Below are 121,193 nucleotides of genomic sequence, written 5' to 3'. Positions count from 1 at the left end.
TTTATTTGGTACATAGTTAAGCGGTTTTTTATTGCATGCACACTAATTGCATGGACTGCATAAAATTAAGAACACAATTTTGCTTTCAGCAGTTTGCATTTATGATGATGGTGTTTAATGATAATACCCCCTCGATCTCAGCCATAATAGACTAAGCAGCCCAACTCATGTAAGATCATTTCAGTTAGGCATTGGCAGTTTTAAAATGATATTTTATATATTTCTTGTATAAGATCTGACTGAAGAACATTTTGTGGGTCTATGTAAATTTGATATGTCGTTAGTTGGAAGCAAATTTAATACATGATTAAAATAAAGCTAAAATTGCTAAATGAATTCCAAACATCATGCAACATTATTGGAAATGTTCCACCATTAAGGCATGAACTCTGTTTCCCCCCCTTTCATTGACCAAGATGGCGGCGCGTGAACAACGCGAGGCTCAGCGTCTCTCCAGAATCTGCTCTTTAGTGGTTTTTTATCTATTCATGACTGGACTTTTTTTCCGAATTGCACAGCGTTGCTGCGCTACAGCAGACACGAACTTCTGGACCTTTGGAGCTACAATTCTGACTCTATGATCGCCGATCTCCGACTCATCCCAGAGATCTCCAGAACACCGGAGGCTGCTCACTTCTCCCGGCCGGGTGGAAGGGTACGCAGGCCGCGACGAGAACGTAAACAAAGGCGGGGTAAGCGTGGAGGGGTGCGAGCTAGGCTAAAGCTAACACCACACCGGCTCCCTTTACCCAGCATTTTCCTCGCCAATGTCCGTTCTCTGGCTAATAAAATGGATGAGTTACGACTATCCATCACGAGTGACAGACGGATTATGGACTCAAATGTCATGTTTTTCACCGAAACATGGCTAAACAACAGCTGCCCGGACAATGCTATCCAGCTAAGTGGACGCCACACACACCGAGCCGACAGGACAGCAGATGACTCCGGCAAGACCAGAGGCGGAGGTTTGTGCATTTATATTAACAAAGCTTGGTGCACAGACTCTGCTACTACCGAGAGTCACTCCTCACAGAATGTGGAGTTTTTAATGGTCAAATGCAGACCTTACTACCTCCCAAGGGAATTCACCTCGATCATCCTCACTGCCCCCCCCCATGCTAATGCCAAGCTAGCCATGAAAGAACTCTATGCGGCTATTAGCAAACACCAAACTAAATACCCCGAGGCTGCTTTTATTGTTGCAGGTGATTTCAATCACTCCAACTTGAAGACAGTTCTTCCCAGATTCCACCAACATGTCTCCTGCCACACCAGAGGAGACAAGACCCTGGACCATGTCAACTCCAATCTGGCTGGAGCCTACAATGTGACACCCCTCCCCAACATCGGACAATCAGACCATCTCTCCCTGTTCCTCACACCTCGGTACTTGCCACTCATCCAACGGTACTTACCACTCATCCAACGTGTGAAACCTACCGTGAGGACAGTAAAGGTGTGGCCAGAGGGCTCAGACGCTGTGCTCCAGGACCGGTTTAGGAATACAGTTTGGACTATTTTCCACCATACAGACTTGGATCAGTACGCCTCATCTGTACTGAACCATATTTCCACCACCTTAGAACGTGTCACTGCCTGCAAACGCATTACCATGTACCCCAACCAGAAACCCTGGATGAACTGAGACGTTCGTGTCCTGCTGAAGGCCCGCAACATCGCCTTCAGGTCAGGGGATTCACAGACTTACAGTGCAGCCAGGGCTGAGCTGAAGAAGGGAATCAAGAAGGCCAAACACCACTACAAAAGGAAGGTGGAGGATCATTTTTCCAACTTCAACCCCCGACGTATGTGGCAAGGCCTTCAGATTCTCACAGACTACAAGAACCCCAATACCACCCCCGCTTCTACTGATGTCTCCTTCCTCAACGAACTTAACAACTTCTATGCTCGTTTTGAGAGAGGGAATACCACAACTGCAACTAACCAAAGCAGCTACCACCCCAGGCCAACAGCCACTGACTTTCCTCCCCACTGACGTAGGAGCGGCTCTGAGCAGGATTAAATCCCACAAGGCTACGCGTCCTGACTGCATACCTGGACGTGTCCTCAGAACGCGCCCTGGGGAGCTGGCAGGAGTGCTGACGGACATCTTCAACCTGTCCCTGACCCGCGCTGTGGTACCGACCTGCTTCAAGTCTACCTCCATCGTCCCAGTCCCAACCCAACCAGACTCAATGACTACCGCCCGGTAGCCCTTACCCCCATCATTACCAAGTGCTTGGAGCGGCTGGTCCAAGCACACCTCAGATCCTGTCTCCCCCCCCACACTAGACCCCCACCAATTTGCATACAGGCAGAACAGGAGCACAGAGGATGCAGTCTCTATAGTGCTGCACTCTGTCCTTTCTCACCTGGACAGTAAGAACACTTACGCCAGACTGCTGTTCTTAGATTTTAGTTCAGCATTCAACACTGTCATCCCATCACAACTCATTACCAAACTCACAGACCTCGGCATCAGTCCACTCATGTGTAACTGGTTGCTCGACTTCCTGACCAGTCGACCTTAACATGTCCGGCTGGACAACCACTTCTCATCCACCATCATCATAAACACCGGAGTGCCACAAGGCTGTGTGATGAGTCCCTTCCTCTACTCCCTCTTCACCTACGACTGCAGACCTGTCCATGGCTCTAACGCCATCATCAAGTTCGCAGACGACACCACGGTGATCGGCCTCATCAGAGATAATGACGAGGCCGCTTACAGGGAGGAGGTAGACCATCTGGCTGAGTGGTGCAACAAAAACAACCTGCAGCTGAACACCGAGAAGACCAAGGAGCTTATCGTGGACTTCAGGAGGAACGCTGACCCACATCCACCCATCCACATTAAGGGGACAGTGGTGGAGCGTGTGGACACCTTTAAGTTCCTGGGAGTCCACATCTCCGAGGACCTGACTTGGACGACCAGCTGCTCCAAACTCATTAAGAAGGCGCATCAGCGCCTCTTCTTCATGAGGACCCTGAGGAAGAACCACCTGTCCTCAGAGATCCTCACGAACTTCTACCGCTGCACCATTGAGAGGATCCTCACCAACTGTATTACAGCTTGGTACAGGAACTGCTCTGTCTCCGACCGGCAGGCGCTGCAGAGGGTGGTGAAAACTGCCCAGTATATCGCTGGGGCACCGCTCCCTGCCATCAAGGACATCTACAGGAAGCGGTGTTTGAAAAGGGCCGGGAAAATCACAAAGGACTCCACTCACCCAGCACACACACTCTTTTCCCTCCTGCCCTCTGGGAGGCGTTACAGAAGCCTACGGACCAGAACCACCAGGCACCGGAACAGCTTCTTTCCCACAGCTGTTGTGCTTTTGAACGCCTCCTGACGTCCTTACATAAACTGTAAGGACTGTACTCCCCTATCCTCTCATACAACAATAACACATGGACTATCCTCACACACACACACATCACGGACTGTTTTCTTCACACACACATACAACCTGTAAATTTTATCTGCCATTATTTATCTATAATCCATTCCCTAATATTATTGTATATTCTGTATAATCTGTATAATCTGTGCATATAGCTCCCATATTTATATTTATACACAATATCTACAGTATATCTCTTGCTATAACCCCTTATAGTCCATACATACATAGTCTTGTACATCTGTGAATAAATATTTATATCTCGTAGAGCACTTCTGGATAGATGCAAACTACATCTCGTTGCTTGTACTTGTGACAGTGCAATGACAATAAAGTTGAATTCTATTCTATTCTATTTCTTTCCTTCCAAAGGAAAAGGAATCAAAAGTACCTGAAGCATAATATGTGAAACTTCAACTCTACTTTGACTAGTTTGCAACAATCAATAGTATAAGAGATCTCATAGCACTTTAAAAGACAAGTCCATCTCAGTTCAAATGCATATGAAATGCATAAACAAATTTATATAAGTAGAACCTCGTCTATCCAGAGATTGTTACTAAAATGCTGACTTTGCTGCACCTAAAAATCAGCTTTTAAGTGGCTAAATATAGGAAACGTTTTCAAAGAAATTGACCCAAATCCGGTTTGTGTGACTGAGAAAGAAATTTGTCAAAATCGAGCCAAAAAAGTATTTGAAAATTAGATGCAATTCTGTTAATACAACAAACTTTTTATAAAACAAAATAAACAAAAAAACCCTCTAGCTTTATTTTCTTGATTTTAGTCTTTTTTTCCCCTTTACCTGTAAATTGACTCAACGATTTTGTCCCACCTGACAAAACGGTGGGACACCCCTATCTTAGGCCTTCATAAAACAGCTTTATGCCTAGATTAAAACACACAGGTGGAATTTATTAACTAACTAGAGTAAAGGATGGTGAGTTGAAAAACAGAACTGTAATCGAAAATGCAAAAGGAAAAAATATCAGCAACAACTTGTGTTCTTGTTATATTTATTTGCTTGTTAAGCAGAGATAAATCAACAGTTGCCACTGAGGATCTCTGGGAGTTTCATCTCTCATCTCTCAATCTCCCGGAGAAACAAGCAACTCTCGCTCCGCCTTTAAATCCACTAACTCCAGGATCCGCGCGCATCACGAAGAGGGAGACGGACAGAGAGACCTTGAGAGACTGCGCCTCTGAGCGCAGGAGAGAGAGGGACAGAATTAACCGCTGCCAAAGCGGATTACAGCGCGTCGCCTCTGTGATTCTTTCTCTTCGTCTCCCGCTTGAGCGTTTTCCCCTCCTGCTCTCACAATCGTTTCTTCTTAGAGGAGAGAACCATGGCTTCATTATTAAGTGCGTGTTGGATCGGCGCATCTTCACAATGAGCTCCTCCGCTGCTGCGCTTCCGTCACCCCGGCAACTTTTCCGTGCGCCACGGCGCCACTGAGGCGCTTCTCGGTGGGAAAGTTTTACATGAGGCCCGCAGGGACCATGGGCTCTCGGTGAAAGCTCCCACTTTCTTCCCTCTGCCTTTCAAGCTGCGCGGCAAAAATGCAGAAGAGCGTCCGCTACAACGAAGGGCACGCACTGTTCCTGTCGGTGGTGGCGCGTAAAGAGGGCACCAAGCGCGGCTACCTGAGCAAGAAGACGGCGGAGAACAGCCGGTGGTCGGAGAAGTTCTTCGCCCTCTACCAGAATGTACTGTTCTACTTCGAGAACGAGCAGAGCGCGCGACCAGCTGGGATTTACCTGTTGGAAGGATGCACCTGCGAGCGCACGCCTGCGCCAAAAATATCCACGACCGGGAAGGAAGCGCTGGAGAAACAGGTGAGGTATTTTTTTTATTTCGTCTCATTTATTAATTTATTAAGGTCAAATCCCAAACATTCAGTCACTCAGATTGAGTGTTCCTAAATCAAATTAAAAGTGTGACACAGAGAAAGGTTACACAGCTACATCTGAATAATTAGGAACAGCATCCATATTTATGTTTGTAGGAGACAGAGAGACACAGTTTTTAATTCCACCCAACTTCCCAGTGCTTAAGTAACACACAGCTGATGGTGCAAGTTATCACTGTTGTAGCTTGTGCGCCGTTTTTCTGCCACTCTCTGTTGTTTAGAATATTACAGTTGAGTGGAAGGAAAAAGTGTGGCACAAAAAGGTACACAAGCAACACAGATACAAGCAGCCTTGAGAGGACTGAGAAGGAAATCCATTCACAAATTTTATAGATTCACAAAGCACAAACTGCATCTGGAGAAAGAGCCTCACAATTCAAGAGCCACCTTTCATATCCAAGTCATGAGCTACAACAGATATTCCTAAATTAGAGATAACATCAGAATGATAAGGAGAAAGTGAACTGGCTGCTGCTCAGGTGTCCAAAGTCTTGTTTTGAGTTAAAAGTAAAATTAGAAGTTTATTAGAAGTTTTAGTGTAGTGAGTTTTCCACAGTCAGTGGGGAGTCATGTCATCTGCTGGTGTTTGTCCAATGTGTATCATCAGGTCTAAGCTTAGCACAAACATCTACCAGGAAATGTTAGAGCTCTTTGAACGTCCCTCAGCTGATGAGTTCGATAGAGATGCTGATTTTATTTTCTCACACAGGTGAGCAGGTGTCCAATCAACTCAACCACAGTCAAGAACCACTGTTTCAATGACCGTGGTTCTTGATTGGCCAGCAAAGTGGCCTAACCTGAACGCCTTAAAGAATCTATGAAGTATCATCATGACGAAGATAAGATTAATCAGAGCTAATAACTTAGATAATCTGATGGTCATCACAATCTGGGGTTCCTTAGCACCTCGCAGACCTTTCGCTTTTTAAGTTAAATTACTAAAACAGATTCACTCACAGATTTTACTTGAGAGACACATGTACGTGAGAATGGAAGATGTATTGGTGGGAAAGGAAAAGTGTCTCATTCCACAGACTGGGTGGATGAACGTTGGGAGGGGAATTTCCTCCCTCTTTTACCTTATTTAGAAAATGCTATTTCTCTGCTTTGTCATCAAGTTTATTGTTGTTTATCAGAGCTCAAGTACTACTTTGACTGTGACAGTTTCCCTGTTTAAATTCTGAATATATTATATATTTTTTGGTTATTTTTCATCTTTTATTATATTTAAAGTGTTTTAAAATATAAATATGTTGTTTTATGTTAAGTATTGCCACATAATAAATACTAATAGGACACTGTTGATTTTATTAAGTCACAGGCAAAGGCCTTGAAGTTTGGTTCGATAGTTTTGGTTCTGCTTTGTCATACTTGACTTATACAGTATAATCAAGTGACTAGCAGGACTGTAAAGAACTAGAGTGGATGCTCAAGTGTGTTGAACCAGAGACATGTCTACATGTTGCAGGACACAGGCCCCGTGGTGGTCAGCAATGAAAATGTTGTGAATTAAACTCAACCTGTTTTCAGTGTTGTAACTTAGACTACCTTCATATTATGTTACATTTAAAGTATGACTGCATTGAATTCAGTTTATAGAAACATTTCTGCAGACTATGCAGGCATATTTCTTTATCTTCAGTTTCTATTGTTCTATTAAATCTCTATTTAAAGAACTCACTCAGATCAAAGATCTCCTGGTCAAGACAGACAGTTCGAGGTAAAGACTCAGAAATATTGTGAAGAGGTAGGCACGAATAACAAATGATGTTCAAATGATGAGAGCTTATATAACATGTTTTCTATCATCCATCCTTATAGTAGAAATCATTTAAAACTCTAATCATGCTGGCAAATAAAAAAACATCTTGGTGTTTCATGGTGAGACATCAAAAATTTACTCCTGTACTCATTTCCATCTGATTAAAATACTTTCACAATAAGTGTCACATTTGTAGTGCAGTTTGCAGATGGAGAATATTTAAAAATAATCTTTAAAACATTAAATAGGAACAACATGTGTTTTTGTAAAACAAACCAAAAAACCCAACTCTGATGATTTACTGAACTTTAGTTTTTATTAAGAAGTTAAAATATTTGCAGACTTTGAACTTAAACTTCCAAGTGTCAAAATGGGATTTTTTCCTGAGACCAACATGAAGCAAATAAAAATCGGTAAGGTGTGGAATGCATTTGTAAACACCTGCTTTTGACTCTGATACCCCTAAATAAAACCCAGTGGAAACAATTGTTCTCAGAAATCACCTAATTAGTAATTTGAGTTTTCCTCAATGCATTTATATCTCAGTATATATACAGCAGGCATGAAGAAGTTCAAGACAGCGTTGGGTTATAGAACAATATACTAAGCTTCAAAATCTCAACAGAGAAATGTTAAGTTCAGTATCTGAAATCTACAATCCTGTTTCCCTTATTTAGTAGACTGGACATGGAGAGCATTAATGAGAAGCAGCCACCATGCCGGTGGTAACTCTGGAGGAGTTGCAGAGAAGCATAACACAAGTGGGAGAACCTGGTGACAAGGCGATTTATAGAGATGGATCCCACAATCTGAGCTTTATGGAAGAGTGGCAGGAAGAAAACACTTTTATACTTATTTTCCATTTGCCACATGCCATATAGAGGACTTAGCACCAAACATGGAAGATTAGATCATAACTGAACTTTTTGACAGACATGCAAGTTTCTATAATTCTATGTATGTACACAGAGCATTCCAGAAAGAAAACCTGTTAGATGTTGCAAAACACCTGAGCCTGGGGCAGATACTTATCAACCAGGTCAACCATCTCATATTTACAGCTAAAGCTACTGGAATGTTTTAGGCCAAAGAGTAGAGATGTTTAATTAAGGCTAATTAAGGTCAAGATCTAAATTCAATTCTGCAAAACCTGAGAAAAAAATTATGTTCACAGGTCCTACTCATCTAATCTGTATGAGATTGAGCTATTTAACAAAAAAATACCAGTCAACTCTGAGGTGTGAGATACAAATACACACAACCGTTTCTAGATTTTATTTTATTTTTTTGCAAGAGATCTAAATATTATGTATCATTTCCCTTCCCATCATATCTATCCCATTAAAATACACGATGTAAAAAAGTGAATGAATACTTTTTGTAAGAAACTGTAATTCAAGACTCCTAGTGTGCAATCCAAAGACTTGGAAAAATGAGATTAGGCATTTAAACATTTTGAGTAACTGTGTTTTTCTTATGTAATAAGAAAAAGAGAAAGTTGTTAAGATCACTAGAACATTTTCCACACAATAGGAAGCCATATAGAGATTTTATTAGAACAACATTGCTTTTCTTTTTCTTTTTTTTTAAAGTGAAACCTCCAGCTGTGTGCAAAACCAGTGATGTAATCTCAGAGTTGTATAATTGGTATATGGAAATGTGCAGCAAGCCTTGCATAGGACAATGCAAATCACAATAAAACAACGACCAGTGAAGCAACATAAAAATATTCTATTTTATCAGCCTAAGCAGGAAAATCAAACAACTTCAAGGCCTCCATTAAGTTCCCATTTTGCTAGACAACGTTCAGGTTTTCTGAAACTCTTGCTTGTGCTGCAGTTTCTGGTTTAACTGAACTCTTCCTAATCTCCAGCTCTGTAAAAAACAGAATTACAAACAAGTCTGTAATTCAAGACAAACAATGACAAACAAAACAATGTTGTTCAATGTTTCAATGTTTGTTAGAACAAGCAATGTTGTTCTAAATTACAAAGTTGAAATAATGCTCTGCGGATTTAAATAATTTATGCTTGTGCAACCTGGATTTGTACTAACAAGCCAGCAGCTGAATGTTTCTGGGTCAGTTCTTTATGCATTAAATTAGTGATATGCAGTGGGATAGTTTGAACTGGAAATTTTGTGGACTGGAAGTTCTTCACATCACTGTTACTCCAGCAGCATTGGCTCATGGGGAATTACAATTCGCAAATGTTTTTACTGAGAATGAAGCTACTGAAAAAGTGAATAAAAAGGCAGGTTTATGACCATTTCACATTCAGAAAAATGCAAAGAAAAGTATAATTTTTCATCCATATGTACCGTTAAAATTTAGCCTAAACAAAAGCATTGGAACTAAGATTTGGATTGCCTATTTGATGTAGAAAAGTTTGTTTTTGTTATCTGTCTTTTCAACAAAACTTTCCGTTACAGGATTTTTTTTACTCCAATGTAACTATAATAAAACAAAAACATCGTTTTTTGGCATAGCCTACACAGCTGTATTGGTGAATGCTGTGTGCATGAGGAATGTGATATTTATTTATTTATGGATAACTTAACTATGTTTGAAAATGTACATTTTGTAATTAATCGACTGTTTGATACTGTTTGATTTTAAAATCACCTGTAGTTAAATAATCATTTAAAATGCAAGATGAGGTCAGACAACCTCAAAGTTAGACTTTGTTGGCAATGGGCTCTTTGCACATACGGTGCTGACGTCACATCTGCATGAGCGAAATGCGGCTTTCTTGTTTCTGCTTTGAGTTACCATGACAGCTAGAAAAGATAAAGTCGTATTTCAGACGGAAATAAAGCAATACTATGAACATTGTTGTCTTCCAAACATAATGGGCTTTTCGTGGATTGCTGAATTAATCGCTTAGCGATCCTTAATTCCCGGACATGTGGTTTGTAAATATTTGTCGCTACCAGTTAAAGCTAAAGCCGCACAGCAAAGTTTGCAGCCTTCACTTCACTCCGGATCAGCTTCTTCAGCCTAAAACTACCTGGGGAGACGGATGGTAAATAAAGGAGCCGACTTGTGTTATTTCCATGGAATCACTTCTGTATTCAGCCTGAAAAAGTGAGTGTATGGGAACGAGAGAGCAGACCAGAGCCAGACAGCCGAGCAACTGATCCGTCTGTACACACAGTAAACACAATCCTATTTAAGCTCTTCACAAGAAGCATGCAAAAGTAATAAAACGAAATAACACGGAGGCCTCAAGGAGCACGGCCATATTTTTCTAAAAGCAACAACTTTGAACCTGAATAGTCAGCTGAACTCTAACCGTTAGAATGGATTAAAATGTTTAGAAACTTAAATAGCTCATTTTTATAAGAAACATGTCTGGGAATTTTACCTACTAGCATACGCTAAAGTTAATGTTAGCCACAAAGTTTAAAGAAAGTTAAACATACCTTCATATCTGTGAACGTATAATGAGGCATACATATTAAAACCTTTCTCCAGCTTACTTGTTGGGGCTTCTGATCGATGTACATCATTAATTGTTACCTTGGCCAAGCCCTACAAGCACCGAGTGTAAAATGCCATTTTCAATAGACCGGAAACGACCGAGCAGCTTTTCCCCGAACACGGAAGCTGATGTGCAAAGAGCCCATACACAGCCAGCTAAGAATGGAAAACTGAGACTTCAGCTCTACTGAAATCAGACAACAGGCCAGAAACTGTTACCTGATCTCATGAGTCCTGATTTTAGTTGCAATGTTCAGATGGTGACATCAGAATTGTGTAAACATAAAACCCTGTATCCATTCTGCTTTGAATTAATGATTGAAGTTGGTAGTAGTGATGTAAAGGTGTGAGACATATTGTCTAGGCCCAGTTTGGGCGTCTTTACACCAGCTGAGCACCGTTTAAACGTCACAGCTTACCTGAATGTTTCTGCTTTCGATGTCCTTTGAAAGCACTGTCCGTGTGCGTACCCTCAGTTACAAGAATAGCAACTATTCTTGCTATTCAGGAATAGTTTTTTAAGTCTCAAGAGACTTGAGTAGTTTCTTGAGGATCCTGTGCTAATGGCGGAGGAACAACTGGCCATTACAGAACTGTTTATCCATCCTCACTGATGGCCATGCTAAGTAGCCTGAGCTTTCATCAACATTTCCCAGCAGATCAAGATGTTTTTGCTCTATTAGCACATTTAGTAGCAAGTGCAGGAAGTTGATTGACAGCTCTAAGACACTCCTCCTGGTTCTGATTGGTTGTTTTAGACTGGGAGCGGTGTGTTTCCTCAGATCATAACAGTAGCTCAGGGAGGAAGTGGAGGAGCTCTTGACAATTTTAATGTCAAGAACATATTTTTAAAAGTTACATACTGCAGCTTTAATGGATTACGTTATCTTCAAAATGCAGCTATGTTATTTAAACAAAGCATTACAAGTCAGTTATTTTGTCCTCTTTCATTATATTCACTTTTCTTTAAACTTTTTGTTTATCTGGAAACAGTTCAGTTGAGTTGTATGCATACCGGCTGTGGGGTAGTGTCATTACACAAGAACACAGCTTTGTAACGGAGTTACTACTGAACAGAGCAAATTGCCATGCAGTTGTTCTGTTGCCGGCACAGATGTCAGCATAAAATCCGTTTTGTCTGATGTTCCAGAGCTTGGCAGTGATGTCTTATTTTGTCGCCTTTTATTCTTTCACTCTCTCTCCCACTCTTTTCTCGCCCTGACACTGCAGCTGTGGCGTTTAATTGGGGTTATTTTCAATCTGTTCTCAGGTAAAAATCTTTGGCTCTGATGTGTAAGTGTTTGTCCACAAACAGACTCACAGAAAATAAGAAAATCAAGTAACGATAGCGTGTTTTCCCTGATATCAGCTGATGTTTTAATCAAGTAGCATTTCAAAACTTGGCCATCTTTCTTTGCGTATGTGCAAACAAAACAAAGTAAGGCCTTTCCTGGTTCTGTCAGTTGCTCTTTCTCTTCACTGTTTGTCTGTGCGGCAGAGTCAGTCTGGCAGCAACCTGCAGCATCACACCCCCACAGTAAGCCACACAAATGACACACAGCTCCAGCCTCCCTTCCTTTCTCTCTGTTTTGCTCTGAGAGAGACGCAGACCCTTCAGATAATTTGGCGAGCGTTTGCAGCAGTCTGAATGGTTTCCACAGCGACTGTGGGAATGCGTTGCTGATGTGAACAAGCATGTAAAGGGGCCAATAGATCTGACACAGCTCAGGGAGTCCATAAAGCAGGAACAGATGACAGTCATGAAAGTGATTTTTTTCCTGATAGCTGCTCATACATCAAACTTTGCTGACAGTTGACATTAATGTTAAATTAATGGGGTGGCAATAAAACAACTGTTCAGTTTGAGGACAGAATGAATTTATATTTTATTTGTCACTCACCAAGGAGACTTGCGTGGTTGCAGCAGCAGAGGACAAGACTGGATGCAGAAAGAAATAGTTTAAAGCAAGTCTGAATAAAGAATATAATTTCAAGGATTTAGTGACAGGTTAAACAGTATATTATACATAAATCTTTGTGATATTGTACTCAATGGAAATTAGAATTGTTGGAAAACTTATCTAGTTTTTGCTTAATATGATGAAAATTGTACAATTGGGAGAATTTATTTTTGCTGGTGAAGATTTTTCATGTTCTTACATGAAAAATCTTGTAAGAAATCTTGAAAGTGAAAAAACAAACAAATTTGACTTCTTATTTAAATCTGGTAAATTTGAGATTTTTTCTAACACAGCAAACAGGTCGGCGATGAAGATGCAGAGAAGTTAAAAGAGATTTAGGTCATAAAACAATATGCCAAGCTTTGAACAACAAACATAGCTCTTTTTCAGACACCATCTGAAAATGAAAAGAGTACGACACAGCTGTGTCCACATGTTTTAATCTCAAAATAAATTGAGCTGTTCTCAGAGGTTGGTTAGAATAGCCTAGTGAAGACATAAAGACAGTTACAAAGTCGGCCTTCTATCACCTGAAGAACATTTCCAGGATTAAAGGACTAATGTCTCAGCAAGATATAGAGAAACTCATCCATGCGTTCATCTTCAGTCGTATTGATTATTGCAACAGCGTCTTCACAGGTCTGTCCAACAAATCAATCAAACAGCTGCAGCTGATCCAGAATGCTGCTGCTCGCGTTCTCACTAAAACCAGGAAGATAGAGCACATAACACCAGTTTTAAAGTCCCTCCACTGGCTCCCTGTAGCTCAAAGAATAGACTTTAAAATACTGTTGTTAGTTTAGAAATCACTGAACGGCTTAGCACCACAATACATTAAAGATCTGCTTTTATTGTATCAACCTTCCAGACCTCTCAGGTCTTCCGGTTCTGGTCTGCTCTGCATCCCCAGAACCAGAACCAAACGAGGAGAAGCAGCTTTCAGCATCTATGCACCACAAATTTGGAACAAACTTCCAGAAAACTGTAAAACAGCTGAAACACTGACTTCTTTTAAATCTCAACTGAAAATCCACCTGTTTTGAATTGTATTTGAAACATAATCAATTACAAATTTATGGATGGAACTTGACTTAATGATTGATTCTATGTTGCATTGTGATTCTGTGTTTGTAATGATGTAAAGCACTTTGAAATGCCTTGCTGCTGAAATGTGCTATACAAATTAAATTTGATTGATTGATTGATTGATAGTGAGAAAATAGCATCAAGAAGGCCAAGGGAGGCAGAGTTATTAGTAAACAATATCTGAAGCTTTGGACTTCACATCATTCTAAAATGTAGTGTGGCAAAATAGAAAACTTACATGTAGGGAACACAGAAAACATGAAAGAAGTAGTTCTGGTCTACGTCTACGATTTAATCCATTCAAAGACTTTTTGGCTTAATTTAACATGTTATATAGTGGAAAACGCAGCCTGGCCAACAACGTGAATACCAGAGGTGGGATGCAGTGAAGCACAATTAGCTGGTTTAGTTTACTTAAGTACATTTTTCGTGCATCTGTACTTTACTTAAATAGATTAAATCATAGATACTTTTGACTTTTACTCCAATACTTTTTACATTAAGTATCTGTACTTTCTACACTGCTACATTTCTTTGTGTTGCGTTACATTCACGTCACATTGCATTTTTTTTGTTTTATTAGTTTCAAAGTAATCAGTGACTTAAGCAACTTATTCAAAAGATGGCTCCATGCAGCCTGATATCTGGTTCCAAGTTCTGGAAATGTTTTCAGGAAATTAAAATTGATTGAAGATGGATGAGACTAAATATGGGGTAGAAAACCTGCCTCAAAAGAGTTAAGACTAGGTTACCCCCCTTCAGCAAGAAAACAACCTCATACAGCCAAACCAACAGTGGACAAAGAATATTGATGTTCTAAAATGGTCCAGTCAAAGTCCAGACCTAAATCCAAGTGCTAGTAGTGATAAGCCATGCTACAAAAGACATGCAGCTGTTTCTACAACAGAGCTGAACACAAGTACAGGCCACTCCTTTCATACTTTTAATTGTAGAAGATTTTTGAAAATAACCATTTTCAAGGCACCACCCTGTTTTGCTTCATCACAGAAAATAGATTTTCTGTAATGTAGCATATATACGTTAAGATGTAGTATATCTTAAAGTTTGTGGTTGTAAGTTGTAACATAATTAATGTGAAAAAGTTTATGCTGGACGCTGCATCAAGGATGAAAAGGTGGGATCACACTTAAGAGGGGTCATAACTATTGCTGATGTATTTGAGTGGGCTGTGTTTGTGTGCATGTGCTTGTGATTAGTTCCAGTCACAAAGCGCTGCTAGCCTCTCACAGCTTAGTGTTTTCTCTGATGTGCACTAATTGGAGCTGATTCTTCATTTATTCTGATCCGCTTTCCTCTTCAGGGCTGTTTGTAATTTCCTCTCGTTTTTTTCTCAAGTGCTAAAGCCGTGATGGGTTCCTCAGCGTTAGAATTTCAAACTGTCCTCTTCAATTTGAAATACTGTGAAAATTAAAGTGCAGATTGCACTGAGGGACGTTTCTACTATCCAGGAAACGCTTCTGGTTCAAAAAAGGCTCATTAACATATTCTCCCTCCATTTAAAAATAAAAAAACTGTAACAGGATTACGATGAGCTTCTTTTAAAGAAACTAAGCAGGATTTCACAAAATATTCTCATGTATATTCTCTTCGGTCTTTGAAACATAGAGCTACAGTAAAATCTAAAGATAATAACCTTATAATTCTATAGAGACAGAAAACAGAGGGAAATACCCTGCAAAATTGATTGAACTGCCGTTTACTGATTTACTGACCACTGAGCATTGAAGCTAATCCCACTGAAAACACTTTAAACTTCTACTAGAATCATTCAAAATGCTCCTGTTTTCTGTGCTAGTTTTCTGAGATCATTAGCTTGACTTTTAAACTCAATGAACTCAATGAATATTGTTTTTTTTTATCTATAATTCACTGACAGAAAAAACGTATAAAGTAATGACTTTTCAGCTCTGGAGTTTTGCATACCAGGACATAATTGGAATGATCTGATCTTCAACAGATGTGTAAGGTATTTAACATCTGTGGAAAAACTAAGTACACCACTTTATTCAGGAACTTTCTGAACCACAGTTGTCAGCAGGTAATCTGAATAGTTTCTGCCTGATTCTAGTAATATATTACACTGTTATGGGGGAATTTTAGACCATTAAAGTTTGTGGGTTTATGCTTTTGCATAAACCCACAATGCACCATTAACTTTGGTGAAAATTAGTTTAAATTGTTTGTCTGAGTCCAACCTGGAAAAAACTAAAATAAATGATCAGTTCAACCCCCAAAATCTGCGTGGAACCATAGAATAGAAGAAAATTGTTTACTTTCTTTTTTCCATGATTTTAAATGTGTTCTTCTCAGTAATCATTTATTGCAGGGGTTAACAACTCCAGGCCTCGAAAACTTCCATTCTGCAACTTTTAGATGCATCCCTGCTCCAACACACATGGATCAAAAGGCTGAATTACCTCTTGGGCTGTCAGCTTGCAAAGACCTGGTCATTAACCATTCATTTGATTCAGGTGTGCTGAAGTTGGGACGTTTCAGTTGACAAGCTGTCGCAGATTAGACAGTTGAGAGAAATAATGCTTTCTCTTCTCCTAAGTTGCAGCTTACTGGTTTGTGTTGGTAACCTGATAATTTATTTAAGATTATTATGTGTAAACCATATTCACCTTATTGTTGCTGATATTAATAAGGTGGTGTTGGGAAGAAAAAGATGTACACATTTTATGATGTAAGGAAGGTTTTATTGTTTGTGTTTCTGAGGACTGCTTTTATTTGATCTGGTTAGTAACAATTCTCAAGAACATCATGAAACAGATTTATGTTGTTCGGATATGTCCTCTCGCACCGTGGGACTCAAGGAGATCCTCTTTATATTCCATATCTTCGGCATCAAAACAGCAGGATGTTATGCTCCAACTGCTCCTAGCAATATTGAGAAAGTAGAACTATAAAACAAAAAAGCAGAAAATGGGACTATGGGTCTGCAGATATATCTTATTGTCCATGGGTGCATGCAAGGCAGAAAACTGCAAAACAAAAGTGTTTTGTGCTATAATATCAAAGTTGTGACTCATCTGTACTGTACATCTAGATTGCTTCCTAACCTGTAGTTAGGAATTAATTTTGGAAATCATTTTGGAAATCAGAGCTGCACAGAGAACAATAAAACCAGCAGGACATGAGTTGTTAATTCAGTGATTGTCATGTTAACTGTGACATCATGAGGTGGATTCAGTGATTCCAAATATCACTTTATCAGATTTAGATAAAAACAAAATGATTTTTGTGCTGTGGTGTAGAACTTTATGTAAATGTTTGTGCTGGTTCCTTGTTTGTGGAGAATACTCCACCGGTCACAGAAACCATCCTGTTTCACTTTGGGGGCATGTTATACACACCTACTGAAATCACAACTAAAGCTTCCTCTTAAAGGCACAAATAACACAACAATTAGACATGAGCTTGAGCTAGGAAATGATCATCAAAGCAGACAAATTTGGCTAAATAGAAAACCTTTTTTAAGAAAACATAAGTCACATCAAACCATTAGCAATCAAAATAAATAGTCCAATAACAACAGGAAACAGGTGGATAACCATGAAACACACAATAACCAAATTTCAGCTGTGAAAATGCAAAGTCACATATTTACGATATGTGTGAGAATATTTCTGGACTCATCACCATATGGTTGCATGGCAACTGGAGGAGGCTCTTGGAGGATTTCCTAAAATAAAAAAAGAGGTTGTTGTATTTTACAATTAGAAATAGTAACTGAGAAGTAGCAAATATTTTCCATTGAATTTTCTGAACTTGAATTTTAAGCATCACGGCATACTCAGTGGTTCAGGGGAGAGCCGTGAGACCAGACGTTGCATCGGGCGGACCGGACTTTAGATTGTTTGCAAGTTACTCAGAGGATGCTCGCACACGGCAAATTAAATGTCAGAATTTAACCAAACATGGATGTCTCTGCACTATTGAAGAACATCTGCTAAACAAATAAACAGGCAGACAAAGAACACACAAACTGCACAGTTAAAGGCTAAAGGACTTACTACTGTGATGTTTATAGCTGTGAGGTGAAAGTGCTGCTTGTACCTTTGTGCTGCTCGGTCAGTAAACAAACTCGATTTAATGTTCCAATTCCTCTAGGGCATTTAGGATCTGGTGAAATCCATCTGTTGTAGCAGTATTTATGCTGAGCTACAACTGCCAAAGCCTGATTCTTGGCACACATGTCTCAATCTAATCCAGCCAAGGATCAAATAAGGAGATTTTAATCTGACAAAATGTACCTGTAGGGTACAAAGTGCTTCAGAGCTTTCTACAGTATTATTCCTAATGGCAAGTATGATGGACGACACCGCAGTAAATAAGTTTAAATGTGTATTTCTGAGTCTGCAAGATTTTCAGTATGTTAGTGGTTTGGTTTGCTCTTGTCCTTGGAGCATTTCATAAGGCTTCATTCAGCATATTATTGCCCCTGTGGGAGCAACAGGAGCTGAGAAATCAAATGGATATGCAGACGGGAGAGGCTGTTTTTATTTCTTCCCAATAACTTAATATATGGAACAGTAATACATTTAGTGGTAATTTTAAGTTATTTTGTAACTTTAAACTGCTGCAGGTTTTGTTTATATTAACAAAACCTCTGAGCACTGCCACTGACAAGCTTTCATCTAACCACATAACCTCCTTTGGGTTATGTGGCAATTATTTTCACTCCTGATGTTCACATCAAACCTGAAATATTCATATTTATCTTTAATATGGAGCCATTGTGACCTGACATAATGTGCTAGACGGGCATTTTTACATCACCATTAGTTCAGCTCAATCTGCATTTTAAATTGGACTTAGAAATAAAGTCCAATTTAAAATGCATGATTACAAAATGCATCACTCATTTTGTAATCATGATAATATAGTTGTTGTTGCTGGTTTAAGGAAAATTCCCTCCTGCAGCTCATTGGCAAGCTAACCTATGACACGGCTCTGGACTGTCTGGATACACCGGTTGTCTGCCACAACATTTACTTGAACTTTAACTGTTTGTACATTAACCCTCGATTACCTGCTACTAAATCTGACAAAATGGTAAGTTAAACTGAGAAACTTCACAACTCTGAAGACTTTATACATCCCGCTGAAGTTCAATAAACTTAGTATTAGCTGCAGGCTAATGCATTGGAGACAACAGGAATAGGTTGAAGTTGTAACTTACCTGGTCTTCTTTCTTTCTGTTTGTTGTTCTGAGATCTATTTCTCCATCTTGTTTTCTCAGCCCCTCCTCTTCACTGAAGCACAAACAGCCACAGAAATTTTCAAACTTCATTTGGTTGCATTTGAATGCAGCCAGGAGTTTCACATGCATGGAGCCTTATCCACACTAAGGAGCCTTGAACCTGTGCATCTCTTTATGTTTAATTTCACAAGCTAAATCTCTCCTGTGGCACAGGAGAATGTAAGATTTAGCTGGTAGGAGATAATTCATTTTTTGTAGCCAACGGCATTTTTAAATGTACCCAGCGCTACAACAGTTTTGGGGAAAATATTGTACTTCTCTATTTATTTTATCATATTCCTGCAATAATCTACAGAAAGTTCTTAAACTAAAAACAGTCACATCCTCTAATGTTTAAGTTTTTGATAAAGTTATGAAGAGTAGATATGCCATTTTTTTTCTTGAGAGGCCAATAACTCCCATCCTCTTTTATTTCTTCTTGTGTCCATATTTTAATAGTTTTCATTTGCATGGTTGTTACTTTGGCCATGTAAAAGAAATTTCTGATTTTAGTGGGACTTTGTGGTTAAAAAAAGGTAAAGTATAAATAAATAAATAAATAAAGGTTGTTAGGGAAATTGGAGGAGCTAAATGCTGCATGATAATCCTGGAAGAAAACCTTTTAGTGGCTGCAGAAATCTTGAGATTGAGATGGAGATTCAGAATGTGAGCAAATGATTGGAGCACTTTTCAGATTCTTGTCAGAAGTATTGAAACACAGAATCAATGTCCAGCCACTTTACTGTTATACACTGTCTAGCATTGATCTGTTATGTGCAAGCTCTTTAAACATACATTTAAAGAGTATTGAATGTTTGAAGTTTGCAAATAACAAAATGAGTAAAAATCCAAGGGATACAAATACCTTAAGGCAGTGGTCCCCAACCACCGGGCCGCGGACCGGTACCGGTCCGTGGACCAATTGGTACCGGGCCGCTCAACAAATAATAAAATATTTCCATGTTATGTATTGAGTCTGGCGGATCTTTTATTTTGAAAATCCTTTAACCGGATTCTGTAGGTTACGTCTTGCGCGGCAACATTGAGCCCACAAACAGCATCGGTTTCGGTCTCCTTCCTACGCGCTCGCACCACCCCCTGGTCCTCCCGGTGCGCGCACCCCTTCTCGCCCCGGTCCTCAGCAAATTTGCGAAGTCTCAACCGGTCCGCGGTACTAAAATGGTTGGGGACCACTGCCTTAAGGCACTGATTATTATGGTCTCCAACTCATTGTAAAGCTGTATTAGAGAGGCTCAAAACTATGGCACAGAAGGTTCGGGGTTTGAATCTGGGCCTTGGGTCTTTCTGCATGGAGTTTGCATGTTCTCCTTGTGCATGAGTGGATTCTCTCCAGGTACTCTGGCTTCTTCACACAGTTCAAAACATAACTGTTAGGTTAACTGGTCTCTCTGACTTGATTGTATGTGTGTATAGTTGCTTGTGTTTTTTCTTTGCATTGACCTGTGACTGACTTTGACCTGTTCAGAGTGTACACCGCCTCTTTCTAAATGTCAGCCGAAGATAGCCCCTGCACAAAAAAGGCGGGTATAGACAATGGGTGGATGGGTTCAAAAATGTGCAAATTTACACATACATTTTATAAACTAAGAATCCAAATAACGCTGTAAACGCTCTGTGGCAGTTTATCTATTGTTGTCTGAATGTATCTGAATACACACTAGCGTCTAATCACACCTTTAACACTCAGTATTCAGATTTCTCTCTAATAAGCTGAACACAATCAAAGCAGCAAAATGCTTCCTGGTTTTAGAGTCTGATTGAGAGACGGGGGGAACAAGGCCAATCTGTGGTACGGTGGTACCAGACGGCGCAGTGGCATCATTGGTGCTTATTTTGGTCTCTAGTCATTTGTGGATCCCAACACTGATTCACTTCTTCCTGTTACACCATGATGTCTCTGCATCCCTGAAGCCATGTTGTGCAAAATAAAAAAATTCTACCAAGTCCAAAGTAACATTTAAGTCTATATTTGGCAATAAAGAGAAAAGCATTCGAGCCCTGTCGAACAAAGAATACTTTTTTGTCACAGTCGTTTTTCTCTCCTCTCTCTTCAAGCAAATCAGAATTACTAATAGAACACTGCCTGTGAATAATAAGAAATTCTGCCATTCATTGTGCTTGTTCCTCTCTTTGGCACAACACACTCCTTTATGTCATTCTGTCACAGTCTTGTTGTTATATGACAGCTTCGAAGATTGGAGGGAAAAAGGTAGTTTCATGTGGGTGTTAAATTGATTGTTTGTAACATGAAAAAAAAAGGAGCAGGAAAGGGTCTCAAGCTATTTTTTTAGCCTTTCCCTTTTCTCTCATTCTTTATTAGTCTCAGTGAAATTTCCTACAGTGCATCGAAGCCTGGAGGGATGGAAGATATGTTTGAGCTGATGTGAACGGAAAAGAGCTGGTAGACCTGTAAGCAGCGACAGAGTTGGGAAGCAAAGCAAAAGGGTCCGATTAGGGTTCAGACCTCTCATTATATTTATGACATCCACAGGAACAACCCAGCCCCTGCAGTTTTACCCGTTGTCTAATGAGGACATAGTACAGTATGGCTGTATTCAGTACTGTAAAGCTTCGATGCTCCAGTCTGATCCAGATGCAGCAACATTAATCTTTAATGATCGCCCTGAGACTGCCATCAACTCTTCTGCAAGAGTTGATGGCATATAAGCTTAGGAATTGGATGCTCAAATTGATATAAAAAAATTATCGGCAATAATATTGAAACAATATTGGTATTATTGTAGATAAAATAACTTTAACTGAATTTAGGCCACAAAATGTAACTGAGGTGAACTATTTTTTAAGGGGATCTTCAGTGAAGAGAAATATTCATGGTGCAGAAAGTTTTCTGTTTCTTCAGTACAAAGGTTGTACTTTGCTGTAATAATCTACTTTGCTAGTAGATATACAGTGGACCTCTGGTATTTTCAGGGGTTAGGGATCACAAACACTTACACAAAAAAAGCTCATGACTACCTATTTTAATAGTTCAAAGACCAAATATACGTTAACATGCATTCATGCTGCATCTGATCTCACAGAGGACTTTGTTGTACTCAGACAACATTCAAGCAAAGGTCGGAGACACTGAGTCTAGACAAACAAGGGATGTATGGATTTAAGCACATGATGTGGAAAGTAAGCATGTGATAATTTTGTAAGATGTACACAGTGGAGAATGCCTGATGTTTGGTGTTCAGAGCCCTTTAAAAGGGAGGGAGTGCAGAGATGAAAGGAGGAGGACTTTTATTGGTTTATTCCCTCTGACCAGTTTCTAAATATTGGGCTTGCTGAGTCTGTAAATTTGGATTGCTCAATAAAGATGTTTACTTTTTAAGTCTGTCTTACAGAGTCTTTACTAATACATCTCAGAGAGTCATATTATAGTCAACTCCCAAATATACTTCAATACATAAGGTTCATGAAAGAAATTTTAATTTCAAAGTAAATTGAAAATTTTGTAAAATACAAAAAGCAGTGTCAAATGATGATTTATTTTGTTAAGTTAAAAAAATATCCAGAACAACCTTGAAGGGTTGTAAGTGTTCAAATAGTGATTCACAAAATCACTATTTTGTGAATCTTAAGTGTGAATCACTTAAGATTCACTAAGTGTGAATCACTTACAACCTTGAAGGGTTGTAAGTGTTCAAATAGTGATTCACAAAATACCATCACATCTACCTGCATTAGTTCATCTTGATGACGTCAAGGCAGACGGTTCCTGCATGAAAATTCTCAAAAGAATGCGACCAAATGCGTCCACAGTGATGTAAAAGACTCATTGCCAGTTATCACAAAGGTTTGATGCTGCTAATGTTTGCTGAGCCAGTTATAAGGATCAGAGGGTCATTACCTTTTTACAGTTCCAGGCTGTTTTAAACAGTTTCATTACCATAATAAACCAAGCCATCATGTGTATTTACTCTAGCTCTAATGTTCTGATAGTAAAATCTGCTTGATGGCCTAAAACAATTAGGTGTGACAAAAAAAATCAAACACTGAGGAAAACTGTAAGGCAGAAAACTGTTTTTTTTGTGGTACTATACTTGTAGGCTGGATAGTGAGTAGAGAAAAAAAGACAATTTCACAAGCAATCTGTTGCACATTTTCAAATGTCAGTGTGTTGGTGAAACAACCCATCAGCTGCCTAATGAGTCACCATAGGGCCTTTTGCAAGATGGACAAAGTAAGCCCTGCCTATCGGCATGCATCTTATTAACAAGAGTGTTAATTGGTTGGAAGCTTGAACATTTCTTTTTACTCTTGTCTCAGCAGCTGTAGGGAGTTTTCACACCTGGAAGAAAGTGGATTAATACTTGGCACAGAAGTGCAAAAACATAAAAACTGCATAAAAATCTATAAGGATGCAACTTAAAAACAACAACCAGGACCTAAAATTGAAAAATAATAATAATAATGCTACCGTATTCAAGGATTTCTAACATTTTGTCACCTTACAACTGCAGACTTAAAAAACAAACAAACAAACAAATATTCATCATCATGCTAAATAAAATCCACTCCACATTCTATGGTTTAAGAGTTTGTCTGCTGTGGACAAAAAGTATTTGAGGCCCTGACTTTTATATGTTTTACCAAATACCAGGAAGGAGAGCATATTACATGAGAAGGTACAATACTATATTTTATGCTTCATTGTCAGCACAAGTCTGAAATGTGCTGTGCATCACAGCGCTATTGTATGCAGACATACAGACAGAATGAAAAGTAATCAAATTACAAAAGAAGACATTCTTCACTTGCTCTGAAGGACCTCACGTGTCAAATGAAATATGTTTTGTCTTTTTACAGAACGGTTCAATGTGGATTTTCATAGACAACACATAGTCAATCATAACTCCTAAGTTTTTATAGAATAGCACCTGATTGAACATCATATGAAAATGATGTATGGTGTCCTTTAAAATGCCATCTACTCTGCACACACTGGGCTTTGCTTAGATGACCTGCAGATGCGTCAGCGAGACACCAGGGATCTTTTCAGCAACTCTCACTTTCCTGTTGTGATTGTGCCTCACTATGGCTGTGCTGCTGCCACGCCAGGATGTGATACAACATGTGAGAATGCATTAGTGTATTGATGTCTTAGTAGAATGCTGTTATGGCTGGGAAGAAAATGCTTACATTTTTAAGTCTGTGAAGGAAGTGCAAACGTTGCAGTGGTTATTTCTTTACAGTCATGGTGTTTTTCTCATCAGTCCGGTGGATCCCCAAAAGCCTGGATTAATCGTGTTGAAATAACAAACTAATTTAGTTATCAATTAGTTGTTAACTGGAATATACAGACTCAAAAATAGGCTGTACAGCTGAAAGAAAAACATACAAGGCAGTAATTAACAGTTTTAGGCAAAAAAAAAAATAAATTCTTTTTTAAAAATGATTTTAATGTATATCTCATATTGTATGAAAAAAGATGTTCCATTTTTTGTCAACTTAAGCAATGAATCAGAACAATTGGTAGATTTATTGATTACTAAAATAACCATTTGTTGCAGCTCTATTTAGAAGTAACTCTTCCTTTTTTAATTTTTTGCTCTCTTTGTACAATTGGCAGTAAAACATTCTCACAGACAAGGCCTCTGTCACGATGCTTTTTAGTATATTCTCTGTTCTTAATTTTAAGAGTCTCTGAACTTTCCACAATTACACAGTTATTTGTAATTGTGGCCAAAAAAACTTGATCTTTGTTTTGCCTGTGAAACTCTGTTTTTTTTTCCAGAAGGCATTTGGCTTGTCCATGTGGAAATCTGCAAGTTTCACTCCTGTTTGATTGCATTGATTTTGGAGAAGTAAATAAGTTTCTTGTTGGCAACCTTTTGGCCAATTTATGTAAATCTCTCTTCACTGTTGACAGTGACACTGGTCTTCCAGGATGTTCAGATGTTTGAAACCTGGACGCAGTTGGATAAATGATCTCAAACATACAGTAATTAGTTTTGGAATAAATAAAGCAGAATATTCTACATTTTCTGGAATGAGCCTCCTAAAGCACCAACACCAAAATCTACAAAAAAATAGTGAACTGCTCTTCTGTCAGACTGTCCCAGAACAGCTGTGGCTACATCAGGGGGTGAATGTGTGATCCTCTGGACTAGATAAAGCGCTATACAAGTATAGGCCATTTAATAATAAGAAGCTCCTCAAAGCTCCTCTGATAAATGTATGTAAAACACCTGACCAGAACTACAGTATATTATCAAAGCAGCAAGGCGATTAATTATCAAATACACCTGTAAGTCACTGTATGTAATCACAATTGTTTTTCATTTTTATGTACATGATGTAAAGCTAAGCATCTCTGACTGAGAATACGTATCCATCTGTAAAATCTGCACTTGCAAAAATCTTTTATTTTGTACTTTAAGATATTTTTGCTAATGTCTAAAATTACAGGATGGATCATTGAAAGCCCTCATGAATGGGGCTTCAATGCACCAAATAGTAGAAAATGGAAGTGTAAAACAGCCAACCCGTCGAACGTTGCGTTGCCATGGAAATGTTTTCTTGTTAGGTGGTGACACAGTTTAGGAATATGTACTTGGTTAAGATTTATTACGTAACTGTGGCCCTCTTCTCTTTCTGTGTCTCTCCCCATCGGAGCTTAGATTATTGTTGATGTAGTGACGCAGCCGGGTGGCGAATTGAAATGACAGGTACATAATAAGCATGATGAGGATGATGGAGGTGCAGATAAAGATGGAGGAAGATCTCTAAATGTTCACGTTTCAATAAACTCTCCTCAGTTCCTGGCCCTTCCCCACTGCAGGGGTTGAAGCCCGTCTATAAACCTACAGGGCAACCGTCTCCTCTCTCAACTCTTTTTGGTTCACTGAGTCCTCCCTCTGAGAAAGAAACATAAAGAGATGAAAGGATGAAGGGAGATGGAGTAGGAGGAAGAGGAGGAGTGGGTTTCGACAACAAGAGGAGCGAGGATGCTGGCTGAGCGGGGCAGAGGAGGTGGAGTGGGAAGATAGGTGAACTGCATCAGGAGAGGGAGGAGGAAATAGATGGATGGATGAAGTGAGCAGGAGAGGAGGACAGAAAGTCCATGCAGAGTTCAGTCTTCTCTGAGTTCAGTTTTCCTTGACTAAAAATAGCAACTCTTCTGGTAACCCACTGCCCCAGGACACGACCATTTGAATAAAAACCTCTATCACTTCACACAGCCCTTATGTACGTGTGTTTGTTCTACTGTAGTTGTGTGTCTCTGTACTTGCTTGTGATGGCATGTGCCCGTGTGTGGGAGGTTTTTTTTAAGAGAAATTCCCACAGATATTCGTATTGATAAAAACAGACAGGGAGGGAAGAGACCAGCAGAGAACGGGCTAATTGATGGTGATGATAATAGGCTGGTGAAGAGGGGAAGCGCAGGGGACATTCGATGTTTTATTTCAGTGAGCAAATGGCTGTGTTGAGCCACCAATACTACCTCATCGTGTCTTTCTGTCTGTCTTTTAGGGCTGCATATGGGAATTGTTGTCGGGTAAATTAAAGAAGCATTTCAAATGACTCAGAATGGTATCCGGGAACAGAAGTCTAAATCTAGAAATCCATATCTTTAACTTCCTCTGTTTTTGATTTGTTTCTTTGACAAGATTAGTTCTTTCAAGGTGATGAAGTAAGGCTTCATGCAACAGGAGAACTATATCACTGGCATGCAAAGTCCAAACTTCTGACACTTTTACATTTCCACCAGTCAAATATTTATGTTTATGAACTGGAACAACACATTCTTATTTGTTGGAGCATCACATTTCTGATCAAGTCTCCTTTCTTTTTCCTCTTAGCACTACTTCCTGATTGTGTTTGGCCACGATGGACAGAAACCTCTGGAGCTGCGGACGGATGAGGAGTGCGAGTGTGATGAGTGGGTGGAGGCCATCCAGCAGGCGAGGTACATTTAGTGATAACAAATACTTTTGTTGTAAATAGGCGTTAAAATTAAAGTTGTATTCTCTGACCATGTTCCTGGAAAGAGAATATGTTTTCACATATTATGTTTTCACATAAATCATATTTAATTTACCCAAAGCTGGTTTAAAGAAGAGAGATTTAACATATTCTTGGGACTAAACTTATTTTAGAAGAGTGAGAATCCTCTTATCTGATAATATAGATACTAATAATCAATCTTGTCTTAGACGTTTTCTGTACTGAAACTGGTTTTGATTAAACCAACCAGGTATAAAAAAGTACGTTTATTACAGCTGCGGTTACCCGTTGGTTCATTCAGGTTAAGTTTGAGGGAGGAATCTGACTTTCTGAGTTCAGACACTTTTACCTCATATTTACTATTTCCTTAATCAAAGGTTGAACGTTAAGATGCATTTCATTTTGTTTCACAAATGTTTGTTTACGATTACTCTTGAACTCTTAAACATCAGGATCTGGCCAGAGCAAATCCTAGAAATGATTTTATTGGATGAATAATCAATCAGAGCATTTTTCCTTTTCCTTTGATGCCCTGTAAAACAGTTTGGATTGCCTTGTCTATGAATGCTCGATGAATGGATGTACCTTGCCTTTTTTGAAACAATTTACTTCATATGGTTTCTATTAATTATGTGTACGGGTAAGCAAAAGGTAAAAATAAAGTTTTATGTAATTTGTGCAACTCTAACATTTTGTGTAGCTAATTATAAAATAAGCCAACACAGGCAAGTCAATGTTTATTGACATTTTTCTGAACAGTTTTCTGTTGCAATCTAAAGAATTGCATGGCTTTTTTGCCCCATCAAAGGTTATAGGAAATTTTGTGTATTTATGTTGTCATGTCATAGATTTGCAAGGTTTTGGAAACATTCCTCATCCTTCATTACATATTAACATTATGGCATCACGTGGTTTGTCAAAATTCCGTATTTTTATTCTGAAAGCATGGACATAGTTCAATTTGGGACACAGTTTCAGAAGACAAAGCAGCTAATCAAAATGATGAAAATTTATGTTTTTAGGTAGCTAGGCGTGGTGAAGTTCAAACAGTATCAGAATATGAGAGAGGAGTTTAAAGTGACTTATGATATAGTTATTGATGCTAGATATAGGCTGGTCTGAGTATTTAAGAAACTGCTGATGTACTAAATGGATTTATTACACACAAGAATGTTTAACAAAAGAGAAAATCTCGGAAGAGTTGCCAGGAATACATTGTTGGTTGCAGTATGGTTCAAGATGTTAGAAACAATCAAATAAAAACAGCTGTTCTGACAAAAGAATGTGGAAAACCATCTTTGAACTGAAAATAATGGGAATCTTGAAGTGGATGGGCTACGGCAGCAGGAACCACACTGAGTGCTGCACTAAGTCTCACCAGATCCTCTGGATTAAAAACATCTCTCCACATATGCAAGTCACCAGCGTCATGGACTTTTAAAACACTAAAATATCCTCAGAGATGCTGACTTTTTTAACTTACAAAAGCCAAGATAGTTTTCTTATCTGTGCCTTGTTGAACCCAGTATCTGCTGTGGTTTTTAGAAGTAGGTAGATTGTTCCAACCACAGAGCATCTCCACTGATCCCATGTCCAGCTGAGTTGGGATTTTTCCCAGAGAAGATACTTAATAAATATTGCCACATAGTTTAGAAGTGGTTTTTAATTCTTTCCATATCCTTCGGCAACAGCAACTACCCTACAGTTATTACTGTTGTTTGTCCTCCTTGGTATGAGCAACAAAGAGTCATAAACCAGTGATAATGTGCTGTGACTACTGCTAGTAGCAGCTGGTTGCTAATTTCCTCTTCAACATTACAGAATGTTTTTAATTTTTCATGCAGCTTCGTCAATTACATTTTGCTTTTACTGCATCGATACCGCAGTTCTCACACACCATTTACACAAATATAAACTACTGCTTCAGAATCATTTCAAATGTAACTGAAATTTCTCAGAAAAAAAATATTTCACTCATTTGACACTGAACTTGGACTTGGTGCAGGGAGGAGGAGATGTGTGTTTGCTTTTTACTCTAAAGGTTGCAATAATTCTGGAACTTGATGAAGCTGAGATAATTTTTTTACTCTGCCAGTTTTAAAGAGTTTTCATTCCCTATTTGATCATTCCACATTAGAAAAAACTTACTTAGATAACTAAAAGTTCAAAGTGACTGAGACATTCGTTCTTATGAATATGTAAGCTGCTTTTTATAATATAAAATGTTCTTTTTTCACAGCTATTCTGACATAATTATTGAACGAGAAGTGCTGATGCAGAAGTACATCCACCTTGTACAAATTGTGGAGACTGAGAAGGTGGCTGCCAATCAGCTCCGCACTCAGCTGGAGGACCAGGACACAGAAATTGAAAGACTTAAATCCGAGGTAGATAATATGCATTTCTGACTGTAGATGCACATGGCTTTATTCAAAATAATTTAGTTTATGTTTTTTTACCTTTGCACCCTCAGTTTTAAACATGTGTCCTTTGAAAAGTCCTTTGTGGATATTTTAAAATTGCAACATTTAAATAAAGAGAATTAAAGCATTTTACAAATGGACTTGGACAGCTGATTTAGTGCTTTCCATTAAAACAACTCCTTCAGTCGTTTATTGGATGGTCTTATGTCTCTGCTCTTATTGCACTTCTGACCCTCAAGGCACGTTTCTGCTACAGGAGAGCGATACAAATCATTTTCAATGGAAATCCGGGACCGATAATATTAAAAGGAACACCAAGTACTTTACAGCACTGCAACATTACGAAGCCGTGCATGATCACAGATAAAATCATAGGATAAAAACCTTACAAGGGCATTTCAACAGGACTCTTGCATAAACATTTTTCCTCTATTTCCCAGTTATATTCTATATTCTGTTACTCACCATCCTGCCCACACAGCATTGTGTTCTCATTTGAACAAATCACAAAGGGTGAAAGCAAAAAGAAAGCATTTGAATAAACCTATATAGTTTACATGTCAGTGTCGGTGTGCTTGCTGTGGGTCGTTTTCTATGTTTGTATTCTTGGCAATAAGGGAGTGGGTGCACTCAGTCACTTCTGGGTGTAGTAGGCCCTCCATAAAGATACTTGATTGGCGTCCTCACAGACAGCCAACCTCATCGAATGTGTCCTGTTTCTGTGCAGCCGTCGCTGCCTGATAAATCACACGTTTGTGTGAACACATAAAACCCAACAGACCCTCACAACATTGTTAATCAACATTATTCCCCTTCCTTCTTTCCCCCCACACAGATTAACAGGATCCAGTTAGCTGTGCGCATTACTTAGATTTATAACATCATTTTGCTTAGTAAACATAAGTGCTCCCACAATGCTTTAAAATATGCAGTGGAAACCGTCCTTGTGATGCAAATGGCTGGTCAGAAGCTGTAAAGATATTGCTTTTGCCAATTTTAAATAGCTAAGACATTACAAACAGTTGGCAGACAACAAATGAATGAAATGTGTTTAGAACATTGTAATGTTATTGTAATGATTAGGAAAGTCAAACAGAGGCAGACGCAGCCTCATTGTGAGCGATCATTGCAAAGACTACGTTTACTCCATTGTTGGTTGTCTTTGGGGTTCTACCAAAAGGTCAGCAAACCTTACAGGACATGTTGCTGTAAATTAGGCTTAGAAATTCTGGCTGAAACCCAACAGTCATGCTTTATCTGTGTACAAAAAGCAAAACTAACTATTTGAAAATAGATGAATTGTGGTAACACTCCTGGCTAATGCCATGCACCAATCAGTCATAACTTTATAACCTCCTTTTTAATAGCTTGGTCTCCATTTAAGACGTTTAAAAAGAAAAATGCATTACTAATGTTTTGCCTCGTCAGTGAGAAGTGCATTAAATCAACAAGCATAGGATAAACATACACAGCATTTTTAGATAACTAAACATCATTTATGGAGTTGTTTTACAACATCATATCACTTTTATGACTCATGGGGATAAACATATTGTGCAGATTGTCTAAACATTATTTAAATTACAGCAGATTTGATCAGATTTAATTCCTCTGCAGTTAATCAGCCAAATTGAACTTTTTTTTTTTGCAAAACAAAAAGGAAAATTTTAAATTAGTTTCCTTACTTTTAATGATGCAAATGCACATCTGCCCCAGACATAACCAGAAAGAACTCCAAAGTTGTTCCTAATGTTACAGGGATTCGTTTGAAATTGCATTCTGCTGCGAATAACGATTGTTCAAAGGGGGCGCTGTTTGTTCAATGGCCCAGCTGGTAAACTCTCAATAAGTCAAAGCTCTGCTGTCGTTTCCAATTTGGTCTCTGCTCATTTGTGTCAGTAATCTCTACTCTAAACACCGAGGCTCGCGTGTGCAATCTTGTCTTTGAGAAGAAACGACGCACTCACTGTATTAAATTTCTCTTTGAGCAACAAGTGTGCCACTGTCTCTGTCTAATGTGTGTTGTTTTGGCGAATCTTATTGACAGAATTCAGGGATGCTGGATGGTAATAAAACAATACTAATGAAAGTTGTTTTGCAATAGAAAACATCTGCATGTTTAATGAAGCTGCTCATGAAAAAAGGATTAGAACTTAAGAGCCAAGGTGCAGCTGGTTATTCAACTCATTAAAACATAGTGGTGCATGTCTGTTTGTTTGTTTTCTTCTGTGTGTGTATGCTTTGCATTTATGAATATTTAAACAAACTAGCCAGTGTTACACTCAGGACTTGGCAGACTGGCTCTTCTTTGCTATAATTTGCATGATAACTGGCAAATGGGAAAATAAAGATGAAGTGTAGCTGAAAATGTGTTTGGTTTTATCACTTGAGCTCGACCACATATGTCAGAAGCACATACTGGTAATTGGGTTGAAAGTAGAAACAAACAGGTTAAATAATGTCACACTGGAGTATATAAATCTGTGAAGAGTTTTTTTTTAAGTATTGCTGAAAAGTTTGCTCTTCTTGTCCAAATGTTAGCCAGAACGTGTTTACTTTTAGCCAGAACGAGCTGTCCTCCAGGTTTTTCCCCTGCTCTCTGTTCTGAATGAAGGCTTTCAGTGATGAGGAAGTCTGATTGGTATCTGCTATAAACGCACCAACGATTCTTTGAGCACACTCTGAACTAAAAATATTCAGGGAATCAGCTGGAAGCAAAAGTGGGGCATCCTAATTTTGTTAATTACATAATACTCTGAAATCCTATTTTAATAAATATCCGTGTTAATAAATAATGAAAGGGATTTGTTATGCATCTGCTGTTTTACGTGACAATAATTTCTGAATCTGAACTGAAATCTCTTTTCTTAAAAGATTGTAGCTTTGAACAAAACTAAGGAGCGGATGCGGCCTTATCACGTCTACCATGAGAACGAAGACCCAGATATCAAAAAGATCAAAAAGGTAAACATTATTACAATCACCTTTATTTCTTATTTCTCATATGTGCATTTACCTTTAAGCTTTTCCTTCCATAGGTTCAGAGTTTCATGCGGGGCTGGCTGTGTCGCAGGAAGTGGAAAATTATTGTCCAGGACTACATTTGCTCTCCGCATGCTGAGAGCATGAGGAAGAGGAACCAGATTGTCTTCAATATGGTGGAGGCAGAGACAGAGTATGTAAATACATCATGCCTCGAGCAACATCACAATCTGCATCTAAATGGTCATGGTTAACTTCCTATGGAAATAGCCTGATAACAGTTTGGTGGCTCTGTAAATGTAATTTTACTTTAGATTTAATTTTACACATTTGAATTAGTCAAATTAGCAGAAGGAGTGCTACATAGAGATCACAGAGTTCTCAAGGTGGTTATTATACGAACTAATTTTGGTTAATATTATAAAACAATATCTGGTGCCAGATAAAAGTTGAAATTAAGACGTTCTACTTGGAGTGCTCTTTATTAAAGAAAGAAAAGCGAAAGAAGAAAAAAACATGTTTTAATTTTAATAATATTGAAAACGCAATTAAAGATTAACAAAAAAAAACCTTTTGGTTGGTCATGCAACATTTTGCATGAGAAACTTTAGCGTCACGTATCATTTACATATTTTACGGCTTCATTGTTTAAAATTGTTCAGTGATATATTATTCATTTTTATTCGTGGTTGAACATATATTTTGCACTAAGATAGTGGCTGATCTGGTGACTGTTTTGCAGATGAAGCTCTATGAATGATTTCTCATGATATCTAGGATGACAATTGACTGGATTTTTATGGGCAATACTAAAACTAGACCTGACAAAATGCATCGGCTTCAGATTGTCAGATTGACCAGAAGGCATCCGTTCTCCATCTGTTCCTGTCCTTTTCTGACTCTCCCTTCACTTTGAAACTAGTTAACTCTGAACTAATCACAACTTTAAAAATATGTCAAAATTATTTTCCAATCTTTATGCTCCAAAGTGAACATTCTTCAAAAAATAACAAAAAAACAAAAACAACTTAACTTTTGTCCTGTTTCAAACTTTTTAAAATTCCACTAAGCCATTAAAATGACGGCCATACGTTTTAAATCCTTCCTGATCCAACTCTGACCTAAATGTGTCAATAGTTTCTGAACACCTCAGGCTCTCAGGAACCTGTTTTGATAACACAAAAACTAGATGCTGCTTTTCCTTGTTTAGTTCAGGTCATGAAAATGAAAAATCTTGAAGTCTCTGATGACCTGAGAAACACAGATTGTCCTTTCCAGATCAACAGCTTGGAAATGTTGTAGGTACTGTAGGGTCAAGACCATTCAGTGCCTTATAAATCCAGCTACAAGACTTTAAAATGTATTGTTTTGCAAACTGGGAGCCAATGATTTAAGCTCTATTATATAATTCATTTTTCCAGCGTTGGTAAAGATTGTGGCAGCATCATTTTAAATAAACTGCAGTTAATGTGAAGTTAATATGAGCTGGCGCTTTTTTAAATTGTTGCTTACATCTGATACCAAACATTTTAACTGATGTAATACTTTATAATTATTGGTGCTCTTGGTAAAGATGTGTAGCAAGCTTTCCGATTCATTATTTTGTTATAGAGACTTGTTGACCTCAAGATCAAAAATCAAATCAAAATTAAAGTTTATTTGTAGCACCTTTGTTTTGGAAAAATAAACCGTGGGTCCCTGTTAGAGCCGGATGTCTTGAAGAATCAAGTTATAGCAATATTATTGTAGAATATTGTGATCGCAATACTAGTTACAATAAATAATTTCTTGTTTTAAATTTTTTTTTCTATCCTAGCAGAGCTTATTCAGTTGAGCATCTTCAGTCTAAAAATATCAAATGTAATTTTAAAAGTAAGAATCAAACCTTTACAACACATCTGAGAGCTCTTGTTGGAGCTGGTCAAGTTCATTTTAAATGATAAGTTTATGTTTCTCTTCTGCCATATTTAAAAGCTAAGTTGATTAAAGTTACATTTATGCAAACTTGTGTAAATGATGACTTCCAATTGTTATAAAAGCCTTTGTACTTGTTTTTTGTTTCAGACTGTGTAGTGCACAGTTTTACATTGTGCACTACAGTACAATCCTGTTAAAATCTTACAGCAAACTGCTACCTGTCACAATACCACACATGGGTGTTACATTTGCGCTATGATTTTTATTGACAATCTGCAAAGGTTCTTTGGAAACATGTGTGGTTTCTGTGCGTTCACCATCTGTTTTAGGCTCACTTTGAAGGAAGGCACCATTAAAATTAATCAAATTATCAACAGGATGAAATGATCCAGATGACAGGAGTTGCCTGAACATATAGCACAGGGTGCATATCTTAGCATTTGCAGTAAGAAGGACACAAAAGCAAAAATCAGTTATTCACTGATTACAGCAAGACTCTGAACCCTGAATCGGTTTGCACTGCACAATTGTAAAATCAGATCTTAAACCACATAACCCTTTCTTCTCCTTAACTGTGATGCATTAAGCAATTCATCACATGATAAATTTAAACGAGCTTCGTAATTTTCATTCTGATATATTTTTGAAGGGTTATTTTGTTTACATATACATCATAATCCATTTTATTTATGATTTCTGTTGTCTATGGTGTTTATTTCCATTTTAATTATTCTTTTTATTGTATTTTATTTTGGATATTTAAAATGTTTTCCAGCTCCATTGTGGACAGTTCATTTCAGCAGAGAATGCAAAATGTAATAGCAAAATTTGTTATGGCAGGCTATGGTGGCTAATGTCAAACTGGGACCTACTTCAGTCCCAGTCTGTTTGCACAATTTGGAAGTGTGTGCGCATTAACACATCTGAAAGCCCTTTCCCACAGGATGCACATTGCATGCCACTCTTTATTTGCAGTATGGCTACCCCTATATTAGGATATCTTGTAGAACAACCAACCTTTCATAATTTTTTTACCTATGTGTGTGTGTGTATGCGTGTGTGTATGACAGGTATGTCCACCAGCTCTACATCCTGGTCAACTGTTTCCTCAGACCTCTGAGAATGGCCGCCAGTTCAAAGAAACCTCCCATCAGCCATGATGATGTGAGCAGCATCTTCCTCAACAGGTGTGTTGCTGTATGTTTGAATGTGTCTTTTTATTACTTTTAAAAAAATAAAACCAAAAACTCTTCTCTGCTTTTGCATAAATCTCCCTAAAGTCGACACTATTAATGTGTTTTCAATATGCTCCCAGTGAGACCATTATGTTCCTCCATGAGATTTTCCATCAAGGCTTGAAAGCGAGGATCGCCAACTGGCCAACTCTGGTGCTGGGTGAGCTGTCACTCGCCTTCACACACAGAGCAGAGCACACAAACACAATCCATAACCACGCTCGCTGAAGGCATGAAGGTCGGCTTTTTAGCGATTCTCCGCTTCAATATTTCCTATTCACACCAGACGTCACTGTTAATGTCACTTAGTCCTATTCACAAAAACCCCGGCGTTCCTATCTCAGTCTGCACTGAGCAGACTCATTGTCTTCACAGACAATAACTATCCAGACCAGAAGCTTCTCACCCCCTAAACCCCCCCCCTGAGCAGATAAGCATCACCCTGGAGACAGGCGGCTGACAGATGTGGCAGCAAATTACTGGTGACAAATTATAACATAGAGGAAAGCGCTGATTAAACTTGCCGACCTGATGTGACTCTTCTTTTCAAGCAGAATCTAGATGCAGACATTTTATCACCGACATCTTTCATATCAATTACTGCTGTAGAAAACATGTTTGAGATCCCCTCATTATGCAGCCAGTACTTTTATCACCAAAAAGAACTGTGCAGTTTTTATTTTTCATCTATTTCTTTTTTTTCTTCTCAGGTCATGAATACATTTTAAGAAGGGAAAACATGTTGCAGACTGTGGTTACTATATTTATTAAATAGACTTTATTAAGAATTGGTGGGGCTGAATGTCTGATCTCTTTTGAACAGCTTTGATCTGCTTTGATTTTAGCCCATTTTTGTTTCAATTTAGCAAAAAGCTCATTTTTGTGAGCAAGTGTTATTTATTTATTTCAGGAAAAATTTGATGTCACACCCTATGCTTGAGAGAGGTTTCACAGTTATTTTAAAACAAAAAGAAAATGGTAAGAGATTTTAATCATAAACAATCTTTAGCAAACTATAAAAGCAATTACCATCTTGTGTGGCTAGCATTACTAAAGCAGTCTCTATATTCTAGAAAATGCATATGTGTACCATAACCTTTAGATTTGCAAAAGGTTAGTAACATAACAAAATGTAATATTTTCCATGGTAGACATTGATTGAAAGCTCAAAGTATAGAAAAAAGCAACTTTGCTTTAATACATTTAGTCTTCCTGTTATCTGCTGAAAGTGTTGCTCTTTCTCACTATCATGCAGCCTAAATGAAACCCTTAGAAAATTAAATGGTTTGTGAAACTGTCCAACTTTGTTAGCTTGACCAGGGAGTGCTCAGTCCAGCATGCTCACCATTCAGGAGAAAAATATTATATTTGGAGTTTTCAACTCTCCAGTCATTGGTTTGGGCTGATTAAGGTGAAAAGTATGAATTTCTAATCACCAGACAATTTCTCAGTGCATCGTTAAGCTTCATAAATGATGTACTGCATGTACTCTAGTAAGCAAATTAAAATGTCAGTGTATCTAATAAAACATTTGGACTCTGCTGCTCCTACTGAAAAAATACCCAGGGGACATTTTCTTCTACTCATAGTCTAATTTATCTATTTATAGCTGAATTAAATAAAAAATAATGCCTGGAAATCTTTTGCTTTTATGATTATATTTTTATATTTTATCGGACTGAGCACACAAACTTTAAACACTGAAAAAAATTAACAGTAATTAAACTAAATATGTGAAACATGAATCCTTGCAACTTGTGGAGGAGCTGCCTAGTTCAACAGCCATTGGACAGAAAAAGTGCAACTGAATAAATATTTATAAATATATGAATTGTTGCTATTATTACCAATAAAACTGTGGAAAACATCCTACTGACAGTGAGACAGATATTGTCCTAAAAACAATGGAGGGAAAATATATATATATATTTTTTTGTCACAATTTGGAGGTACTGACTGCATGTGCATTTACACTGTATGTTTTTACCTCCAGCTGACCTGTTTGACATCCTGCTGCCCATGCTAAACATCTACCAGGAGTTTGTGCGTAACCATCAGTACAGCCTTCAAGTTTTAGCCAACTGTAAGCAGAACAGAGACTTCGACAAACTGCTGAAACAGTACGAGTCCAACGCTGCCTGTGAAGGAAGGATGCTTGAGACTTTTCTCACATACCCAATGTTCCAGGTAGATCATAAACTCTGCCACACTCTGATGCTTGGAAACAAACTTTTGCACGACTGAATTATATGTATATATCCACTCAACTTTACTTTTCCATAATGCTCTTTACTCCATAAAGATCCCTCGTTACATCATAACACTACACGAACTCCTGGCCCACACACCTCATGAGCATGTGGAGCGCAAGAGTCTTGAGTTTGCCAAGTCCAAATTAGAGGAATTATCTAGGTAGGTGTTGAAATACTCGACATTTTTCTATTCACTCTGATTATAAAAACTGAAATAACTTCCTTATTGTGTGTCCAGAGTGATGCACGATGAGGTTAGCGACACAGAAAACATCCGGAAGAATCTGGCCATTGAGAGAATGATTGTTGAAGGCTGCGACATCCTGCTGGACACCAGCCAGACCTTCGTCAGGCAGGGTGAGTCTTCATCAGTTCGCAGTAATACTCTTTAGCAGTTTGTGTCTTACATGCTACAGAAAATGCCTTGTTTACTGTGATTTATGCTGTTTCATTCAAATTGCTTGTTAACAGCTGTTTGTATTGGGCTCTTGTCCCAGTAGTTTAACGTCTGTATGCTTCACATGCTGAACAGCTGTCAGCTGCAGCTAGAGAATCTCCTACAGACACCAAAAGTGATTTTTTAAAACCTAATCAAGACATTGGGATGATGTCTCGTGCATATAACTGACCATTCACTATTTTGACTGGCAGATGCTTCAGTAACTGACTGGTATTGCTAATTGCCCCACTATTGCTAGTGTCATTATATACTTTAGGAGCCTCAGGTTCTCATCTTTCCATTTGCAGATGATGCGATTCTGTCGAAATCTGGATTTTGATGTTCGGTTTTCCCTCCTGGGTCTGTTGCCCCACATCTGTATGCAGCTAAACACATGCATGATTTCACCATAGGCTCTGCCTGGTTTAACAAAGTAAAACCACTCAATTACCTTTATTACTCCACATACCTTACATGGCACTGCACACCTTAAGCAACAAGTAGTTATAAAAACACAATCTTTCAAAACTGAATATGTTGAGGAGTTATTGAGTTACATTAATTTAGTATGGACTCTGGTGTTCATCCTGGATGCTCTAATTCAAAGTGTATAAACCTAATAACAGCTTCCTACTGTTTCATAACAACATAACTTATCAAATTTAATCAAATTGGTAAAATTAGATAAGATTTTCTCATTTAGCAGCGGTAATGAAACTCCTTGTCTGATGTTGTGCTGTGAAAAACAGCTGCAGCCCTTTGTGGCATTTATAGAGAACCTTTGTGGGCATCCTGTGGTGTTTGGCTCTTGGAAAATAGCAGCAGGTGACTGTGGGTTGCAGGATTTTCCTTTTGATGATTAGGTTTTCCAGTTGATCCTACAGATTAGGATCTTATGCTTGTTGAGCTGTCTCTACCGTGTGGTGAAACACACAGTCTTGTTAAGAGGGGCGATGTCATCTGGGAGTGGTGCTGCCTTGAAATTGGTGATTGATGCCAGGAACCAAGATTTCCCAGCAGAACAACGTGTTGTAACCAAATAGTCAATGTAATTTACCTGTCAGTGGTTTTATTGTCAAGTCTGTTGGCTGGGAGAGATCGACAAGTCTTTAAAGACATGCTAAACTGTCCTAGGAAATCAGGTTGAGTTTTTCCCTCTGTAGCTGACTCATCAGAAGTGGCTTGTTTTTTCTAATTTGGATCGTGTTTTTAATCCGTCAAAACAATTCTCTAAACACTCAAAGGCATTTAGTAAAGATGGTTTCTACTCAATCTAGAAAAGTGTGGAATTTGGTTTTTGGCTTTAGTATGTAAAGAAATATATCATCCGTCCGTCCATGTCTCTCCATTTGTTCAGCAATGCATCTGCTCATCCATTTATCTATTTGTCCATTTTTACTCACTATAATAAAAGCATGCCCCCCCAAAATTAAGTTTAGTCCAGTTAACTTTTATCTTACTGTTTTTCTCTCACTTTGTGCATGTCTTACATCTCTGTTGACATTTGCACAACATCTTGTACATTTTTCAAAACAATTAGAACAAACTACCAAACCTAAAATGGATAGTTCATTCATCAAAAGCAAGTATTCATGTCAATGAAAGTCAAACTATAAAGACAGCACTTTATAGTTTTTGCACAGCTATTTGAAATCTACATTTAGAAGTTACAAGTTAATGTATTTAGTGAAGTAAATAAGTACACGACACTAAACACATATGATTCACAGTTCTCATTTGTTCACAGCTTTGTGCAAAAGAAAAGCATAAACTTATTTACAACAAACACAAGAAACAACCATTGGACTAAACTGTGCACAACTGTAAACAATATTATTAGTGAAAACTGAGTTTCTCCTGAGAGAAATTGTTCAGTTTTCAGAAGGAAGGAATGATAAAGAAAAAGTTGGCAGATTCTGACAACTGTTTAAATAAAATTTATGTGTAATGACATATGTATGCGATGAGTTTTATAGGGAATGACTAATTAGCATTCATTCATAGCTATTGTTCATTTTGACTGACACGACATAAGTACATAACACTGTCATAAAGCAGCAGAGAATTGTGTGGAAGCAATTGGTGCATGTCTAAAAGCATTTGCAAGTTTGTTGGAAGAATGAGAAGCTGCTACTTCACTAGTTCTTTAAAGGCAAATGTTGTGGAGGCTCAACTAACAATCGCAGGAATTTTAATTCTAATCACATAAATAGATCAAATCAGTTGAGAAAAACCCAACATGAATAATATGTAGGAAACCTGGGTAAACAAGTTCAATGTGTGTTTCTTCTCTTCAGTCAGTTTAATGATGAGTAATGTAACCCTATGCCGCTCCTGCTCCACAGGCTCTCTGATCCAGCTGCCGTCCGTGGAGCGAGGGAAACTCAGCAAGGTCCGACTCGGCTCCCTCTCCCTGAAGAAAGAGGGAGAACGGCAGTGTTTTCTCTTCACAAAACACTTTCTAGTCTGCACTCGCAGCTCTGGTGGAAAACTGCACCTCCTGAAGGTGACATCACTGTTACACTGTGTTCTGCAACAATACACGAGTAGGAAAAAAGAATCTAGAATGTTTTTTTCTTCCTCTAACAGCAAGGTGGAGTTTTGTCCCTTATTGACTGCACACTCATAGAGGAACCAGATGCTACTGATGACGAATGTAAGAACAGTGTTTCCTTTTCTTTGCTTGAATACCTCCTACGTATCGGGTTGTTCAGACTTCATCTCTTCTGAAGGTTAATTAGATGTCAAACAATAATTAATTTCCTTTAAATATCAGACGTTCACCCTTTAAATACCATGGTTTGATCTTTTGACATTATAGAACTGTAACTCCTTTATGTGAAAATTAATTTTGCATCTAGGATTGGTACACATAAATACAAAGAATGAGTCATACATGTGGATACTCATGCTCCATTTTACCGTTAATCCTCAGCAATGCACAGAAGAAGGTTTGCCTAATTAACCTTCAGTGCTGTTTTCCTTATAAATATTTAGGAATATATGCATCTAGGTGTGTGTTGTAGTTTAAAACACTGATTGTTTTCCTCTGCGATGCAGCTAAAACGGCTGGTCAGGTGTTTGGTCAGCTGGACTTTAAGTTGGTGGTCGAGCCATCAGACTCACCTTCCTTTACTGTGGTGCTGCTGGCACCGTCGCGGCAGGAGAAGGCTGCATGGACCAGTGATATTAGCCAGGTAATACACCAACACAGATCCATACAAACACATAATAACAAGAACACCTCCAAACAGCAAGAGCATGTCTCCGCTGGGCGTTGAGGGGGCTTAGTGATGAGTAAACAGAGTGCAGTGCCGTTCCCCTGGGCTCGCTGCCTCTGTGTTTCACAAACAAGATAACAGCATACAAGCATGTCATACTAGAGTAATTCTTGTCACATAGAATACAATGATGGGTCTATAAATTGCATTCTTGTCTTGAAATATTCTTATTAATCCTACCTTTGTAATAATTTAAAGCAGGAAGCATGAGAAAACAATAAAACCCGGTCGAACTACATTGGGATGTTTTCTATTGCTCTCTCCACCAGTTGTCTGTATAATCTTTAGAAAATATTTTGTCTTTGGTTAATTGTTGTACTCTGTATATTTACAGTGCATCGATAATATCCGCTGTAATGGCTTGATGACTAGTGTGTTTGAGGAAAACTCTAAAGTCACTGTGCCTCATATGATCAAGTAAGTATGTTTGTGTGAAGAAAAGCACACATATCTTCATGCTGTGCACCTAGAGCAAGCTGCATGTCCAAAGTGAAGTGCTATGGAGAGAAATTAGTTTCAAAATTGACACAAGTTTGGATTTTAAATAGGCATGGGCCAGTTTGCGATATCTGCAACTCCAGCTCTTGAGCGCCAATCAGCGCCTGCAACTTTTGCATTCATTCTTGTTGAAAATCACCTGGATCAAAAGGCTCATTGACCTCTGCTTTTTTGCAAAAGCCTGATCATTAACAATTTATTTGATTCAAGTGTGTTAGAGCACAGGTGCCTCCAAAGGTTGAGGGTATTTGAACTCAAGGACTGAAATTGATGACCTCTGAGCTAGACCTATGTATTAAAAAGTAAAATGTCAGGCTGCTTCAGAATCTCCATTGGGCTATACCTTTAGTAAAGCTTGGATATTTTAATGAGAAGTGCAAGACTATCTAAGAGTTTTATCTTAGATTTTACTTTCTGATGCATACTCTGATCCTCACTCTGCCACCCGTTGCTTAGCACAGCTTTTTTTTCCATTACACTTTTTTCTCACGGGTCAATTAGTAGGAATGTAAAATGAGTCTAAATGAGTCCATTATTAAGTTAATGCTATTTTGAAAGTTGTGAGCATCCGTGTCTGTTTAACAGCTGCCGAAACCCATGCTGTCAGCCTGACTGATTTAACATTCAGCCTTCATGCATAATTTTCATAAACAAACGCTAAACTCTTCAAGAAAATAAAAGAAAGAAAATAAGGAAGAAAGAGTTACTTCTTCAAGAGCAATAAAGGAGGCATTTTGTGCAATAAACCTGCTTTGTGGTTTTAAATTTGACCTCCTGCTGGTTGAAACCATTTATTGCAGCCCTGTATCCAAATGTAGCTAAAGTGCACTGAGGACAAATTATAACAAAATTACTTCAAATCAAAGCGAGTACAAAATATCACTTTGCAGAAGACTCTCTTTTCTTCTCCCCTCAAAAAATTTATAACAAAAGCACCAAACCTTAGAGAAGGGACTCAAACAAAAACAGCTGCATCATCTTAAATTTTCTTCTTTTAAATGTTTATGATAATATGTCAAATTTGTGCAACCACTGTCATTTTATTCAGGGATATAATGACATGAGAATCTCACAGCAGCCCATGCATAGTTATGGAAATGAAAACCTCAGTAAGATAAGACAAATGTGTCGTCTTCACTGATTTGTATGAAAATATGGACACTTAAAAGAGCATGTAACAATCATATTCACAATTATTAAGATGCTTTTACATCTAAAGCTTTTGTGACCATTTTGATACTAGATCCATGTTCCTGTGAAAAAGTAATTGTTTTAAGTCAAAGTTTTATGTATTATGTTTGTTTCTTTTAATTTATAGTTTTCATTTTTATTTCTCTCTTTATTGGCTTAACCTTATTTTTGCTCAGTGGCATTTAATAAATTTTTCTTGCTGAGCTGCCCTGCAGTCACCCACATGCTGTTTTGTGTTTGTGTCGGCGTGTGCGCGTGTGTGTGTGTGTATCCATCAGATCCGATGTGCGCCTCCATAAAGATGATATTGACATTTGCTTCAGCAAGACGCTCAACTCCTGCAAGGTCCCCCAGATCCGTTACGCGAGTGTGGAGCGGCTGCTGGAGCGGCTGACCGACCTGCGCTTCCTCTCTATAGACTTCCTGAACACCTTCCTGCACACGTACAGGATCTTCACCACGGGAACCGTGGTCATGGACAAACTGGCTGACATCTACAAGAAGCCCTTTTCCTCCATACCCATCAGGTCTTACAATTTACACATACAAATTATGCAGTCATGCCTTTGGTCATACAACACACATTTGCTGCAGGGATTGCATTATTTTTCTTTAAAATGTAAGAATCAGGTTTTGACTTTACACATGACAAGATTAAGCCAACCAGCTTGAACAAGCAATGTTTGTATCTGAAGGGCCAGCAGGACAGATGCCTCAACAAATTTTGTTTGGCATCAACATAAAAATCACGTGTCACATGATGTTCAATCTAAATCTCATTATATCTCTGGCTGCATCAGAGCAGGGTGTTTATGCTCCATCCACATTTCTGCTCAGCTCTGGGTTTTGACTGGAAAAGTTTGTGTTTTTTTATGCGAAAGGACATAGTTACTTAACTCACCATGACTTGTGGCTGCCTTCACTGGATGAGAACAAGAAGGAAGCACTTGAGCATTAGAGGCAGACAGGAAAGATAGTTGCATGTTGGTAGTTTTTCTAGATTTTAAGATTTAATACATGCTTTTCCAAAGAGATTAAATTAAAGCTGTACAGAAAGCATGTTTTGCCTAAACTGTATCTTTATTATTTTAACAATTTTCTGGTAAGCTAGTCACATGGAGGTAGGGATGGTTATTGTAGGATTTGCTTTAAGCAGATAAGTAGTAGAGATGCACCATTCAATGTGTTGTGTTTTATAAAGGTGAAGCGATCAAATCGAGCTTAGTCAAATCTGACTTACCCGTAAGAACAATTAAATAAAGCTACTAATTTATATTTTAAGTTAATCACTTACACTAGAAGTAAAGTCAATGTTGCATTGTGTGAAATGCAATGCATGTGAATGTAAAACAGGGCAATTTTAAAAGATGGAGGGGTGGGTACTGTGCAAAATCGACTTTACTGAGCTTTTTATCTTGCTATCATGTTATTCCCTCGTGGCAGGTGTTAGCAAACACCTGATGGAGCTGCAAGTCTGCTGAGTTCATCATACAGACTACTTCTCAGTCCAATACTAATAAGAACTGATTTAAACAGCATCATGAAGAAGCATTACTGTGATGATGTTGGAAAGGTTAGGAGCTTCTTAAAGAGACAGAGGCCAATTTCAGGCATCAGATATGGCTAAGATGCACAGTCAAACCTCTTTTCAATTGTTAGAACTGACGGTAAAGTTACTATGTTACAACTGAAGGTAACATAGTAACTTTATTGTGGTATAAAACTTTGACTATGTTCCAGGAAAATACATAATTCTCCCTTTTGAAACAAACATAAGATGACAGCGAAGTTCCCGTTTTGAGCTTTTTTAACTTTATGATTTAGCTGTCAAGTATTTTAAATAATCAAGTACTCAAATCAAATTAAAATCAAATTATCGCTCCATTTTTGGGGTAATTTGATTTACTGCGGTAGGTGAACCTTGCACCCAGCCCACTAGCAGCATTTAATTAAGTTAAACATTATTTAAATTAGAAAGTCCTTCCAAGACATTTTCTTTCCATGAAAATCTAAATAATCTCTTTGGTTCATTAGTTTTGTCTTCTTTTGTTTTTGGAGTCTCCAATTTTTGAATACAGAGAAGATAAACAGTATTGTTGGTGTCTGTGTGTAACGCTATATTTGTAGGGAACTCAGAGTAATTTTGTTTTTAGATGATTTTTCCTTTTGCGTCAGATTGATTGAAAGCCAAGGCAGTTCCTCAAATATCTTCTATGCTGGGAGTGTCATAGTCTGCCAACTTGTGAGTCCAGTTGTCACCTACTGGAGCTGATGAAGCCACAGCATCATCAGCTTGACCTTCACTAGTTCTTTAAAGGCATAATAATTCTAGTAGATTTAGGAAAAGAAATGCAAGAAGGTTAAAAGAGTCTCTCTAAATCCTAACTGACCATGACCAAAAAATGTTTATTTGATGTCAGAAAGTAAGAAACGTTTCACTTTGAAGAATGTAGTATCTGGTTTTAACTGAAACAGATTCTCCAGAAAATAAATTGGGGCGTCTTTGCCCAGTACAGTTAAACTGCTTTCATGGGTTGAAATCGGAAACTGCTTCCAGCTCTTTCTTACAAGGGGAGAGATTTCTTTCTCACATCTCATTCCTACAGGGACTGAGATGAAATATCTCCACACATAAATATGTATAGAATATGCACATACTGTATATAAATATTTACAAATTAAAATGATGTGCCTTTTTGAGGTTGGGTTTCCTCCCATGTGGCCACAGATCATCTTAGGAGTCTGAATATTTCCTGTGCCCTGCTGTTCTCTGACTCACAGTGTCTGCTCCTTCCTCAGGCACAACTTTTCTCCAAGAGAGAATCATTCATCACTCTTCCAACATCATCCCTCTGACCATCTTCCATCGCTTGGATTTCTGTCTCAATTCAACCATTCCAACCTGACATTAAATCATTTTTTGTTATCCATCTCTTTTGTCCCCACATATCCCAGGGTGCAGAGCCACTCATTTGACCGTCTGTCCATCTCATCCATCTGTCCTGACTACAGTCTGAAGATCAAGAAGATAGCCATGGATCAGTCCAAGTAACTTGGTCTTTTCTCTGTTGACTCCGCTGCACTTTCTCCTGTCTGCCTCTTCTCTCTTCTGGTCATGGTCTGATACTGAACTAATGCATGGCTCTAGCTTTTGCTAATCCTGACTGAGAATTTATCCAAATGATTTACTGGGATTGTAACTCTCCATCTGCCTCTGACATTATAATGAATCATCAATAAAGAAATGAAGGGAAATCAGAATATATTTTAATGTGTAAAGGCTGCATTAATCCAAAAGCATCTTTTCTCAGTGGAATATTGCTTTCTTTAGATGTTTTCTTTCCTACAAATTTTTATACCCATAAAGAAAATTAGTAAGATATTAATCACCTTAAGTTTGCATTCTCTTAATCTGCTTGTTGTTCTTCAGCTTATCATTACTTCTTCATGTTCTTCATGCATCTTTTCATTTCCAGCTTTTCATTTCCTTTTAAGATGCATCTTGTTCTCTGTTTTGAATCGGTAAGAGAGACCCATACAAACAGAAGATGCCTGTGTTTGCCTTTGCATGATAACTCTACCCATAAACCAATTTTGACTCGACTCCCTGAACTGCAATAATCAAATGTTTTATTTTCCGTTTGACAACAGCTTTCATGACACAGAATCAAACACCAAACCTGTGGTGGCTCTCAGACTTAAGGAAGATTTTTACTTCTATCTGTAGAAAACACAGGTCATGGATTGACTGTAATTTTATTCTTACCTTAAATATTAGAAGATATCCATATTTTCTGATCTAGAATAGTTTTACATAAACATTTAGTATTGTTTTCATTGTGTTGGTAAGTAAACATAAACTACAGTTACTCTCTGCTATTATTCCTCACAGTTGCATTTACATTTACATAATATATGTAATTTCTAATTAGTACTTAACTAGAAATTACATACTAAGCACCAGAATGATAATTCTTAGACTTTTCACATTATTGTCATCCAACATCCATCAACAAATTACTTGATAATACAGTAGTAGAAAAATTAAATGTTCATAAGGTGACAATATAGCTGGTTAATATTTGATGAAATTAATATTAAACAGTTTCATAAAGCAAAAGTTAATTTTTTTATTAAAAAAAAAGTCAAGAAGACTATTACATTACTGTTCACTGACAGCAGACAGTGGAGAATGTTTAAGCAGAAGGGGCCTGTTTAAAGTCACAATATAGCATCTGAGTTGGATAATAAGTCCAGATTTTGACTAGGCCACTCCAGGTCTCTATCTCTTCCAATTCACTTCCATACCAACTTAGAAATATGGCTAAATCAACACAGAAATGGTTAATCAAACACAAAATCAATGCCTTCTGGGGCCAGCTTAGTCCCCATACATAAATCCTCTAAAACATAAGTGGCAAGCCTGAGAGAAAACTACATGAGAGAAAACTCTAGTCTATAGGATCTGGAGAGATGTTGCAAAGCACAATGTCCAAACTCATTCTCTTTCTGCTCCAATTTCATAAAATGTTATAGAGGTAGAGTAAGTCATGTCCTTTTGCTAAATGTTTCCCCACTGTGGGACAATGAAGGATATTTCAGTTCTATTCTAATCTAATTTAATCGAACAGACTTAGTTTAAGTGTTCCTTAGGTGAGTCTGATAACTATTACTTCCTAACATTGTAATAATTCCCCAATAAATTAAAAACGCTGGGTCTTTCTCCAGTTTACAGTTTGAGATTAAGTTTGTATAAGTATATGTGGATATTTACATATGTGGATATTTACACATGTAAATGGTTTATAACATGCTGACTATTTTAAAGAAACATTATAATGTTTGTGTTCTTACGAGTGTAAATGTGAACCAGTCTGCACTCTTTCAAACCTATTACGTCTTTGTGAAAATAAACTGCACAACACAAACTCTAACGAGAGTGAAAATTGATCGTGAAGAGTGTCAGACCGTAAAAACCAAACCATCTTGACAGCTGCTATAAAACCTCTCAGGGATAAACTGCATAAACTGATGATAACTGTCTGTGGGCTCGACATTAATAGGACAGTATTAAGTTCATCTTCACTTGTCTACCTTTTACCGCATTTATTGAAGCTGAGTAATCTCCCTGGCTATACAAAGCGATAATATTTCTGATGTTTTAAAAAGGTGTGAATTTAAACATTGGGGGAATTAAAGCTGGCAGTCACCAGGGTAACCTGGAAAAGGTTTTTATTTTTTCAGTTCAGTGTGCTGGGATACAGAGGTACAACAATAAAGAATCTGTCACTGCTCTAACATCCTTTATCCGCTCTCTCAATACAAATCACTCTGAAGAAATCTAATAACAGGAAACCTCATGCCCTCCCAGTTATCTGTAAAATCTTCCCTTTAAGGAAATATGCCAAATACAAGTTTCCTTGTTTGTTATAAAAAATGTTCTAAAAGAAAAAAGTTTTATAATGAGAGAACAATCTTCCACACTGCTGCAATTATGTCTGTTTTCTCTTTTTCCCCCTGAACTCTTTCTTTATTGCTTTTTTAATATCTTATTATTTTGCTAACATATTGTTTTTCTCCTCTCTCCAGGTCCTTGGAGTTGTTTTTTGCCACAAACCAAAACAACAGAGGCACTGACAACACGAACGATAGATCTCCTCGTCTCTGCCGCAAGTTCTCGTCTCCTCCTCCGTTATCCATCCAGTCCCGCACCTCTTCCCCTGTCCGGATCCGAAAACTTTCTCTTCACTCCCCCATCACTGCCAGGGTGGGAGGCCTCGACCTGACGTCTCCTCTGTCCAACTCAAACTTCAACCACAGCAGCTCCCAGTCGGCTGCCAGTAGCCCCACTTCTGCCCAGACCCCTCAAACTCCGACGCCTCAAACCCCAACCCCGACTGCTACCTCTCCACCTTCCTCTTCCACCTCGCCTCCTCCAAACAACTGCAAGCCGTCACAGGATCCTCTGACTCCCTCCTCGCCTGACCAGAGTCCCATCCCAGCAGCCGATGGGGAGGAGGCTCCGCGGATCGATCCTTTCTGTGGAAAACTGAGGCGCAGCATTCGGAGAAGTATGTTGAAGTTTCCCTCAACACAAACTTACCACAACCTCCAAGTGTCCAAAGGGGAAATAGCCGCGTAGCCGCACTCACAAATGGGCACATTTGAGCACGTCAGCATGTGGCAGGAGAAAAATCTGCAATCAAACCCTCAAGTTCCCACTGCAAAAGTATAAACAGACAGTTTTTTAAGTCTGTAGCAGGAACTTTCTTCTGTAACACCTCTAAAATAAGAAAGACCAGAGAACATGCCAAACACGCCATTCAAGTAAGGCAGATGTTCTTTACAAGCAGGGGAATTTCTACAAATAAAGATTTCTGAGAAATAGCTTCCAGTAAATTCAGAAATGTATAACTGTTCCTGTTCTGGTCGGTGTCTTTTTTTGAACATGTCATCCATCTCTCTTAAAAGCATGTTTTCTTTCAAATTAATCCAATATATTTGGAACAGATATGGACGAAGTCGGTAAAATCCCAAACCAATGTTTGCAAATAATAAATATATAGTGTGTCAATAGAAAGATGTCATCATTATTACATAAAAAAAGTTTTCTTGTCCTGTATAACTGCAGCATTAATGTTCATCATTATAAGCAGTGCTGCCATTTATTGTGCCTTTTCTCCTGATCTGAACTTGCTGTCTAGCTGTGTTGGAATCTGTGTCGCTGGAGAAAATCATCCCAGAGTCTCCGCAGAACAGCGAGGCGGGAGACATGTCTCCGTGTCGCTCTCCGTCCACACCACGCCACCTCCGCTACAGACAGCCTGGAGGTAAATCCGTGGGTGTGTTTGTGGGCCTTATTGCACACGGTTACCCCGCAGTGCCAGGTTGGCAGCGCTGTGCCACCGCCCGGTTAGTGAGCCGATCAAAATTTCTGCTGCAACAGCCTGACACAAAACTCAAATTTAAAAAGTGGCAAGAACTGATCAACTAAAAATGCTTAAAATTGTTGTTTTATATGCAACTTGAACTTTTTAGAGTGCATGATAATCTGTAAATTGAATTGCTGCAGACTTAGTCACTGTTTTTAGACTGATTGTGATTTTTGTTTTCAATCATAAGATTTAATTTGGAAGTAATTTTAATGCTGTATTCATCTTTTTATCTAGAGACAAAATTACTGCTTTGTCTGTGTTTTTCTTCTTTGTCTATGAATACATTCCATGAAACTTGATATTCAACATACGTTTGCAGTCCACAAGCATTCATGAAATGGATTATTTTTACATTTTCAGATAAAATTTAATTCAGCAGGACTAATCTGTCACACAATGTTCCTTGTGAAACCGTTTTTAAAAATGCAAATGGATACTATTTAACTAAGCTGAATAAAATTTGTTGAAACTTTGACCTTTCCAAATAAAAAAGTTCTACAGTCTTTTGTTGCTTCTCAGTTTTAAGTTCAAATCTTTTAATTCTACATAAATAAAACTTTTTTTTTTTCTTTGCGTGGTGCAATTATTAAACACATTACTCATCATCAGGCTGTAATTAAGGTTGACATAAAAATGACAAATAATGTTCACTACAACAGAAGAATGATCTCAGCGGACAACCTTTTAATCCTTAAGTAAAGTTATGACTCATAACGTCGAGTGATTTATTTGGAGCCACTGTAATCCTGATGGGCTGTCAGAAGAGGTCATTTAATGCACTCCTTTCTCTTGAACTGCAACAGCAGAAAAAACCAACTGTGTTGCTGCTGCTGATGATAATTATGTGTCTTTGTGTCTGTAGTTCAGTCTGGGGAGAATTCACGCTGCTCCGTCTCTCCTGCCTCAGCCTTTGCAATTGCAACTGCAGCAGCAGGACATGGTACCCCACCAGGTAAACACACAAAAGGCACACAGAGTACAGAAACCTACTGCTGAGCTTTGAACTGAATGGTTCATTGCATAACTTTTAATAAAATTAGAAAACTAAACTATAGAATTCTTTGTCCATGCAGGTTTTTATTTGTCACTCGTGTGAGGATGAAAACAAGGAGCTCTTGTGTTTTAATCAAACATTAGTTTGTTTAGCATTAATATTTATTCAAAACAAAACACTAGAGACACTTTATTTTACCCTGTACTAGTACTAGTTTTCTGGTTCCAAGTATATTATAAAAAAATATGAGAAAGTCCTGAAATGTGATGCATAAAAAATGCTGTGCTGAAATGCCACCAGACGTTCACGTAAAATTAGAAAATATTTAAAGTTATGATAAATGCTTGAAGATTTTTTTTATAGCCATACCAAACCGTAAGCCATTAAAGAAGCGTTTGAAGGAATTATGTGTTCTGTATTAAATATGAAAGTTGTTCTAAAAACATATAGTGCAGTTCACATTTATTGTCATACCTGGCAAATGTTTGAAAAAAGCTGGAATATAAATACATTTTCAGTGCATTAGCATTAATCTCTAGCTCAAACATACTGAACAGTTCAAACTTTATTGAAGAGGTAGGATTTTGAGTTAGCGAAACAATGATTTACAAATCATTATACTACTGAAAAACCTTCCAATTTTATAGAATTGACATCTTCTTGTGTTTCAAGGAGTCCATAAATCGATGCTCTATAAAAGATCTTTGAGGTACTTGAGAAGAAAAACTTGCCAACAGCATCAGAAGAACCCAGAAGTGAGCATGAAGGACATTTCCACATGTTCATCTCTTGTTTTATGCCAAATCCAGTTTAACTGACTTCGGTCGATTTATTTTAATTTCTCATTTTCACTTTAAGTTTTTGCTCTGACTGAAGATAAGGGCAAGTTAACGTGAAGTAGATCATTTCTTTTAGAACATTTCCTGAACTCTGAAAATGGACACACATTTGCCTTTCTTGGGCAGTAGGTTCTCTTCTCTTTCCCATTTTGAAGAGTGGCTAAGAAATATAAAAATAATTATTCAGTTTTTTTTTGTTGTTGTTGTTTTTCTGACCACAGAGCAGCTTTTCATTTAACTTAGCTTACTTTTATGCTAAGTGAGTCGTAACATTGAGACCTGTAGATGTGCCTCAGGTAAACAACTAATCTGTTACAAAACTGCTGATATGAAACACTTACGCATGAGGAATTTTGTTGCCTGTGTTCATTCTCCCTCACAGTGTTTACTAACTCTGAGAGGACCTGTGATAAAGAGTTCATCATCCGCAGAGCTGCAACCAACAGAGTCCTCAATGTGCTGCGTCACTGGGTCTCCAAACACTCACAGGTTTGTTACACCCACTGCTGTGTGCAGGTCTGACTGTTCCTGCTTGTGTTCATGCATCTGTGTGGTCTAATTAAAGCAGGTGACTGATGGGTTCTCTTGCTGCTCCGCTGCTCTCTACTGAAAAATATAAACGGCTCACAAGCACACCCTGACACACGCCCACACACCCAAACACACAGCATATTGTTGCTGTTTCAGCTGGACAGCCGGCTCGACTGACCAACCCCTCTGCTAAACAGCCATTGTTTAATGAATTGAACATCAAGGTAATTGCCTGACTCTGCGCAGAGGTCCTTCTAGGCTAACTGCATTGACCTGTTTTCTGTACATTTCTTCAATAATACAAAATTCTGCGATGACTTGCCAGCTTTAGTAGGCTTGTTAACACGCAGCAGAGCTCCAACACACTATGCTCCTTTTGCTTAGTGCTTCTAGTGACTAAAGAGCAAAAAGAGATTGAATGCTGACATTTGAACTAGAGTTGAGGTGGGTGTTAAATGGGAATTTACAGAATGAAAAGGTGTAAAGACTTTAAGGACTGAGGGGAATCTGGATGGTTGGAAAAATGCTCAAGCATCTGGAAATATTTGAGACACAGCTAGTTCCAGATGCTTGACCAGCTGGAGCTGGACAGAGTGGAAAAGCTACAGTAGTTTTAGTTTGGTGTCTTCAGTACAAGCATGCTCAGTCTCTGTGTTTTTATTTGTCTTTGTGATTAGGACTTTGAGATGAATGGGGAGCTGAAGATGTCGGTGATTTATCTCCTGGAGGAAGTGCTGCGAGATCCAGACCTCCTGCCCCAGGAGAGAAAAGCTACTGCCAACATATTAAAGTGCGACACCAGCACACAGCAGCAGTAACTGAATTAAAGGAAACAATACGTCTCTTTCATGAGATGTTGCTTATTCTATAAATAAATTTTGATAAACATCCTTTCTTGTCCTTTTCAATTTTTTTGTCTCCCAGTGCCCTTTCTCAAGATGAGCAGGAGGATGCCCAGTTGAGGATAGAGGATATTTTACAGATGGTAAGATACCGAGAGCATTTAATGACAGATTTTATGAGAAAATTATTTTTTTTTACAATTTTTATCCTGCAATAATTCCCTGCATAAAGATAAATTATCAACCCTCGTTGCCAAATATAGCCCTCATCAACTACAGCCTAAGTTAATAACACACCATTTAATTTTGATTAATGGCTTTATGGCACCCTGCTGGTGCCTTTATATATTATTAATAATGTTGCAAAAAATAATGTATCCTCTAAATCGAAAACACTGAAAAAACGTTTATACCTTGATACCCCAATGTTTTTACATTTTGTCACAGAACAAGACCAAGCTTCAATATAATAAATTAGCATTTGATATGATAGAGCAAGACAAAAATAATTTACACATTTTTTACCTGATGTGAACATGGATGTTTTCCGGAACTTTTTACAAATAACATTTTTGTTTGTCATAAATCTTTACTCAGTCCCCTCTCTCGTCAATACACCAAAACAAAATTTGCTGCAACCTCTTTCTTTCTTAAGCCAATAAACAGAGCCCACCTGTGTAATTTAATCTTAGTATGAATACAGCTATTCTGTGAAGGCCTCCGAGGTTTTTTGGAGAACATTAGTAAACAAACAGCTGCGTGAAGATCATGAAACAGACACAGCATACATACATTTCTGGAGACATTTAAGCAGAGTTATGTTATAAAAAAAAATCACAAGCTTTGAATATACTAGATCCACAGTTCAGATGGTCAAATCTATTGACATGACAGCTATTTGTTGTACACTTAATAAATCTGACCCCTGTGGAAAAGTGGCAAGAAAAAAAGCCTTTATTAAAAAAAGCCATAAGAAATCCAATTCAAAATGTCCCATATGCCCTGAACACACCTTCCGAAACAGTAAGACATGGTGGTGGCAGCATCATGCTGTGGGGATTATTTTGTTTAGCAGAGACAGAGAAGTGGGTCAGAGTTGATAGGAAGGTGGATGGAGCTAAATAGGGAAATCCTTAAAACAAGAAAACTGTTAAAGTTGCAGCTTAATCAAAGTCAAGATTAAAATCAAGTTGATAAATGTTGTCAAAATGTAAAAATTGATGTTCACAATTGTTTTCCACAAAATCAAACTGAGCTTGAGCTGATTTAGAAAGCAGCACATGCAGGAGATTTAGTCTTTTGATGTGACTGGTAGAAACATAGGCCACTGATTTTCAGCTGCAATTGCAGTGAAAATAAATCACTAGAGTTTAAACTCAGGATTGAGACATATTCACTCCAAACTTATTAGATTCACATAAAATTACACAAAGGTTTATGTGACATGCAACATTTTGTAGAAAAGTTTAGGTGGCATTAGTACTTTCACCAAGGGATCACATGCAACCATAAAAATACCTAAGCTTCACAGTATGTTGCTTGTGTAAGATGTGAAAAGGCTTGGTCAGTCCTCACTGTCCTGTCCTGCAGGCAGAAGGGGTCAGAACTCCCTCTTCCTGACTGTCAGTCAACAGGGGAAGGTTGGCTGTCACCTCGCATATCCATCACAGTTGCTCCCTGTATTAGACATCTATATTAGTTATGCTTGTTTATGAGTTTGTTCTCTGTGTGTGTGTGTGTGTGTGTGTGTGTTAAGGCGGACTGTCCAAAGGCTGAGTATTTTGAGTCTCTCTCGGCGATGGAGCTGGCTGAGCAGATCACTCTGCTGGATCACATCGTCTTCAGGAGCATTCCCTACGAGTCAGTCCTTTCATAGCACTCTATTTTAGATGAATTGTGAGAAAACATTAACATTCTATAGTCCATAAATTACAGAGTTCAGAGAGCTGTCTATTAATAAATTAGTTTGTCAGAGTTAAGTGGTTTAACATTCCTCTGTAAATTATGACAGAGCAGTCAGACCCCAGAGGAAAACATCTGTAAGACTTCCAGAACAGGCTGGATTAACAAGTTGATCTGAGCTCAGCAGTTTGTCTTTGTTTCCTCTCTGCCAGAGAGTTCCTGGGCCAGGGCTGGATGAAGGTCGATAAGACTGAAAGGACTCCCTACATCATGAAAACCAGTCAACATTTCAATGATGTAACTTGTGCCTCTGTGAAAAATGTGTCTTATTTATCGTTAGGGCCCATTAGGTGCTTTAAAACCTTTCCATTTCCTTTGCAGATGAGTAACCTTGTGGCATCCCAGATTATGAGCCACACTGATGTTGGCTCGAGAGCGAGCTCCATCGAGAAGTGGGTCGCCGTGGCGGACATCTGTCGCTGTCTGAACAACTACAACGGAGTGCTGGAGATCACGTCTGCGCTCAATCGCAGCGCCATCTACCGTCTGAAGAAGACATGGGCTAAAGTCAGCAAACAGGTACAAACAACATGGAATAAACATTTTAAACTAACCACATTGTACAACATGTCCTAAAGCTATTACTTCTAATGTGTGCCTAAATGTGAAACCTAAAAATTAATAACATTATGACAATTACAAAAATACAAAACAGAGTACATTTATATTGTTCTAATCCCCAGATAGATTGTAATTTACTAAAAGAGTATAAATGTTAATTTTATTATGACTGATACGTGGCCCAGAAGTTAATGTAGAGCCCATATTTGTTTTGTGCTGCTTGCAGCAATGCTTTTAAAATAAATGTCATTGTCTGTTTGTTGTATTTTCCAGACTAAAGCTCTGATGGACAAACTGCAGAAGACCGTGTCCTCTGAGGGAAGATTTAAAAACCTGAGGGAGACGCTGAAAAAGTAAGACACTGTACTCATCAAAAATAGAAAAAAACAAAAGGTAATTTTAATCTGCCCTATTTTTTTAAGTTATTGAAATTGTATACTGTAAAATATCCCAACGTGAAAGAAAACAGTTCAAATGCATCAATGTCTAAAATTATTATGACATGTGAGACATGTATGTAAATTTCTGACCTAAACTGTATTATTTTCAAACATTCATCATGCAGCTGCAACCCTCCGTGTGTGCCATACCTGGGAATGTATCTGACAGACTTGGCCTTTATCGAGGAAGGAACTCCCAATTTTACTGAGGAGGGTCTTGTTAATTTCTCCAAAATGAGGATGGTGAGCATTATAGATCCACAAGTTTAACCAAATAATAAATACATCGAGACTCTGGGTTTTTTTTTATTAGTAATTGTTTTTACATTTTCATTAGATCTCACACATCATCAGAGAGATCCGTCAGTTCCAGCAGACACCTTACAGAATAGAGCATCAACCTAAGGTACTTTCTTTTGTTACTTTTTTGCTTCATTGTCTTTATTTCTGCTACTATTTGTTGCAGATTTTGAGAGCGTAGAAAGATCAACATTTTATATTTCTTGGGGGAAGTAGACTGTATTGTCCAGAGATGGAGCAACAAAAACACTGCAGCCAACCATTTCTGATTAGAGTAAAACTTTGTTGGATTTTAGTAAAGCGAGAAACGTTGGTGTATTTACAAAAGTGCAAAATATGTTGTGCATATTTGGGTGCCAGAATAGGTAGTATTCTCTGAGTAGAATAACATTTTAGTCCCTCCTTTAACTCTCAAGGAGCCACATGTCATGCATAAGGATGACAGGAGCAGACAATGTTCCTGAGAGCAAAGCCAGCCTAAACCTTTTGCAGCATAAGCCAGAAAAAAACATAAACCTGTTTGGCAGAGTTTAGATAGCCTGCTGCAGACATTGGACAGACTCTGTAAGCAGCTGTGACTATAATTTGTTTGCATATTGGTCGCTCGTAGCTGATCCTGGCTATCACCTTTTAAGATGAGTGTTTATTCAGATTATAGCATTTGAAAATTACAGTGAGTCATCCCTCATTTCTTTATATTTTGTAAACAAGAATCCAGTCATGTTTTAGTCATCTTTGTTCTAAATTGGGCTTAACCAAAGATGCCCACATTAGAGATAACAACTTTCACAGAGTGCTAATGTATGGAGGATTGACTGAATGCATAGAGGCAAGATTTTTGTATTCTGAGCAGAATCTGCTAAAATGGGATGAATCTGATCACCAGCCTTTTTTATTGCATCTATTCTTTATATTAATCCCAGACTTTTGTTGCTTTGTGGTGCTTGGACTTGAAGTTTTGTCACGTTTATCAAAATATTTAGTTTAATTTATAAAAAAGTTCAGATGTGTTCAAACACATTTTCACCAATAAATGTTAGTTTAACAACAATTTGGTGGTTCTCAAAGAGCTATTGCAGAAGCCCTGAACATTTGGCCCATCCTGTTTCAGGTGTTTGCAATATTTTCTTTTTTTGCCCTAAATATCTTTCAGATACACTTTATGTCCTGTGGGTCTTCTGTACAACTAACCTTTGTTCATTATTCATCTGTTTTTGTTTTTGAGGCACTCTGTTAAGAATCTGACACTAAATGCTTGAAGAAGCATCGCCCCAAGTCTGATGTCTTGAAAACAAAATACAGAGAATTTGAAGATGGGTCAACACCATATATATAGACTATAGACACTTAAAACAAAACACATCCCTGCAAAAACCCATTCAAATCACTGATGTCATTTTTCTGTTGTAAAATCTTTCCAGCATGTTAACCATCTGCAGCAACAACTCTAAAAAAAAAAAGATACAAACTCTTGTCTCATTTGTCATTCTGGCTTAGGTGACTCAATACCTTATGGATAAGACTTTGACCATGGATGAGGACACGCTGTATGATCTCTCGCTAAAACTCGAGCCCAGACTGCCTGCCTGAATTATCTGTTTGGAGCTATTGAGAACCCACTGAACCTCTGAGGATGAAACACCCACCCTGATAATAATTCATCAAGAGAAAACTGGAAGAAAGTCATCAGAGCAATGTAGAAAGGAACGAGACAGGACTTGTGGAAAATTAGCTGTTTTGCAGAATAATGAGGTAGCATGAGAAGAGGACAGAGATGGGTAAGGTGTCTGAGCGATTGTTTTCAACAAGACCAAGATGAATGCAGGTCGGATGCACAGCATGAAGGTTTCCTTAGTACAGAGTGTGGTGCACATTACATCACTCTTCCTCAGAGAGCCTGAGAGTGCAGAGAAAGAAGTGGAGGAACGTAATAGAGATGTAGCATAAACAGGTGGAGATACAGAGAGAGGTCTGAGCTTATGTCTCTGTGCCATGATTTGTGTTCTGTTGCTTATGCATTTCCATGCAACGCCCCGAACAAAGATCCCTCTTACAAAACGCTTTCTGTCATGACGGTCACCACATTAAACCTGCATGATCTCATCTTAGGATGTGTCTGTTTGAATGGCCTTTGACCTGACCTCTGAACTCAGCATACAGCACTCCAACCAGAAGGACTTTATTTGGCATTACGCATCCTCAGTGAGCTTAGCAGATTAAAATCTACTGCTCTCCTCAAATCTATTGTTAAACGACACACTGAAATTAAATTTCATATTTCTTGCCGAATATTTTCACGTCGTGAAAAAATTTAAGCCTACAATTATCTTTTATCTGTGTTTAGCCTCAGATTTATGTAAGAAATGAAAAGCTATTTTTTTACTTATTGCCCAGATGAATGATACAAATTTAAGATATTTTCCAGTGCCTTCCACTTGTGTAGGTCAACTTCTGCATACTTGACAATTTGTCCAGTCATAGCTTTATATAACTCCTACTCTAAAAATAATCTAAAATGGATTTTAATTTTAGTGTAAAACTTGTCAGAAAATAGGTAACATATGCTCCATGGTACTGTAGCATGTTGGTGTAAAGATAGGGAATGCAACATTGAAAACATAAGCAAACATCGCCCTCTACTGTTCAATTGTTGTAACGAGCCCAGCCAGCCTAAACCATTTGCAGCATCTGTGTGCAGTTATAATGTTTTGGCTTTTGCAAACTGTCAGCTGTGTGAATGTGTGTTTTCTGAGTGACCGCATCTTAGGCAGGGGCAGCTCTCTCTGAGATGTAGCTTTGCTTGACTGACGGTGGGATCATTGTTTACAGTTTAATTTATTTAGTACATTAAACTATATTTATTTTTTTTTGTATATAGTGACTCCTCAGATATGTGCGAAATTGTTATGCTGTGTATAACATTTGTATTGTTTTTCATTTATTTAATTTTAATCAATTAATTAAGTTTGTTTTGGTATTTATATTGAATTGTTGTTTTGCATCTCATGAACCTACACAAATTATGTATTCTGTAGAGTGAAAAAAAAAAGTAGCATTTGAATGATCAGACTTTGTTTTTCATATTGATGATATGATAAATAGTGTTGCATGCACACAACAGCTGCATGCTGTGCATGTCTGACTGGATTTCTCCTTTACCTTCATCCTCTGCTTCTCTGTATGAAAATGTTCTGTGTAGCTGCTAAGAAAATATATAAAAACAATATTTTGTCCAATTAAATCTGGCATGTTTGTCTCTTGTCAAGCCCAGTCTCAGGGCTGTCAGCCACAAAACAACCTGTTTTATTACACAGTGATGTGCTGAAGCTTTTTCTCATTTAAAAATGTGTCTCTGTAGTTCTGGACGTCTGTTTCACTCAAGGGGTTAGAAAAGCAGTTTGATGTATTTGTGTTGTAATTATTTATGTGGGTTTTTTTGTGTTACTTTATCTGTTTACATTTTTCACTTGTGGGTGCAGGGAAAATAAATACAACATGCCTTATGCATTTTCTCTCTTTCAGTTTAATGCACTGCAGCTTTGATTATATTCAGATAATGCTACTCCAGCTTTTACCTTAAACTGGTCCTATGTTCAGGCCACATGGAGCAAATTATGCGCAACAGAATATGAGATTAAAAGATTATTTATTGCATATTTCACATTGTTGGACTGAATCTCAAAAAACATCTTAAAATAAGGCACCAGTGGCAAAATTATGTACATTTAAATAAGAAGGAACATATTTAACCAGGATAATTTTTTAGTTTTCACCCAATTTGTTACAGAAAGCACCACGATCATTGGGGAAAGAAAGAACGCTAACCCTGTTTTTGTCTTGCAAATGAACAGCCACCTGTTCACCTTTCCAAGAGAACAGCTAACTCTTTTCCAGTAAAGAGGTGTTTATTAAAGAGAGCAAATGATTTTTAGTTTTAACCAATAGCCAGTTATGTGGTTTATGAGGTTTGTGTGGCATATTAACGCTAACAAGATTTAATGTTTTCTGGCTTTAAAATGTGACAAACTTTAAATCAAAACTAATTTTTCGTCTGCTATAATGTGTGGACAGACACACATAACACAGAACAACACAAAATATTTGAGCCAAGCTGGATTATAATGCCAAGAAAGGCATGGTTACAAAAAGTGAAAAAATAAAATAAAATCAAATGCCTGAATTTTACTAGATATATATGGAATATTCTTGCTTTGTCTAAATGTATTTTATATTACATCATTTTGTTACATCTTGCATAAAAAGTGGTTATAAATTTTTTGTACAAACACTTACTGTAGTCCCTGTGAAGACATTTAAAACTCATTGCATCTTTAAGTGTGAAGAAAACAATCCGTGTTCATTGGAGAGGCCATTTGATTAATCTAACACACAGGCTACACAAAATGTAAGCATATTTAATTCATTTAAGGCAGATGCACATTTAAGCTATTACTGCATTAGTAGCTAATTCATTAAATTACAATATGTATTCAAACTGTTCATGGTTCTGATTAAATCCACTTGTGTTCTAAATCCTTAACCACAGAGTCTAACTCATGTTGCCACGATAATGTTTTCAGTGGACTAACTACTTTTTAAAACTACAAACAAGCACTTGTTTTTTATGTTGGTAAAGAGTTGATCCATGGTGATCTTTTGGAAGAAATTGATTTAACAAGTTGGACATTTGCACCCCAACCTGCAGACTCACAGCTAACCCTTTGCTGAATTTCACAAAGACTGATGTGCATCTCTGAAGACTGTATAAGAAAACTAAGTTTACAACCCCCAGTTCAGCTACGTTCAACAAGTTTACATCTTGCTTTGCCACTCTGTTGCCTTTTTTTCTCTTCAATAATTTTCTTGGTTTAAAAAGTGAAATAATTGCTTCCAAAATGAATGGCGAAAAAGCTCTTATATAATTTTTTTTCAAGCTCCTGTTGACTTAATTGACTGGAAAAGACACTATAAAAAGAAACCGGAGGAGTTTACAGCTTAGGGAACTCCTTAGAGGTATATGAAAAATAGCTCTAAATGGCAAGCAGCAATGATTCATTTAATTGATCCCCCTTGACTTATTTCCTCTGAACATTTTTAGCAGAATCATTTCCCTAAAGCAAGACTTTATATTGAATAGTTACTGTCTTAATCTTTCAGTAACTGCAGTGTGAAAAGGGACATAGATATGTGTGAGTGCTGTAGAAAACCGTCTGACAGGATTAACAAGAACAGACAAGTAAGAAAAAAAAATCATTAAAAAAATACTTTTTACAAGTGATAAAGTAGGGAGCTTCAGCTTTCTTTGTAAAATCTGTTCAGTATGAGAGCAGGAAAGCTCGGTTCAAAGAACAAACTGCAATACTCACATTGTGCTGTGCTTGTCTTGTGTTGTGATGGATTACAAAGACGAACAGCTACAAGTAAATAAAAGACCGGCATCACCTTCCCATGCATCTGGAGTTTGCATAATGTGATTTCCAGCCGAGCAAAGGGTTTATAAATCAACTCAGAGAACGACACTGGATGCAGGTAGGCTTAATCAGAAGAAAGTGGAACAGCTGTGGAGGAGAGCAAAACAGGAAGATTGAGAGAAGGTCATAAAATAAACACAGAATTAGTCGATATAGACAGAAAGCGAACTATAAACCAAGGGGTAAAAAGCTAACACTGATCTAAGAGAATGAACTAAAATACACAGCGAACACAACACAAGAAAGAACTAACTCCAAAATGGAAATACCTTAGTGACAACAATGAACAACAGAGAATGAACTGAATATGACAAGACCTTATGGATAGAAATAAATAAAGAAATGTTTAGAAAACTAACACAAAACCTAAACACCTCAGGGTTGTGTGTTTGCCAACTAAAGAATTAATATTTCCACTAAATAAGCATTTCAAATAATTGTCTAATCACACTAAATTGCTAAATCAATTGTTTTGGAAAACAAAAATGAAAGTTTATTATGAATAGAATGAATTTTAAAAGAGAAAGCATGAAGTGTTGTGTCTGTACTTGGTGCACATTAGTTTATAGAAACAGCACAAGTTTTCAGGTTGCAGGCAACTAGAATAAGAGCAAGAACGCAGACATTATGAGTGACGGAGAAAAGAGGATTTTCTGTCTGATGGCCAGGCAGAGGCTAATCCTGGACCGGTAGCTTCGTCCGTTTCTGATCCCTTCACATTCTTCAGGCTGCACTCACTTTGCAGATCAAGCCTCTCTGAACTGAGCTCCAGGAAACTCTCCGGACCTCTTCTTCTTTTCAGCTGAGCAAAGGTAAGTGATGAGATTTGTAATTAAACTTTTGATTGTTTGCTTCTGAAATCTGTGCTCACCTATGTCTTGTAGCCTAAAGTGGATCCATTTTCTCTTGAATAGGTCCATAAGTCTCACAGTACAACTGAAAAACCTGACTTTATCTTTTAAAACATGCACAGTATAAAATTGGATCATCATTTTAACTTTATTTATTCATGAACTGTGGACATCTACAGGCTATTTATAGAGATAAAAGCTTAATATTCTTATATTATACAGCACTCAACATGACTGTGCTCTTTCATTCAGCTAAAGGTAGCTCATTGGACTGTCCACTCGTACACAGCAGACAATTGTATTAGAGTCTTTTAAGCTGCCTACTGTTCACAAGTGTCAGCCATCTGTTGGCTACTATTGTCTTAAAAGCATTCTTTCTCAAACATCCAGTTGTGTTACTTACACTTTCTGTATGTGGTTCAACATAAAACTTTCTACAACTAATCCATTTAAAAGTAAATGACTGTAATGTTGCCTTTTAATATTTAAACAAAGGTCACAGGGCACTGGTGCCTAACCCCTTTACTTTTCTCTCCTCATGTAACCTTCAAATCTGGGATGAGAATCCCAACTAATCCCTTTTTTATAATCTCTTTAAGGGGGGCATTTTACTTAATTTCCTGACCTTCGTGTGAGTCTTACCCCACTTTATGCTGACCCCTGACCCACTATATGCCTTCAGTCACTTTGTCTTTTTACTTTACTTGTTTTCTGTTTTCTCTGTGAGAAATTGTGGCTCATTTACTTTTTTGTGCTTCCGAAATTGTCCTGACAGTTTGTTCATAGCTTCATATTTTTGTTCTGTTCATCTTTCTCTCTGATCCAATCTGGTAACTGTTTAACTCCACCTTCACCGGTCCACTCACTGCATCACTTTCTTTTCTTCCGGCTTGTCTTGCATAAGCGTAGCTGGCCATCTCAGCAAGTTAAAACGGATCATGCAGTTTGCAGGCCTGATTCCAAATCTAAGATAGCACTTTGGCATTACTCAATATCAAAAACTGTGAATACGTTAGTAGAATTTCGACCGTGCTGCAAACTTTCATGTTTTGCAGTTGTGTTATTCTGTTATTCATTTTGTTTTACTCTAAAACAGCAGCTCCTCTTTCAGTATCCAATCACAAACCAACTGATCAGCTGAGCTGGAGACTTTCTCAGGGTGGCCAATCAGAGAGCTTGTGTCTGCTTCAGGAATAATCTCATCATGCAGGCTGAAGGTGTATCTGCCACCTAAAGATCTGATAGCCTAATGCAATTAGGAGTTTTGTCACACCTGAAAAGATATATGTCAATGAAACTAAATTAAATTAAACTAACATCTTCCACTCAAACACAAAAATAATTCATAACATTGATTTAAAATTTTAACTCAAATATTTTTATCTTTTAAGCAGTTATTATAAGAGTCTTTTGGTGATATAATTTATGTGCTACTACTTTTACTATATTTTCAAATGTAAATATCATTTATACTTTTTATTTGTTTGGGAAAAAATACAAAATCATCAGTTCCACATGTACTGGCCTTATTGGGTATATTTTATGTGGTTTTTTTTTACTTACACAAATTTTGTAGAAACACTGCAGTTGTCAAATGATCAACCTGTGTACAGTCTGTTTCCAATTATCTACTTACTCATTGTCTGTGACCTTTGTGCACAGTTCAACCAAATGAACAAGCAAACACTACGCCTGACATTTATAGCAAACAAGTCAGATATTTAATCTAAAGCAGTTGGGATGGATAATAACAAGATTCAAAATTGCTCAAGGATCTAACATTTAATTTATGTTATTAATTGATAGTTTAATTTAACTTTTATGCTGTAAAGCTTGCAAAACGTCACACTGACCTTTTATTTCTTTGCCAGGAAATACATTGACCAAATTACTATGGCGAACTCTTTCACCCGCATGATAACTGGTCGTAACACAGCAGTGATGATGGCCATGGGAGCCGGCACTTTGGCATCTGCATTTCTCCTCAATGACAGCACTGCTGCAGCTGAAAGGAGGAGGTTCTATCCCCCAAGGTGCATTTCCGAAAGAGTGTTTTTTAAACCTTCAAAAACAAAGCAATATTAGATTTAGCGGACTAGATAGTTATAGCCTCACATTTTAGCACATATTGGAGACTCTGACTAATTAACGGTAAAGGTAAACCTCTTTGTACAGCATTTATTTATATGTTTTCCAAAGAACTACTTATTTCATTTGCCTTTTCTATGTTGGCTCTTTTAGTCAAGGAAACTGTATTTTCTCAAAATTACACCTAATCAATTACTAATTAATTTCCAGTGCTGATTACCCTGACCTGAGGAAGCACAACAATTGCATGGCAGCAGCAATGACCCCGACCATTTATGCTCGTCTGAGGGACAAGGCAACGCCCAACAATTGGACGGTGGATCAGTGCATCCAGACTGGAGTGGACAACCCTGGACACCCCTTCATTAAAACTGTGGGCATGGTGGCTGGGGATGAAGAAAGCTACGAGGTTGGACATTGTATCCAAACCATTCTTTGCTTTCAGTATCATTTTAAAAGTTTTGTGAAGATCAGGTGTTTTTTTTTTGTTGTTTTTTTTTAAATCAGGTGTTTGCGGAGCTCTTTGATCCTGTTATTAAGGATAGACACAATGGATATGACCCTCGTACCATGAAGCACCCCACTGATCTGGATTCTTCCAAGGTGACACACAGACAATGTGTTTATATTACAAATGTGTGCAAATCTTTGTCTGTATTCAACTGTCGAAAAAACACAACTGCCATAAGAAATTAAATTAAAATAATCTGCGAATAAGCTTGTTCACGTGATAAGTCATTTAAAATCATGTCAGAGACGGATGTAAACAGTTACATGAGATAACTTCATATTTCAGCCGGCTCATTATCTACCAGCCATCAGGAAAGATTTTGGCATCTTATTCAGGCGTTGAAGTGACAAGCCCCTTAAACTTGGGAGCCAAAATGTAAATGCCATTTTGGCAATTTTACAGAAGATCTATGGATTCAACACGTTTGAATGACACAACTTTTTATAAACTGTGTGATGCTGTGAGATTTCTGGTGGAGCCAGATGCACATTGTCCAAAAACACGAAAAAAAAAAAAAACCCAACACACACCTCCACCTCATGCTACTTCCTGTAGTCTTCTTTGTGGTTTTCGCCTTCAACATCCAGCTGCTGATCACATCACTCATGTGATGCGGAATTTTTTTTTTTTCCATTACAGTTTTGTGAAACACATCGGGTTTGATATGGCTGAAAAACCACCTCAGTCTAGTGCTAAAAACCTGTTAGCGAAAATCAAGAGTTTTTTTGTTTTTTTAATTGGCATGTTGCCAATATGCAAACGTATTTTCGTCATTTCCATTTGCGCAATTTCATGGTCGGTAAAGTGCAATTCTGTTTTCTCAGGTCACCTCAGGAATGTTCGATGAGCGCTATGTGTTGTCATCCCGTGTGCGCACCGGGCGCAGCATTCGCGGACTGAGCCTCCCACCTGCGTGCACACGGTCCGAGCGCCGCGAGGTGGAGCGTGTGGTGGTCACAGCCCTTTCTGGCCTGAAAGGAGAACTGGCCGGCCGATACTACAGCCTGGGAGAGATGACTGAGAGAGAGCAACAGGAGCTTATCGACGTCAGTACCCAACAGGGCAACGCTGCTCTTTCTTCTGCTGTTGATGCTGTCTAATGTCCCCGCCAATTATTCTGTCTCTTCGCTGGCCAAACAGGAACACTTCCTGTTTGATAAACCTGTATCACCTTTGCTCACGGCAGCTGGAATGGCCAGAGACTGGCCTGATGCTCGTGGTATCTGGTAAGCAAAAAGCAATGGACTGTAGAGGAAACTCCACTTTTAAGCTCAGAGTATCTGTAAAGCCTGAGGAGTATCAGTACTTGAGAAACTCAGTCAGTGACCTTCTAGCTTTGTAAAGGGATTGTATTTACTTTTTGTACTTGTTAATACAGACAACAATCTGATACATTTAGTATTATCTCAGTGTTGGTCCCATATGGACTGATACTAAGTTGGCCATGCTCACAATAGATGTGTGGCAAAGGACCCACTTAGATTCACAAATAAGCCAGCAACAATTAGGCACTCTAATTAATATGTTTATTATTTAGATAATTTGTTTAATTTATGGAGTAAATCTAGAACACCATGTGGGTCTGTTTATGTTTTTACACAGCAATTTTCAGCTTTGAACCTATTAAGGCAAATAATGCAGGACATATTACGTAATCTATGGACAGTCACAATATTTCTAGAATAAGAATATACAATAACACAAGTACTAATCATTGTAATCATCATAGTATTTAGCAAAATTATTTCCCTTTGAAAACATATCTAATTCCTATTTGAAATTTTAGCATAATAAAACAATATTTTGGCTAGAGACAAGTATGACTGTAGAGTCTTCCTTGAAAAAAGTAGTAATGTGTCAGAACAATCTACACAGGATACTGAAATAGTTTTGCCCCTATGGGTTACTTTTAGTCAGCCCTAGTGGGCCCCATACAAGAAGCCCATATTGTAAACCAAATTTGACCCATCCTGCCTGAGAAAAATACATGTAGGGTCACACATAAATGATAGGAAGAACAAGTACTAGATTTGGTACATTGAATCTTTGCATCTGAAATATTTAAAGCACTTGTTCTGAACTGGTCTTTTTAAATTTAGTCACTTATGTACATCCTCCCCTCTGGTTTCTCAATAAGAATATGTACAAACAACAATGTGTGTTCTTTTATGTGGCGCACAACATTTGATGTGAACTTACATTATAAGATCAAAATGTACAGAGAGAAGTGTGATTAGATGAGACTCCATTGGGTTTTATTCTGACATTTTTTACCCAGACAAAGACCAGTGATCCACTGAAAATGGTTTTATGATCTACATACAACCATTTTCTGATTTAAAGTCTTCTTGTAAGTTTTTCCTTGTTTGTCATCACACTGTATCAAAAGTCACTGTAGAATTTACAGTAACTGACTGGCAGCAGGGTTGCTAGCCAGTTACTGTAATTTGATTGCAGGTTTACTGTAATTTTATTACAGTTTTACTGTAATTTTTATTACTATCTTATTGTAATTTGATTAGTGTTACTATAATTTCTTTAAAATAGCACAGTAATTGTATAACATGGTTACTGTGATTTCATCACATTTTTATCATAATAAAATTACAGTAGTCCTGTAGTAGAATTACAAAAAGTTGTAATTTTACAGTAGTTGATGAAACTGCATACTTTGCTAGCTTTTAAAAGTTTAAATATGAACTTGGAACTTCATTTACCAAACTCTCAAAAAAATTATATTTTTCTAATTAAAAAAAATATACATATATATTTTAAAATCGCTTTATTTTATTGTCAATTTAAACCTGTCAATTTAAAGCAAAACAAAATATAGTATTTTGCAAAAGCAATATTTGCTGGTTACATAGAAGTCAAAGTATTGCAACCAAAGTGACAAATACTCTGATACATTTACCCTCATAGTAATATTACATTGAATACAATGAATTAAATAATTTACTAAAACAAAAGTGCCCAAACATCAAAGTTTCCAAGCAAACTGCATGTCAAAGTCATAAAAACAATGTTTTACCAGCTTTTCATGTAAAACTTGCAGTCAAAATTCTAAATGTCTGTCATTTTCTTCCTTTGAAGGAAGGAAGGGATCCAGCAATGTCAAATATTGAGGTTACATATTTTTCAAAACTTTATTGGAACCCCAACAGTACATCTTAAACATTTGGGCACGTTTAAGACTTAGTGAACAGCCAAACAAAACCAACCTGGATGAGTTCTGAGTTGCTCTCAGTCCTGAAATTCTCCAGAAATAATCAAAGGGTTGCTGGAAGATAAAGAAAAACATGTTTTAATACATGAGATAGACAGAACATTAAACTGCATTTATGTCAGTTAAAGACAGATAGAATGAAAAGGAAAGATTTAGTGGACAGACACTCTCTCTGACCTTCCTTCATTGTAGCTGTCCTCCTGTCTGTCTATTAGAAATGGACAGGACAGAACATTAAACTGCATTTAAGACAGGCAGAGAAAAAGACAGACAGGGAGAAAGATGGAGTAAGAGAACTGATTGTGTGTAAATGTGTAATTTTACCATTTTAAAAGTTCTGCTGGTTCATGAAGGAGAATGGAGACACACGGGTTCACTGCTGTCCTAGTGTTTTGCATAAGTTGTCCTGTTGGTTTTCCGTTTGCACTTTTCCATTTGCAGCTTTTGTTCCACTCTCTGGGTTGAGGTCTATAAATAGCCTAGAAACAGATGGGAGACAGTTTTTTAAAATTACTCTTTTGTTTTTTTAAGTACATATTACATTTTTAGATTAGATGCCTGTGAACTACCAAATATGTTTTGTAAAGGCATTACTGAAATAGTTCTCATAGTTCTCACCTATGAAAAAATATTCTAGGTGGCAAAAGGAGCTGCTGGACTCGCATGTGCACTTTGATGCTGTTTTCTGAAAAAAAAACAATGTTAAGTGATAGTTTGAATTTTAACTTAATATTAAGGTACAGAGAGACATTTCTACAGACAGATACATGCCTCTGTCTCTATCCATATACTATGTTTGCAGACAGAGACACCTTCTTTACCTTCTCTGCCTCTATCTGTAGACCTATGGTTGGCAGATACAGTGAGAAGGCAATATCTCACTATGTCGCTATGTCTATGTTACAGTGAGACACAGACAACTGGAGTATCTGGGGTGGTGAGAGGGTGAGGGGTCGGTCTTGTCACCAACAAGATGCCGCTCTGGGCGGTTGCCCGCGTTGCCCATAGCAGAATCTGACACTGGCTGATTAATCACAATTAATCACTATGCCTAACTTTGTAGGCTTGAAATATAAATATACAAACCCCTCTTGCTGCACGCCAACAATTTAAAATCCAAGTAATTATCTTGCATTTGTAGTCTTCCATACTCTATAGCAACCAAGAGATATTTACTCCACTACACATGCATACAAGTGGTACCAAATTTGTTCAGGAGCCAACTGATAGATAAGATCTATTTTATTTTCTAGTTCTTGGATGCCCCACACTTTTACGATACCATGAAGCCTATATCAAACATGCACGTTCTCAAAAAAATGTTTTGCTGTCTCAAACCAACCATGTCTAAAGATTCTTAGTTTTCTGGGCGTGTCGTTTTGGCGTAGTGGATAGCTCGACCCATGTTTGGAGATCTCGCGTCCTCGACGCGGGTTCGACTCCCGGACTCGACAATATTTGCCGCATGTCTTCCCCCTTGCCTGTCAGCCTACTTTCAAAAGACACCCTGGAGGGGTAAAATAAAATTCTTAGTTTTCCAGGTTTTTATATTTAAGAAGGTTTATAGAAACTCAGTTTGTTTTAAACGTTGGTTTAGAAATGTTCCTCTACATTCATTTTCTGTGATGAAGCGGCACTATTTTGTCCTCATCCAGCCAGCAAAGACCGGTGTAATTCGTGTATGTGAAATTGCGGGCTAGTAAACTAGATGTGCACAACATTGACTAAAGACCCAACACAAGAAAGTTGAAACTGTTCAACTCTTGTTGCTGTCTGCTGTCACAGGAAAAAGTATTTCGCCGTTCGTAGCTCCCCGTGTGTAACGTGCTGCTGTGAACTAGATAACCCTCCGCGGGAGAGAGGCTCTGATTTCAAAATAGATGGTTCGATTAATCTGCGTTATGTGATATTAACGCCTTAAAATGTTCAGGTTAATTGGTGCGCTAACACGTTAACGTTGACAGTCCAATATGCGAGAGAAATAAAAAAAAACAACAAACAGTTGAGGCATCCTATCCGCAAACAACTTCCGCAAAAAGACCAGAATATAGCCATCTGCACTTGTGTTGCACATAATGCTAGCTGAGAGATAACCGAAGTTAGCTTTAGCAAACAAGCGAGAGTAGCTCCATATAGCCACATAAAATATATTTTCGTACACAAAACTGCAATACAATGTTTTTTAAAAAGTACTTACCCGGTGAAAGTCATTGTTGGCCCGCCCTCTAGCATGTGAACGTTAGCCTCCAGCCGGTAAAAATCCCACAATGCAACTGAACATTAAAAATTTACAGTACAGCTGTAAATTTCCGCACGTGATCCAGCGGTCCAATCACGTCCCACATACTTTCCATACGCATTTCAGGTCACAGTAAAGAGCTGTATTTTCAAAACCCAGCCACCCTACTGTATTTTCATGCTGTAGGTTTTACAGCCATTTGTTACAGTGCAGCTCAACCTCAGGAGCTTTCTTGATTTTAAGCATGATTTGAATTTGAATGAAAGGCAATTTGTTTAACTCAACGTGACTGAATTTTTACATGACTTGATATTTATATTAAAATATTTCATGTTTGGTTCAGGCACAACAATGAGAAGAACTTCTTGATCTGGATTAATGAGGAGGACCACACAAGGGTCATATCCATGGAGAAGGGAGGAAATATGAAGCGAGTGTTTGAGAGGTTCTGCAGAGGTCTCAAAAAGGTCTGACAACAGATTTAAGTCTTTTTACTTCAGTGTCACAGCCTATTTTTAAACATAACACCTGTTTTTTTTTTTTTTTAAATCTGTTAGTGTCAAATTCCCAATTTTCTGAAGACTTATTACTAAATTTTGTTAATTTATTTTTGTAACATTTAGGTGGAACATCTTATTCAAGAAAGAGGGTGGGAGTTCATGTGGAACGAACGTATGGGATACATCCTGACCTGCCCCTCTAACCTGGGCACGGGGCTCAGGGCTGGAGTGCATATTCGCCTGCCGTTGCTCAGCAAGGTTAGACAAGAATTACACAAGCAAATGCAATGGCTTATTCTCTTATTCTTCCCAATTTTCCATTGCTTTAGTGCCTAAAGATTAGTTCTGTTTTTGCTTATTTATTTTGAATATGCAAAAAATACCTAGCTTCCCACTTGTTGCATAATAATATGCATCTCACAATAGCAAATCAAAATTAAAGGAAGCACAATAACTATAAAACATCATAACCCAGGAAAAATAGCTGGAATAATCAAAAAGAAGTGAGTAGAAGCATAGCCTATTGTCCCTCACCCCTTTGTTCAGCAAAGAATAATTATATACAGCCATATGAACACACATACATACACATTTCTTTTTACATACGTGACTTCCCTATCATTGCCATCTCCATTTGTGATGAACAGGCTTATCCATTTATCCATTATGTTTATAACAACACATTTTCATACATTTTCTTAAACTGTCTGATATTTTGATTTTGTGCTGGTTTAAACCAGGATCCCCGCTTTAAAAAGATCCTGGAGAACCTGAGACTACAGAAGCGAGGCACAGGAGGAGTGGACACGGCTGCCACCGGAGACACCTTTGACATCTCTAACCTCGACCGTCTGGGCAAGTCAGAGGTAAACAAGGGAGTGGAGGGAGGTGGTGGTGAGTGGAAAAAAAGGCTAAATAGTAAAAATAAAGTTGAACAGCAGGCAGAGAGTGGCAGAGTCTGACTGAGGAGATCCACAGCATACGGACCACAGCAGGTGTGGACTGGGAATAACCCTACCTGCTGGTTCATAAGCTCTAATCCTGGCAGGGAAGTGTTACGTGAGGTTATAGACTGCTTTTTCCTTTGCTCAGTCGGTCATACAAGGCCTCCAAATAGACTGTGTGGCACCAGACTTTACTGATTAAATGCTAGAAAAACCAATACATGCATAAGGTCAGGCCTATCTCTACTGACCTATCTCAGAAAACACAGAGGAAGTCTGATTTGCGAGAACAGAAGACTGCAAATGTAATATTCCTCTAACTCCTTATTGAAGAACCTGCTATACTTATGTTTAAAGTGGTTTACAGTATACAGTATACCAAGTATTTTCCACTCATGGTGGAAGAAGCCTGTCTGGTTTATGACAGAGTGCACATGAAACATGATTTCTTGCATTTTAGTATTTTGCAGACGATGCAGAGACTCTACACTTAGAGATACCATAGTTTAATAGAGAGCAGTAACATTTGTAAAGGTCTAAACAGCAATGTATTAGAAATTACATTACAAAAAGTCCAATGTCACTTCTTTTTATTATTAATCCTGATGAGGAAATGTTACTGGAAAAAGTAAATTAAATCCACATAGTCATGAACTTAATACCAAATATCTGTATTACAATTAATGTAAAAATAATCCTTGCAACTTACAGTTTTTGTGGATAAAACACCTTCTGAGGATCCTCTCTGTGATTCCTCTGCAGGTTGAGCTGGTACAATTAGTGATTGATGGTGTCAACTATCTCATTGAGTGTGAGAAGAGGCTTGAGAGGGGTCAGGACATCAAGATCCCTTCCCCAATCGCTCAGTTCAAGAGGTAAACGTTTCCTCCGTTGGCATTGAGGAAGAACATTTGCTTCAGTGGCTCATTATTTAATCTTCTGATATTCATGACATGTATAAACTCTGTTCTAACTTTCATGCACAATACAGCTGCTACATGTACATGGATCCTGATAAAAAATAAAATAAAATATTTAAAATTAACGGAATTGTTATGTCTGCTTTTGCATTATAAATGTGGGTTGGATAACCCTCAAATAATTTCTGTTTCTCCCACCAGAGAAACAGAAAAACTGAAGAGTCCACTGCACTGAACCCCATTGAAAACCTCCTGGTTATTCCCCAAATATTGATTTCTGAACTCTTCCTGAGTTAAAACAGTAGTATTGTTGTTTCTTAATGAATATGAACTTGTTTTCTTGGTATTAGTTCAGGTCTAAAAGCACTGCATCCTTTTCGTTATTTTGACCATTTCTCTTTTTCTGCAAATAAATACTAAATTTTTTCTTGAAATTTCAGAGACATGTTGTCAGTAGTTCATAGAATAAAAGAACGTTTATTTTAATCAAACATATACATATAGAAATTAAAATCAGAAAAACAGATTATTTTAAGTGGTATCTTAATTGTTTCCAGAGTTGTATGTAAATAACATGGGATTATTTGAACAATTTATCGAAGTGGACTGATTTATTTTCATACCTATTTTATTTAAAGAACAGAGCATAGGCTGTCCATTTTGGTCAACTTCGAACAGTTTGCCTATAGGTCCCTCTGAGCAAAAAAAGAAAGTATTAGTCAGACCATTATTGGTCCTGGGGAGCATGTGGCTGCCCTGGCATTCAGCCCTCACCTCCGCAATACGTTTAATCCGGGAGTAAAAGGCCAAGCTCATTAACTGACGGAGAAAAAGAAGACAGATCCAACAGAGGTAGACTAATAATACCACTCAGTTCCTGCTCTATATTGTTTACAGGCTTACAACGGAAGACCAAGGAGGATATTGCTTAATGAATAAAGGCATCATGCCAAGATAAATTAATGTTTTAATTTCTTAAGAAAACAGTCCTTTGATACCCTGCTGGTAAAACAGCATTTCTGAATCTGTCTTCTTTTTCTGGCAGCAGATTAATGACGCACAATAGATCTATTAATGCTATTAGAGAGCCAAAGCAAACGGCTAACAAAAATGAGTGTATTAGGAATCATTGCTGCAATGAGCCTAGATGATACCATAATACATTTAATAGAAGATCCAATTTGATGTCCTGTCCATGAAAAGACTTTACTGATAAAAATGGCTTAACTTTTAGTCTGCTTGTACTGTGAAAGAAATTTGCTATTGATTAAAAAACGATCAGCATACATTTTTTTTCCCTCTTTTACCCATTTGCTGGCATGGTTACTTCATTTACTCACAGCATCATCACCTGTTGAGTAAATGACTGGCACCAATAAAAAATCAATAATTAAAATCATTAAAAAAAAAAACGTTTTTACTGTGACATTCCTTTAAAAATGTTTTGTTCATGAAGTAATTGAGCAGTGCAGGATGATCATCCTTAAGAAATAAAGGCATAAAGTATTGCAGATTCCCTGAAGATGCATCACCATGCACACTGACATCATGAAAACACACAGAAGAGCACGAAGTCCACTTCATAGTTCTCTGCACTAACCTGGTGATTATTATTATTATTATTATTATTATTATTATTATTATTATTATTATTATTATCATTAGTAACCTTTAATATAACGCTTACTGAATTGGCCATTTTGAATTGTTTCATATTCTATACTTTAAAATGGTACTGTTTTAATACATCCACTGATTCACCTGGAATATCAGTATAGGATGTTCCTGGAATCACTGGGAATTTCAAGTTTCATTGTCTGACATCCTAAGAGCCTTCCAACCAGCTCCCTATTCTGAGAGGTTAACCAGCTTTCCATCCAGCAGATTCAGAGATTAAAAAACCTGCAGAGTCTTAACGTGAACAGAATCTATAGAAAATCTAATTAGACTCGTTTGGCTGCTGACGACCTTCACCCAGAAGTCGTGCCCCGCTTAAGACTACGAATTAGTCAGGCTGTGTAGCCTTTCAGCCAACTAGGATCCACAGACCACACCTGGTTCCTCTTCCCTTAATTTACCACTTGCTCTTATCTAGATTTTGTTTAGTGACTCAAATGGAGCCCAAGGGTTCAGTTTACTAACTTTAGGATTAGTAAACCTTTAAAAAGTTCCTATAAATTCATGAATCATGCACCAAGACAATTTGAAGAGCTTAAGATAAAGGTGACTCAAATGATTGAATATCATTTAAGATATTTTTATGCTTCCTAAATTAATGATGCTTTGCAAGGGTTAATAACAGCATAATAACAGATCTTGTGCATAATGACAGAAGCCCAAAGTCTCCTTCCTTCTGAGTGGGTAATAACTATTGATAACAATAATAAGTGGTAAGTAATGACTGATTGGGGTTAATTTTCATCTAAAATACATATTATGGAGCAGCTTATTATTGGGTGATATTTGTTAAAAGGTATTGAGATTAGTTTTTTGAATTTCCTTCAACTGGTATGCAGTATATCAGTCTAATTGCAACCTGCAAAAAAAGCTAATCAAAGTTTGTCTTGTGAACAACAACTTTACTAGATATTTCTGTAGATTTTAAGTTTTAAAAAAGGAGATTGGTTATGTTTAATTTAAAGAATACTAGCTCGACATTACATAGAACCTTGCACCAAAAATCCTTTAGTTATTTTGGTTCATGTTGACTTACCTAAGATGAAAAAGCTAATCATTTTGAGAAAAATAGATACATTTAAAAAAGCAAAGCAGCAGAGGGCAGTAGATGAGAAATTAAATTTGGAATCAACGGCTTCTTGTAAAAGTACCAAAATTAGCAAACTCTTTTTATCATTATTTTTTTAATTATTTAATAAAACAGGGGAAAAACTGCTTGAAGTGCTCGTATCTGGCATTGGCAGGTAGCCTCTATAAAATCTGTTATAATGACACATTTCCTTGGGGCTAATTAATGACAGCGTATTGTCTTATTCATATCCATCATATTGTTAGAAAAAAAAACAAATTGACCTCGATTGACGCCTAAAGTGTAGGAAACAAACAGCTAAATTGGTCCTTTTTCCAACTTCACAACCTTTCCTACTGAAAGTATGGATTTTTTATAACTACAAAAATAAACATCTTAAATGTTCAATGCCTGTTATTGAATAACATAATTGTTTTATTCAGTCTTGAAGAAACTGGGCTAGCAAATTAGACACGTCTCAGTACACTTGAACATAAAGAGGCTAGTTTGATTAAACTGAAAGTAACTTTTGAAAATTACTTTTAGGTGAGTATTAGGCAAGACATATTTTTCTTAGGCTCACATAATCTATACAATGCGTTTCACTTACTGAACTGAACTGAGATGACCTGACTTTTCAATAATATTTTAATTTGCTGAGATGCAACTGTATGAATAAAAAAAATAACATAAATTCTCAGTTTTGTGAAATGAACAGTCAGGTGAAAATGTTTGTGATGTTTTAAGCATTCAGGTCTAAGCAGACATGATTTGAGCTGCCCCATAATTATGTGTGTGTTGCTCTCAAGACCTGCTTTAATTTTGCGATCTTAATGGTCTGAAAGAAAGAAAATCGATGTTGCTTTTGCCTGAAGTGGTATGAATAGCTAAATTGGGTGTCTTAACTTTATAGCAGCATGAAATACCTCGAAAAAAGAAACCTGCTAATTTTTTTGTTTGGCTTCACTATGATACTTTTGCACGATGGAACAAAAATAAGATTTCTTTAATTACGGGGTTTCACATGTAGTAGTTAGGAATAAAGCAGCTAATGCATTTATGTGTTTTAGCTATCCGACAACATTTTGATCAAAAAGAATAACATTCCCACTGTATTGGGAGGAAAGTACTGGTTATGTCTGAGAGATGGTCAAACGACTGAATCATTATAACACATTAATTTCTCCAATACGTTTCTTGCTAGAAACAATCAGAAATGGTATTTCCTTCAATGGCATCCAGGGTGCGCCTTACACTCTAACGGAGGCTGAAAATTGTAAGAGATGGAGTGAAAAAAAAAAGACATCCGCTGGTTAATTGAATCATTGCAGGCCGAGAAGGTTTGAGATTAATTCCACGTAAGGAAAAGATCAAAAGCGTCCCAGTAAGGAGGACGTTGATGGAAACAGGAGCACTGAGGCTTGTGGGATAATCCCATTAAGGGCTGTATGTTCATTCAGACTGAAAATGCTTTGCTGTACAGTGGCTATGGAAGACATTTGGGTTTAAACTGGAGAGAAAAACTAATAATTTCACTGAATTAAAACAATACACTGTGTTATTCTTAGCTCTCTTTAATTATGGCTATGAGCACTGACCCACGGCAGTAAAAATTATTTCAGAGGCAGTCTCTGGAACTGATTGGATTATAAAATACAAGAAAAAAAGTGTCAATGTTTAATACTGATCACAAAGAACCTATTTTTAAATATATATTAATAAATACTGTACATTGAAGATTGTGAACTGAAGAGTCATTGTATTACCAATCAGGGACAGGCTTCTGTAATTGAGAATATGCTCACAAGCATGTTAACATACGTATGTGAATAAATGCTGAATTATATTTGATTACAAGAATGCATTAATTAGAGATTGAAGTTGATTTAAAAGTAGGAGAAACCTCAAAATATCCTGAGGAGAGTCAGTCACTAAACAAAAAAAGGGGTAAAAAAAAAACTATGGAAATCCATTTTCACCACTGGGATTTAATATGTATTGATGCCAGAGCTCACTGTGTCTGCTATGTTGCAATGTAACAGTTTAACAAACAAATAAAAAGTGAGTTACCCACATGTAAATATTACGTTATTAATATTTTCAGAAGTAGATTGTTTCAATGTATGAAGACGTTGAATATGGATCCAACAAAAAACTGGTTGCTGATCAACCATGGAATCATCAGAGGACATATTCATGAAAATTTGCTTGAAAATGTGTGTTTGTATGAGTCCAAGCACAAAATACTAAACACAGATACAATAAAGTTAGTCACAAAAAATTATTAGTATTTTTTGTAAGAGAAATAAAGCCTGTGAAAAATGTCACGGTTGATTTCTTGCTGTTCAAAAAGATGTTCCCACATCAGTCTAGTTTAAAAATGTTTCGTTTTCATCATCCAAAGCTAACAGCAACAATAAAAACAATGTTTTTTCCTTCCCTAAATCTACTATAAAACTAATTCCACAATAAGAAGTTGCATAGAAAAGGAACATTTAGTTTTAAAGAACATTTTGTGACTAATGATTGGTTTTTGTAACTAGTTCTGAGCCAATTTGGATCTTAATCAGCAGATGTGGAATTTTTTTGTGCCATTTGGTAATTAATAATCTGAAAAACAAAAATTAGCTTTTCATAGGCTCATTTTCAGACCACCTATAGTTACCATCTATTATTTGCCAAGCTCAGTTTATAGATTTATGTGTGCAGAAACTGTTGAGCCTTTTAAATTTTACTTACACGCCACATAAAATTGGAGAGCCAGCTTGCATTTAACCTTTTAACATTTTTATGTAATGTTTTTTTTTAGTTTAAATTTTATAAATCAAAGCTTAAAACTTTTTTTTTTTTTTTGCATTCCCTGATTTCTTGGCAATCCTTGAAAGGTGCCATAAAAATAAACTTGCCTTTATTTTGTGGTCAGTTTACTTACACTCTTATTTTACAGAACCATTTTATTTAGGTTAGAGTTGGGTTTTTTGAAATAAACATTTTATCTGAGTCTTGCACGCGAGTTTTCTCACAATAAGGAGTCACAAAAGCCAAACAATAAAAATGTGCTTTACCATGCAAGTCAAATATTTATTTTCAAATTGTCAGTCCGATAAAAACAGAAGAAATTAGAGAAATATAAAAAACTATAACCGATGCTAACTGAGAGCAACAAAGTTAAAGATTTCTACTTGTAAATGTGTCACATTTGGTCAAATTACTAAATATCAAACAATAAACTCCAGCGTCATTCAACTAATTCAGAAAAATGTATTACATCAGCATAAATAGCTTATTATCAAAGAAAGCATGATTACATCACTGACTAAAACATTTGGAAAATACAATGCCAACTATTTACTGACAGCATGAGTTAAACAGTACAGTTGTGTGCACAAGATGTGTTTTTCACAGAGAAGCTGGATAACCTGGTGATTGTCTTCCTGAAAGCTCACAGTTGTATTTTCTTCTGTGGTTGTGCATTTCATTCGACAGAGCAGAAGTTTTCCAGGCCGTTCTCTCGGGTTTTGGGAATCTCATTTTGATCCAGTAGTCGGTATTGGAAGGTAACACGGTTAATGTAGTTCCCACTGGAGACCAGCCTCACCACAGAGTTATCACAGCCAATCTTCATCTGGGCTAAAGAGTCAAAGAGAGGAAAAAAAGAACAACTGAATTCAGATAGAAGAACTCCCCCGGTTTTTCCAGAGGTTCGTTGACGCAACTTATTTGTGAACTTTAGTGCACAATCACTGGCCACTTTATTAGGCACACCTGTTCAACTGCTCGAATAAATTAAACAACTAGAAAGCCATGTGGATTCAATGAAGAATAAGAATAAGAGAATAATGGTAAAGAAGAATAAAAAGGGTAAGAAGACAGAAAGTTTGTTGATTTTTGCTTTGCTTTTTTTTTTTTTACTTTTTTACTCGTCTTTGTCCTCCTCCTCTTCTTTATCTATTAGACCAAAGCCTGTACTGGCTGTCACCAGATCTGCGCTGAAAATCTGGCCAATCAGATCAATCAGAGGAGATACCGCCTCCAACTAACAAATACGCACACTCAATAGGGGTCAAGCAGTTTTCTGGTGCGACTATACAGATGAGTGGAGGTGGCCTAATTTTACTGTTGGCCATACTGCATTCATGGGTCCGTTAATAAATGGAAATGTGGCAGCAGGTTAATAAATGCAGCCATGATCAGAGTTATAAACTCTCTTGATTGAAATATGCTCTGTTGTGATTGCTTAATAGCGCCTTTGATTTTTGGCAGGAATGTGATGCCATGTGTAATGGTGGAGGGATTATTTGCTTGGCACACTTTTGACCTCTTAGTACAAACTGAGCGTAGTTCAGGTACAACATTCAACCTGTAAGTATTGCTGCTGATCCTTTGTGACTACAGTGCACATCTTCTGGTGGATACTTTGAGCAGGATGATGCATTATGTCACAAAGCTCAAATAATCTCCAACTGGCTTCTTGTCAAATCCAAGAAACCAGTTTGAGATTCACTGTCACTGATAGAGCACCTTCAGGTGAAATGGGAGGTGCCCATAACAATCTGGGATATGCTGCTGACAAATCTGCAGCATCTGTGTGATGCTATCATGTCAATATGGACAGAATCTCTAAGGAATGTGACCTGGACATATCGTGACCTTAAAAACAAGAAGTTCTACTCAGTAAAATGGGTTACAATTTATTACTAACAATGTGCACACAATAAAGTTGACAAGTTAGTGTGTATTGATCAGTGTCTATCAAAACATATTCATTATTCATCGTCCTCCAAATGCAGTGCAATATTTTCTAATGAATGACTGGAACAATCAGCTCACATACAGACTGAAAATTGGCATTTCTACTCTCTTGAGATTTTTGGATCCAAGGAGCATCAATTTACTTGTAGTGGTTGAAGATTGCTCATGTCTGACAAATAAATGTCTTGTCCGAGCAACAGTTAATCCTAGCATAAGTGACATTTTAAATTAAAAAATCTAATTTAAGTATTATTGGTCTTCTTCCTTTGAAGAAACAATCTGTTACATTACGCTAGAAAAATAAAAAAAAATTGTGAAAAAATATGAATATCTTTTATCAGTTTAATCACATTCTACTACTAATTGTAAAAAAAAAAGCATATTTAAAAATATTATAATAGTTTAATGTTTCATTCTTTTAGCCATGCCGTAAACGTGTGTCCTGCAAGCAGAGTAAAACTTGCACTAGCAATGTTTCTTTGATCACTTTGTTTCATAAAAAAGCATATTATGTTAGAGGCTATTATAGCAAAGGGTCTACTTTGGATTTGTTTTTCAGCAAAGAGGAGAATAAATTTGTGCTTTTGTTATGTAAAATGGGAGAAAATGTCTAATTTGCATCGCAGATATTTGGACTTGCGCCACGTGGGATGTTATAATTTTAAATGATTTGCAGCAAGCTATGGCAATTTAAAAGCATTGTTCCCTGATGATCCAATGATGTTTTAGAGAGTGGCACCAAACAGGAAGCTGAAATGTAATTATTCTAATTCAGACAAAGCAATATGTACAAACCGAAAACAGCAAGCTTCTGTTAAAAATCCCATAGCATGCAGTCATCATGGTGATAATGTGACCTGAAACAGTTCTGTTTAAAAAGCTGGAAACGGATGAGAGAGCAGACTTACCGAGCCCAGTGAGGGAGAAACACAGGTCGGCTACAGGAAACATCTTGGAGGTGTCCACTCCGTTTCCTCCCAACAGCTCCACGTAGTCACCTGATCCAGAGCAGCCTGGCCATGTCTGTCTCTGCAAACATGGACACACAAAATAAATTGACCATGATAGAGGATAGTTTACTGCTGATGTCATGCATGTTTTTAAAAAAATTTGAATAGTGTGTATGTATTAGGAGCAAAAATGTTGCATTCACACCGTTCTTCATCATCAGGACAGCATAAATACTTAGACTGTGATCAGAGTCTTGCTTTATCTATTTATTTATTAAAATATTTATTTAATCTATAAGAACAGTCTGGTATTAATATTTCAATGGTGTATGACTGTCTCCAAGAGATAAGATAATGATTTGCTTAATTAAGTAAAAGTAGGTCAAGTCGTCAGTTTCACATTCGGAGGTCAGACAGCATAGTGTAGTTTGAGTAATCTAATTATTGTGTTATTGCTGCAAAAAATTTAGTCACAGTTGTGTTGATTTTATTGCAGTGGCACATATGCAGCTGGCATGTGGCAGTATTTATACATATAAATGTATAAATTTATATGTATAGCATCCTGCCTAAACTGGTGATGAAATTATGCTCTCTACAGAGTCAAATGCTTAGTGAGGCGATGCTGAAAAATAATCACCAGGTCTTCCTATTTCATTATTTAAAAGAAATAATAATCACAGCGGTGTAACTATCCTTAGAAAATGGTCAAAGTGTTCTTAACCAAGTTTTCTGACACACAGTGATATAAAATGTGGTTTTAAATCCCTTTTTTTTGGCAGGAAACACTTATGATGCTAGAGAGGTAAGTAACAAAATAAGAAGCACAACAGACAACAAGAAGAGAAAATGCAATTAACTGGAGATAAACACAATAAGTTTCTTTGTGCTCTTTTGATGATTGAGATAAAGTTTGTGTTGATCCAGCAATGTAAAGGATGCAAGAAAATCAAAACTACTTTAAATTACATTAGAATATATCACATTCAGTTACTGAATGTTCATTTGTCCATTCAGGTTCTCTAACGATAATCCAGAAACTGACTGGTGAGTTGTCCAAAGGTCCAATAACTTGGGATGCAGCCTTATCATGACCCTAAATCACAAATTTACATGAAACCTTCCAGATGCAATCTTTCATACTTTTGTCCATTTTTTGTTTCAAATTATAATGATAAATACTTCCAACAAAGAAGTTGTAATCTATTTGCCATATCACCTAATCACATTGTTTAGTCAGACATGATTTCATCTGCAGTGTAGCTGGAATACTTAAATCTTCTGTCTGATGAGTTTTCACTTTGACACAAACTAAGTTGGAATGACTTGGCATCAGTCTGGTAAATTTACTTTCTGTTCAAATTAATCATAATACCAACAGACTGCCAACCACTGTGTTACACCAGTGCCAAAAAACGCATCAGTAATTTTGTTTGTTTCATTTCTATCAGAAGGACTTACAAAACATCAATACTTCTCTAACTCAACAAGATGTTTATTTGGTTAAAAGTTTTCAGCTTTTAATATTTGTTGAGCAGTGAAAACATTGTGATTCATATGACTTTTCATTTCTGACCATATTACTACAGATTTTGTAATTATCCGACTTGTAGCAGCTGTCAAAGTTAACTTAGGAAGAATACCACTATCATATAGCAGAAAATCATAATAATGGTTTTTTACTTATTTTTGTAATTAGCTTCATTTATAAATAAAAGCAGTGATTTAACAGAAGCAGTAAAATTAAGAGCCTCTTTTTCACAAGAGTGTTTCTTTTTTTTATTAATCTTAAAAAATAATTACTCTGTAGGACAGAATCAAATTAGATCTCACAAACTATTGCACAACTTGTGCTGTAAATTACCTACTTGAGAACATGTCCCTTTAGTGTTTGAATTAGAGGGACATTGGATGAAATTTTGAGGCGTTAGTACTGAATTTTTGGTTGTGAATTATGAACATGAATGCATTTATTTTGAGCCTGAGCAAACTGAGTTTCAAACTAGTTTTTGTTAAGGGTGAACTGGCTCAATACTTTCTGTGGATGATCTGTGAGGTCACACTGAATGGAGAACTTGTGAAAATTTGGCTTATAATATGTTAGTTACGCTGTTAGAGCCAGATATTTGCATACACTCTATAAAAATGTCTCTCCATAGCATTGTTTGAATTTAAATGTGACTAAACTATATGATGATTTTTTGTTTAAAATATTTGAAAACAAAAGAAATTTTTGGTTTCAGATATTGAAACCAGAAAAGTGTCAATATTTGAAAAGAACATCTCTTTTGTGTCTAATTACTGACACCTGATGTGACTCAGAAGTGTAATTATTCTGGGTCAGTACTCTACTTAAAAAGCACTTTCTTCTTCAATACAGAACAATGTTTTTTCATTAGTAAAGAAGTCCTGTTAACTTGTCTGTCAGCATCTTACCAGTGGGCTGATCTCATTGCTTTTGGCATCCCCTAAACTGAGATCTGTCAGTCGGATCTCCACTGGGTAGATGATGGAGAAGCTGCAGTTTCGGCGCTGATGTGGCATCACCATGGTGAAACTGCCCTCTGGACTCTGAGACATGATGTTGCAAGCTTCAGACAAACACACACACACACACACACACACACAGACAAAACACAGATGCATGCACGCCCACACACACACACACACACACACACACACACACACACACACACACACACACACACACCCACACACACACACAGGGGAAGATGTTTCAGATTTCAAACAGTTCCACCATCACCTGAGAAACTAATTACTGACACCTGATGTGACAAATTGGACATAATCAGGATAAGACCAGGGATGAGACACAGTTAAGGCTGTGCATGAAACGTGGCTTGTACTGGTAACAGTAAGCCACTCAAAATGGGTACAAGCAGAAGTCAAAACACTGTGACAGTGAGTTTTATATAGAATTGATATAGTACCATCTACATAGTGATAAAAACTTACATAGTAATGTTGTTTCACTAAAGGTAATCAATATAAATTGTCTTCCCATCTGAAAGTACTCTTCTCTAAGTGATTGTTATATTGCTTGGCATGCTGCTCTTCAAGCAGCTAGAAAACAGGTGCATCCTTCTCATTGAATCTCTTCATGTCGCCTTCAGCCTTGATTAACGCTTGATCGAGCTCAAATGTCCAGGAAGAACACACATGCATGCACACAAACAAACACTGCATTACTAACGCTTTTCCGGAAGCATACAGGAAAATAAGCTGACAAAGGGTGAAAGACCTTGAATCTTACATCACTGAAATATTTCTATTTAACTAACAACTTGTAATTCTCCCTGTTGCTGTTGCAGCTTTCCTAAAAAGAGGGATGGGTTACAGGACTCACGGAAAGGGTTGTGCACTTTTTTGACAGCGAGGGTGAAACCGCTGTCAGGGCTGTGAATGCGAAAAAAGATCATGGCAACATTCTGGGAGGATCGGCCGGAGAGCGTTGATGCAGCAGAGGAGCAGTAGTCCGTGTAACGCTCGTGTGGGAGGAGAGGGTGATCATTACTGCTGGGGAACTTCTCGCCCTTCAGAACCCAGCCGTCAAAAATCTGCAGCAACAGGAGACATGGAGCACTCTCAGTTTGAAGCATGGCAGGATTGTTTAAGCTGAATAAAAGCTTTTAAGTTTGAGTTTACAAATATTTGAATATTTTAGAAATTTATGCACCTACATAAGAGTACATATGCATTTTTGTCTCTTTAAATTTTGTAAAACATGAAAATGATCAATGAATGAAGATCTGTGTGGTGGACTTTATCTAAAATATTGGTTGCTGACTTGAAGATGAAGTCTGTTATCCAATCTACTTATCTATTAAGACATTAAGTTAAATTTTTTATTCACTATAAGGGTGCTGTAAAATGAAATATCTTATTTTCCTTTTCACTTATACATCAGCTGATTATCACAACATATATCTTTGCGTTGTTGTATCCCTATTATTTGAAAAATTCACAAATCTGCTGTAAGTCAAACTGCCAAAACAATATGACAAGGCTTGTCTTTCAGCTTCCTGTTTTAAACATTTTTTACCCAAAAAAGTTATATATGAACATTACATTGATTTGTTTTTCAGATCCAGATCACCCCTCAGTTCAACTTTTAAACCTAGAAAGTATCGTCTTTTTCTCTGCCAAGAGCCTTTTCCCCATTTGGCCTGGTTAAACTGAATCTGCAATGTTACTGGCGGGCTTGGCTCCTGAACTGAAGCTGTTTTCCTCCTACATTTGCTCTTGGCAAAGCACAAAGGATCAGCGGTGGTGTTTTGCCCTCAAACAGTGCCCTAACCACATTTGGAATCATTTTAATCCAATATAAAAAGATGAAATAGAATTTATGTCCTAAATTGCAAAAGGCATGAACTTCCTGGCTTTTGGTAACAGAACAGAGGTTATTTTGGAACAACCTTTATAAAGTCTCCAGCACTGCAGTCGATGCTGACGTCAGACAGCTCCATACTGATGACCTCACTGGGCTCAGCGATGATGAAGGCAGCACAAGCCAGCTGTGGCCGGGATGCCACAAACGTAAAATAGCCTTCAGTCGCCAGCATGTCCAAGCATCCTTTACAAATCACAGATAACACAGTTTCAAACATTTCAGAGGGCATTGCATTGGTGAAACCTACAATATTTTTAAGAAACTTCGTGAGGAATTCACAAAGCAGTGCAATTTTTTCCACCTATTTTTACCTCATTAATGTATTTGTATGCTGAATTCACAACCACATTACACTAAATGCAAACAAGGTTGAATGTGTCATTCAAGTCCAGCAGCTGAGAACAATTTGAACCTTATTTAATTTGTCCTCTTTTCATCCACAAATATTGAGACCAAAAAGTAAGAAAAATGTCTTACATTTTAAAATATTTGAAATAAGCAAAACACCAGCATAAATGTTGACTTTATTATCGGAGCAGGACAGCAGAACAATAATGATCAGTCGGCTAAGATATGTGTGGAAATTAATCATAAAGCATTTTACAAGATTACAAAATTTTGTGTAAAGTCACAAAAGTGCCAAATGAACAAATACGTGTTTCTTTTTTCAAACGTGCCATAAATAGAAAAAATAAATAAAATAAATGTATCCATAGTTATATAAATTGACCAATAATAAATCAATGACTGAAAAATTAGTAAATAAAAATTTGAACAACAATTTAAGTACAATTGGTTCCTTTGTTTTAATTATTCCTCCATGGTTCATTTGCTTCAGTACTCCATAAGCAGTTAAAACTGTAGCCAAGAATGATCAAAAACCAACCAAAGCCTTTATCTAAATGGGATAATCCTGAGGAAAGTAAATTTCAGACTGTGTTTGTGTTAGCCCTCTGACTTTGATGGATAAGCCTGATAGACAAAATAAATTCATTGTATGCTGCAGCATGCCACTGAAATGAGTAATTTGTAAAATGTCTACATGTCTGATAAAATAACATAAACATATTTACTTACAACAGCAGGTGTGCTTTTTCTATATTTCATAATTATTTAATTGAATATAAAGAACTAAAGTAATTATTTAGAGACCTACTTTTTTAAGTAGAATTGTGACACGTTTGGACCTCCATACATCACATTAAAAAAAGAAAAGAAACACAGAAAGAAAAGACCACTGTTCCATAGATTTCTTACTGAGAGGTCGGCGGAAAACAAAATCCTCTGATTCCCTTTTCTGGGCCGAACTGATCAGAGAATACAATCCATCTGAAGCCTCGTTGTCCTGCAGAAAACATGACGCAAACAAATTCAGACTGTCCAAAATAAGGTTTAATCTGCCCGGTTTTATAAATATACCCTCTTTGATTTACTTTACCATTTAAAAAGTTTGTTCGTACCTCGATGTAGCGAGTGAGTCCGGTCCCTGATAGCAGGGAAATAAGACAGAGGAAGAGCTGAGCGCGCAGAGCCGCGGACATCCTGAGGAGCGTTTTCTCCACAAGTGTTCTCCGAAGCGCAGAGGGGGAGTAACTGCGCATCCTGCGAGGTGGCAGCTTTTATAGCGGCAAAAACCAGAAAGGCAGAGCAACATCGGAGTCCCGGAGAACGCAGAGTTATTATTTTTAATCAGAAACCAGAAATAGCGGCTATTTAAAGCCACATTTGAGCATTTATGCATGCTCGGCGGTGTGGAAACTAATGACGGCGGATGATTTGATTAAAAGAAACGCGGCCTCATTAAAAGTCATGATAAACAAACCGAAGTGCAGCAGTGCATTAATTTTATAGGTCGCTGTTAGGATTCTTAAGCTAGAGGAGCTTTTTTTCCATCTCTTTTTCTGTAAAATAAAAAACGATGTGGGGAAAAAGTGACATTTCCATGGTTTTCAGAAACTTTGGCATGACCAGAAAGTAATGTTTTTAAATGTAGTTACTCATTATGTATAACATAAGAAGGGTGAACTCAAAATTAACTCCAGGAACGTGGTTTGTCTGTACAAGTTTATCTTAAGTTGTTGCATAGGCTACTGTGGAAGTAGCTATTGCTACAGACATTTAAACTAGAAGGGGGCAAGTTTACACTTTTCAGAAATATTTAATGTCAATACGTTTAAAGTACAAATTGGAGCCCTTCTAGTGGTTTGACTTTTGAGCAAAGTCCTCTCTGAAAATTCAACAAAAATATTATAGCTGTCACTCTTATATCAGTATTTATAGTCAAGAAGATCATGAATTTTGTGAGAATCCTGACTTTTATCTTTCCCAAACTTACATCCAAGAACTGGTGACTTGTTCAAATTTTCCCATCACAGATGAAAAGATTAAGACCAAAATACTCTCATGTGTCTACAACTGTCTAGATGTGTAAATCCATGGACATGATGACATAAATCTGTCAGCTTAGCACCAACTTATGTTGATTAGATGGAAAATACATTGGAATCTTATGACTGCATTAACCATAATTAGTTCACTAATACTCTAATATGTAGTCAACGGTAGAAACACCATTTGCTGCAACTACAACTGCAGGATATTTGGAGTTTCTCTCTACCAGCTTTGAACATCCAAACACAAAATTGTTCATTCATTCTTCTTTGTAAAATGGCATAAAGCTCAGGGAGGTTGGATGGAGAGTCTATGTGAAAATCAATCTTCAAGTCCTGTCACAGGTTCTAAATTGGATTTATTTCTGCATATTGACCAGACCAGTCTAATAAAAACATTTTGATCCAAAACCACCCAGTACAACCAGAGCTGTATACTGGCTGGTTTTCCAGCTGCAGCCTCAAGTCTTTTGCAGGCTCTAACTGCGTTGCCCTTCCACACTGACCAGCTTTCCTGTCCCGGATGAAGACAACAGAAAAAATGCCCATAGTATATTGCTGCCTCTTTTATGTGTTTACTGAGGTCATAGTGCGTCACTGTGTTTCATATATAGAGTCATGAACAAAGGCCAACATTTCAAATTGTGTCAAATCTGACCTTCTTTGCCACTTTTCTACATGTTTGCTGTTTTCCATTTTGGCAAACTGACAGGTGTCTTATAGTTTCTTTTTTCTTTGCCACTCTTTCACAAAGGTCAGGTTTGCGGAGAACATGACTCATAGTTGTTCTGTGGACAGATTCTCCCATCTGACCTGTGGTTCCCTGCAATTCCCCCAGAGTTACAACATTAATCAGAGAAGGTCTGCTTCTCTGATTAATGTCCTCGCTGGCCTGTTGATTCAAGTGTACGGCCGTGTCTTGGTCGGGTTACAGTTTCTCTCCCTTTTGGTTTTTAAGTGATGGAAATAGCAGTTCCTTCATTTAAAGCAGAGATCTATTCCAACCTAACTTTTCCCTCATCAGCCTGCTGTGATGCTGTTGCCTCACTAATGTTTGCTAACAAGTCTCCAAAGCCTTCACGGAAGAGTTGCATTTATACTGAGATTAAATGACGCATATGAAGACTCTATGTATGAGACAGTTTGGTTGCAGTGGATTCTTTTGGTGGTGACTGAGTGGGTATCAAATCAAAGGCATGTATAAAGTCATATTCTTGTCAATAAAAAAGTTTAAGATTCTGCATAATTTTCCTTCTTCTGGACTGTGGATCTGTGGGAAGGCTTGTCACCTTACAATTGTTTGGTTCCAGCTTCTTCGATTATGTTTCCACAAGTTGTCTTCTAATCTGTCCATCAGTGTAAGAATGTGTTTGTGAATGTTGTGCTAGAGTAAGTACCTTTTAGTTGTTAGTATGTCTACATAAATGATGTATACTCGTAAATTCAATCAATTCACCAGTTTTGCTATATAATAGGGTGGATTTTTGTAGGTTTTTCAACTAAAATCCCAATAACACACACTGAACATGGCAAAATGTGAAAAAGCTGAAAAGATATTAATAATTTTGCAAGGGCAGTTGGTTTTTGTTAATGAGTTATTGTAGTGTGATGCAATCTGATTTTCTCTATAGTTTTGTTGTATGTCATCTGAAACATCCAACACCACAGTTACTAGTTACTCAACTAAAGCTCTTCCACATGCTTTCTCTACAACTGACTCTGATCTTATTTTTCCAAACTGTGGAGGAAGTCAGGAATGGCATTATAAACCAGAAGGACCAGAATGTACACTTGAAGAAAATTAGGCAGTCCACATAAAGGCAAGGTTTGTGAAGTAATTTAGTTTGTAACCACATTCTCAAATGATATGTAGGAGACTAATTTTGTGTGTCTGTCCTGCATTTATGAAAGGTCAAACTCTGACAGAGCTTAGAGCAGAAGATGATCGTTCTGTCAGTGTCCGTGTGCATGCATCCCATAAAAACAGCACTCGCATTCTCACACTCGTCTCACTGGGTGTGCAGTTATACGCTGCTAATGATGGCTGACATTTTCTCTCACTGATGAAGGTCTTTGAAGCCACACGCAGGATTGTAAACCAGGGGGAAAAAGTAATGAATGAATGTAATGAGTGTTTACTGGAACAGAGACTCAGCCTGATGTCTCACAATGCTGATGACCTACTCAAGGTGTATTACTGTCATCTTAAAATACCAGTGGTCGTTGATTATAATTAGTTGTCGGACAGAGTCTTTGGTGTCTGAATTTATTAGCCGTGTAAGTTAGTTTTTTAATGTGAAAGTTGAAGGAACAAAAAGGATATGGTAGTACGATGCTACATGATGTACAGTATATGGCAGTGTGTATTTTGCTGGAGTTTATGAGCTTAGTGTTTAAGCACTTGCAATTTAAGCTAATGCTGTGCAGTAGTTTAAACACAATTTTTTCAACCAAACATATCCAGATAATATTTTATCTGGCATGCAACAAGCAGAAACAGCTCTGAATAATCAACAAACATGGATTATCAGTCTGTATGTTTGCAGAAATTATTATTTTCCAAAAGTATATTTTAATTCAGTTCAGTGTAATTTATTTAAATAGCAACAATTCACAACATAAATATCTCAAGGGATTTGAGACCTCTTAATAGACTTCTTAATAATAAGGCAATGCCACAGCAAAAACCACAAACCTGAAATATGTTTAACAAAATAACTTTTACGTCCTAAATACAAGCCTTTGATGAAACAGAGGGAGAGGGCTGAGATGTGTTTGAAAATCCAACATAGTGTTGTAATGTGGAGGTAAGAAGATGGAGAAAAAAACTGGTTTATTTCCAAGATGTAACCTAATATTTAGAAACTCCACATCGCACCTTTAGACCCTGCATTACACCGAGATGTTTAAAAAAACAGCACAGCACGAAGCATTCAGTCTGCAAATGAGAAGGTCTTCATGGAGCAATGTTGATTGGTGCAAATGCAAAGCTTCTCTGTTAGTGGAGCCATTTTCTTTCCATGTTAACCTTTTATGATGCATGTTTAAATTTATGAAAAAACAGAAGTAATCTACAAAGACAACTTTGTTAAAAACTGCAACAAAACCATATTGCCTTGTATACCAATCTGGCTTAACATTATAACCATCTGCCTCATCATCATTATGAACTTCTTTGGAAATTTTGGTTTAGTATCCACTGGTCCATTTTGTATTGGAATGGACTGGTCAAGGAGGCTTAATTGCTTATGAACCTACCATTTATTAACCCCTTTTTATACATCATGTTCCAAATTATTGTGCAAATTGGATTAAAGTGTCATAAAGAAAAAAGTTTTGTTGTGCTATTAAATTTATAGATGGTATTGTGTGTCAGGGCTCTTTGAATCACTATAATTAATTTCAGAGAGCTGGGTTGATTAGTTTGTCTTTAGATAATCTGCTGTGCATAATAATTTGGAACAGTGCAATTTGAGTTTTTTATTTTTGAAACAAATACTGTTCTCATGGGGAGCTTTGTTCAGTAAAATTTGAGTTATACTGTAATAGCTCATGACTTGAAAATTATACTGACCATCATTTGCATTGAACATTTAAGAAATTCTGAGAAAATATAACTTGCATAATAATTTAGAACACGGTGTAAATACTCACCACCAGAGACAGGAATCACCTCACAAGAGCAGGAGTTATGGAAAAATTTGTGTCCATCATAATTTGGCAGCTCTCAAGCTCAAATCCTTATCTTTGGCTATTTTTCTTTCTCTTCCACATATTTGATTTCAGAACTAAATGCTCAGGTGTCAAAAATAAAGAGATAATCAGTTTAATAATCAAGGCTCACTGCTTAAGGCTATTCTATTTACTGATTTTACCACTTAATAAAACTTTAAAACAGCATGAGAAAAATATCTATTGATATGCTGATGATGCCTTTATCTATCATTTATGAATTCAATAAAGTTTTTTCATCGCCAGGAGATGTAATTCAAAACATTAGACTTACATTTATGGCACCTTTTTTTTTTTTTATCCGTGCAGCATTGCTATATGTGAAACTATCCTGTCTCTGAGTGATGCAGGAAAGTTGGTCAGTGCATTGTATCTTTTCTATTAGGAAGTCCAAAAAGGACTTCAATGCCTTAAAATACCTAAAAATGTTGGAGTGAGAGTTTTTGTGAGAATTATAAGAAAAGATCAAAATTCTCCAGGGTTAGCTTTCCTTCATTGGTTCACTGTTTATTTACGTTTATCCTTCATTATTGAATTGATCCATCTGTTTCCAACTCTTAGACTGAAGATTCACTGGTGGCTCCTAAAGTTTCTTACCTTATACACAGATTTTCAGAGGTTATCTTGACTGATGTTGCTGTGTGTTAGGCTGCTGGATGAAAAACTGACCACTTCTTCTCCTTCTGCTTCTTTCTTTTACTTCTCTCCAGCTGTGGATCATTTGCAGTTATTGCTGCCATTAACTTAATCCTTTCTCTCTATTTCTTCTTGTCAAATAAGCTATCTCTGGTATGCACCGTTACCTTGACTTGTGTTACTAAAAATCTGAGGTCATGTTAACTGGTGGTTCAGAAAAGATTCAAAAGTCAGACAGGAAAAGATCCTGAAACATCGTGATGCAGAAAAACTAACAGAAAACCTGGTAAACAGACAAAAGAACAATAATGCAAATTATAGCAAGAAACTAAACCAGATGATTGAACTCAACTCCTTGTATTTGTTGCTGGCTTACTTTCTGTGATGCAACGTCTTTTTCACTTGGAGAAAATTGATAAGATCAGAATTGATTAGATTTATTGCCATTGTACACTACTCAGAACAACAAAATTAACAGTATAGCTATTATATTGCATTTATAGATATTCAAAACACATCTTAAAACAGATCAGATGTGTCTTTGTCTGGTGTCAATTTTTCAACCTCTTTGCATATACATAACTTGCAGAATTGCATTGTATGCCAAACACATTTTTATGATCTTTGAAATTTTGTCTTACATTCTACCTACATGCAATCTTCACAACTCCTTGTATTTGCTACAGAGACTGAAACAGAAGCAAAAATACTGCTTCTTTAAATTTTATAATGTTCAGAGCAAGGCTATTAATTTATGAGGGAGAGGACAATGTTTTCTGTAAGTTTTGTTCGCCCCTTGACACTAACATGTCCAAAAATGTTGCTTACCCATCTGCTTAAATGTATTAATTTATGTTCACAGTGCACTGTCAAAATATTTTAAAGATCATCATGTAAAAGTCAGCGTTCTTCAGTTCAAAGTTTTCAAAAGAAAAACAACAGAGCTCCAAACAGGAATGTACTCATTTCAATGAGCTCATTCACAAGATTGCCAGCTTTGATGAAATGTATGTTTATTTAAGACTGTAGCTGAAAATATATGTTTTTCTTTTGGTGTTTCCAGGATATTACATAAGCTTTCCTAAGTTAGTCAATGTTCAAGCAGCACATTGAAACTTTGGCTGGAGTAAGATATGTTGATGGCAAAAAAAAAAAAAGAATATGAGAGACTGGAGTAAAAGACTGGGTGGTGTTTCCAAAGCCGATTCCGAAACTGGATCGGTTTTGTGAGCAAAAAGTCTTTAACAGATTGTTCTACACAGACACCAAATGTTTACTTTTTAGCATGCATGTCATGGTTAAATTAATGCTGCACTAACATACTTGTGTAAATTAAAAGAAATCTAATGACCAATGTTTTATTTCATCCTCAAAGAAGCATGAGTTAAACCACATGCACTCTTCAGAACAGCACATATTTTTAGGAAGGAATATCACAAGTCAGAACAGAGACAAATCCTAGCAAAAAATCCAACCAAAAGGCAGAAATGCAGTTTATTTTCTACGACTGATGAATCATTATGCAACACTATTATTTGTGTTTTATGAATTCAGAATACATTTCCATATAAACATCCCTCTCTGCTGATGCCGATGGTCTGATCATATTCTGTATCAGTTTTATCACCTCTTCTTTTTTTCCTGCAAACCAAACTTTTGCAAAAGTATAAAGTTTGTCTTCTGAATTATGTTGTAAACTGTTTTAACAGTTTACTAACACGTAGATTTTCACCCAACCAAATTAACCCTTAATTAGAATATGTAAGGTAAATCTGTTCAAATGTAAATGAATATAATGAAAAACTGCAGATTAAAAAAGGAAAACAAGGGAAGTGCCCACAGATTTTCTTTTAAGGAGATGAAAGGTTGTACCACCATCTAGTGGCAAATGTTAGAACACGAATTTTGGGTTTTAACTAGTTTGTTATACTGTAATAAAATACACTGATTCACTGTAATGTTTTGTTTTCACTGACTGCAAGACTTGTGTACTATGCATCTGCTTTCCTCAAGCACCTTAATAATAGAAGCAGAACTTCTTGCTTGGCGTTTGTGTGATAATTGTCCCCCTGTTTGAACGTGACAGTCATCCTTCCATGTGGTCAGAGTTAAATCAGGCAGACTGCTGACAGCAGACATTATCGTTTAACCCTGCCTTACATCTCAGCATGCTGCCTCCTTTGGTACACCTGCGCCCAGGCAAAGATAGCACATAGCACTAAGTATTTTCCCTTTGCTCTTTATTGTGTGCTGACTCTCCTCTGCACACAGGCACTCGTGCTTCTTGTGTGGACCCGTCTGTCAACGCAGCAGTCCAGCCCTGCTCTCCTAAATGCCTGACTGACCCATTCATCTCCTGTGGGGAGCGTAATGAGTTGACCCTCCCCGTTTGGACCGGCCTGACAGAGAGAGATTACTTTAAAGTCTGCATGGATTTTCTCACTCGCTCCTCCTCCTCATTCCTTCTCCCCTGAAAGTGGTTAAGTCAAAGTGCGTTAATGAGGAGCGATGGATAATGCACTCATCTTTTAATTACCTTCCAGCATAGTTCTTTGGAGAAGGTCTGGGAACTCCCAGCAGATGTTAGTCACTTTGTTAGCCTTGTTTTTACCAGCTACAGTCCTTTGTTTTGCCTAATATATTTTGCAAATACAATAAACAATATGGATTAATGGGTAAAAAATATCACACACCAAACTAACCTCAGAACATATTCTACAAAAATATCATAAAGTGGCTGACCATCGACATTCAGCCCACCTCTGGTCAGGATATATAGATAAAGATAAAATAAAACAAGTTTGTGGGTTCAGAAATGAGTTTCTGTTTAAATGCATTACAAAAGTTTAGTGATGTTTTTCATTTGTCAACAATTACAACAGAGAAGCAAAAAGCAAATCTTTAACTGTATTTGCGTTGGTGTTGCTGTTGATTCCTGTGCACACTACTTTCAGTACCAATCAGACATTATGCAGTGTGGGAAAGAGCCGCCATAGCTTTGACAAAACACTGTTATAGTTCACTGTACTGTATGCTTTGTTTGGCAAAGGGAAATGCTAAGCTCTTTATCTTAAAATCAAAATCTTTCTCATGTCTTCTTCAAGCTTTATTTCTGCATTCTTTATATAGCTCATCTATAGTTTTGAATCAATCAAAACTATTCAGAGTGAAGCCAATTTAAAAATAAAAACAACAGCAACAAACAAAACACATGAACCGAGAAGGTGCTGACGAAGGAAAAGGTTTCGGCTCCAAAAAGGGACATTTTCAGGCATGACTTGAACTTGCAATAGCCAAAAATCTTAAAGTAACAAAAGTATAACTGAGCACACTTAAATATTTCAGATGGTAAAAATATATTTTGTTAGACACAAATAACCTGAGTAAATGCAAAACACAATGATGCCATTTATTAATACAAAAAGCTTTTAAAACCAACCTAGATGTATGTGTAGAGAAATTCTCCCTTAAACAGATGAGGAGCAACTTCTATCACTTGCAATAGTGAGTCTTTCACATCACTTTGCACTATCAAGGAATTTTGACCTACTTTTCTCAGAAGAATAGTTTTATTTCAGGTTTCTATATTTATGCTTATCCTACAGCATTTCCAGCAGATTTAGGCCTGGTCTTTGATTAGGACACTCCAAGGATTTAGTTTTACTTTTTCAAGCCATTCAGAAGTGGACTTGCTGATGTTCAACATACAAACATTTCCTTGTTGGTCATGCCAGGCACAAAGCGTCTTAACTTCAGTACATTACTGACACACTGAATTATAACACTGAGCTTCTAAAAAGGCATCGACACTTCTAAAAAATTTGAATTTGCATAGGAAATAAATCATTTTCCATGATATAAAACAATTCTGATGAGAAGACTGCTCAAATATCTGACTGGAATTGTGACGAGCTTGTTGATGGCCACAAAAAATGATTAGATTTTTCTAAAACTTGCTAAGAAACATATATTGCGATATATCTGGGGGTTTGGGAATATTTTAACCAACATGGATGATTCTGACCATGTCTTGATCAGAGAAAATCCACAATAAGATTGTTTAAACATTGAAGTTGTTTTTGCATAATCAGCCATCACAAAAACAAAAATCCAAATGCATTATTAAAAGAAAAAATTTATTAGATGTGTCTGTAAGTGAGCGTAAAGTCTGAGTGGCACATTCAGTCAGTGGAACTTATTTTTTGTTTTGGTTAAATTGCTTAAGATCAATACCCTTTATCCTGCATATCAAGTGTAAAGCTATAAAGCATTCCATTAATATACGACTTTAGGTTCCCAAGTGGAAGTTTCTTCACACTTTTTAAGTTTACGTAAGGTGGGTGGACTTTTGGCACTCTGTGTTCCTTTATCATCCAGCTTACACTGTGGTCTGGCCACTTTTATCCAGCCTAATAAACATTGATTAGTTCACATAATCAATGCACTCAATGACAATGATTCAGTGCGCTGCATAAATGTATTGACTGCAATCAGCTTTAAACTCCAATCCTCTTTTTCATGCATTTTCTGCATTTTATTATATCCCAATAAAATAATAATTATGGAACTTTGTGTATAGCTAGCAGACATATTCTATTAAATGAGGCAGAGATGAGGTGAAATATATATTGACAATCTGTCTAGATTATATGAAAAAAAGTTGGGGTTTTTTGCAAGAGTAATAACACCTTCCCAAATCTACCACAGGGCGGCAGTGTTTATCTGCAGTAGCCATTGAAGTAGCGTTTGCAGGTCTTGGTTGCTGTCTTATCGTTATATTTGTCCTGTGAAAAATATGTATTGTCTCTCTTTTGTATATTATAAGGCAAGCTGAAAATGTATATAAGTTCAATAAAAATTCAGACTTTTTGTTTTCTAAAAATTAATTGCACTTTCATTTATAAAATAATATTTTATTTTTCAGTAGAGGGAATACAAAACTTCACACTTGTTACAATGTGCAATCACATCCTCTCAGTAAGAAAGAAAAGGGCAATACCATGAACACATTCATCTGGTTCATCATTTGATGGGGGAGAAAATTTAAAGTCAAACCCCAAGTATCGTCTAAAAACAATTAAATGCTAAGTAAAATGACAGAAAACCCCAACGCTGAGGCATGTAACTTTTCTGCTTCTGGTTTTTGTGGCCATGCATGACCGGTTCATGTAATGAATGTTGATAAAGTAGAAAAGCCGGTTTAATCAGGACGGATTGCTGTGCAGAGGTGGAGAATGTCAGAGAAAGCAGGCACAGCTGCTTAGTGAGAAATCCAATATTGACTGTCGGGATAAATGTCCTGCATATTCTCTCATCTGTCCCAGGGGCCATGGTATTATGCCTCTCACGTTAGCACTCCCTAATTGGATTAAAAATGGCTTGTTATTGGGAGAAAAATGACTGAGAAAACTATCATGATTATTGCCTCTCAACAATGTTGGCTCCCGGAGCTGAAGAGGTGAAATAATTGCCTTTGCAGCAGAAAATGTCAGAATCAGATGATGCATCAACCCATAGTCTACAGCTGGGATGATTTGGACTGAAATCAACTAATTAAACATGATTTAAATCTAAGCTAGTTGCATATAATAGGAACGGCCTCATAAAAGCTAAATATTGTATATATTTGGAGTAACAGATGCAATATATGAATACAGTCATGAATGTGAGAGCATGCATAAACAGAAATGAAACTGACAAATAAATCAGACATCCACTGGGCTTTGGTTTGTGCACCACCAAGAGCATCTATTAACAGAAAATAAATGTTTGACGTCAGAGAGTTGACAGAGTCTCATTCATACTGACACTCTGGCTAAATTACACATAAGAGCTCTGATAACATCATCATTAAATATTGATTTTTTTTAAGGCTGCGCAAAGCAGAAACAAATCCATGCATATTCAAGTATTTGGAGCAGACATGCTGGGGTGAATGGCTACAAAGTGACTTCTGGAGAGGAAAAGATGGACAGAAGAGAGGAAGAGGAGGAAGAGCTAAAGAGGGAGGGAGGAATAAAAGTGAGGCAAGAGTTAAAGCATTGGGGGAGCAGAAAGAGATTTAAGGCTGAGGCTCAGAGCAGATGTTAGCATTGATGATGATGGATGTAGGTTGTTGAGATGCAGAGTTGTTATCATGAGAGGCACTCGTGGTCTTCGCTCTGCGCACTTTCCCCCAGATGTCACATTCTGGGTGTGATGTGTGTGCGCGTGTTTGTCACACAGAAACACTGAGTTACAGCTGGTATGATGAGTGCATAAATTACACTTAGTCTTTTTTTTAAATAGGTGCAAATTGTGAATTGGGGTTTTCAAAAGCATTCACCCAAACACAAAGTAGTGGTTCATTGTATATTGTACAGGAAACCCAATTTTTGTTTGTGTTTGGATTTGAACTGGGTCAGTCTAACGCATATTTGATTTGTACCATTCAGTCGTAGCTCTGTTTGTGTTGCTGTTGTCCTGCTGGAATGTGATCATTCAGTCTCAGTCTCAAGTCTTTGGCAGTCTCTGACAGGTTTTCATGCAAAATATTTTTGTATTTTCATCAACCCACCCTCCTATCAACTCTGATGAGCTGCCATGTTGTTGCTAAAAAATACATCCCACAGCAATAATGTGGCCTCCACCATGGTGTGTTCAGGCAGATATATTGCATTTGAAATCTGTTTTCTTTTTGTTTGACAATAGCCCCTACTTTCACGTGTTTACTGCGCCTCCTACATGGACGATGGCATAAGTAACTTTTAATGACTTACATTCAACAATACCATCTTGCTATACTTCCATAAAGGTCACATTTGGGAAGTATATGAATAAACAATGCCACATCAACAGATTCTCCTACCTGGGTGTTGTAGCTCTGCTTCTTGCCCAGTCTGTCTGTTTAGGTGACTTGCCCAGTCTCGGGAGGTTTGCATTGTACCATATTCTGTCCATTTTCAGATGATGGATTATAAACACAAATGGGTTATATTGTCAGTACTTTGAGAAATGCATAAAAATGAGAATATTGATTTGTTCCCTAATTATATTTTAAACTTCTCCACAGCTTTACCTGTGACCTGTCTGCTGAGCTCCTTGGTCTTCACGATGCTATTAGTGGTGTGACGTTCTCCAACAAACATCTCAGGCCTTCACAGAATGCATTTATGCTGCGATTGAATTACGCTCAAGCGGAATGTTTGCTTTGGATTTTATTTAGGGTTTCAGAATAAAGGGGTTTGAATACATATAACCCACGCTTTTTAGATTATTATTTTTTTATTTGACAAGCATGTTTTCATTCCCTTTTACAGCTATGCTGCACTTTGTGTTGGTCTGTCTCATAAAATAATCATAAACTACAATAGACTTAGTGGCTGTAATCAAACAAAATGCCAAAAAGCCAACTGGGTGTGAACATTTTTGCATGCCGCCATTTTTCGGTGCTACTTACTAATAGAAATTTCATTTATAGTGCAAACTAACACGCTACTAAACGACAGCAATGGAATACAACAAAAAGGAGTTTAGAGACTGATTGCAACAGATGAGGCTAATGAATAACTATCCTTTGTGCTCTTAGGTGCAGACTTCATGAAAAGCAACTTCCTCTAATGGCTCAAATTGGATTGCTCTGAGGATTTTTCTACCTTTATCTCCCGCAGGAGAGAGGTTACATTCCACTGTGTAAAACCCTGCATTGCTAGGTTACCCTTTGCATCCCTGCAATCATCTCTAAAAGACAGAAATAAAAATACAAATAGCACACATGTACTCGTAAAAGCACATATAAGCAGCAGGTGGTCTGTGTCTGAATGTTGAGTATGTTGAGTGGTGGTAGCCTGCCTTACTTTATAACTAACCAGATAAAAGGTGCTGGACAGAAACATGCTAGTAATTGATTGCTAATTAGTATTTTAGTTGTCCTCCATTGTGTCCTGACAGAGCTTTGCCTCGGGGTTATCTATTCACTAACAGGTTCTGTGACATCACGGTAGGGAATACCAGTCTGTTCTGAGTGAATCAGTCTGTAATGAGACTAGCTTGTGTTATTCTATGTGAATATTTTTATTTTATTTTGTAGCAAGCAGTAACACATTCGAAAGCTGTCAGCAGAAACTAACTTAAACTTCATCCAAACTCATTCAAAAATGTTATATTTTCAAATATAAATATAAGAAAAGTTTAAATATATAAAGGTAACTTAATTTAAAATTGAACACATTAGATTAATTAAACACAATCTTATGTTTTCAAGCCTTTTTTTCCTGTTCATTAAGATGACTTTCCGCTTACAACAAATAAAAACTCAGTTTAATTTCTTAGAAGGTTTTTACATAACATCAGATCAATAAAATGTTTTTTAACGCAGACATGTGGGCTTAAGGCTGCACTGTGGAATAGTTAGTAGCAATGCTGCCTTGCAGCAAGAACATCCTGGGTTCAAATCCTACACTCTTTCAGCAAGTCGCTTGCATGCTCCCTTTGTGGGTGTCTCTCCAGGTACTCTGACTTCCTCTCACATTCAGAAACATGACTGTGAAGTTAGTCTCTAAATTGTCCATAGATGTGAGTGTGTGTCTAGATGGTTGCTTGCCCTGTGTCTCTCTGTGTTGTCCTGTGATGACTGGACTTCCTGTCTGGCATGTTCCTGCTGGAGATACACAAGAGAGTACTGTGACTCTGCAGTGATGATCCATGGATGGATGGACAGGAAGGCTTAATGAAAAGAACGCTAAATAGCTTCTGAAATATTGTTTTTATTAAAACTAGAATACTTCTAATCTGTCAAGCAAGCCTCAGTGGAACACGTTTTCTGTTTTACTGAATATGACTTTTTATATCTAACGTGTTGCAGCAGATTGCCTTGCAAAATAATTTATACCTTTTGAAACTTTTTTCCATGTTTTTGATGTCACATCAAACTTCAATGTCTTTTAGTTGGATTTTATGCAATGGGTCAACTCAAGCAGAGTATATTGTAAAATATCAGGAAATATTACATGGTTTTCAACATTTTTGAGAAATTTAAATATTAAAAGTGTGCCGTTCATTTGTATTTTTCCCCACCTGAGTCAATATTTTGCAGAAAGTCCCACAAATCGTTTCGCAGCCTCTATTTTTTTCCCTACTGTTGCCCTTTATTTAACACCCTGTTCCACATGCCTGCTGTATCCCCTAGATAGTTTGTGGCAAAGTGGTAACAGGACGTCTTATGTTTGTTTTTTCAGCATTCACTCTATTCTTTCCCACGTGCCACAGAGCTGAGATTTAGGGAGTAATAATAATTATCCCAGCTGAGCAGTGAATCCCTGCAGCTCCTCCAATGTTACCAGATGCCTCTTTGTTGCTTCTCTGATGAATCCTCTCCTTGCTCAGCCTGTCAGTTTAGGTGGATGGCCGTGTGCTAGTAGGTTTGCAACTGTTTCATCCATCCATCCATCCATCCATTTTCTGTTCACCCTTGTCCCTAACGGGGTCGGGAGGGTTGCTGGTGCCCATCTCCAGCTACGTTCCGGGCGGGAGGCGGGGTACACCCTGGACAGGTCGCCAGTCTGTCGCAGGGCAACACAAAGACATACAGGACAAACAACCATTCACACACACACTCACACCTAGGGAGAATTTAGAGAGACCAATTAACCTAACAGTCATGTTTTTGGACTGTGGGAGGAAGCCGGAGTACCCGGAGAGAACCCACGCATGCACAGGGAGAACATGCAAACTCCATGCAGAAAGACCCCGGGCTGGGAATCGAACCCAGGACCTTCTTGCTGCAAGGCAACAGTGCTACCAACTGCGCCACTGAGCAGCCCCAACTGTACTTTTTCATACTTTTTCTATTTTTGAGGATGGATTAAAAAGTATTGTAGGAAATGTTTACAGCTAGTGTTTTATATCGTTACTGTGATTTAAATCGCTTTACACCTTTCCATACATGGTGTGTTCCTTGATCTTCCCCATGCTGTTTGTTTAATAACTGCTTCACAAAATAGTTGTATTTATACTAATAATAAATTGCATATTAAATTATACACAAATTATCTTTTTTTTTTTTACAAATGACTTCTGAGGATAACTGATTTAGTTGGATTTTATTTCATTACACCAACATAAAAGGGTTTAAATCTAAAAGCTATTGAATTGCAAATTTAGAAAAAAAAATTTTAATCATGCATTTATTTGTGTGTAAGTTTATCCCATATTATTTATTTAAAATACATTAGTTTGCTGTTATAATGTGACAAAATGTGAAAATATTCAAGGGGTATGAGAACTTATGGTAGCAGCCGTTTCCACTGCTACAACCACATCTCTCTCCCTCTCTCATCAGTGCATGAGAAATTGCCTAATGAGGAATGGGTCGCACATTTCCACAAACTCATTAACCCGCGAGCGAGTGAGACTAATTGCAGCGTTTGGGTAATGGGATTTCACATCTGTTACTGCAGCCCAGGACACAGCAGTCGGCATGGGGCCGGATCTGCTGGGCTGAGTCGGAACCTAGAACTAGATTCCCCAGATCTGCAGAGACAACCAAACACAGAGGGCCGGGCCAACAGTGCATCAGCTTCAGTCTGGATCGGGCAGTCCGAGCAGAGCCGGGGTTTGAGTGTTCAGTCAGCTGTCGGACTGTATCTTGTAAGTGCATGCTTGTTATGGGTAGGTGGCCGTTCTGGTTCCGTTCTAGAAAAAAAAAACGCAATTAGAGAAATAAGCTATGGAGGTAGCACAGAAAGCTTCAGCAAAGAGGACACGATAAATAAATTAAGATGATATAAATTAGTTTTTTCCATTAAGTTTCTGATACGGTTTGAACTGTACCTTCAATTAACGCTGAAATTAAATGAGCATAAAAAGTTACTTGAGCTGAAGATGATGTGAAACATGTTTTTGTAGCCTCGCAATTCTCGGGTTTTGAACTAAGCAGATAGAAAATAATGGAAACATACATATTTATTCACGTAAGATTAAAAGTTTATGCAATATCACAGAAACAACGTATTTCTCATGGTGTCACATAATCACATAAAAAAATAAATCAATATTTATGGTTATGACTTGTCTTAGTATATTCTTAATATTTGAGCAAATTACTAAAAACCACTGTATGTGAATAGAAAAGGTGGGCACCAACTGCTTAATTTGGAAAAAGTAACACTACTTTCGTTAATTATGATTAATCCTTTGTTTAACCTCCCTGCATTGTTACAGAAACTCCAATTATAAGTTTACAGGCAGCGAGGCTGCTGATGGTAATGCCATATCTCATCAATTACCATCCCGTGACCATAAATTGGCCTCAGCGCTGCGGCGACGATATGAGGTTAACACGCTGATTAATTTGAGCTGCTGTGATTTTCAGGCTCAAGTTGACACTTATGCTCTTTGACACAGAAAGTGAGGTCCGCCCGCTTCTCATAATGGAGTAAAAATTTTATTTACCTCATTCAGGCCTGCTCCCGAGTCTCATCAGGATCGTTTGAAATTAAAGCAAGAACGGGTAAGATGTTTTCTTATTTAAAATGTACTTAAAGATAAAAAACAACAACAACATTGAATACCACATACAGAAGCAGACTTTTATATTTTTTTTATCAGAGTATTTTTTGTTTGTTTTCACTGTTTTCAGACTATTCATAAACACGACAGGACTGGTAATATATTATAAAAATGAGACTTATTTTAAGTAGTTTGAAAAACCGAAGACGATTTTAATTCCACAGACCTGTCAGTGACTTATATTATATATACATACTTTATGTACGGATATATATTTTTTTCACTATTTTATTGACTATTTATTTATCTCTTAAATCTGTCAATAACATGCCCGTCTTTTTCACAAAATAGTAACCGGAACTTTAACTGTTGCTTTATGATGATTTTAAACAATTGATAAAAATTAATTATTCCAGAACCTGACCTCAGCTATGAGGGAAATGTTACTATAAAAGAATTAACATCATTAACCCGTGAATCACAAATACATTTTGAATTATATTTTGATGTATGTTTATCCACTCTGCTCACTTAATTTACACCAATGGTGAATTTTAGCGTGATTCTGTCTTTAATCCTAATGTCGTCATTTCCTGCTGGTTCTTTAATTCAAAATAACCTTTATCAGTGGTTAACTCTACTCTAGGCGAACCTAATTGCATTATTGAAATCGCCAACCCATATTTTATTTTCACTAAAATGAGCCATTTGTAAATATAAATCTAGAACTTGCTCCCAAACAGGATCCCATATGAAGCTGCACGGAAAGCTTTAACGAGTTTTATTTTGTCGTTTCGCAGCTCTCGCAAATATACGAAAACAATTCTGTTACAATGGACTGAGCCAGTGTTGCCAGTTGCATGTTGCTCGCACAAGATCTGGATTTAAATGTACAAATCATATTCCTTGTGAATCATAGCGTATTCTTAGGACCGTGGGGATGTTTACCCACAGTCCATTCAATATCCTCAGTAGGGTGACCGTCACGGTTAAAAGCAATGACCGTCACATCAGAGCCCAGACATCTTTACCGCCGCTATGAGCCACTACGAGACCAGTCATCCTTCATAACTGCTTTAACCCTGTCAGCTCATAAACACTGTCAAAAAAAAAGAGCGTCTCTAGGTCTCTGAGCGATGACCTCAGACTGCACAATCATCTGTGAGAGCAGCTTTTTGGCTTCCCGGTGTCTACTGGAAACCAGCACGCACAACATGATGCTGCCACGTGTTAATGATGTTGAATTGAATAGAGTCGCACATCCTCCTTGTTTCGACATTCTTGAAAAGTACTTTTATTCGTTTTGTTCATTTTTTTAAACTGGTACAAACCCGTCGATATGGTGCAATCCGATGTAAGATCAAACATTTAAGAAATGTGTCAAGTAATAATAGCACATACAATAAGTTAAAACATGTCACAAAAAGACCAGCGTGTACAGCAAGAATGTTTTATCTACACAAAACATCCTAAAACAGAATATAGGCCAACTGAGAGGTCATCGTTATGTTCACACCGTTATGTTTCGCTAATTTGATTTGATCCCGACACTGGTGTCGGTGTGAGTGGGGGCCCCTTTCTCCCTTCATCAAAAGGCCAAATTCCCTCACACAGAGGACGCCTGAGACGCAGCTCAAACGGCTCTCCGTGGAAGTGGGGTCCGACTGATTTATAATACCTGTTTGACAAAACACAACATCACCTGGATACATTAAAGTGTGCGTAGAGACACACTCAGTGAAAACGTAAACACAAGGATTGTTTGGCTCTCGTTAATTAAGACCTATATTCTAGTGATCATACAATAGCATTTATCGTTAAGTGTTGATAAAGTCCTTTTGCAATAACAAGATGAACTCAAAACTCATTTTTTCCCGATCTTGTCCATTTGTCTTGTTCGTCTCCGTCCTGTTTCCTCATTTCTAAGTAGCAGGAGTAAAAACAGAAGAAAGGCGCAGGGCGGATCTGGGACAAGAAGCCGTGAGGAGCAGGATGAGGTGAGCTGAAAAGTCACTAAGTGAAACTCATTGACACTGTGTGCTCCAGCGCTTTGCGCCTAAGTGACGCGATGCTTGTCCCTCTCCACATATCACTGTCCGGGGAGCTACACAGCTGCGGGGAGCCCGATACGTTCGTGGGGCCGGAGAGGGACGCCGACATTCCAGGGAAAGGCGACTGGTAGAGGTGGGACTGCAGGCCGGAGCCGTTGGAGGACAGGCCGTTAGAGAGGCCCATTGAGTTTGGCGGCGGACCGGGACCCAGGCTGCACTGCGAGAGGGACTGCGCCATGCCCGGCTGACGACCCAGGGCCGGCGGGAGCTGCAACTGGGAGACCCCGGGCATCCCGGTGGCCCAGCGCGAGTCGTTGGCGTGAAACGAGCACAGGCTGTTCTCCATTGCGGCCGCTGCGGAGAACTGCGGCAGGCCAGGCGTCGGGAGCAGCGTCCCTGGGGCGCGGAACACGTTGGTGGTCTTCTTTCTTTTCTTCCACTTAGCGCGTCTGTTCTGGAACCAAACCTGGACAACAGAGAAATAAAATGTGCAGCACAGTTAAAGACACTGAGAAAATAAGAGACAGAGAGAGAGAGAGAGAAAAAACATGACCTAGAAGAAAAAATTGCTTCCGGTTCCTCGATCGAGGTGGTAGTTTGGATTCAAACTGAAAATAAGATTATTTCAAGTGATACATCAAATTGTTTTAAGTGTTATCAAATCTATAAAGAGTTAATTTAGAATACATGCTATTGACTGATATGTTTATGAATTCTCAACGGGGCACTTCATGATTCTGATTAACAAAGAAATATAATAATAATTGTCGCCCCGCTGATTACTAATCCGTGGCTATTAATGAAAAAAGGATCTATCTATCTATCTATCTATCTATCTATCTATCTATCTATCTATCTATCTAGTGAATGCATTAGCTGAAAATTGTGTCTTGAAAGGCACTTAATCTGCATGTAAAGACTGTATTACAATGACAATAATTCAATTAAATTTGCACTGTTGTGGCTAATCCGTGCAGATTATCCAGAATCCCAATTAATACAAAGTAAAATTCCATACATTTAATTTAATTTCTAATGGCAATGATTTTTCAGAAAGATATATATATATATTTTTTTTAACGCTTTTAAAAGTTACACTCTAAACACACATGGCTGACTTAACTTTACAAAATCAACTAAAGAGAAAACAACAAAACAGAAAACATTCCCATCTCCCACAGACCCGCTCGGCAAAGCTTTTCAGAAAGAAATGAACGCGCACCAGGCGCCGAGCTTTTTAAAGATTTCATCATCTTCGCGTGTGATTAATGCGCGCGCAGGGCCGCGAGTCGATGCCACCGTATTAAAAAGTGAAATCTCGCTCTCATTCCGCTCAGCCAGCCGTGAAACGTCGCCCAAACCCATTACACTCGAGGGGGGAAAGAAAATGCAATTTCTCATTCCATTAAAAAAAAGTACAATATATTCTCGAGAGTCCCTATTAAGACGTCGCTGATGGAGCATTTTAAAGGAGAGGCTGTGCAAAGGTATGCAGGTGGGGACCAGCACGCCCACTTAGGGTCCCCACCTGCACGGTCAGCACTAATGTTTACCAACAAATGCCGAGATGCAAAGACAATCTGCGCAGCGTGGAATAAAGAATTGATTGTAAAGGTGACTAATGATTATTCTGCTTTTATTGCTTTCAGAGGAATAATTTACATGGATTTCACATCAGTGGTTAATAATCCATTCAGTGTTATAAATAAAACTGAAATTAGCTGGTAATGGGTTTGCTTTCTTGTTGCCTGGTTTATGTTTTAGGATGCCAGCTTTAAAATAAGCATCGTATGCGTTATTGAATTTAAACCGCTCTCCAGCTTAAATATGTTGGGTTTTTTTTTTTTTAATGGGGATATTTTGGTTAAAAGAATTAAATTAATTAATCGCAATATAAATGTAAACTGAAAATCCATAAAGTATAATCACGAAATAAAGACGTCAATTGTTTGCTAAAATTGTGGTTCGTAAAGGATCAAAACCAGGAAAACAAAAAATATTTTAAATTTTACTAATAAAATAACTTGATTGATTACTTAAGGGCATTTCACAAATTTCATAGCATCATGCTTCACGACTGTAAAAGTAAGATGAACTGTTCTGACTGCAGTTAAGGGCTGATTTCACGCTTATCTGTGGCTGAAGAGTACTTCAGCACCTTGGACAGACCATTTGGAAATTTAGGTGCACTTTGTTCTTACAATTGACGCCTGTCACTAAAATGTTGTTAAAGTGGAACCACATGTTGTTGTTGTTTTTTTTTGTCATCATTTTTTTTTTTGACTTTCGCTAAAAATGAAACGATGGTTCCTATTAATGCCGGATATCGCATGGTCCACAAACCTGAAAAAGAAAATATTACTCTCTTCATATGAACACACCTTTAGCTTCATATGCAAGAGACTCTAAGGCGCACATTTAGTTTAGTACTTCTTACATTTTAAAAATATACATTACGATTCCAAATAAATTCTTCAAAATTTCTTCAATATTTCTTTAAAAAAAAACAACTAAAAATGTATCCGACAAGCCTCCCAGGTGCGATTAAAACTGAATTTCGAACAATCTCAGAGAACCGCAAGCCCACCCGGCATCAGCGTCTGAAAGCAGCAGGTCTATAACTTGATCGCTTACCTGAACTCTGGACTCGGTGAGGCCGATCCTTAGCGCCAGCTCCTCCCTCATAAAGATATCGGGGTAATGGGTCTTGGCGAAACTGCGCTCCAGCTCGTTGAGTTGCGCCGGGGTGAAGCGCGTCCTGTGCCGCTTCTGTTTCTGCTGGCTGGCGGACTGACCGGAGCTCTGCTGTGGCTGCTGCTGCTGCTGCTGCTGCTGCTGCTTCTCCTGCTCCTGTTTCCCGTTCACCGGCATGCCAGCAGAGTTGGACCCCACGGTGGTGATATCTTCCCCCGGCAGGAGAGTGGTTCCCTCTACGGAGTCCGAACCAGGGGCCATGTCTCCCGGATGCCCCTGGTCCGGAACCCCACCCCCCAGTCGGCACTTGAGAGCTTCTCTATGCCCGAGGAGCTCCGCAGCATCCTTCATCCCTGAGAGGATGATAAGGAGGAGGATTTTCAGTCCACGAAAATGTCTTACTTCTTGGTATATTAAGTAGAATGACAAGCAAAATGCATGCACTGTGTGAATTAAAGATACATTTCAAAACTAATGAATAAATACAACAAAAACGGACATTTCTTAACTTTTGGAATCAGCTAATAAATCACAAAAATTAAATTATTGACACAAAATGAACTTCACTATCTAACGCATCAACATCAAATAAGAAGTAGAAATCTTACACTGGAGTTTCGGGCCGGAGTTTAGTGATGATAACTCACCGAGCCGAGCATCCAGGAGGTCGGCGTGAGAGAGCATCGCGTATCGCTCCAGGGCGAAAGGCGCTCCGAAAAAAATCCCGTAACTTTGGGGCAATTTAAAAAAGTATATTGTCTAAATGAACGAAAATTCAGTTTGTGGTTAAAAAAGGAGGTCCCTTGCATTATAATGTCCTTTAGAGCGACGGGGAGGCGCTTATTAGTTGAAAGAAGCCGTGAGCTTCCTCGTATAGGAGCCAATCAGAGCGGGAGCTTGAAAATGTCACCGATGTGATTCCCCTCCTCCTCTTCTTTTTTTTTCCACTAGTTTTTTTTTTTAACACACTTGCACGCTGGGATGCAGGCACAGACCACAGAATTAGTACATTTCAATCTTCTGCCGTTTCATCCTCTGATTTATTAGCTTTTCCTGCAGAAATTATTCAATATTTAACATCTTAATGTGTTTAATCTCATATGGAAACCTGCGCAAAATGCTGGAGATGCACAGATGGAAGAGCTGGCTTTTATTCTGCTGGAGCATAGTGACGCTTGACCAGTTTGGAAGACAAAATACAGTATAATCATGGATGGGAACATTTCGGATTAAAAGAGCTGGGTCATTGATTATTTATAAACTGGGGTTGCTTTATATATATATATATATATATATATATATATATATACATACACACAAACAATAGAAATTTAATTTAAGCTCAGCCCGTGGCAAATATTTGTGACCACTGCTTGGCGGATTTATTTATTTATTTATTTATTTTTAACCAAAAATAACTAACTAAATAAATAAAGAAAGAAATAATTAAGCTTTTAAACACCCCCCATTACCCATTGGAGTCCAACTTCCCTCCCTCGTCCTTGGACCACAAACAAAACAAATATAGCTCCCATTTCCCCCCGTGGCAGGTGATTTGTGGAGACAAATCGAGGAAATAAATAAATAAACGAGAACAGATGGATTTAAGCTCCGTTAGTGATCGGCCGCTTTAACTCCCATCGACTTTTTTATCAACTCGGGTTCAATTAAAGGTATTTAGGCCTGCTTGCTTCAAACAAAATCAGACGTGCAGGCGCCTAAACGGCCGTGCCCCTTTAGCAGAAGTCCATGAGTAGGTCTATTATACAATTAACAAGACAGTCATCGATCTGCGCTCCGGTCTCTCTGCTTCAGACTGCGGTGGTTGTTTTAGAAGCGGCTTCTGGCAGATGTCGGGGGGGCAGATTGGTGAATAGACCACCGCCTGGGACTAAATAGTTTTTTTCTTTTTTTTTTTTTTTTTTTTTGCAGCCGAACAAAGGAGGCGTCCGAGCGAGGATCCACATGCAGGCAGCTCTCATCTTTTTTTTTTTTTTTTTCTTTTTGCTCCTCGGGGCGCAGGGAAGTATAAGCCCATACGCGTGGAACAGCGTGAAAACTTAAGGAAATGGGTTGGCGCATGGGTCCACTGAGATGGAGGAGCGGCTGATGAGCTCCCGGAGGTTCAGGAGAAGCAATCAGAAGCAGCAGCAGCAGCAGCAGAACAGGCTCGATTTCATTTGATCCACACGTAGCAGACCAGGTGGAAAGAGAGAGGAGAGCGGAACTCCTCAGGTTGTGGAGGGCCAGAGGCAGGGGGACATGGTCAGTATGCTTTGGACGACGCTTAATATGCAGGATAAGGAGGACTGATGTGGGAGCGGATGTGTAAAAATCTACCATAACGACTCAGCTGTAGTAAGGAAATGGATATTAATTGATGCAGACAGACCAAGATCAATTACAATTTTTTTTTTCATTTTTATAAGGGAATTCTGTATAATCAGAGTTCACTTTGTTTATTTTTGAAGCGTCACATTTGTATTATCACACAATTATAAAATAGTATCTTATTTTAAATAATAATTGTCACTATGCTGTAGTCATATAATATAATATAATATAGTATAATATAATATAATATAATACATTATAATATAACATAATATAATATAGTAAAATCAGGAGAAATGAAATAATGAACAAATCCAAAAAATTTTTTTAGAATGACATTAACCCGTTACTTCTAGTTAAATAAATAAAAAACAAAACAAAAATAGCCGGTAGAGTGAACATCAGCGTGTCCGATCCTCAGACTGTAATATATAAGCTGTTATAAGAGGAACCCCCCTAAAATGGGTCTATGTCTCACTCAGCCTCCCTAACTGGACCACATCAATCTTCCCCAGTAAAAACACGCTCACGAACGATCCTCTCGGGTTAATGCGGCGCATCTGAGTGCAGAACGGCTGTTTACACGCGAGGAGACGCTTTTAATGGAAGCGCACCAAAAGGGAAAAAAAAGAAGAAGCCCAAAACAAATGCAATTTTGTAGAGCAATTTCAGAGATCAGGAATTCCGTGTCTACCTTTTTTTTTTTTTTTTTTTTAACAATCACTCTGCGTTAAATCCATTGCTCATACGGGCCTTTGCAGGCTAAAACAAACGTAGTTTACAAGGATCAGTTTTTTTTCCACCACAACCAAATTGCAACATGCGGGCAATTTGGTTGCCCGCATGTTGCCAACAAACAGGCAAGCTGCTTGTTTCTTATGCTCGGGGCCCATCGCGTCGCCTCGCAGACACCTGCATTCACTCAGTTATACAAATCTAAAGGGAAAATCGATTTACCATCTGCAGGGACGGGACGCGGAGCAAATCATACAGAGTTTTTTTTTTTTTTTTTTTTTTTTGTGCAGGTGATTTGACAGTCAGAGGAATAAGAAAGCAGAGCAGTGACTGCGGCTGGACCTAAACACAGACAGTTGAAGCCCATAAAGAGGCTTTCCTCTTCGGTCACCCAGCCTGGGCCGCACCACCCAGCGCATCTCATGCACCAATTAGGCCGGCCGCCCTCCGCCTGGTGTCCGCTCCCTTCTTGATGCGGAGCACAGAGTGGTAATCACGGCATCAAATAAAATAATCAGCAAAGAAGAGCCATTTCCTTAATGAAACAAAAGGGGCTGGTGTCACGGAGAAAGGTGCTGTGGTGGCGTCAGGAGTTCATTCTGGAGTGGGGGTGGGGGGTGATTGTGGGGGTTATTAAAATAGCACTGAAAGCCACAGTGGATCTTATTTACATACCGGCGTCCTCAGTATAGCTTTAAAATGTCTCATTACCTGGTGCCAATGTGTGACCCCACGCTGCAAATGGTCTATCTTCAGGGTGCGCCAATAAACCCGCAGTGCAGCTGAAGCAAGGTGGAAACTATCAACATGTTTGTTGATTTCATACAAGCAAAAAAATTGAGATTCTGATTTCTAATCACCAATTTAAAGAAATCACCGATTTCTTTTAGTTCAAAAACAGAGATTACTTTATGATCTGTAAATAATCAGAGCGAAATAGCAGCTCAGGGCCACCAAACCAACAGGGGGCCCACAAGAGCCCCAGTCACACAAGCCAGGCTTATAAACGTCACGCTCTGGTTTTAATTGTGTGTAATAAAGCTTGTGATCCTTGATCTTTAAAATATTATATGTAAATCAGTTTAGTCGGATTCCGAAGAGTTTTTTTTCCCCAAAGAAAAATGTTCCGTAGTTTAATTGGTTTTTATACTTTACTTTTCTATTCAATCACCTAGAGTTCAAAGTAAGAAAAAACACTTTAAAATACGTTTAGTGTCTTGAAAATAATTATTTTAAAATCCAATGAGAAGGAGATTAAAGGGTGTTCTCTGTGCTTTCTCAGATAATTTCCAACCTCAAACTTTTTTTTTTTTACCATTTCATGATAGTATTGTCAAACTTCAGTGTATCCTATTGCGTTTTAGAACAAAACAGCAATAGATAGTTGTGAAGGGGAAGGAAAATGATACATGACTGTCAAAGTCCGTTACAAATAAACATCTGAAAAAATGTGCCTCACATCTAACCACTTTTTTTTACTCATTTGCCCCAAACTAAAAACCTGTGCAATCATTTGCTTTCAGAAGAACATTTTTGTTTTTATTAATTGAATCTGCATGTGTGTAACTGAAGTTCAATATAGATGTTGGCTAGAGAACAGCATCAGCATCAGGAAGCTGAAGGACCACAGCAGATAAGTCAGCTATAAACTTGTGGAGATATTTAAAACAAGACACCTTCTGGTCAGCAACTCCACAAATCTGGTCTTTGTGAGAGAGGCAATTTAGTTTTAAATTTTTTAACTAAATCCACAATAAGCCTTGTTTGCAGTATATAAGCGATGTGAAGGATACACTAAAGACATGGAAAAGAGTGCTCTGGTCATCTGGTCAGATGAGACCAAAATGAAAAATTTTAGCCTTCCTTCAAAACTCTGTCGGTTTTAATTCTAAGACTGTACAGCAGCCTAATTTCATCATCACCATGGTGACGGTAACATGTTGCAAGTATGCTGTCTTTCGCATGGTACTTGGTCAACGTGGCTGAAGCTAAACACAGGCCAATACAAGAGGAAAACATGTGGAGGCTGAAAAAACTTGAGGTTTAGGGAGAAGGTTCGCCTCTCAACTGGACATAAACCCTAAATATAAAGCAGGAGCTACAGAGGAATGGCTGAGACTCTTTGACAATACTTGATAGCTTTTCAAAGAAGAATGGAATAAATGGTCAGTTTCTAGATGCAAAACACACAACTGTGCCAGGCTTTTCTAATTTTGTAAATCATAAATTGTTTTTCTTTAAATTCCTTACTGTCACTTACTATGTTTTTTTGTTTTTAATATGTTAAAATTGGTTATTTTTATTTAAAAAGCATGAAAAGGCTTTTCATGCTTTTGAGTTGGAATTTTTACCCCATTAGAAAATAATATTCTAATTTAAGGGATGGTTTTATCCTGTCATCAATCTGTTTATAATTAGTTGATGTGAATTTGACTCAAGCAACCCTCGTGTAGTTAAACTGATGCAGTATAGTGATCACTGTTAGTTCCAGTCCAAGCTATAGTAACTATACGCATACTGGATCTAGAATGCATAAATGTGTGAGCATGGTTAATATAGGCACAAAATAAATCAAGATTTCCCACACATCCATATTGCAGGCCGTTTAATTTATGTACATGACTTCAAACAAGTTCTTGAGTCAAATCAAAATGCAGGATGACAAAAAATGAATAAAGAAAATAAAATAAAAGACAAATAAATTGGAGCTTTTCCCCATATATTTTAGAAAAATGCCTGACTTGAACCAGGCTGCAAAAACAAACCTTCTTTCAAATCTGTTGTGACAGCCTATTGGCTGAGGAAAGCTACTGAGGTTTTACTGTAAACCTGGAGTAAAAGCTTGATTCCTACTCATCATGAGGCCTATATGTTTTCATGACACAATGTTAACGTTTGAACAGAAACATTATTTCTCAGGTGTGGTGCTTCTATGTAAGATAGTCTAATTAATGCAAATAGTTAAAAGCTTTTCATGTATCCTATTAACTGATTTATTGTCAAAATTCTTTTTGGCATTTTTTGCATTTTCATTTTGTATGAGGATAATGGAAATAGCAAAAATATTCAAGAACACAAGAAATAGTTGAAGATAATGTAAAAACAGGATAACTGGAAGAAAGATAGAGAAGAGATTTGGACAAATACATGCATAAGTAGAATTTATTCATTTAATTAATGTAGTCTTAAAGTGAACATTTTCATATCAGTAAAATTGAATAATTAAGGTGCAAACCTCATTAAAACTATATAAATCTAACATTTTCATTGATTAATTTATTTGGCTTGGTTATTATATTATATTACTTTTACAGATGGAAGACCCTCTTCTCCCTGACACTTTGACTTTCCCTCTAGCTCTGCTCCATCTGTTAGAATATGTTCTTGCTTAAGTCCAGTCATTAGTGGGTCTATTACTGCAGGTCCATCATTAGAAAGCTTTAATGCATCACCGAAGGCAATGAGAATCTGTACAAAGTGACAGAAACCATAATTCACAATGCAACCAGCAAGAGTGCATTGATAACATGACAGAGACAACAGCATCAAAAAGTAATCCAATATTAATGTGTGAAATATTTCTATTTACACAGCAAAACCAGGAATATGTTACTGGACAAGATCTGATTAGGAATAATTGTATTAATTATGGGGTATTATATGGTGAGAATAACTTGCCTACACACATTTTGTGCCCCTGAAATTCAGAATAAAGTGGGAGGACTTGGGTCAGTAGTGCCTCTGAGTAGCTTGAAATTAGAAACATGTGCTGGTAATTATGAAACTGCAGCAAAGCCACATTGTGCAATTTAATGCCTCAGCAAATTAAAGAATAAATGGGATCAGTCTCTTTGACCTTGCTCAGTCGGACTTGATCTACCTGATACTTCACTCACTCACAGCCAGGAGTCCAGGTAAAAGTCACCTCTGCAATTTGAAAGCAGAGCAACAAAACCAGTACAATAAACCCCAGTAGCACACAGTAAACTGCTGCTGACCACAACCCTCGCAGGCTTCCTCGTGTTCTCACTGCTTTGCTCACTCTGCCTGTTCAGCTCGTCTCTCACTTCAAAAGCTCCACACTCTCCCATCCATCCATTCTCTTTATCTCCCTTTCCTCTTCTCCCTCCCTCCCTCCTCTCTCTGCCACATTTCTGCCGCCACCCTGCTAAACACGGCGCACTACCCCTCCCAAGATTAATTGATCATCAATTTAGCTCTAATTTGGACCAAGTCAGCTGGTAAATGGGGCAGTTTTCCCTGATTGTTAGTGAAATGTGCGCAAGTACATTGATAAATTTTGATTATTTATCAATTACAACCAAATGAACTAAATCTATTGAATAAATTCGAGCCTGATTGCCATAATAGAGTTTGAAAATATGGCTATTGATAATGATTCCAGCTAATAGTCTTTTCCGGTCGTGGCTGTCGGGCTTGTCGGAGTGACAACACAAAAGTAATTTTTCACAGAATCAGCTCAGTGACTGCGAGGCCGATCTTTCATTAATCAGTCACATTATACGTGACGCTTTCCACACAAAGACTCAAACACTTTGTCATATTTTGTGTCAATTACCAGTCACTTGGTTGTGTTCCATCAAGACATCTTGTAATAGTTAACATATGCTAAGGTAAAGCTCCCCTGTCCCGCCCTCCAGGAGCTCTATTTGGGGAGAGGGGGGGTGTATACTGTCTCTGTTTGGGCTCATGATGAAATGGGGCCCTGCATGCTCTTAATTTCTTATTTTCTGGAGCCCAGACACTTATAGGAAGGGTGGGGCACAGGCTTTTTAAATGAACCTGCCACCATGTTTTCCCAAAGTTAATGGAAAAGCAGCTTGCTGGAAAATAGAAGAGGGGGAAAAATGGAATTAGGTTCAGAGGCTTTCTCACACAATAACAAGGGATAAGTATGAGCTACGGGCCTTATTCCCACACAGACATACAAATTGGTGCTGTCATTTCCTCACAGCCTCACACTATTAACTAAAACATGCAGTTTTAGATTTAGATATTTTTAAATCCATCCTGAAGCTCACAGACACATTTAAAAGATTTTCTATGCAAGATCAGATGAAGACTGAACACAGTTTCAGTCAGAAGTTTACATACACTAAAGAAATGTTTGGATGAGTCAACAGGAGGCTTTCACACCTGAGATCATCATACAACCTGTCAAGCATGGTAGTGACAGCATCATGTTGTGGGGCTTTTTCACTGCCTGTGGTACAGGTGCATCACACAAGATGGACAGAATAACTAGGAAGGACTCCAAAGTCTTTAAATTCTCCTGAAATGAACAATTATACAGTTGAAACTTTGACATAATTGGGTATTCTATTAATGATCAAAAATTCACATCAAAACTAGGATTAAAATGGGTACAGAATCAAAATAAGCTTTACTGGCCAAGGAATTTGACCTTTTTTAGGCATTCTCAGCTTACAGACAAATATGGAGTATAAATTTGGAGAACTTTAGAGGAAATAAATGATGTGTGGCGTCTACACAGAGTTTAGCTGCCCTTTTTCTGACCCTTGACCCTAAAGTAAGATAGGATTAACATTCTGAGTCATGAGAATTCTTGAAAATATGCAAACTAAGCTTTTAAACCAAATCCACAAATGTGTTATAAAAGATAACACATTTATATTAGCTCTACAGTTTCTATCAGCTGCAGCGGTCCAAAAACACCCAGAAGCTGCATGACAGCTGGAATGCATTTATATTTTTATATTTGAGCCTATATGCAGTAATTGTTAGATCAAAATGCCCACAAATTAAACATATGCACAATTGTTTCTTGTATCGTCAGTTCATCCATAAAATCCCAACAAACAGTTAAAAAAAAATCTCTAAAAAAGCCTCCAGTTGACATGACATTTATGCCAATAATGAGCTGCCATAAACTGCTAACCAGAACCAAGTCTGCAAATAGCGGGACGAACTGTAACTTGAACCGAACTGATTTGGTCTTAAATGCGTCTCACATTTTTGCCCTTTCCGGCTGGACCGCCGGGAGACAGGATGAGAGCTGGAATACCTGCAATATCAGCCTTCTTCTTCAATCAATGATGCAAGCCTCTCTGCACCAATCATGGCTGCTGGAAGCAACTTAATGATCAGCATTTAGACCGGGCAGGTAAACCGCTGTGCTGTGGAGCCAACACAGAGGCCAACTGCAGGTGAATTAACCCGGTCCATATCTAATATGCTGGTGTCAGCTCTGGTTAGTAACATGGCGAACTGTAGCCTGTATTGGCAGTGGCATAGCATCCAACATTGTCTCCCTCATATGCCAGCAGGTAGCTATCTATAATCGATGGCCACTTTTAATTGGACAAGCTGTCTGTTAGTGGACAGTGGGGGTTGTTCTGGAGAAGCATGCTGTATTTACTTCATGCTTATTGTACATACACAAAATGAGAATATGTGAGGTTTCTATGAGTTTGTAATCAATTACATTTAAACTTTTTGCAAAATGACATTCAATGATTTGTTGAGTAATTGACCTGAAATTTTATGTTTTATTGTAATGTATAGTAGTGAATCAATTGTTCAGTGTGAAACCGTTTTATTGACATTGTAAAAAAAATTGGAAGGAGATATTTTACACCCCAAATAAGGTTAATGCAACAAGAATCTGACTTCAACCTTTACTGTCTTTAGTACAGTGAAGATAGAATATAAATGTATTACCAACAGACAGGTGAAAACATTAGGTCAGCCATTCACAACATGTGTGTTTAAACACAAGGACATTTAGCATACTTATTAGCTATGCTTAAAATTCAAGCAATATACTGTAAAGGAACAATATGAACTGAAAAAAGACCTGGTGAAAAATACATTTGGAAGCCCCCACATTTATTTCTGCTTAAAATAACTAAAAATACACATATCAGGTGCACATGATCAGAAACTTGGTAAGTCAGCATTATTAAAGTGTTTTTCCCTGTTTGAATCCAAGACATTAGTTAGGTGTGTTCCTGATTTTTGAAATGACAGTGAAACTGAGCTGCCAAAGAGCCTCAGTTCTTTAGCTCTAATAATCCCGAAAAACAAACAAGATGTTTCAAGAAGTCTCCAAAAACAACACAAAATGTGACTGTTGGATACAGCAGACTTCTGTTACTGTTCAGAAAGAATGCACATGAAAAACATGAAGACTAGCCTAAAGTTTACAAAAAAAAGACATGAAAATCAGGATTTCTGTACAAATGTTCTTCAGATAGATGTGTTTATAATTTAATTGTTTGTTCACAAGAACAGAAGACATTTTTAGACTGAAGATCTGAGACCATGTGAAGAAAGATTAGAGTTCAAACAAAACTGGATTTTAAAAATGGCAATGATCCAAAACCTACCAGTAAATTCTCCAAGGACTAGTTTAAATTTAAGAAATTTCTTTTTCTATTCTCATGTTGCCAGTATTAGATAGAAATATATTTATATATTCATATTTATACAACAAGGATATGATTGAGCTTCTTTGTTAACATCAGGGGTCTGTTACTTTTACAGTCCAAAGAGACATTTTAGATCTTATTCGTGCTAAATAAAACTCATTTAGAGCCAAAAATTTTATATAAAATTTTGAAAAAAGACAACATAATTTTGATAAACATATACCGTGTTAAACATGTAGTTTTCAACCTAATAACTGCTGTCAGTTTAAGAAATGCACTACATCACTCTGTAGTAGGAATTTTTCTATGAAAAATCTGAGAAACTGCTCAAATCTGCATTGGTAATTTTATTTATATTTAAAAGCAGCTGTTTTTTTATTATTGTTCGCAAAATTCATGTTACTAGTCTGTCGTGTGGCAACACAGAGACATACAAGGCAAATAATTATGTATGAAAACACTTACACTCAAGGTGATTTAGAACCAATAAATCTAACATGTTTTAACTGTGGGAGGAACCCAGAGTACCTGGAGAGAACCCGTGCACATCCGGTGAGCTCCATGCAGAAAACAGGGTTTTAAATCCGGGTCCTTCTGTGTCAGCATGAATCAGAAAAAATGGAATAATAATAAAAAAACAAACAATGCAACAAACTGTTTAGCTATTGTTTCAGTCAAGAGAATGTCTATGATGCTCCCAATAAAAATCAAGTCCTACATTTTTCCCCTAGAGTTTTCTAATCTTCTTCATGACTGTGTCAAATGTGAAACTTTTACATACTGCAAGAAAAGCAGAGCTTCACAGAAAGACATGTTCTTCAATAAGCTGAAGTCTTAGAATCTTTTACATGTTTTTATCTTTTAAAGTTAATGTTTGCAATAAATATGGATGATAAAGAATCACCGTTCAGCACAAAATAATCCTTGTAATCAGATGCCATCTACAGGCTATTCTGGTGCAAAGCCGCAAAAATGTCTTTTTTTTTTAAATCATCAAAACGTTAAACAAAAAATTACAATTAACATATTTGGGGCAAGAAAAAATATCCTCTGTTAAATTATGCAAATTTGCCACTCAATACAATTTGTCCACCTGATAGTTTATATTTAAATTGCGCAATTTTTACATTTTAACGCCGAAAATAACAAAATCTAAAGGCATTTATCGACAACAATAATTACTGCTGCACCCGTGTCTGCATACCAATAATTATACTGCAGATGCAGTACAAAAAAATTCTGGAAAATTCTGCAAGCAGACTCGTGATTAAACTGAGGTGGGACAGAAATATCTTCACTAATGTGGTCAATAAATGAAATCAGTGACTATTAGCCTCATTTCTACCTGGACAGGGAGGTCAGAGAAGAGAAGAAATGTAAATTAATTCTGTCTAAGCTGGAACGACCTATTGTTGCTGGGTTGAAAGGCTTTTCATTCTGTGTCCACGTACTGTTCATTATTCCCACCCTGAGTCCCACAGAGAAAAGACTGAACTGTCTGGACTAAGACGCCATTTTTTTCGCCTTTATTTTGCCTTTTGATTTAAACTTTTGAGCATGGCCAAGAAATAGTCATCCATAAAATGACCGGGTAAAATAAATTTGTCCAACTGCATGGGATTATTTCGCTGCATTCCGTTG

General features: G+C 37.6%; 4 protein-coding genes and 1 long non-coding RNA gene across 9 annotated transcripts; 2 read left to right on the top strand and 3 right to left on the bottom strand.

Annotated features, from left to right (window-relative positions):
- Positions 1-4,481: 4,481 nt before the first annotated feature.
- rasgrf2b (Ras protein-specific guanine nucleotide-releasing factor 2b) lies at positions 4,482-59,975 on the top strand. Of its 2 annotated transcripts, XM_028034493.1 has the most exons (29): positions 4,482-5,243; positions 26,706-26,812; positions 29,090-29,237; positions 32,148-32,237; positions 32,312-32,448; positions 35,243-35,359; positions 35,488-35,567; positions 37,401-37,594; positions 37,710-37,819; positions 37,898-38,016; positions 40,444-40,604; positions 40,688-40,754; positions 41,159-41,295; positions 41,714-41,796; positions 43,347-43,595; positions 46,024-46,116; positions 48,658-49,139; positions 49,773-49,898; positions 50,866-50,955; positions 52,219-52,325; positions 53,045-53,157; positions 53,292-53,352; positions 54,966-55,069; positions 55,324-55,408; positions 55,493-55,690; positions 56,006-56,085; positions 56,298-56,415; positions 56,510-56,578; positions 57,970-59,975. In XM_028034493.1, the coding sequence occupies exons 1-29, from the start codon at positions 4,968-4,970 to the stop codon at positions 58,060-58,062; spliced, it is 3,894 nt and encodes a 1,297-aa protein (XP_027890294.1). In that variant the 5' UTR covers positions 4,482-4,967; the 3' UTR covers positions 58,063-59,975. The 2 variants fall into 2 exon arrangements, with proteins under 2 accessions (XP_027890294.1, XP_027890295.1); XM_028034494.1 differs by lacking the exon at positions 46,024-46,116 and having other exon boundaries at positions 4,483-5,243.
- Positions 59,976-62,546: 2,571 nt separating this feature from the next.
- LOC114154062 (creatine kinase U-type, mitochondrial-like) lies at positions 62,547-73,347 on the top strand. Of its 2 annotated transcripts, XM_028032824.1 has the most exons (10): positions 62,547-62,755; positions 64,666-64,827; positions 65,093-65,291; positions 65,390-65,485; positions 66,218-66,439; positions 66,534-66,619; positions 71,202-71,325; positions 71,482-71,616; positions 72,099-72,224; positions 73,065-73,181. In XM_028032824.1, the coding sequence occupies exons 2-10, from the start codon at positions 64,688-64,690 to the stop codon at positions 73,179-73,181; spliced, it is 1,245 nt and encodes a 414-aa protein (XP_027888625.1). In that variant the 5' UTR covers positions 62,547-62,755; positions 64,666-64,687. The 2 variants fall into 2 exon arrangements, with proteins under 2 accessions (XP_027888625.1, XP_027888624.1); XM_028032823.1 differs by lacking the exon at positions 62,547-62,755 and having other exon boundaries at positions 64,688-64,827; positions 73,065-73,347.
- Positions 64,711-69,345, bottom strand: LOC114154063 (uncharacterized). 2 transcript variants are annotated; one of them, XR_003597469.1, is made up of 5 exons: positions 69,238-69,345; positions 68,944-69,098; positions 68,797-68,827; positions 68,615-68,673; positions 64,711-64,856 (listed from the first exon to the last, which is right to left on the bottom strand). It is a non-coding gene; the product is annotated as an uncharacterized LOC114154063 (long non-coding RNA). The 2 variants fall into 2 exon arrangements; XR_003597468.1 differs by having other exon boundaries at positions 68,615-69,098.
- Positions 73,348-79,025: 5,678 nt separating the features above from the next.
- LOC114154032 (corticotropin-releasing factor-binding protein-like) lies at positions 79,026-87,670 on the bottom strand. The gene is made up of 7 exons (XM_028032785.1): positions 87,542-87,670; positions 87,339-87,426; positions 86,107-86,264; positions 85,038-85,248; positions 84,107-84,261; positions 81,629-81,749; positions 79,026-79,598 (listed from the first exon to the last, which is right to left on the bottom strand). Exons 1-7 carry the CDS (start codon positions 87,620-87,622, stop codon positions 79,444-79,446), a joined length of 969 nt encoding a protein of 322 aa, XP_027888586.1. The 5' UTR covers positions 87,623-87,670; the 3' UTR covers positions 79,026-79,443.
- An 18,523-nt stretch (positions 87,671-106,193) lies between these two features.
- On the bottom strand, positions 106,194-109,971 carry LOC114154027 (homeobox protein orthopedia B-like). Of its 2 annotated transcripts, none has more exons than XM_028032773.1 (3): positions 109,680-109,971; positions 109,012-109,424; positions 106,194-106,843 (listed from the first exon to the last, which is right to left on the bottom strand). In XM_028032773.1, exons 1-3 carry the CDS (start codon positions 109,753-109,755, stop codon positions 106,340-106,342), a joined length of 993 nt encoding a protein of 330 aa, XP_027888574.1. In that variant the 5' UTR covers positions 109,756-109,971; the 3' UTR covers positions 106,194-106,339. The 2 variants fall into 2 exon arrangements, with proteins under 2 accessions (XP_027888574.1, XP_027888575.1); XM_028032774.1 differs by having other exon boundaries at positions 109,719-109,970.
- Positions 109,972-121,193: the final 11,222 nt, after the last annotated feature.

This window comes from Xiphophorus couchianus, chromosome 12 (genome assembly GCF_001444195.1).
Source record: "Xiphophorus couchianus chromosome 12, X_couchianus-1.0, whole genome shotgun sequence".
Classification (NCBI taxonomy): Eukaryota; Metazoa; Chordata; class Actinopteri; order Cyprinodontiformes; family Poeciliidae; genus Xiphophorus; species Xiphophorus couchianus.
Note: the sequence above shows the minus strand (reverse complement) of the source record. Positions and strands in the feature narration are given on the sequence as shown.

Coding starts and splice junctions, on each gene's coding strand:
- rasgrf2b (XM_028034493.1), top strand. CDS start 4,968: ATGCAGAAGAGCGTCCGCTACAACGAAGGGCACGCACTGTTCCTGTCG. Junction 29,238..32,147: donor TTGAAAGACTTAAATCCGAG/GTAGATAATATG, acceptor TTTTCTTAAAAG/ATTGTAGCTTTGAACAAAAC. Junction 53,158..53,291: donor GCTACTGCCAACATATTAAA/GTGCGACACCAG, acceptor TTTGTCTCCCAG/TGCCCTTTCTCAAGATGAGC.
- LOC114154062 (XM_028032823.1), top strand. CDS start 64,688: ATGGCGAACTCTTTCACCCGCATGATAACTGGTCGTAACACAGCAGTG. Junction 64,828..65,092: donor AGGAGGTTCTATCCCCCAAG/GTGCATTTCCGA, acceptor ATTAATTTCCAG/TGCTGATTACCCTGACCTGA. Junction 71,617..72,098: donor GCCTGCCGTTGCTCAGCAAG/GTTAGACAAGAA, acceptor GGTTTAAACCAG/GATCCCCGCTTTAAAAAGAT.
- LOC114154032 (XM_028032785.1), bottom strand. CDS start 87,622: ATGTCCGCGGCTCTGCGCGCTCAGCTCTTCCTCTGTCTTATTTCCCTG. Junction 87,427..87,541: donor GACTCACTCGCTACATCGAG/GTACGAACAAAC, acceptor TGTTTTCTGCAG/GACAACGAGGCTTCAGATGG. Junction 86,265..87,338: donor TGTTTTCCGCCGACCTCTCA/GTAAGAAATCTA, acceptor TGATTTGTAAAG/GATGCTTGGACATGCTGGCG.
- LOC114154027 (XM_028032773.1), bottom strand. CDS start 109,755: ATGCTCTCTCACGCCGACCTCCTGGATGCTCGGCTCGGTGAGTTATCA. Junction 109,425..109,679: donor CTCCGGCCCGAAACTCCAGT/GTAAGATTTCTA, acceptor TCATCCTCTCAG/GGATGAAGGATGCTGCGGAG. Junction 106,844..109,011: donor TCACCGAGTCCAGAGTTCAG/GTAAGCGATCAA, acceptor TCTGTTGTCCAG/GTTTGGTTCCAGAACAGACG.